The sequence below is a fragment of the Trachurus trachurus genome (assembly GCF_905171665.1).
Source record: "Trachurus trachurus genome assembly, chromosome: 21".
Taxonomy (NCBI): Eukaryota; Metazoa; Chordata; class Actinopteri; order Carangiformes; family Carangidae; genus Trachurus; species Trachurus trachurus.
In genome coordinates, this window is record NC_139899.1 from 27,689,008 (window position 1) to 27,796,322 (window position 107,315).

The 107,315-nt window shown below is 41.8% G+C and overlaps 8 protein-coding genes across 8 annotated transcripts; 2 read left to right on the forward strand and 6 right to left on the reverse strand.

The window, feature by feature from the left end:
• Nucleotides 1–8,195: 8,195 nt before the first annotated feature.
• LOC311004442 (trace amine-associated receptor 13c-like) lies at nucleotides 8,196–9,565 on the forward strand (the record flags this gene model as incomplete). The annotated part of the gene is made up of 2 exons (XM_083996510.1): nucleotides 8,196–8,368; nucleotides 8,746–9,565. The coding sequence occupies 2 exons, from the start codon at nucleotides 8,196–8,198 to the stop codon at nucleotides 9,563–9,565; spliced, it is 993 nt and encodes a 330-aa protein (XP_083852636.1).
• Nucleotides 9,566–21,739: 12,174 nt separating this feature from the next.
• On the forward strand, nucleotides 21,740–23,113 carry LOC311004211 (trace amine-associated receptor 13c-like; the record flags this gene model as incomplete). The annotated part of the gene is made up of 2 exons (XM_083996164.1): nucleotides 21,740–21,912; nucleotides 22,294–23,113. 2 exons carry the CDS (start codon nucleotides 21,740–21,742, stop codon nucleotides 23,111–23,113), a joined length of 993 nt encoding a protein of 330 aa, XP_083852290.1.
• Nucleotides 23,114–25,725: 2,612 nt separating this feature from the next.
• LOC311004077 (trace amine-associated receptor 13c-like) lies at nucleotides 25,726–26,952 on the reverse strand (the record flags this gene model as incomplete). Its single annotated transcript, XM_083996026.1, has 2 exons — nucleotides 25,726–26,536; nucleotides 26,783–26,952. 2 exons carry the CDS (start codon nucleotides 26,950–26,952, stop codon nucleotides 25,726–25,728), a joined length of 981 nt encoding a protein of 326 aa, XP_083852152.1.
• A 20,223-nt stretch (nucleotides 26,953–47,175) lies between these two features.
• LOC311004078 (trace amine-associated receptor 13c-like) lies at nucleotides 47,176–48,628 on the reverse strand (the record flags this gene model as incomplete). The annotated part of the gene is made up of 2 exons (XM_083996027.1): nucleotides 47,176–47,995; nucleotides 48,459–48,628. The coding sequence occupies 2 exons, from the start codon at nucleotides 48,626–48,628 to the stop codon at nucleotides 47,176–47,178; spliced, it is 990 nt and encodes a 329-aa protein (XP_083852153.1).
• Nucleotides 48,629–54,020: 5,392 nt separating this feature from the next.
• On the reverse strand, nucleotides 54,021–55,924 carry LOC311004079 (uncharacterized protein; the record flags this gene model as incomplete). The annotated part of the gene is made up of 4 exons (XM_083996028.1): nucleotides 54,021–54,199; nucleotides 54,296–54,356; nucleotides 54,708–54,840; nucleotides 55,818–55,924. 4 exons carry the CDS (start codon nucleotides 55,922–55,924, stop codon nucleotides 54,021–54,023), a joined length of 480 nt encoding a protein of 159 aa, XP_083852154.1.
• Nucleotides 55,925–86,625: 30,701 nt separating this feature from the next.
• LOC311004080 (trace amine-associated receptor 1-like) lies at nucleotides 86,626–87,837 on the reverse strand (the record flags this gene model as incomplete). The annotated part of the gene is made up of 4 exons (XM_083996029.1): nucleotides 86,626–86,804; nucleotides 86,901–86,961; nucleotides 87,148–87,445; nucleotides 87,731–87,837. The coding sequence occupies 4 exons, from the start codon at nucleotides 87,835–87,837 to the stop codon at nucleotides 86,626–86,628; spliced, it is 645 nt and encodes a 214-aa protein (XP_083852155.1).
• Nucleotides 87,838–93,829: 5,992 nt separating this feature from the next.
• LOC311004081 (trace amine-associated receptor 13c-like) lies at nucleotides 93,830–95,288 on the reverse strand (the record flags this gene model as incomplete). The annotated part of the gene is made up of 2 exons (XM_083996030.1): nucleotides 93,830–94,649; nucleotides 95,119–95,288. 2 exons carry the CDS (start codon nucleotides 95,286–95,288, stop codon nucleotides 93,830–93,832), a joined length of 990 nt encoding a protein of 329 aa, XP_083852156.1.
• Nucleotides 95,289–100,240: 4,952 nt separating this feature from the next.
• Nucleotides 100,241–101,688, reverse strand: LOC311004082 (trace amine-associated receptor 1-like; the record flags this gene model as incomplete). The annotated part of the gene is made up of 2 exons (XM_083996031.1): nucleotides 100,241–101,060; nucleotides 101,519–101,688. 2 exons carry the CDS (start codon nucleotides 101,686–101,688, stop codon nucleotides 100,241–100,243), a joined length of 990 nt encoding a protein of 329 aa, XP_083852157.1.
• Between the last annotated feature and the right edge of the window lie 5,627 nt (nucleotides 101,689–107,315).

Consider the following 107,315-nt stretch of genomic DNA (forward strand, 5'->3'; position numbering starts at 1 on the left):
GATTTATAAGTGTGGGCCAGTGTGCAATGTCAGTGTAGGTGGCTCCAGTAAATAGGATAGCGGCACAGGTGAGAATGTTATTTCTGGCCATGTTTCTCTGGTCTGGGCAGGACTTTGTCCACTGGATCTTGATTTTGCTACCATATCTACTTGTTTTCCTCTCTTCTATTGCTGTTCCACAATGGCAGCAGATTTTGAACAGTTCCAGGAGTTTGGTTTCATCCACCAACCACCTCCTCTCTGCCCATCCACTCCCTGTACCAAGGCTTGATGTAGAGCTGGAGCTTGATGTGGAGCTTCTACTCAGTGGCTTGAAGCTTTCATCAGCTGGATCCTCCAATTCCATCTCACTGAAGCTTGTACTCATGTCATGCAAAGAATCCTCTACATTTTCCTGTGGAGTGACAGGAATGAAATGTTTCATTTGGAGAGAAATGCAATGTTTTATTTCTGATTTCAACCATGTCACCAACTTATACAATTACAGACAGGAATATCAAAGTAATGCACTCACCAGTGCATCAGGTTCAGCTGCGGCATGAGGGGGGTTCTGGCATGCTGATGTAGCACCAATTTCCTTTGAATTAAAATCATAATAATGACTTATTATGACTATTATTAGCCACAATGTGGAAATTAGGCTTCACAGAATCTGTCACTACACATAACAATGGTAAAGACTGACTAATGAACATGCTTCCCGTAAGAATTTGCCTATATCATAAGTCAAGACACTTTCAACAATACTTTGATAAAAATGTTCCTATAAATAACAGTGTCAAGTAAATATTCCTCAAACCAGACTGTCAAATCACTTGTGATGCAATGCTTACCTCTGAGAGTTGCTACGTGGGAGGACGTGCCAGATAACTGCCAGATAGTGACATTCTTGTCCGTGGCCTGACCACAGGTTCTGGACTTTGGAGGGATAATGTCATGGTCGAGGATGGACTCTGGTCTTCTCTCTTTTGTGGGGTAGACTGGGCGACTGCTTCAAATTCTGTACCTCAGAACACTCAAAACCGGTAGCCTAAAATGTGGAGTAAGTGTTCAACAAAAGAATCTATAATCCATCAAATATTTACAACAAATTTATGGATTCACATTCTAATGTATTGGCCTGTCAATTTTACTTTTACATTCATCTCTTGATCAGTCCAATCCCATTTAGGCTAATCAATATTCCATGACACCCACAGCCCACACACACAAACACACACGCACAATTTAAAATGTTACCTCTACTGTAGCCAGCTGGTCCACTCGTGGGACGGCATTCTTCTTCAGGTATGTTTTGGATGGGTTCTTTGGGTCGCTAGCTTTTTTAGATATCAAAAAGTCGTCTTTGCTGAAATGTGCACTGCAGACGCGGTAGTTCTTTTGCCTTAGCGTCTCGGTCGGCGTGTTGACATCTATGTTCAATACAACAAGCCACTATAGTCCGGCCGTATCTAAATGGCAATCTGTGAAATGAGTCCGCGTTATACCTTCTTTGCTTCTTTCCGCAACCGGGATAATAACATGTATTGACCATTGTGTCCTCCTTTGGCTCAGGTATTCAATCCAGACTGATTCTCTTCACCTTCGTGCTGTCTCACTCTTCACGAGATAAACAAACGTGACGTCACATAAAATCTCGCGTTTTTTTAGGCAATTTCCCCCTGCAAAATACGTAAATTAAAAAATGCTCATCTGCGCTCATTTCGCGGCCAGCACTCGATAATAATAGTTATAAAGTGATATGCAAGGTAAACAACAACTCTAATAGCATTTCCATGAAGTAATTGTTCTTCCTTGAGATGCGGAACTCCGCTGCACTCGGTGATCGACTCGTCAGGGCTGCCCCACCAACAAGCGGCTGCTGGAGGAAAGTAGGTGCGTTGTATCAAAGTCTCCTTGCCAAGGAAAACAGGCAAAGCTAGTTTACTGCCAAAATGGCGTCTCGAACGCTGGGAGTCACGTGGGGTCCAGAGCTCAATTAAAGGGACAAAAAGGAGTTTTGGAAAAGCGAAGTGTTTTCACACTACATGCATGCTTCCTGAGCTTTTTTTCTGAGGTGGAACAGCTTGGAGGTACAAAACTGGAACAAACAAATATCTGCCAGCTTTAGTGTTGCATTTCATTGTATTCTGGATAAGTGTCAAATAAATGAGAAAAATGTAAATGAAATGTAATGTAATAAGTAGATTTTACATTGGCTTTGCCTTGTTTGTGCCCTGCATGTAGTCATCATGGTGGACAAGGATCAAGTGTCCTGCAAAGGAATGGATTTCAAATCTGGCTAAATCATCACACGAAAAGACATGAAATCATTTCGTGAGAATAGATTAATTGGCCCACCGATCGCATAGTCCAGGGGCCTCATTTATCATTGTGGATACACGCTTTTTTACACGCTCTTTCCCCCATTTTGTGCGTACGCACTTTTCTCCGCCTAATTTGGGATCTATCAAACCAAAACTTGTCGGGAGTAAGTGCAAAAATTTACGACCAGTCCGACCATGGCGTACCGGCATTTACACGCTTTTTGAAGAACAGGAGGAATTGGCGACACCGCTGCAGAGTCAGAGAACTGCAGTGTGAGAGGGAGAGAGGAGCGCGGACACTGTTTGAAGTGTTGAAGTAGCAAGTGGTGGTGATGATGACCCCCCCCCCACCACCACCGCACACGTGTTGACGTCGGCACTTTACATGAAAAGCACAGCGACTCAGATTTTTCCCCTGTGCATTTACACTAGTTTGCTCCTAAATACTGGCTTTATAAAACGAATTTCGTTTTCTTTTGATATCATATTGATATTTTCACCCTGCATGTAGGCTACACCTCTTCTACAACCAGTCTGTCCAGTCTGGAAAATAATTTCTGCGACGTGCCTGTGTTAAGTAGCCAGACTGGACACACACAAGCAAGCAGCAAGCACAATAATGTCGGCGCAAATCAAAGCAAATGAGAAAACATGATCGATATTTTTTGTGTGAATAATATTTATTGTATTTAACAAAAATGGGTGCTGCCCAACATCATTTTAGGAAAAGTCACAGACTGGTGGACTTCACTGTTTTTTTTTTGTTTGTTTTTTAATATATAGCTATGCACAAATGAAAATCAAAGTCGTCCAGTGAACGGCAGTGGGGGGTTAGTGGAAAGGGGTGCAAAGTAGTACTGACTGGCAGTGGAAACCCTGCTTTAAATTATTATGACATAATCTAAAATAAGGGGCAGAATAAATATGATTCTTCTTCTTTCTGTTCTGTTTCATTTAGATTTGGGAGTTTTTTGTATTTATTGTAGCCTTTCAATGCAAGATGATGTTTCTGACTGATATTGCCGTGTTACCGTGTATCTCGCTTTCAGAGAAATTCCGCTTCTTTCTCCGCTCTCCGTCCGTCTGTTGTCTTCACCGTCTTCCACTGACGTCATTCCACACTTTTCCAGAGCGCACATGGCTACTTAATATGCACGTAACTTATTTGCATTGACCACATATGGTTGTATGGGGCCGTTTAGGGGGCTGGGTATGAGGCGTGTTCTCATCCACGCTTTTCTCAGGTCCGGTGTGATCTATCAAGGGAAATACCGTGCAGCCGTGTGTACGCAGAGTTTGATAGATCTGAAAAGAGTGTATATTTTTTGGTCGTACGCACATTTTGCCTTTCCGTCGTACTGATAATTTAAGAGGACTTTTACACGCTCTTTGATAAATGAGGCCCCAGGGGCCTCATTTATCATTGTGGATACACGCTTTTTTACACGCTCTTTCCCCCGTTTTGTGCGTACGCACTTTTCTCCGCCTAATTTGGGATCTATCAAACCAAAACCTGTCGGGAGAAAGTGCCGAAATTTACGACCAGTCTGACCATGGCGTACCGGCATTTACACGCTTTTTGAAGAACAGGAGGAATTGGCGACGCCGCTGCAGAGTCAGAGAACTGCAGTATGCGAGGGAGAGAGGAGCGCGGACACTGTTTGAAGTAGCAAGTGGTGGTGATGATGACCCCCCACCACCACCACCACCGCACACGTGTTGACGTCGGCACTTTACATGAAAAGCACAGCGACTCTGATTTTTCCCCTGTGCATTTACACTAGTTTGCTCCTAAATACTGGCTTTATAAAACGAATTTCGTTTTCTTTTGATATCATATTGATATTTTTCCCTTGCATGTAGGCTACACCTCTTCCACAACCAGTCTGTCCAGTCTGGAAAATAATTTCTGCACACAAGCAAGCAGCAAGCCCAATAATGTCGGCGCAAATCAAAGCAAATGAGAAAACATGATCGATATTTTTTGTGTGAATAATATTTATTGTATTTAACAAAAATGGGTGCTGCCCAACATCATTTTAGGAAAAGTCACAGACTGGTGGACTTCAATGTTTTTTTTATTTTTATATATAGCTATGCACAAATGAAAATCAAAGTCGTCCAGTGAACGGCAGTTGGGGGTTAGTGGAAAGGGGTGCAAAGTAGTAGCCTACTAACTGGTAGTGGAAACCCTGCTTTAAATTATTATGACATAATCTAAAATAAGGGGCAGAATAAATATGATTCTTCTTCTTTCTGTTCTGTTTCATTTAGATTTGGGAGTTTTTTGTTTTTATTGTAGCCTTTCAATGCAAGATGATGTTTCTGACTGATATTGCCGTGTTACCGTGTATCTCGCTTTCAGAGAAATTCCGCTTCTTTCTCCGCTCTCCGTCCGTCTATTGTCTTCACCGTCTTCCACTGACGTCATTCCACACGTTTCCAGAGTGCACATGGCTACTTAATATGCACGTACTGATTTGCATTGACCATATATGGTTGTTTAGGGGGCTGGGTATGAGGCGTGTTCTCATCCACGCTTTTCTCAGGTCCGGTGTGATTTATCAAGGGAAATACCGTGCAGCCATGTGTACGCGGAGTTTGATAGATCTGAAAAGAGTGTATATTTTTTGGTCGTACGCACATTTTGCCTTTCCGTCTTACTGAAAATTTAAGAGGACTTTTACACGCTCTTTGATAAATGAGGCCCCAGTTTGGTGCCAGTGCAATATATTTTCCCGATCTGGAGGGCTTTGACCGTGGCCCTGTCTGCTCAGGACTGTTAAGCAGAAAAGTTGCCAGGTGTCCCTCGGTAGGATGTGGTTTTTGGCGGGTTGATTGTGGTACAGCAGCTAAAAGACTCAGAGCACCCTCCACTTCTGGATCAGCAGAGAGATTGGTGAGTGAAAAACACAGTAGTCACTTACCACGTCTGTTTTCTCTGTAATGTTGACAGATGGCATGGCAGTATTTTTCAAGTGCACACAAACATTTTCCCGACCATTTCTACAGGAGTGTTGGGATCGATGTCCAGCACCAACAGCCATTGTCCTCATTTGTGGTTGGTATGTGCTGAAACTTCGCGCTGCTCCATTCCTTCGGCTTGTTACTGTAACATTTTACAATACACAGTGTTTCTCCTACCATTGTACAGGCCTGGCGGGCCGCTAGGCCAACGCCCCCGCCAGGCCAAAAGAAATTAATATGGCAAAAATAAGCGACATATCCATTCATTCAGAAATCAATAATCATTTCTGTTTAGGAGGCTCTGTGCAGCGCTTTTCTGCAACGCGAGTTAACCTGCTTCGCTGCCTAGTAATGATACAAGTGTGCGAGCATATTATGGGATGTTGAGGTTTGTAGCAAGTAAACTACGGTGCCTTGGAAAAAAGAAAAAATATTGCGGGTGACAGACGCGCGTCATGCAAGAGAGACAGGGGAGGAGGAGAGAGAGTGGGGACTGGGTCGCTGCAGCGGATGGGCTCTACCAGGTGAGATATACGTCGCTCGCGGCTCGTCGTATTTAATCGGCGTGAAATCGCCGATTTCAGTGGAGCGTTTCAGTGACGGAGAGCGGCCTGACGCTGCTTCATTAACGCCGCCGCTGTTTCAGACTCGGGACAGAGCCACACAGTAACTGTCATCTGTTACCGTTACCATACCGACGAGCTAACGTGTCCTTTTTAGGTTATAACCCTGTTGTCAGTTAACACACGTGGAGACGGTGCTTCAACCGAACTATACAGCTGTTAGATGATTGGCTGTTTCCCTGTCGCTGTTGTTTCAATGTCCCTCATTTTTGAGTTTTAGAGGGGCATCTCAATAAACTAGAATAACATGGAAAAGTCTGGGCTATTTCCAGTAGTTCAAGTCAAATGGCCACAACCAAGTATTGAGAGCATATAGATGGACATACTTTTCAAAAGGCCAACATTTTCATCTTAAAGATGCTTTTTTAAATTGGTCCTTTCTAATATTATTTTTTTTAGATAGGCTACTTAATTAATACTGAAGCTAAATTGTTCACTGTCCACTGCAGCATGTGAAGGCAAAATCTGATTGGAGGAGCCAGCTATCTGTTAAAATGTTGTCCATGTTTTTGGCCATTAAAGGCCCTTCAGTTCAAGATTTCAACTGTGATCGGGCATTAAACAGGTGGCTCAACTGTTCAGATAGGGGATGGAGGGTGTAACTGCTAGGCTACTAGTCAAATACTGTGAAATAGCATTTAATTTTACATGTCTGCAATGGTTGCAGACATGTAAAGTTAGCAGTCCCCGCCCTCGTCCCTACGTCACCACATTCACGCGCATCCCTTGGCTGCACACACGGAGAGGACCGTCCCTTTATGCCGTTCTCTCTCCTCATTGGATAAAGGTTGTAGGATACAAGGACAGTTTTCTCCTCGGCTCACAGCAGAGCAGAGTGACTGACAGACCCAACCAAACACTCTATATAAGTGATTGCTGTCGGAAGATATAACTATTTAAGACTTATATTAAACACAAATATTCCGCTTACTTCTGCTTTAAATGTAATTATAAATAATGATAAATAGCCTACTGTTTTCTTAAGAAAGAAGTGTTGGGTAGTGTTGTATACAGTCAACAGGAAATTGATATTTAAGTAAGTCATGAGCGAAAGTATGCAACACACAGCCAGAAAAAAAACCTCTTAGGCAGGGCAAGTAAGAATTTAGATGGGGCAAGTAGATTTGAGAAGTATTTGCCCAACAGGGCAAGTAGGAAAAAACTTCGGACCCTGATGTGGGCCTCCTTTTATATTTAATAGAGGGGGGTGCGTGCTGTCCCACGCGCCTCGTCTGTTCAGGTTTTTTCCTTGGGTACCACCAGGCCTAAAAAAAATATTCTAGGGGAAACACTGATACATGTGTAAACCATGATTATGTAAGATGATGCACAACACTCTGCAAAATTTTAAAAAGTTTCTAATAGGTCCCGTGATGATATTTCAGTCGAAACCTGTTTACACGATAACGCCCTCGGATGAAAAAAGCAAAATATTTCATCGGATGTGCCTTTTGTTAAGACGGCGACAGCATTTTCGGGGCTTGAAAATGCAAAAAAGTGAAACCACCCTTCAGGATGGAAATATTAAAAACGCTCCGCCATTGCGTCCCCATGTAAAGGGTGAGAACGCAAAACGTCTGCTCCGATTGCTATGACCTGTGGAGGGCACGGAGGGCAGCATTACGATGGCCGGCGTACAGCCTGCCGGAAATCAAGAAGAAGAAGAAAAAAACATAGGCGTGCGGACTTGGTGGTGTTGTGTGGCACACTGCCTCCTAGGCGCCTGGCGTGCATATGACATTGAATTCCACAGACTTTTGCGTCTCTGTATGCGCGCAGATTTCCACCCCAAAAACGCTTGTCTAAACGTGAAATAAAAAGTGAGAATGCAACGCCTCTTTTGCGTTTTCTGTTCAGATCGTTTCCGTGTAAATGTAGCCTAAGTAACTACGGCACTGCCTGAGGTGCGCACACTGTGTCACTCCGTATTCTGCTGAACCCCAAAATTCAGTACATCCCAACTTTAAATCCTTTCAATGACCCATATGTATTTAGGCTTTAAAAGGGTGCTGACTTTTTTCTGCAATTCAAAACTTTTCAAGTAACTCAAGGATTCACAGGAACCATGTATTTCTATATTTTGTTACTTCATTTGTTTTTTGTTAAAACTATACAAGTCTAAACATAGTTGACAAAGCCATGTTTAAAGTTGTGGTATCTGTTTAAATCATTACATCACATTAGAGATGCAATTGTTTTGGGGAGAGGGAGGAGTAAGATGAATTAGCTTTATGATCCAGAACTTTGGCCAAAGCTGCCAGAGTTCCTAAGCCTCTCCTCTCCTTTCCTCTGCCTAGTTATGGAGACCCTAGAAGAATCTGAACTTTGCTTTCCCGAGTTTGTGAACACCTCATGCAAGAAGCCTTTGCAGCAACATGCTGAGAACACTTTCCTCTATATCCTGCTGTCCTGCATCTCTTTGCTCACTGTGGCTCTCAACCTGCTGGTCGTCATCTCTATCTCCCACTACAGGCATGAATTTACAAACATAGCATAAAATTATTTTTCATTCACAATTATTGGTTACAGGGTTGGCTTTTGAATATAGCTATTGATTCATAGCACATTTTTAGAAATAATTATATTGAATGTATTTAATGTTGGATTACTAGTAAAACCACCAACTCTCGTATTATAACATGAGTGAATCCATTCATCATGTAAATAATTAATAGACACTAAATGAGAATTCTTACATGTGCTGGACCTGTTGTGCTCTAAGCTTTTGAGAGATTGTTTTTATGCGGTTTATTTGACTATTCAAACAGCTGTAGTTAATAACTTGTTTTCAGGACTTCTACAACTGCTACATTAATTGAATGCTGAAGAAAGATATTCTTTCTCTACAGACAGCTCCACACCTCCACCAACCTCCTTCTCCTCTCTCTAGCTGTGGCAGACTTTCTTGTGGGCCTTCTGCTGATGCCGATTAAAATCCTCCTCATAAAGGGCTGCTGGGTTTTAGGGAACATAATGTGTGGACTATTTTACTATGCCTCTTTTATCCTAACCTCTGTCTCAGTAGGAAACATGGTTCTCATATCAGTTGACCGATATGTGGCCATTTGTGAGCCTTTGCTTTACCCTACTAAGGTCACTCTGAATAGAGTTAAAGGTTGTTGTTTCTTATGTTGGGCCTTTTCTCTGTTGTATAATGGTGTGATTGTAAATGGCTTCATGAAATATCCAGATTCATATAATTCTTGCTATGGAGAATGTGTGGCCGTTATTGACTTCATAACAGGAGCTGTTGATGTCTTGTTGACCTTTATTGGCCCCATTACAGTAATCATAGTCCTGTATATGAAAGTCTTTGTAGTGGCAGTGTCACAGGCTCGAACAATGAGGTCTCACATTAAAACTGTCACACACCAAGATTCAGTTCATATGACAGCTAATAAGTCTGAGAGAAAAGCAGCCAGGACTCTTGGTGTTGTTGTGGTTGTGTTTCTAATCTGTTTCTGCCCTTACTTTTATCACTCATTCGCCGGCCAAGACAGGTCAACGGATGTGGCATTTTCAGTTTTTGGGGTCTGGCTGCTTTATTGTAACTCCTGTCTAAACCCAATCATATATGCTTTTTTCTATCCCTGGTTTAGAAAGTCAATTAAACTCATTGTAACACTTCAGATATTCCAGCCTGACTCCTCTGATGCCAACATATTGTAGACAACTTAAAGGGACAATGAGGAGTTTGTATTCGGTTATAACAAAGTCTCATATTAATTTGGATGAATCTACGTTACCCACACTTGTTAATGGCTCCATTTACGATAAATATTGATTTGTCTCTGTCGTTATTTTGTTATTATTATTAGTGGTGGATATGCTGGGCGAGCCGCCCAGGGTTTCGCCGTTTATGGTCGGAACTACGACGGTATCTGATCGTCCTCAAACCTCTGACTTTCATTCTTGATGAATGAAAACATTCTTGGCAAGACGTCCATCTTGCGTCCAAGAATTTCACCGTGCGCACAGAGGCTCATGGTGAATGTAGTGTGAAAACACTTGCTTTCCAAAACTCCTCGTTGTCCCTTTAAAAAGAGTAATTTTTTGTTTTGCCATGTCACCAATCAACTTTGTGCGAAATAAGCTCAATAATAAAGGGTAACACAGGGGGCAAAAAAATGACTAACTGACTAACTTGCTTTTTACTAGGTTATGTATTAGTACAGTGCTTTTATCAGGATGTTTTTTTTTTACCTGGGAAATAATGACCAGGTTCTCTTAGCATGTTTTTTTTTTTTTTTTTAATCAAAGTGGAAACATTTTTCATGTCTTTTCAGTCTCTGAATTCAATATCCCTACAATAGCTGGGTGAAAGCAGATGTTCTAAAATGCCAATGTACTGTATGTGAAAATATTTATGCAGTCAATAAACTAACCTATTCCAAAATGTGAACATTGAACTCATCATTTCAGCGATTCATTCGCTGGAAAACACAACCAATAACCCAAAAAAAACATGTACGTACATTTTTACTTTTTCCCGTAAATATTTTTATTGAAAAATACAATACAATACTTCCAATTACTTTTTTTTTCATCCACATATGCATATGTACACAGTCACATGTACTGTACACATATACAAACGAAAATGACCTAAAAAACAAAACAAAAACACTCTGAAATTTAATTTAATTTAATTTAATTATTTTCTGTGCAACCGGTGCAGCTGCATGCCGGACCTGCAGCTCGCGGCCGGACCTCGAGCCTCCAGTTGCTCAGTGTGCGTGCCGTGTGTCTTTCTCCCTTCAGTTGTCATGATGGAAACATGACACTCTGACAGTGGTGCGGCGTGTGGACCATAATAAATCCATGGTATGGACCAGAGAAAATACAAATGTATGTAAACGCCAATACTATGAGCTGAAAAATGAAACAATGTGTCATTTTTGCACCAGTTTGTGTGAAAACAGCCGGAAAGTGAATGAATGAGAACAACAGTTCTCTTGTTGAACTACTCGAGGGATAAAAGTAATGACTCCATGACTTTCTGTAGCCTAACTTTATGTGTCTGCCTGAAAAGTTGTTGTAGCACAGTGGAGCAAATACAAGAAAGTGTGACGTGAAACAGATTTTTTTTTAAATAATAAAGTAGGCTCTATGAATTTAGAAGCACATGGTTTCTGTTTATTTTTCATTATTATTATTAAAAAAGTATCGAGAATTGTGGAAATGTACTGGTATTGGTGGGCTATAGACTGTGTGTGTGTGTGTGTGTGTGTGTGTGTGTGTGTGTGTGTGTGTGTGTGTGTGTGTGTGTGTGTGTGTGTGTGTGTGTGTTTGTTGTGTGCGCGTGCACTTGTGTTTAGGGCGGCGGGTGGGGGCATGAAAAAAAATTTGCACCGGGGCCTATCACCATGATGTTACGCCTGTGTGAGCAGCCCAATAGTAAGCTTGATAATTAGGTAATGCAAGTCCTCCACTAAGACTGCTTCTCTGCAGTTAAGATTTAAGAACCCTTGGTGACTTCCAACCCCAAATAAAAGAACAAATTGTCTTGTCCAGTGAGACTAAAAAATGTTTTGGCAGAAAAAGAGGAATTGACAGGAATAAAAATAAGAGTTTTGGTAAGATATTCATTTTAACAACATTGATCTGATTAATGAAAGGGGGAGGTTACCCCATCTTTGAATATCAGATGTAATCTTTGAGATAAGGGGACTGAAATTAGCTGATGAAAGGCTAGATAAAGAATGGGTCACGTTAATTCCTAGGTATTTCAACCCCAATGGACTAAATTGAAAAGGTAAATCTGATTGTCGAAGATGACATGCTGCAGTATTAATGCAGGGGTGCAAACTCATCAGGGGTAAAAAAGGTGACAAGATACTGACCCCCTAGGGGGGTCGGGGGGCATGCTCCCCCGGGGAAATTTTTTTAAAAACCAACTTTAAAGGTGAATTTACAGTCAATTTTAGCATGAGACTAGGGTCCAGATTTACTCAGGTTTGCACAGCTTTTGCTCCTGTTAAACCTGCACAATCTGTCTCTCTGTGTTTGGTTTTGACACATGTGAAGGGGGTCTTCAACCTATGCAGGTTTAGCATGAGCAAAAGCTGTGCAAAACTTGGAGAATCTGTCCCTTGATGTCCATCAGATGAACCTTGCAAACCTTGCCTTCAAACTAAATAAAATTTAATACAGACTGATTGGTTCATTGTGAAACATTTAGGCTATTTATTGATGTAAATGTGTTTTCTGTAGGCTACGTAGGCTATGCTCCGAGGCAGCGCTGCTCTTTCTGTCCAATAACACACATGAAGCTTAAAAATGCCATCTAGGCTACATAAAACATATTAAGCGGCAATATGTATTTAAAAGATGTTCAAGTAAACGGTTCGGTTCACGGTTTTGTGGTCATGGTTTTCGGTTCGATTTCGTATATTTTGATCGTTGGGAAAATCAATCATGTCTTGTATATTCAGGTTAAAACTGAAAGAATGAGGTGGTCTGACATCTGATAGATCATTGTGACAGTCTGAGGTTAAAAGTAGGTGAGATTCTGGCCTCAAGGGAGGAGACATTGATAGTTCCAGTATGTTTTAATTTATTGGGCAAAGAAAGTTATCTAACAAATGCTAAGAACAATTAGATATTCACTGAAATATATAACCTATATTTATTAATTGTGGTTCTTACAAAAAATATATCTTATAAAATATAAAAGCTAAAATGTCTCTTAAAGCTCTGCCCCTTTAATTAGTGCATACTAAATAATTTAACTTTAGCCTACTACTTTTACAACCACATTATTTACCAGCAACATAAAGTGAAACAGAGGCAGAGGAGTCCTGCCACAGTCAGTCAACCTCCTCCTCCTCCTCCTCCTGCTGCTGCTGCTGCTCAGGTCGCACTGGAGCTAGTCTCGCTCGCCAGACCCTCCTCCAGAGAAGGAGACACTGGAGCTAATAAATGCTACACGCGCTAATCGCTAATTGGCCGCGATCGCGATCATCACACACACGCGGTCCCATTCAGCACCTATACAACGCTGCTGGCGCATCTTCTAGCTCCGACTCTTTCCCTCGCCATGCTCAAAAAGTCGCGTTAGTTAGTCTGTATTAAAAGTGAAGCTTCAGGTGTGTATTGCTGGACAGAAGAGGAGCGCTGCCACCACTCGCTGTCATCCAGATAAGGTGCATGCGCCTTAAAGAGACAGGTGCATTGGCTCGGCTCGGCTCGGCTCGGTTCGGCTTGCCTCGCCGGACCCCCCCCCCCCTCAATTTTTTTTTATTGCGGATTTACACGAATCACACAAATGACCAATTTGGGATCCAAAACGGCGAATTTCGCCGAAAGGTGACAAGTTTGCACCCCTGTTAATGGGAAAACATTCACTTTTCCTCAGATTTAATTTATAACTTGAAAGGGTGCTGAAATTCTCCAGAAAACTTAAAACAGCAGGGATAGAGAGTGTAGGATCAGTTAACAAATCAGCATACAGCGATAATTTATATTCAGTTCCATTACGGGTGATTCCTTTGAATAAGGGGGAAGATCTTAATGTAATAGACAAGGCTTGATAGTGATGGCGAAGAGCAAAGGTGACAAAGGACAACCTTGGCCACTTCCAAGACCAAGAGCAAAATAATCAGAACACACATCATTAGTATGGACACAGGCTTTAGGGGACGAATAAAGGGACGATCCAAAGAAAAAAAGTTTACATCGATGACAGATAATAAGTCTCATATTTTTAAAAAAAACCGCATGTAGCCACTACAGTACATAGCCTAATATAGACAAAAATGTAATTTCTTCTTCTGCACACAATATATCACTTGAAGTTAGGGATCTACTGATTCAGGATTTTGCCGAAATTAGGGATTTTTGATGGAGTTCGGTTTCTGCCGAGCCTTAGAACATCAACCGACCAAACCCATACACTTGCCCTATGCATTTGATGCCGCCAACAATTACGGGAAGGTTTACCAACAATATTCTGCCTTCCCTCATTGACAAAGTTTGAAGGACTCTCAGCACAGTCAGCATCACTGCCATTATTACAGTCCGCTAGCTTGATGCTAACATTTAATGGAAGACATCACAGACAGGCCAACCAAAATTAGCATTGCTGTCGCTGTAATTTTAAACCAACAAACAGCTGTTATTTTAACATAAACATGTTGAGAGCTGAAGAACTCAACTGAGTCCTGTAAATTGAGACACTAAGGAGAAACAATTGGTCCACGATGGAGTTGCTAAGCTGGTGACTGAATGCGATTGACAGAGTGTTCTCAACAAGGCGTGCGGGTTCTGGTGAACCCACATGCCCGGACGGGACCTTCCTGGCCGGCTACATCCTGGATGGATGGGAAAATGGAGAGTCGTGTGCCTTGCCGCACTGGATGTGGAGGATGTTGAGGATGTGTACATATTAACGGGCATGACAATTGGATTGCACGCCTTGGGATGTGGAATGTTCATGCGATATCGGAAACTGAGAAAGATCGCCGCTGAGCAGACCAGTGTGAAGGCGGACAACGCCACAGCTCGAAATACTGTGGTTGGGATGCGCTCTGACATCTCCGCAATTCGCGAGTACATGGCAAGGATGCGAGCTGACGTAGCCACAACTCGGGAGGATATGGCGAAGCTAAGCGCGGCGAAAGCCGCAGGGGAGAGGGATGAATAATAGAAAAACGGCACATCAGCGCATTGGAATTGATCTCTGTCGATTGGACAACTTTGTGACATTGTGGCATGCCAGGCTACAAGACGAGACTGTTCACTCATGACGGACAAATATGAGCTGTGTCCCAATTCAGGGTCTGCAGCCTTCGGAGGACCCAGCCTACGCGGTCTCCGGAGGCAACGGCTTCGGAGACTCCTCCGGAGGCTGGGTCAACGGTCGGTAAACGGGACGGTCTAGCCTACGGAGCATTTCCTGATTGCGTCACGACGTCATCACGTCTGTCGGCCAAGCCCGGGAAAAACGCCGGTACAACTGACAAACGAACAACGACAACTAACAGACGAGTCGACACAGAACGACAACTGACATACAAGAATCTGTGAAAGAAATACAACACAGACAAGCGACATGATGGAGCCAGAGGTTTTGTTTTTGTTTTTTTTAATACATTTTTTGTTGGAGGAAGAGGAGAGGCGGCTGCAGCAACAGCGACACCGGCGGCTCATTTATCTCCGGCTGGCAGAGAGACGTGGGGAGGTAACGTTAACGGTTATTTTAACCCATATTAATGTTCATATACATAGCTAGCGTAGTCCGTGGTAATTAATATACCCGTTAATAAACGACACCGTTAAGTGACAAGCCATAATAAGTATAGATTGACATGGTTAATGTCTCATTTAACCATAAGACTTGGTGCTTAAAATCTAAAATCTTTGAAAATGCTGTAATTTTAATGCTGTGTTTTTCAAGGTCTGAAAAGTGCTTGAAGTTAGTATGCTTGGCTCATAAAGTGATTGAATTGAATAGTAAAATGTGTACGAACCCTGTAGAAAAACTTAATTCAATATTAAAATGTTGTGTAAACATCAAAACCATATTGAGAAGCCAAAGTGGATAGATAGACAGATAAAGCATTATTGGTCTAAGCTTTAACATTAATTAGAATTGTCGTATCGACTGATATTCAATTTCAATGAAACAATAGCTATTGTTTAATCATTCATGTCCTCCTGTTCTTACCCTCCTTTGTCCATCCAGGCAAGGCCACTGTACTGCCGTATCAATTTACCAATTTTCCAACTGTTCTTCAACGATCATGACACCATTCCCGACTTCAGGCTGGGCAGAGAGTCCCTGGCGGTGCTGCTGGATCTCCTCCACCAGGAAAGACGACACGGATGGGGTGCCACAATAGAGACCTTGGTTTTCCTCTTCTGGCTGGCGAGTGGGACATCGTACCGGGTGGTCTCGAGGGTGTTTGGGATGCCTCGCTCCACTGTCCACCGCATCGTCCACAGAGTTACTGAGGAGGTGGTGGCCCTCCGCCACAGGGTCATCTACCTCCCCCAGACCGCCGACGACCTGGCGGCAGTAACTCAGGGGTTTGCAGGGCTGGCAAGACACCGAGCTTTTCGGAAAGCTGCGGGAGCAATCGACGGCTGCCATGTCAGGATGGTGCCACCGAGCGGTCCTGATGGTCAGTGCTACAGGAACAGAAAACTGTTTCCATCCGTCATCCTACAGGCAGTTTGTGACCATCAGGGCCGCTTCCTCGACACGTACGTGGGCTGGCCGGGGTCGGTGCACGACTCCAGGGTCCTCCGGCACAGCCCACTGTACAGGCGTGGCATCTACCCTCCTCCAGGGTACTTCATCTTGGCGGATGGCGGGTACCCATGCCTCCAACGTCCACTACCCCTCATCACCCCGTACAAACGACCAGTGCAAGGTGTGGGCCCCCAGCGCTTCAACGCTCATCATTCCAGGGCACGCTCCATCATAGAGCGTGCCTTTGGGATGATGAAGACGAGGTTCCGTGCCATCTTCCTCCAAGCGCTGGAGGTGCACCACACCTTTGTGCCTCAGGTATGTCAGTACATAACAGAAAATGTTAAATGTTGAATACCAGTAAATTAATTAAGTTAATTAAAATAAAATTACAGTTACATTAAATTAATCTTTGTTTTCTCTTGTTTTCTACAGGTCATAACAGCATGTGCGGTTCTGCACAACATCTGCCTGGGTGCCGGTGACATCATGGCCCCAGAGGATGAAGTGCAGGACGACATGCCGGAGGATGAAGGGGAGAATGGGTTGGAGGCAGCCAGTGGTGCACCATGGCGGGACCAGCTGTCTGCCGAGGTGTCTGCTCTGGAGGGGGGTGTCCAGGACCACGACTACCTTTAGAGGGCAAGTAAAATCATTTTAAAGCTATTCCTATTTAAAGTGTTTCGTAAACAGTTTTGTTTGTTTACAGTTTTTCTCAATCGCTTTGGTGCTATTCTCAGATCAGAATGAAAGTTCTCATAACTATTAGTTCAACCTCCACAACATGTAGTCATTTGTCCACATCATAGTAGCAGTTTCTCCTTCCTCTGAACAAGTTGCAAATGCTTTTGGACATGTATCAATTACTTTCTCTGCAGTTTTATAACATTATCATTTGCTTATGTCATGTCAGTCAAAATAAACTATACCAATGCTGAATAGTAATTCCCTATAAAACTAATAGTCCTCATTTCATTGCTTGAGTCATTACATACAAAATTGAACCGGTAAGTACAGTATTGGACAGTAATTCAGCACTAAACAATCTGCACTGCTGTCATTGTGTCAGGCATTACTGTAAGATACAGTGGGACAAGAACTTTTTACATTTACAGCTTCACTAGAGAACAGATTCACTGTATTGTGTTGTAGTACAACAACCACAGTAAAGATTCCCCATCTTTACAGTGTGGTACTGTACTACAGCATTCTGCAACATTGTTTACGTACTGTAAAGTTGTGCACAGCTCTACCCAAAGTGTGTTTCTTAAGTTTGTTGTAGATGACTGTAGTGTATTTTTCTTTTGCACAACACTGTGAACAAATCAGAATTACAAAGAGCATTACTGTATGCAGTAAAAAATGTGAAACATACATATTCAGTATCAGTTACTTCACTAAATACAGTAATGTGTAACTTTAGTGTATTTATCACATGGCCGTACAAGTAGTTTATAGTGCTGTCTGGAGCATTTTCAGGTAGTGTCATGACTTCTTTGCATTGGAAAACACCTAGAGAATAAAGTGTTATAATGAAAACATGACAAAGCCATTTGACTATCTTGTTCATAAACGATGGTGTCAGGATTTCTCATTTTGATGACACTGACAGTTTCATTAAAAGTGGAGTGGAGCACGCACATCCAAAATACTACAGGTGCAGGACCAACAAAGTAAACTCAGAGAAAAAAAAAGGAAGTGGAGTCCGCACTCTGTATTACGCTCCTGACGAAGATCCACGGGGATCGAAACGTTGATCTTTCCACAATAAACAATAGAGGAGCGTAATACAGAGTGCAGACTTTTTTTTTCTTCCACTGACAGTTTCATTGACATGAATACCGGTACTTGCTTTTGAGGGATGGACTATTTTGAGAAATGCACTAACTGTTGTGCAAATGTTAAGAGTGATGTGAGAAAAGCACCAAAGCGATTGAGAAAAACTGTAAGTAGTTTGTGGTGGGATGTTTCAAAGGTTGTGCAGTAGTATTTAGTATTAGTATTGTTCTTGCCTCTGTTTTAAACATTTTTAGTGACATGGCAGCTGTCGATTGCACCAGCCCTGCAAACCCCGATGATGGACGATGCGGTGGACAGTGGAGACAGGCATCCCACACCCCTCACCTCCCAGATGATGTCCCACTCCCAGCCAGAAGAGTCCAGGGTCTTTATTGTGGCATCCCATCCGGTCCAGCAGCACCACCAGGGACTCCTGCTCAGCCAATCAATGTTCTCTGTATATAGTTTATGCTGATTTTTTGTAAATAGTTGTAAATTTTTTGTAAATAGTTAATTAAGTAAATATTGTTATATTATAATACTGTAAATTACGTAAAAAAATAAATAAATGTTATTGTCACAATGAAAAGCAGTTCAAAAGTTTACTCTAGTTGTAAATAAGAAATGGAACAGATAATGTTATAAGGTTCTAAGGTTTTTATTTAACTAATTTATCAGGTTTACTATATACACACAACAGAAAAACAATACAATATTTTTAACAATAACAACAACAATTAAAATTTCAATGAACACAACTTGATAGAACAAAAAAAAAACATTCACTCCAAAAAAAATCAACGCCTCTCAATCATTCGTTCAAATAAATTAAAAAGTTTGTCCATCCTCTCTGCGCTCTCTCTTTCTCTCCTTTCCTCTCTCTCCCTCTGAAACTGCATATCCTCCTTGATCAAATCCATCAGCTCATCTCTCTCCCTTTTCCTCTTTCTTCTTCCTTCTTTCTGCCCTGGCTGCCTCTCCTCCTCATCCTCATCATCCTCATCATCCTCCTCCTGCTGCTCACCCACTGCAGCACCTGGCCCTGGTGTGTCCTCAGGGATGGAGGCGATTAGGACAGGCGGCGCAATGGACGGCCGCTGTCCTAATACCTCGTCCATGAGGACAAACCAGGGCCAGGTGGCAGCAGTGGGCTTCCCGCCGACTCCCTGCCCTGTCCCTGGATCTTTGCAATCCTAAGACAGAGGAAATCAATCATATGAATAACAGCAATTATCTGTAAAGTGTTTATTTAAAAAGTCTTGAAAAAAAACCTGTTTGCGGTGCTCTTTGGAATGGGATTTATGTAGTGATAAAGAAACAAGGAAAACGAATGTTTAACTTCCTGATGAAGGCTTGATACCAAAACGCATTGAAGGACTGTGTTTTTAAGTTTATATGACCATGACATGAGGTGCCTACATTCCTTTATCAAAGTATTTATTAACTTGGGTAAAACAAATGTAGTTTTCATATCATTATCCAAACCTGCACATACTTTATATTTTTTTTTTAAGTTGTCCCACTTCTTCTTTGCCTGCTGGGGCTCCACCTTCCCCTCCAGGCCCATTTTTTCCAGGATTGTTCTAAACAAGAGAGAAGTATTGACAAAAGGTAAACACACAAGATCATATAAAAAATATGTAAAGATTCATCAGTGACTTCTTGTGGAGTTTTAGTAAAAAAGCAACTGGACTTCTTCTCTTGCTTGAAGATGTTTCACCCCTCATCCAAGAGGCTTCTTCAGTTCTGAGACTAATGCCAGAAACCCAGGTATTTAAACCCAGAGTGGGTGGTCCTGTGATTGGTTTCTAGTGAAACCAAAGTCACATGACCACACCCCCGAAACTGGGGGGGTGGTCATGTGACTAGGGGTCTGTATGGGGTTTAAACTTCCTGGGGAGAGCTCCCAAGACAGCATTGTATGTGGCAGAAAGATTGTGTCTTAAGGCAACCATCCGTGTTTAAAGAACAGTGACATCAGGACCGACACAAACTGGCTATTTATTTATGCTTTAACAGTTACCTCCATCCTAGTGTGGCCGTGTTTTTGGCCCCGGTGAAGAGGTTGTCGTTCATACCGCGGAGTTTAATGAATTCCTCTGTCTGCTCCTTGTTCCCTACAACAAAACGACATGCAAAGCACATTTCCTGTTATGTCAACAGGTGAAATGATTGTATGATATTAACATTAATAATGATCCTAAGGTTAGCTCTGTATTCAATGCAAACGTTTACAGTTTTACAGCCTAGAAATACAGCGGGACTCACAACCCATCGTTAACGTTATATATCAGCTGCATTCAGCTTTGGGCACAGGAGAGGAGTGAACTGCAGCCTACACAACTAATTAACCTGATGTGAGGTATACCTACAACACCTCCACAGTTACAATGGGTTACCATCCGAGCTTTAGGCTTTAACGTTAGTCTACTTTTAATAACGTTAACTGAGCTCCTCATATCAACAGGTTAGCTACAACACGTAGCTGCCCCTACAGTCCGGTGGCTACGTATTAGCATTATTAACTTCACGTATTTTAACAGTCAAATATGTTATAAGGCCCCTTGAACTTCTGTCGTTAAGCAAAAAACTCGTTACTTACATTTAAATGTATATTCGGCACTGCTGCCGCTGCCGCCGGTGCCTGAGCTGTTGCCGTTATACGCCGCCATTTTTGTTGTGAACAGCGGGCCGCAAAGCATCTTGGGATACGGGAGGCCGCGAAGGATGGTAGCGGTGCATCCTCCGAATGCAGGGGAAAGGAGGACGCATTTGGAGGCTGCATTTGGAGGACCCTTCGAATTTGGGCGAATTGGGACAGCCTTCGCGCAGCGCTGTGACGTAATCGGCCTTCAAATGCACCCTCCGAAGGATGCAGACCCTGAATTGGGACACAGCTATGGACACATGTGCAGACACACACGTAATCTGTTTTCGACTGTCTAGAGCTAGACTGCAGCTCTGTATTACTACCTACTGTTGTGACATGCTATGTCAAAATGTTATAAGAGAAGAGAAAAAAAAAAATGATGAAGATAATGTATTCTGTGGTAACGGGGGCGGGACTAGATAAGCTTTTGCTTCTCCCGCTTTCCCTTTCGGCCATGTGTATTGTATTATTCGAACTAAGATGATGTGTGATGATGATGTTCTAATTGACATGCCCGAAATAAACAAATAAAACATACAGTAATACTTACAGGCATATATTTTCCCTGCTCTTGTTTTCAAAGAGAAAAACTGCAAAAAGCCTGTATCCTGAATGACTTGATGTTTAAACGTTTGTTGATGTTCTCCGAGTGTGAGTATTCTGTTCAAACGTGTCTGCAGTGGGTGTACGAGCTGTAGAGATTTGGAGTTTGTCCTAAATTACCGATTTCATGTACTGCTATCAGAATGTAGTGACAGTTCCAACAAATATGACTAAATAGCCAAATTGTTACCAAATGAAGCTCTAATGTATTTACTGTATGGATCGATGATGGGATTAGGATTCGGTATTTGGTTTCGGACAAATCTTACAACAGTGGATTCAGTATTCTGCTGAACCCCAAAAATCTGGATTCAGTAAATCCAAACTTTAAGTACTTTCAATGACCCATATGTATTTATGCTTTAAAATGGTGCCAACTTTTTGTGCTGATTTTTTCTGCAATTCAAAACCTTTCAAGTAACTCAAGAATTCACAGGAACCATGTATATCTATAATTCGTTATGCTTAAAGTCGTGGTAACTGCTTAAATCATTACATCACATTAGAGATGCAATTGTTTTGGGGAGAGGGAGGAGCAAGGTGAAGCAGCTTTATGATCCAGAACTTTGGCCAGAGCTGCCAGAGTTCCTAAGCCTCTCCTCTCCTCTCCCTGGTTATGGAGACCCTAGAAGAATCTGAACTTTGCTTTCCAGAGCTTGTGAACACCTCATGCAAGAAGCCTTTGCAGCAACATGCTGAGACCACTTTCCTCTATATCCTGCTGTCCTGCATCTCTTTGCTCACTGTGGCTCTCAACCTGCTGGTCGTCATCTCTATCTCCCACTACAGGCATGAACTGAAAAATATAGCCTAAAATACTTATTATTTTTCATTCACAATTATTGGTTACAGAGTTGGCTTTTGAATATAGCTATTGATTCATAGCACATTTTTAGAAATAATTATATTGAATGTATTTAATGTTGGATTATGAGTACAACGACCAACTATCTTATTTTTACATCAGTGAATCCATTCATCATGGAAATAGTATAGACAGAATTCTTACATGTGCTGCACCTGTTGTGCTCTAAGCTTTTTGACAGATACTGTCGTGTCTATGCACTGTTTATTTGACTATTCATACAGCTGCAGTTAATAACTTGTTTTCAGGACTTCTACAACTGCTACATTAATTGTATGCTGAACAAAGATATTCTTTCTCTACAGACAGCTCCACACCTCCACCAACCTCCTCCTCCTCTCTCTAGCTGTGGCAGACTTTCTTGTGGGCTTTCTGCTGATGCCGATTCAAATCCTCCTCATAAAGGGCTGCTGGGTTTTAGGGAACATAATATGTGGACTATTTTACTATGCCTCTTTTATCTTAACATCTGTCTCAGTAGGAAACATGGTTCTCATATCAGTTGACCGATATGTGGCCATTTGTGAGCCTTTGCTTTACCCTACTAAGGTCACTCTGAATAGAGTTAAAATTAGTGTTTGTCTATGTTGGGCCTGTTCCGTGTTGTATAATGGTGTGATTGTAAATGCCTTCCTGAAATATCCAGATTCATATAATTCTTGCTATGGAGAATGTGTGGCTGTTATTGACTTCATAACAGGAGCTGTTGATGTCTTGTTGACCTTTATTGGCCCCATTACAGTAATCATAGTCCTGTATATGAAAGTCTTTGTGGTGGCAGTGTCACAGGCTCGAACAATGAGGTCTCACATTACAACTGTCACACTCCAAGGTTCAGTTCATATGACGGCTAATAAGTCTGAGAGAAAAGCAGCCAGGACTCTTGGTGTTGTTGTGGTTGTGTTTCTAATGTGTTTCTGCCCTTACTTCTATCCCTCGTTCGCCGGCCAGGACGTGTCAACGGATGTGGCATTTTCAGTTTTTGGGGTCTGGCTGCTTTATTGTAACTCCTGTCTAAATCCAATGATTTATGCTTTTTTCTATCCCTGGTTTAGAAAGTCAATTAAACTCATTGTAACACTTCAGATATTCCACCCTGGCTCCTGTGATGCCAACATATTGTAGACAACCTAAAGCTAAATGAGCCCCAGAACAAAGGGTAAAACAGTTTTTTTTGTTTTTTAAATCAAAGTGGAAATATTGATCATGTCTTTTCAGTCCCTGAATTCAATAACCTTATCTGGATGAAAACTGATTTTCTAAAATGTCAATGTTGTGAAATTATTTATACCTAGTTAATAAAACTAATCCATGTCAAAACTGGCAAACTACTTAATGTTGTTGAAGTTGCCCATTTCGTTTTAAAACATGTTAAGTTTAACTCATCATTTGAGTGATTCATTTGATTTAAAACCTGACCAGTAACCAGTGCACAAACATGTGGGAAAAAAAGTGTCATACATTTACTTTTACATGGTATGTGAATGATTCATTATGTTCTATTCTCTTCTAGTCTATATTCTATTTTATTTATTGATTATGGTCTAATACTTGACAATTGATACTGGTCATATCTTTTTAGATTTAATTTGAAGAATTGATGTTATTCATGCACAGATAAAAAAAATAAATACGGTAGGCTGCTGTTTCAGCACATGTGGAAACGAAAATAATTTTTTACAGCCTATTCCCACATAATTGCACAAGCTGTTTGTGCTTGATTTGAGAATTATCTGACTCTCTTGTCAGGTTTTCATACTATCTAATATCATTGGTATATGAAGTTTTATGACCACATCATAAATCACATCATCTATACAGCAACCAGGGCCTAATTTGGAATAGATAAAAGAGTAGAACGCAATGTCCTGTAATATACAGCACATGTGACCAGTAGAACCAACACCGTTTCATTAGCTTGATGAAAACACAAGCCTTAAAAGACAAGATTGAAATTAAGAGGAAATATTATTATTATTATTATTATTATTATTATTATTATTATTATTATTATTATTATTATTATTATTGTATGCATTTTGTGCATAATTAATATTTAATGCACTCAGTCAGGAGGAAACTGATGTTTTGGTCCGGGAGGTCCAAGTTCATTGTGGCCGAATATATGGTAACACGAACAGACTTCCAAGGGCTGATGAAGCAAAAGTAGTCTGGGAGGAGGTTACTAATGCCCTGATACACTGAGAACCGTTGCCCAGTGTAAAAAAAACAACAAAAACAGACCCATTTCCCACAAATAAACACACTCACAAACCTATTTAAACCCCCTGTAACAAAGATAAGTAGTGTGCACAGATCACAACATGAACAAATAACATGCATAACAGGGATGAAATCAGAAGCATCTCTGCGTAAAGGACACATTGTTGAGCGTTTCTCTTTTTCTCTTTTCTTTTGAATTTTCTGAGATGAGAGATGCAGAATATATGCTCACTATCATTTGTGGTTGGCTGAGAGAGAACATAGTTTGTTTTTAGTTTTTCATAGTTTGCATCACGTTTTTATCTGTGTTAATTCAGTCAGGTTGAGTTTCCATTACACATGCCAACCACCAACTGACATTAGATGGGAGATGTGACAAGACAATCGATATAGATATACATTTATATGATGATTCAGATAGTTACAATAGTGGTTGCTGTTGAAATGTGCCTGACATTCTGGAAAGCTGCCTGTGAGGTTTTGGTGAGGTGAGCGCACTGTGCGCCGCTCAGCCAAATTACCACTACACCGGCTGCACTCCGCCTTGGGCCGAGAGTAGACCAGGTTGAAGTCTGCTCCACAAAATTAGAGCCCAATCACTGTTGAATGTGTTACTGACTCATATTGATACTGCCCAGTATTGTATCAATGTTTTTACCCTTTATTCCATATGATTATTATACAAACAAATATTATTATTACTTAAAAGAAACAAAACCCGCAGAAGCAAATCACTAAATTATTGTGCAGGAATTTGATTAATGTGCCAGTACTCTCAAGTTGAACTAAGAACTAACAGCTCTAACACCAGTGGGCTTTATTTTAGGTAAGACGCCCTTGTATAAGAAGCAGATAAGTGTTTTTTCTTCTTTTTTTAATAATGATCATATCACAAAGTCCTGAAGCTAAGTCGGGCATTGCAGGCAACCCTGACAGATAGGCTTTATGTCTTAACATCAAAATAAAATTCATAAAACAGACAGATTTACATGTCAATTTGTATCCAATCATCTAAAACATTTCTACGACCGATGGGATTATTTCAATTTGATACAGTACAGGCCAAAAGTTTGGACACACCTTCTCATTCAATGTGTTTCCTTTATTCTCACTGAAGGCACCAAAACTATGAATGAACACATGTGGAATTAACAAAAAAAGTGTGAAATAACTAAAAACATGTCTTGTCTTCTTTGTCTTATCTTTCTTCTTTTCTTCTTCCTCTCCTTCTTGCTCCCCCTCCTCTATCTCTGACCCCTCCAATTCTAGTTTCTTCAAAGTAGCCACCCTTCGCTCTGATTACTGCTTTTTGCTCTTGGCATTCTCTTGGTGAGCTTCAAGAGGTGAACCTGACCTGAACATGGTTTTCACTTCACATGTGTGCCTTGTCAGGGTTCATTAGTGGAATTTCAGTGAGAATCTACAATGTAAATAGTGATGAAAATAAAGGAAATGCATTGAGTGTGTCCAAACTTTTGGCCTGTACTGTATATTAACACTAACAACTTCACTTTCTACATTAAACTGGCCAGACTGGAGCCAGGCTGCAGTATCTGGAGAGTTAGAATGTGTTTAATAGCTTTTCTGAACCAGGGGTAGAAAAAAACATAGATCACAGGGTTCAGACAGGAATTGAAATACACCAGCCAAATTTCAATAGGTGCAGATGCAGCCCCTACCAAATTGCTCTCAGCTGCAACAGCAAAACAATAATATGGACAGGAGCACAGAAGAAACACAGCTACTACAATACCAAGTGTCCTCGCTGCTTTGATCTCAGATTTCTTAGCTTTCACAGACTGAAGTGTGACAGCAGCAATCTGAGAGCGCATGGCACGAGCCTGAGTCACAGCCACCACAAACACTCGCAGATATAGAACTGTAATGATTAAAATTGGGCCTAAAAAGGTAACAACAAGGTCAACAGCTCCTTCAATGTAGCTAACTACAACTATACATGCTCCATAACAGGCGTTATACTTGCCTGGATGTTTTAAAAAATCCCTTAGTATCCAACTGCTGTGCACAGCAGAACATATCCAACACAGACAAACACAGTACTGAACGCTTCTCAGAGTAACTTTGGTGGAGTAAAACATGGGGTCACAAATAGCAATGTAACGGTCAACTGATATGAGCACCATGCTTCCTACTGAAACACTGACAACGAGGAATCCTAAAAAGTAATGCAGACCACACATAAAATCACCCAGCATCCAACAGCCTTCACTCTGGAGAAGTAGAACTGGCATCTGGAGGAGACCCACAACAAAGTCTGCAACAGCCAGAGAGAGGAGGAGGAGGTTGGTGGTGGTGTGGAGCTGCCTGAAAAGAGAGAACATCGACACCGAACACACTGTTACATGCAGCAGTTATAGAAATAAGTGTTAATGGTAGTTCTAAAACCAGCAGTATAGTTTGTTCTCTAACATGGCTTAAGTATGACAAATTAGCTCTACACATTGTATGTCCTAGATGAGCAGGCATTGTTATCAATTGTTAACCTAAAATGTTACATTTTGTTGCCTAGCTAAAAAAATATACATCTTGTCGACCAAATATTATCTCTGCCTGAAGTGGGAGATAGAGATGATGACCAGCAGGTTCAGAACCACAGTAAGCAGAGTGATGAGGGACAGCAGACTGTAAGTGAGCATGGCCTCCGAGTGAGGATGCATCATCTTCCTGCAGGAGTTGTTGAGCTGGGGAAAACAGAGATCAGATTCCTCCAGGGCCTCCATATTCAGAGAAAGGAGAGGCTGTTTTCTGAATAAAACTTCATCATACAGCCAATTTATCTCTTTCCTTCCTCCCCGCCCATGTTTCTTTCTATCTATCTATCTATCTATCTATCTATCTATCTATCTATCTATCTATGGAACAGCATCCTTCAGAGGCCAAACATTACACTGCAACACGCAATGCCTGCAAAAACTAAAATACTAATACAACCTTTCAGACCACAACTCTTCAATTCCTCATCTACAAACGGGACACAAGTTCACCTAAATCCGTTTTTGTCAACAATGACAATGCAGTCCAAAGTCATCAGATGATCAGACTTGAAGTACTCTAAGCAAATCATCATACTATATGTTTAAACCAAAACGTAAAAAGTATAATATTATGATGAATATAAAAGAGTGAAGTTACAGTACATTTATTAGTGGAGAAGCAAATAGCTACTGTCTTACCTTACGATAACTCTTAATCCTGAGCGGATGACAGGCTTACAAAATGCTTGTCTTCTTAACGGAAAAAGTTGACCTCACATGCACTTTCACAGGAAATATCTTCTGTCAATCAGGGAATTTATGAAGCTCCAACAAGGCTTAAATTGAGATATTGTGAGTGTGCACAGCAGCAAAAAAAAGAAGAAAAAAAAAGATATGGAACAAATAATACATTGCATTAATTACAACTGATAAACTATCACAATTTTTATTTTGAAGTTAACACACCCTTATTTCACAGTGAATAACTGTACACCGTGTAAGCATCGTTTCTGCGTCTGGTCTATTTTGTGTGCGAGCCGCGAGTGATCGTGTCAAGCCGGGCAGGAAGTCAATTAATAAACTACGAGAGAATCCGGTCAATTTTAAAAATGAAAACAACTTTCAAAATAAAACACTGCGATTGACAACAGTGTTTCCCATACATTCATTTATCCGTGACTCTGCCTAGGGTGCAGAGAGGCCTGGTTAGCTGATTTTATAGCTATATTGTTTAGGTGAGCTTACAAACTCCCATGCATTTAACACTTTTGTCAGTCATTTCAACTCCTATAGGCTACATTGCAACAACATGAAATGTTTATTAACACAGTGAAAAAAATGGATATTCACCCTTTAATTTTCCTGGTGACCATTTGAGTCAAGAAAGTAAAATAATACCCATGTTTTGTCAAACTCAGTTATGGTAGCTACCATGTTGTTGGCGCGCATGTTGGAGCTCATTTGAATCCTCATGAAAAGTGTTTTCTCAGTACTCACGGATCCTTGGAAATTCATAAACGGTTAGCAGCAGGTTCCTCAAACCCTCTGTTCAGATGAGAAGTGTGAGATGAGATGGAGAAACCAGTCCTGGAGACACGTCCGTGTGCAACAGCAGGTTTCCTGGCGGCAGCGTGAAGTCCTGAGCTCCCTCAGCAGCAGCAGCATGGTGGCAGCAGGCTGGCAGGCAGGCGTGTAGGCACACTATGCAGAAATTCACAACACTAATAAACTCTACTATTCATTCCCATAAACGTTTGTATTGTCACCAGTTCACATAATGTCCATACTCACTCAGAAATCCCGGCGCAAAATATTCTCCCACACACACAGTCTCCTTCTTCTCCTGCTAACGACGAGGCTAACTAACTACCACTGATACACAACAGAAAATGGCGTCGCCGACCTTTAGTATGATTTCCGGGCTGAAACAGCTCCAAACATGGCTCACTCTTACTTTTTGTACCTGATTCCACACAGATACAACCTCCGGCTTTTAGTTTCAGTAGAAATAATAACTTTAAACACTTTCAAACGCTTACAACTAGCTCTTACTTTGTCGTTTTTCTTTTCCTCGTTTTTCTCCAGACATTAGCTTGAGCCTCCTTTCGTGCTTTATTTTAGTCCCGCCCCCTTCCCGCTGGTTACCCAAATAAACAGAGGAAACGACAAGAGACGTTCAAAAACCATTAAGAGCATAGGAAATTGAAGGATCCTCCCAAAATAAGCACCACATACATTTCTCAACATTAATGATAACTTCTTTCACAACAGCAGTAATTTAACGGTAATATTTCAAAATATCACTGCATATTTGTTAATTGAATACATGTTTAAAGGTGTTCAGAGAAGAAAATTGAATTTGAGCCCACTGTGCGTCTTAACCCTCTATGGTACCATGTTGCCCTCAGGCAACATACCACTTTTTGGCCTGTCACATCTCCACAATTTATCCCATTTAATGCTGTAATACTTTAAAAAAGAGAGGAGACCTTAGAGAACCAATTAACAATGCTTTAATTTATCACATGACTTTCAAGAAGCCATACTGAAACCCTTTTTTGCAGACTTTTTCAAAGGAAACAAGTTTGTCATTTTGCTCCACTAAAACGGTCTGAAAACATAACTTCCTAGCCCTTTTTCATCTGGAAAAAAATATATTTACACTAATAGATTAGTAAAGTTTAATTTTTAATAGTTCCATGCAATTTATTTACTTATTAAATAATGGAAACTTAAAATGCACCTGTTGCCCGAAAGCAACCATTATAGAAAAATACAATGTTGCCTTGAGGCAACAGTGGACCATTATGGAATCAAAATTGCATTATGAGACTATGGTAGTGTGTGTTTAGGTGTAAATATAATGTTCAAAAACATATAATTCATAATAATTTTGTTTTTTATCCTTAATAAATTTGATTTTGGATGCAGTAAAGTAAACATCAGGCTATTATGATGATGATGAGGAAGATGAGAATGAGAATTAGGATGAGGATGAGGCCAGTGAAGGTGAAAGTGGTGTTTCTAATACAGTATATGATGAACCGTAATAGTAGCCTACAATGTTGCCGACAGGCAACAAATCCCAAAAACTTCCAAAAATAAATATTTTTTTAAAAATTTCTTTAGATTATGTTTATTTAGTCTGTTTTGAGACATAAAAACACTCCAAACATTTTTTCCCCCACTGGCATCATACTGCGTACCATAGTGTAATAACTCATCTGTCAGACGATGTAGCCCAAACTTTGTGAAAAATTCTATTTTTGAGTAAATCAAGGATGAAAGTGGGGTAGTTGTTCTTCGCATTGGATAATACAGGCACACGAATTATGCGTCACGTTGCTCACGATTCATCAGCCAGTGATATTGGATCCGTCATCCGTCAATCAACGTCTGAGACACACACACACACACACACACCGAGCTTGGTCTCATCCCAAACATTGAATATCCCGCCCGCTCGATAACGAACAATCACATTTGTTTTCCTTTTTCGGGTAAACTCGTGCGGCAACTCGTGGAAACTCGTAGAAGGAGGCGCGACAAACAGGACAAATGGCCATTTCTGAACACCTTTAACATTTTGACCAGGGCACTATACGCTATTAAAGGAATTGTCGGAAAGGCAGGATGTTTAAAAAAACAAAAAAATGCCATAATTTCCGACCATAGGAGGCAAGAATTGTTGGAATGATGGGACATTTAAGTCTTGCCATAGACAATTAGAGGCCTATGTCGGACTTGCTCTGTTACACTGTAAATGTTTGATAATGTAAAGCTACATTCTTCAGAACCTTTGAATTACCATACGTCTGAAGCACAGAGGAAGCAAACCAGACCAGACACAATGGAGAAAAGATGAGATGTTGTGACTTTGAAAAAGGGCCAAATTGATCATCTGCATCTGCAATCAACGATTGAAGAGGCGGGGATGTGCCATCAAAAGAGGAAATTATTCAAAATGCACCTTCTCCCTCCCTCCTTCAACTGTCAAACTGTTGTATTACAGAGTCTCAGACCTAAAAGGTCTGTTATCTGATTCAAATCAAGACAAGGATGATACATTGTTGCAATTTCGCAATTGGTCCGGTTTGCTGTCACAAAGGCCAAACTCAAACGGTCCAAAAACTGTAAACAAAAGTCACGTGGCCACAAATGTCCTTTAGGTATTTATCATACAGTTTAAGCATAGACAATAACGTCCTCACAATTAAATTATGGAGCATTTTCTGCTTATTTCAGCAGACTTTAACACGCCATGCATATGAACGGCTGGTGAGACTGCGGTCATTATAATGAAGGCCTATATAACGCAGGCTATATTTTTTATAGTATGCGGTTTGAGCTGTGATAAACATCAGTCACCGCGGGGAGAGGCTAAAACCTCCGGTCACACACCGAGGATCATTCACAACGTTATACACCCACAGCAGCAGCGATCTGATGTTCTGTATTAACTTGTAATAACCATGACCATAAAGAGGTGTACAGAGTATGTGAGCTCCTAACAGGAAACAAACATCAATCCCTAAGGGCCGTGCTTTTGGTGTTAATCAATGGTGAAGAGTATGAAGCATGAATGGAGTTAGTCCTCTCTGGATGATATAGGGGTGAAAGTAAGCCGGTACGGTCCGGTACGGTCCGGTACTGCGTACCACTAAAAGATTCAGAGGCGGTACCAGGAAGATCATGAGAGAGATTAAAAAAAAAAAAAAACGTCAGACACCACCTGCAAGCAACTGCAGTTGGGCGCCACACGCTCACTGTTGCTGATTGAAGACTGAACCTTTTTTTTCGGTACCGTGAAACAGAGCCAGAGCACGCGCTGGGTCTCGGTGCGGCTCGAGCTCGCAGTCCGTTTATGTGAACGTGGCTCCAGCTGCTCGGTGTGCACCACAGTGGTGGTGCGCGTTTAGACAGTAATACATCCATGGTTTGGAGCAGGGAAAAAACAACGTGTGTAAAAACAAAATAGAGCTAAAAAATGAAACAATGAGTCAGTTTTGCACCAGTCTGTGGAAACAGCCTGAAAGTGAATGAATGAGAACAACAGTTCCATCATTGAACCACTGGAAGATAAAAGTAATGACTACATGACTTTCCGTTTGGGTTGAGTGAGTCATATTTACCATTTTAACTCTGTTTTTACTTCATTGTTAAACCACAGTGGAGCTTAAATAAAAGTTTGATGTGAAACAGTTATTTATTTATTTATGTATTAAATAAAATAGCCTAATGTTTTTTTCTTCTTCTTAAATCGTGGTATCAAATAAGGGTAGCACTACATAATACGGCCCGCGACTTACAGCGTACCTACCGCTCTCTTGCCGCGTAGGTTGCCGCTTATTTCACACAAGTACTGAGTAACTGCAGCTCACTTTCCCCCCTGTTTCCCCCGTGCATTTACAGTGTAACTAGGCTGCGTCTTAGCGCGTAATTTACATCCTGCTTCACACCAACTTCCACAGAAGTACAGAGTAACTCTCGCTGTTTTACAGTTTAACTAGGCTGCGTCTTGGCACGTAACTCCTGTCCTACTTTACACCAAATTACACAGTAACTCTCGCTCACTCCGCCACTAATTACCCCGCATTTTACAGTATAACTAGGCTGTGTCTTAGAGCGTAACTCCCGTACAATTACGTCCTACTTTCCCCGGACTTACAGTGTAACTCCTGCCAGGTACATTAGAAATTAAATAGTCTACTGTACAATATGAGCACAGTTGCAATCCATGTTTTCCAAAAGTGTCAGCAGCGACATTTCACCTCTATTTCAGAGATTTATTATTCATTATTTAATTGTATGGTTTGGAATAGGTGAGAAATGGGTATAGAGTGTGGACATTTTCCAATACAGTAACAGGCTGGCTGGTAGTAAACTTACCTCTCTAAAATGCACATCTATGAAAGTCTAGTTCTGTCATCCAAGGGCAAAACACAAACTATACAGTAATACATCCACAATAATGAGTCATTCGGAGAGTTAGAAAATGTTTTTATTATTTATTAACCAGAAAACACATGACACATCCACATCCATGATCATTCATAAACTTTAAGTACAGTAAGTAGCCTACTGTAAGTGAGCACTAGTTACCCCTCCTTACGCTGCACCTATACAGTAGCTGTCATGCACCTACACACTACTTGTCTTAGAGTTACCCACTAAGTAGAGGGTAACGGGCTGTATTATAAAGTAATGGCTGTTACTCCCTCCTTACGCTGCACCTATACAGTAGCTGTCATGCACCTATACACTACTTGTCTTAGAGTTACCCACTAAGTAGAGGGTAACGGGCTGTATTATAAAGTAATGGCTGTTACTCCCTCCTTAGTCTGCACCTATACAGTAGCTGTCATGCACCTATACACTACTTGTCTTAGAGTTACCCACTAAGTAGAGGGTAACGGGCTGTATTATAAAGTAATGGCTGTTACTCCCTCCTTAGTCTGCACCTATACAGTAGCTGTCATGCACCTATACACTACTTGTCTTAGAGTTACCCAGTAAGTAGAGGGTAACGGGCTGTATTATAAAGTAATGGCTGTTACTCCCTCCTTACGCTGCACCTATACAGTAGCTGTCATGCACCTATACACTACTTGTCTTAGAGTTACCCAGTAAGTAGAGGGTAACGGGCTGTATTATAAAGTAATGGCTGTTACTCCCTCCTTACGCTGCACCTACAGTCTAATACCACTGTAATTACTGTCCAAGTAGAGCCAGTGAGTTAAAACACAGTCAGCCTACTTAAATGTGTCACGAGATAACATCATCTGAAAGTACAGTAATATAAAGACAAAACTAACTTCAGTGTCCCTGAAAACATTAAATAACAGATTTCTAATGGCTGTTGTTATTGACATTTATGTTCAGTGTTGAACCTGTATTGAGATCCGTTTGGTCCTTCTAAGTCTAAAATAATCAGTGAAGTCAGTTTCATTTGACAAATGTGCTTTCTAAGTTAGAAGTCAAGTGGAAAAGATCATTGTGATACTACTATCACACTAGATTGTGACACCCAGTGATGGAGATGGAAGAATGTATGGGCTCCTCCGGTTAAAAGGTTATCTCGATCCAAGTCCTTGGGTCAAGGCTGAGATGAGGGTCATGGGTGGCTCGCCATCTCCCTCGTCAGGTAGAAACTCAAGTCGTAATTTTCCACAGGATCTCCAAAAGAAAATCATCACCTGTGCAGAAAGAGAGGTATTATTATGTAGCATCATCAACTGCATTTTCTTTGTGTGGTCATTATCATTATCACGTGAATACATCGCAGTAACAAAAAGTGAGATTCAAGCCCTAACAAGTGAATTGTATTGATACTACCGGTAGGCTATTTAATTTTAAACTACAAAGTTATTGTTTTTAAACATTCTTAACTTTTTGACTATGGATAACAAAACATATTTCGAAAATGTAGGCTACACAGTGTTACACTTGGCTATTCATTGTCAAATAACAGTCATGACCCAACTATAATGATGCTATGTAATACAGTACACTCACACAAATACAAAATACAAGGGGCCTCGAGACGAAACAAATGCAGCACGTAGGTTACGGGTAGGTGGTGAACCGAACAGTAACCAATGCCAAGTGTAGCCTATGGGAAACACACACACACGACTGGCGTCTTCTGGAGCACAAGCTAACATCGCTAGCAGCGTTAGCATCAACTCACCACGACGTTGATAAACAAACTCAGGTCCTCGGTCCCTCCCTCGCGTCCCCTGCGAGTTTAAATGGGAGTGTTATCTTTGTGTTTACAGCTTTAGTCCTCAACGTAGACATTGTGTAACGTTAATTTCACTTGTTTCCCTCCGTAGTCTAAGCGGCGGCTGCGCCTCAGCTGCTCTATGATCCACGGGCCACGGCCTCGCCAAGGGGTGGTACTTCCTGGCTTAACCAATGTGAAATGTGCACCCACTGTTTGACCAATGACTGCTGGTCTAAGCAGAGCGGCAGTGACTGACACCTTGTTTGATCAATGACACTATCCAGATCGATCTAGTGCTTGACAGTTAAAAACGTAAAGACAAACACTGCAGTGAAGTTAGTTTGAAGTTGGATATTTGACAGACATTCGCTCACTCACTCGCTTCTCAATACATTAAAAATCCATATAAAATATAAGATGTGTTCAAATGCAATAAAAACAGGTGTGTGTCATAGAGGAGGCTCACCTCTGCCATTCTGTGTTGATTTTGAGCCAACAGGTCACATGATTTTTTTATATATTTTATACAGTAGGCTAAATATGGGCGTTAGAGCTCAATAACTCCCAGGTCATGTGACCTGTTGGCTCAAAATCAACACAGGACAGAAGATCTAAGTCTCCTCTATGACACACACCTGTTTTAATAGCATTTAAACACAAATAATATTTTTTATGAATTTTTAATATATTTTATACAGTAAATATGAGCATTATAGCTCAATAACTCCTAGGTCATGTGACCTGTTGGCTCAAAATCAACACAGGATGGTAGGGCTAAGCCTCCTCTATGAGACACACCTGTTTTTATTGCATTTGAACACATCTTATATTTTATATGGATTTTTAATGTATTGAGAAGCGAGTGAGTGAGCGAATGTCTGTCAAATATCCAACTTCAAACTAACTTCACTGCAGTGTTTGTCTTTACGTTTTTAACTGTCAAGCACTAGATCGATCTGGATAGTGTCATTGATCAAACAAGGTGTCAGTCACTGCCGCTCTGCTTAGACCAGCAGTCATTGGTCAAACAGTGGGTGCACATTTCACATTGGTTAGCCTACATTTTCGAAATATGTTTTGTTATCCATAGTCAAAAAGTTAAGAATGTTTAAAAACAATAACTTTGTAGTTTAAAATTAAATAGCCTACCGGTAGTATCAATACAATTCACTTGTTAGGGCTTGAATCTCACTTTTTGTTACTGCGATGTATTCACGTGATAATGATAATGATAATGACCACACAAAGAAAATGCAGTTGATGATGCTACATAATAATACCTCTCTTTCTGCACAGGTGATGATTTTCTTTTGGAGATCCTGTGGAAAATTACGACTTGAGTTTCTACCTGACGAGGGAGATGGCGAGCCACCCATGACCCTCATCTCAGCCTTGACCCAAGGACTTGGATCGAGATAACCTTTTAACCGGAGGAGCCCATACATTCTTCCATCTCCATCACTGGGTGTCACAATCTAGTAGGGCTGTCACTTTTTATTCGACATTCGAATATTCGTTCGAATGTGGGGGGAAAAGTTCGTATTCGAGCATTAATGACCTGCTCGATATGCAGGCTGCAGCAAAGATTCTCTATTTACCGTCTTTGGCTGCAGTGCCCGGTGCCTGCATAGCGCCGCGGAACGTCCACCGGACGCGGAAGGGCCGCGAACAGCCGAGAAGCTGAGCCAGTTTACTTGATATTAACCGCTGGTGTGGTGTCGCGGCGTGCACCTCCGCGGCCGGCTCGCGCCGTGCAGCGTCTGGTCTATTTTGTGTGAGAGCCGCGAGCAATCGCGTCAAGCTGGGCAGGAAGTCAAACATGAAACAACGAGAGTATCCGGTCAATTTTCAAAATAAAACAACGGGGGGGGGGGGGGGGGGGGGGTAATAATCGAATATATCCGAACGAATTACGGGTCATTCAATAATCGTTCGAATGTCATTTTTCTAAAAACTGACAGCCCTACAATCTAGTGTGATAGTAGTATCACAATGATCTTTTCCACTTGACTTCTAACTTAGAAAGCACATTTGTCAAATGAAACTGACTTCACTGATTATTTTAGACTTAGAAGGACCAAACGGATCTCAATAAAGGTTCAACACTGAACATAAATGTTAACAACAACAGCCATTAGAAATCTGTTATTTAATGTTTTCAGGGACACTGAAGTTAGTTTTGTCTTTATATTACTGTACTTTCAGATGATGTTATCTCTTGACACATTTAAGTAGGCTGACTGTGTTTTAACTCACTGGCTCTACTTGGACAGTAATTACAGTGGTATTAGACTGTAGGTGCAGCGTAAGGAGGGAGTAACAGCCATTACTTTATAATACAGCCCGTTACCCTCTACTTACTGGGTAACTCTAAGACAAGTAGTGTATAGGTGCATGACAGCTACTGTATAGGTGCAGCGTAAGGAGGGAGTAACAGCCATTACTTTATAATACAGCCCGTTACCCTCTACTTACTGGGTAACTCTAAGACAAGTAGTGTATAGGTGCATGACAGCTACTGTATAGGTGCAGCGTAAGGAGGGAGTAACAGCCATTACTTTATAATACAGCCCGTTACCCTCTACTTACTGGGTAACTCTAAGACAAGTAGTGTATAGGTGCATGACAGCTACTGTATAGGTGCAGCGTAAGGAGGGAGTAACAGCCATTACTTTATAATACAGCCCGTTACCCTCTACATACTGGGTAACTCTAAGACAAGTAGTGTATAGGTGCATGACAGCTACTGTATAGGTGCAGCGTAAGGAGGGAGTAACAGCCATTACTTTATAATACAGCCCGTTACCCTCTACTTAGTGGGTAACTCTAAGACAAGTAGTGTATAGGTGCATGACAGCTACTGTATAGGTGCAGACTAAGGAGGGAGTAACAGCCATTACTTTATAATACAGCCCGTTACCCTCTACTTAGTGGGTAACTCTAAGACAAGTAGTGTGTAGGTGCATGACAGCTACTGTATAGGTGCAGACTAAGGAGGGAGTAACAGCCATTACTTTATAATACAGCCCGTTACCCTCTACTTAGTGGGTAACTCTAAGACAAGTAGTGTGTAGGTGCATGACAGCTACTGTATAGGTGCAGCGTAAGGAGGGAGTAACAGCCATTACTTTATTCACCACTTTCCGTAGAACGCCGCTGGGCGTCGCCATGACACTCGATTCACCGACAAGTCGGTTTCGCACTTCTGTCTCACTTCAAGCGGAATGGAGCTATAGCCTAGCAGTCTGTCTTAGAAGTGTTTTAATTATTATTACAAGTTCATAGAATGTCCTCCGGTACGACATGTGCTGTTGTTGGATGCACAAACAACTCAAGGAAAGTTAAAGATTTTATGAATGGAGCCTGTAACGACCATCAAACCAATCGCAAGAGTTGTGGATGTCCGGCACCCTACGCGCTGCATTCAATGCGGAAAGATGTCAAGAGGGAATGGCTGGCAGCGCTTAAATTGAAATATCCACCCAAGAGGATTTTCGTTTGCTCTCACCATTTCGTTGATCGTAAACCGACAGAGCTGCACCCATATCCAGAATTAAACCTGGGCTATGAACGACCACCAGTCAAGAAGAGGCGAAAACTAACCAGGTGCCAGGATGCGGCTGCTTCGTCCAGCACCGCTGAAGTGCAACACGATGAGCCTCGTAAGTAACTTAGTCTAATAATTCGTGCCTGCTGGTTAATGTGGCCTCCTTATCCTACACTGTTTTAATAATGTCATTGTAGTAACACTCGTAGTCTATGGGCTACAGTCAGCCAGCTATGTAGCCAGCTAACATTGCATTAGCCTAGAAAACGTTAAAATGTAGCCAACTGACGAAATGTAGCCAACTGACGTTGCATTAGCCGAGAAAACGTTACATTGTAGCCAGCTAACGTTAGCGTTAGCCCGATGAGTGCAGACTACTAAATCTTATCATCTGAGACTGAATTGTGTCATTTTTCTGCCTGGCCCAGTTTCTGCTGGGATTTAACTTGTATATTTAGGTGTATTTATATTTATGTTGCGCTAGCTACCTACTGCTACTGTGTCAGGAGACGTCTTCACCCAGTTTTTCCATTGTTTACATACATAGACTGCAGTGTGGACCCCCTCTCCTCCTCTGACATGGCCCTTGAGACTCACCTGGATGGGATGCAACCCTCCACAGTACAGGAGCCCCGTAAGTTTATACACTGACACTGGCATGCTTTTTAGTCTATAGTTTCTACCTTGCCTCGTTAAAAATGAACAAGATGACTTGGGGAGGATATTGTCCATGTAGTGCCAGATAACATCTGTTACCAAAATAGTCGAGCATAGACCCAAACCTTGTTTGTTTTCCACTGTTTACCTAGATTGCAGTCTGGACTCTTTCCCCTCTGGTACCAACACCAAGAGAGCGACTCCAGGGCACTCCATACAGACTCAGTGGGAAGACCCTACATTACTACATCATGACTATGCAAAGCAACCAAGCAACTTCAAAGAGGTCCATGACAAAGAGACTCAGTGCAATGTGGCTCGCAGTATTATTCAAAATGATTCTGATTCTTTACTGTACACTGGTCTACCGTTAGAAACACTGAACACTCTTATTTCCACACTGGAAATGTTTGCAGGTCATTTTAAAATGGCAGTAAAAGACCAAATACTTCTCACACTGATGAAGTTGAGATTAAACCTTCTGATAGGTGATCTGAGCAGACGGTTTTTTATATCTGAGAGCACCGCAAGTAAGATTATATCTTATTGGGTTGACAAAATGGAGGAAGTCACAAGAGACCTTATCCCATGGCTCCCGAGGGAAACCATTCAGGCGACTATGCCAGACACGTTTAAAAAAATGTATCCCAAAACAACATGCATTTTGGACTGTAGCGAAAGCTTATTACAAAAGCCCAAGAACCTCGATTCAAGAGGAGAGTCTTATAGTCATTACTACTCAAATAATACCATGAAGTACCTTGTGAGTATAGCCCCATGTGGATTAATAATGTTCATCTCTGCAGCATATGGTGGACGCTGTAGCGACAAGTTCATTACTATGGACTCAGGGATCCTGGAATACTTGCGCCCTGGTGACGAGGTCATGGCTGACCGTGGTTTTACTATTAGAGACATATTGTTTGAAAGAAAAATTAATTTAGTTATACCCTCATTTACTAATAAAGGTGCTCAGCTTAGCGAGCAACAGGTCACATCCACAAGAAGAATTGCTAATGTAAGAATACATGTGGAGAGGGCTATCCGAAGACTAAAAGTTTTTAAAATCTTGTCACAAGTTGTGCCAATTACCCTGGTTCCAAAAGCCGATAAGATTCTGCGCATATGTGCTGCTCTTGTGAATTTGCGGGGTGATCTCATTCGTGATGGTGACCAGAAGGCATGTGTAGAGGTCGGGAAATAAAGAGCCTGTCATTAGTATATGCAGGTATTACACACGCACCCCTTATTTTTTTTTTATTTTTCTTCTTTCTCTTTATTTTCATTTATTTCAGTTACATTTTAAGTTAGACTCCCATACAAGTCATTTCGTTGTAATTCCACTTTGTGACAATAGGTGGCACTGTGATACCAGGTTCAGTGAGAAAACCTCTAACTCAAGCCCATCCTCCTCCCATAGGAGGCAGAATGAAATGGTGCTTGAGGAAGTCATAAACATTCGGTTACGTTCATGAGGTTTAAAAGTGCTCGAAAACCGAGTTTGAACTTAATTCATGTGTATGTTTATGTTATGTAGCAAGCTAGCATTTTAGCTATTGCTTTCACTGCCGACAGTGTGAAGGGCAAGTAATAGGTTTGAGTGCATTGGACTTGAGACATGATTCTAATAAGTTTATTGTGGTTTATGGCGCTGTAGTTGTTGTAATAGTCGCCACCACATAATATCGGTTCATGCAAAGGGAGATATTGTGTCAGGGGTGAATGAAATAGCCTACATGTAAACATGTTGTTTAAGTTATGTGATTTTTGAATGTGGTTGGAATCTTTTGATGAGTTTGGTGTATGCACTATGCAGCCACAGTATACTGTCATTTCTTTTGTTATTATTTACATGTATTTGAGTTATAATCTCAAGCATTTGTCTGATATTAAGGCTGATAATTCGCCATTAAATGTGAAATGAGATGTGTGACATTTTACATAGGAGGCAGAATAAAATGGTGCTTGAGGAAGTCGCACACTGCTGAAACTGTGTTGTTTCTCATTGTTCCACAGTCATTATCGCTGTGTAGCAACAATAGCTACCGGCCCGAGTACCCCTAGGCTTGAGGCCGGTAACACGTGCTTAAAATCAAGCAGAGGTATCACAGAAGAACAGTAGTGAATAAGAGTGATAAGAGTAATAGACTAACAAAAGCTGTACACTTTCTGACATGATTGCTTAGGTGGTGATAAGATATGAATTAATTGTCAGGGTTCGACAATAACGGTTGCCCGATTGCCCGGGGCAAGTAAAAATTACCGGCGGGCAGGTAGAACCTGCGCGGACTTGCCCGGTCGGGCAAGCACCGACTCAGATTTTATTATTTTTTATTTTCGGACTTTTTATGCATTTATTTTGAAAGGACAGCTGGAGAGAGACGGGGGGAGAGGGGGGGTTGACGCGGAGCAAAGGCACTGTCAGGTGGGATCGAACTGGGTCGCTGCAGCGGGTGCTCTACCAGGTGAGATAGGTACGTCGCTCGCGGCTCGCCGTAATCGGCGATTTCACCGAGCATTTCACTGACGGTGAGCGGCCTGACGCTGCTTCATTAACGCCGCCGCTGTTTCAGACTCGGGGCAGACGCACCGTTTAGTTACCATACCGACGAGCTAACGTGCCCTTTTTAGGTTATAATCCTGTTGTCAATAAACACACGTGGAGACGGCGCTACAACCAGGGGTGTGAAACATGCGGCCCGCGGGCCAAAACCGGCACAACAGTGGGTCCAATCCGGCCCTCAGCAAGTGTGAAAATTTTAAATTGCACATATTTTTATCAAGAAATTTCAGGTGGTTCATAATATGTTTTGTAAAAGGATAGTTCATTAACTGTAAACATCTTAATAATGTACTAAAACAGAGGAAAAATAGAAATTTTGAAATATAGCCTATGTATAGGCTATCATGATATTGTTTTACTGGTTAGGCCTACTTGAGATCAAATTGTGCTGTTTGTTACCCCTGAACTAAATTGAGTTTGACACATATGATTGGCTGTTTGCCTGTCACTGTTGTTTCAATGTCCCACATCCTTGAGTTTTACAGGGGCAACTCAATAAACTAGAGTAACATGGAAAAGTCTAGGCTATTTCCAGTAGTTCAAGTCAAATGGCCCCAACCAAGTATTGAGAGCATATAGATGGACATGAACATTTTCATATTCAAAATTATTTTTTAAATTGGTCTTTTCTAATATATATATATATATATATATATTTTTAGATACTGCATTAACTCATTGAGTGCCGCGCTCCTTTCCAAAGTTTTAGTCAAGTGTACCGGCAATTTAGACCATTTTTGACTTTTTATGTAGAGCCATAGTGTATTCTATATTATTGCCACCAACACATACTGTAGCTCAATTGAAAGGTTTAACTTAATGCTTCAAATGACCACAAACCGTTTGTTTCTACGTGCCTCCGTTCCTGAGAAAACTCAAGCTAAACATGGCTGGGTTTCACCAAAATCCCTCCTTTTTTTCTAGAAAAGGAGATAGAGCGTCTTTTATGAAAGGTGCGCTGTTTGTGTCTGTCGCTCTTCTGACACTCGCATTTCTGGATCAAAGGGCTCGTATAAGATAAATATATACAACACTGGTTGTTCTATTCACAAATCCACCAGCGGGGGCGGGGGGGGCGCCACTAAACAACAATAACACAGACGCACCGTGCCATGTCACAGCCACTCGCCGCGGAGCGTGAGGGTCTGTCGGCCACCGCGGCTCGCGAACAACGGTCCCGCCGGTGGTCGCGGTCCTGCTGTGGTACGGGTCGGTGGTACCGGTCTGCTTTGGCCCAGAGACCATCAGATTTTACCGCGGGAGGACTTTGGGGAGGACACGGTGTTGCTCGAGGTGAAGACCGGGCGGGACTGTCGGCTGAGAGCTTCCTGGTTCAGCTCCGAGCTGCTCGAGCAGCTGGAGCAGCAGCGCGGGTGAGAGCAGAGCAGCTGCGGAGCAGCTGCGCTGCATCTGCATGCAGAACTCGTTTGCAGAAGCCGAGTTATGATAAAAACTTCCAGATCATGAGCTGTCATGTGACTTTGATCGTCATCTATTTCAGTTCTCCTCGTCGTAGAGTCCCCAAATTTACATATAATGTGTATTAAAGTGTCTATTTTCATAATATAAAAAAAAAGCAAAAAACGAAAAATCTCCTTTTTGGCACTCAACGCATGGGAACGAAAAACGAGAAATTACGTGGTTGGCACTCAATGAGTTAATACTGAAGCTAAATTGTCCACTGCAGCATGTGAATGCAATGAAAAGAATAAAATCTGATTGGAGGAGCCAAAATGTTGTCCAGGTTAATGTTTTAGCCATTAAAAGGCCCTTCAGTTCAAGATTTCAACTGTGATCGGGCATTAAACAGGTGGCTCACCTGTTCAGATAGGGCATGGAGGGTGTAACTGCTACTGGTCAAATAATGTGAAATAGCAGTTAATTTTACATGTCTGCAATGATTGCCATTTAAATGCAATTATAGATAATAATAAATACTGCTTTCTGAAGAAAGAAGTGTTGTGTAGTGTTGTGTATAGTCAACAGGAAGGATTTTAGTAAGATATAAGTCATGAGCGAAAGTATGCACCACACAACCAGAAAAAAAAAACCTAGGCAGGGCAAGTAAGAATTTAGATGGGGCAAGTAGATTTGAAAAGTACTTGCCCGACAGGGCAAGTACGAAAAAACCTTAACGTCGGACCCTGATTGTGTAATTTTTGTCCATCTTACATTTATTTATTTATGTTGACATAAAGCTAAATATGTTTAAATGGCAACTAACATACAATGGCCTTAACACAAGTACACAAACACAACTTCAGTGGAAACTGTTACACTAACTAAATAACTAATGTGAATGCATTTCATTAATTCACTCAAAACAATACAGTGCTTTGTGATTTGTTTGTGCAATAAACTTAAACATTGTCATAAATTGTATTCATTTCATTTGTCATAAGTGAACTGTATTTGTGGCTGTAATTTCATGCTTTACATTACCACATATTTAAAAGCCCATTAATTTGTTACCATTTGGGTTCCCTATACTTGACACTCTAGACTTTTTTCACAATTTCTCTGTATCCCTTATCAAGCTGAAGGCGTCCCCCCAAAACATCATCCACAACCCGAGGCAGCATGCTTGAAAAGTAGAAAGCTCTTAACCTCTTCACCTGCTCCCTGACAAACACCTCATCAAACTGCACATTAAATACCACACTCTCATCTGGTGTCCAGATCAACAATCTAGCGGTCTTCAGACCTGTGCAAAACATTCCAAGTTGAACTTGCATGTAATACCCTCGGCTACCACTCTTCTGCAGTTCAAGGTGCCCATCCACCACTTTAACATCACTGAACTTCTGTGATAACTGGTCAGTAAGTGAGTGATAGTTCTTGTTTGGGACAGGGCACTTGATTTCGAGGAGCTCACAAGAGTCGATAATCCCATCTGGACTCGCTGATAGCCATGGTTCTGCAACACTAACAACGGTGCCAGTGTGTGTAATGTTTATTCCCTGCTCTTTAAGTGAGTTACAGGCTGTCTCTTCTTTTTCCTTCCCGTAGTTAGTGGCCTGGTTACCACGAAAGGTGGGATACATGTGCTCACACAAAAACTTGTCACTATTTGTACCTGTACGTACAGGTACCCTTTTTGCTGAGCTGGCAGTGATTCTGATTTTTCTTGAACTGTGCCACAAACCAGATTGACTCTGCTCCCTCGTCTTCAATTCTAGGTCACGAGCTTGTTCACTATCTATGTTAATGTAAGCCTTGTAAAATAATTTGCATTTTTCACAGCTCAGGTCCCCATCATGACTTTGATGTGGCTGCTGAGCTGCACCTGCACCCTGGTCCACTCTACTGCCCTGTTGTTCTGATGGGGTGGCACTATAACATTTTGCAAGTAGTGTGTTCTTCAGCAGAAACAGAGGTTTTGTGTGTGATTTGTCAACACTCTCTTTGAAGTCTTTGTGGTGCTGGTAATGTGGGGTGTTTGGGAGTTGACAACTAACAGTAATCTGTCCCTTGAGTTCATCTTCTGCCTTGTGGTGCCTAAAAGTAATCTGGCTCAGACGCTTGGGCTGCAGATTCTTAGAGGTCCCTTCATTCCACCTGCGCTGCTCGTCTGTGCATGCAATCCCTGTCTTTCCACTAGCCACTGCATTCTGGACCTGACAATAACAATCAATATATTGTTTTTAACCTCAATGTTCTCCCTGCGTTATTTAAAGCTTAAAAATATATAGAAACCTGTCATTATTATTGATTATTATTATTATTATAGAGGATGTTGTTATGATGCCATGTAAAGCCCTTTAAGGCAAACTGTTTGTAAAAAACGAGCTATACAAATAAAATTGCCTTGCCTTTATTTATTTCAGAATTTACACATTAATGAAAATAGTTAGGCTACACTTCACTACCATAGCATACCTTCCAGATGATTGCTGCCGCATGACTACAGGATTTCCCCAATCCTGCTATGCAGGAACAGCCTACAGTCTCAATAACGTTGGCTCTTGTCATCACCCACGCCAGATGTTTTGGTTTTGTCGTGCTCTGACTTGGCTCAACTTCAGCCTTCAGAAAGGTAAACACCCCCTCCTTTCTGCACACAATTTTTCCGATTTTCTTGCTATGAAGATAGTTGTATGCCTCGGTGCTTTTATAATTCCTAAGTTCTTCGCCATCAACACCTTCACTAAAAATAAAATAATTTACTATGTCAATATAACTGACGTCCGGCCACTGCCTCAAGTCATCCACCCATTCTGTCAGAGTAGACGGATGGGGCACTTTCTCTATAACGTTACCGTCCTCTTTTGTTAAATAATCAGATCCATGGACCCATCTTCATGGTCTGGCCATTTTACGTTTGTGTCACGAAGAAGGAATTTTGTTTTTACGACTGAGCTGGCTTAAGTTATTTTCAGTTTTGCCGGTTGCTACGTTAGCCGCTAGCTGTTGCTACGTAAACAACCAACTTCCGGGGTGGTGTGACGCAATGGATCATGGGAAAATAAAGTGGTGAATAATACAGCCCGTTACCCTCTACTTAGTGGGTAACTCTAAGACAAGTAGTGTATAGGTGCATGACAGCTACTGTATAGGTGCAGCGTAAGGAGGGGTAACAGCCATTACTTTATAATACAGCCCGTTACCCTCTACTTACTGGGTAACTCTAAGACAAGTAGTGTATAGGTGCATAACAGCTACTGTATAGGTGCAGCGTAAGGAGGGGTAACAGTGCTCACTTACAGTAGGCTACTTACTGTACTTAAAGTTTATGAATGATCATGGATGTGGATGTGTCATGTGTTTTCTGGTTAATAAATAATAAAAACATTTTCTAACTCTCCGAATGACTCATTATTGTGGATGTATTACTGTATAGTTTGTGTTTTGCCCTTGGATGACAGAACTAGACTTTCATAGATGTGCATTTTAGAGAGGTAAGTTTACTACCAGCCAGCCTGTTACTGTATTGGAAAATGTCCACACTCTATACCCATTTCTCACCTATTCCAAACCATACAATTAAATAATGAATAATAAATCTCTGAAATAGAGGTGAAATGTCGCTGCTGACACTTTTGGAAAACATGGATTGCAACTGTGCTCATATTGTACAGTAGACTATTTAATTTCTAATGTACCTGGCAGGAGTTACACTGTAAGTCCGGGGAAAGTAGGACGTAATTGTACGGGAGTTACGCTCTAAGACACAGCCTAGTTATACTGTAAAATGCGGGGTAATTAGTGGCGGAGTGAGCGAGAGTTACTGTGTAATTTGGTGTAAAGTAGGACAGGAGTTACGTGCCAAGACGCAGCCTAGTTAAACTGTAAAACAGCGAGAGTTACTCTGTACTTCTGTGGAAGTTGGTGTGAAGCAGGATGTAAATTACGCGCTAAGACGCAGCCTAGTTACACTGTAAATGCACGGGGGAAACAGGGGGGAAAGTGAGCTGCAGTTACTCAGTACTTGTGTGAAATAAGCGGCAACCTACACGGCAAGAGAGCGGTAGGTACGCTGTAAGTCGCGGGCCGTATTATGTAGTGCTACCCAAATAAGTATCGGGAATCGTGAAAATTTACTAGTATTGGTATCGGTATATGAGAAAGCTCCAGCCTCGATGGCGAGACCGCAGGAATTGGCTGGGATATGTTTTTTTTTTTTTTGTTATTATGGGGATCGACATGGTCCTGGGCCAGTGGTTAGAATGGTGGGGCCAGTGATCTTCAAAATTTCCCTTATTGTCTACCCCTGGCCCAGCCTTCGAAATGTGTACCACACGTTAATGTTCATTGCAAAATGTCCCAATTAAAATCAGTAATAATAATAATGCAGAAAAAAATTACTTTTGGTAATAGTACCGGCAAGAATTTAAAACTGCTTTCACCCCTGAAAAACGGAGGGCTTAACATTCATTTTCAACATATGGTATTTTAATACATATTTTCCTTAATTCTCCAGATGATGAGCTATGTAGATTCACAGAAAAAAGATGTGATTCAGTCATTCCTTAATGCTTACATGAAACTGGCCTGACTGGAGCCAGGCTGCAGTATCTGAAGTGTAACAATGTGTTTAATAGATTTTCTGAACCAGGGGTAGAAAGAGACATAGATCACAGGGTTCAGAGAGGAGTTGAAATACAACAGCCAACTCTCAAAGGCTGCAGATGACGCCCCGAAGAAGTTGTTCACAGCTGCAACAGTAAGGCAATAATATGGACAGGAGCACAGAATAAATACAACTACTACAATACCCAGAGTCCTCGCTGCTTTGATTTCAGATTTCTTACTTTTTACAATTTCTGAATGCTGAAGTGTGACAGCTGCAATGTGAGAGCGCATGGCACGAGCCTGAGACACAGCCACCACAAATACTCTCAGATACAGAAGTGTGATGACTGAAATGGGGCCTAAAAAGGTCACAATGAGGTCAAACATGCCCTCAGCATCATTATTTATAACTATACACTCTCCATGACAGACTCTATACCTGTCTGGCTCTTTAAAGAAATCCCACATCATCCAAGTACTGTGAAAAGCAGAAAAAATCCAACACAGACAAACACAGAGTTGAACTCTTCTAAGAGTAACTTTGGTGGAGTATAACATGGGGTCACAAATTGCCACATAGCGGTCAACTGATATGAGCACCATGTTTCCAACTGAAACGCTGATAATGAGGAAAGCTAAAAAGTAAACCACAGCACACATAGCATCACCCAGGATCCAGCAGCCTCGCATGAGAAGGATTTCAAACGGCATCTGCATCAAACCAACAAGGAAGTCTGCAACAGCCAGGGAGAGGAGGAGGAGGTTGGTGGTGGTGTGGAGCTGCCTGAAAAGAGAGAATATCAACAGTGAGCACACTGTTACATGTAGAATTTGTACAAATAAGTGTTATGTTGGGTAATATTAGTTTACATTCATCCTCTGTCCTGCAACATAAAAGAAAACACAGCATTGCAGTTGTAAGAGCAAATTTTCATAACCAGTATTCATCACAGGCCCAGACAAGAAAAAGTTACTGTCATTTACAGCTTAAGGAATGAGTCTCAGTTTTGCAAGTTTTCTCGAAATCACCATAATCATGGTAATGACTCATTTTCAAAATAACAATATCTGCCATCCCATCATGGACACAAATAAGAATTGATGGCCAACTCAAAGCTATTATAATGAATCAAACTGGAACCTGTGAATCAAAAATGTTTCCATCAATAAGATGAACATTACATTCTGTTGCATGGATTGAACCAAAAAACAAACAAAAAAAACATGCAGAGAAATATTATCTCTGCCTGAAGTGGGAGATAGAGATGATGACCAGCAGGTTCAGAACCACAGTGAGCACAGTGATGAGGGACAGCAGACTGAAAATGAGTGTGGCCGCAGTCAGTGAGGGCATTGTGCTCCTGCAGGAGTTGTTGAGCTGGGAAAAGCAGCGTTCTTCTTCCTCCAGGGCCTCCATATTCAGAGAGAGGAGAAGCTGCTGAGCTCTGACAGCTTTCTGAGTCAAACTCTTTGTCATACAGGTAATTTATATGTTTCTGTCCCCTCCTATATTCAACAGCTATCCTCTCAGAATGCTCAGTATGCCATACTGTGGCCAAATCTATCTAGCTCTGTTATTGTGGTTCATGCTGCCAGGTCCAAGGCTAAGTTTCTTTTCCAGTCCAATTCTGAGGCCAACACTGGAGAACACCAGGATCAAAGGGATCCAGATTGACCAAGAACAAGCATAACTTTTCCTAAATGCACAAGTAACTTCACAAGAACATTGTGTTACATGTCTTTTCCATTGGTCACTGGCTAAAACAGGAATGCTAGTGTAACGGATGTGCACTCATTCCACCCATAAAAGACATGCTAACCGACTTGCCAAGCGGTTGTCAACCTCTTGGCGAACCCCACCTAGGGCAGGCCGTGAGAAACACAACGCAGAGGGCCAGATGTGACATCAGCTACACTAGCATTAGCTATTTTATGAATGTACAGCAAATGTTTGTATCACTGGCTGGCTCTCCGCAAACATTGGTGTGGAGCATAACACAATGATGTGGCAAGTTGAAGAGGGCCCGGGCGGGCTTCGAACTCCAGACTCAAGGGTAACAGTCATGCGCGCTAACCACCTTCGGCCAAGTAGCCAGGGCGCATGATCAATTGGAGGCATAGTGACAGGACCCTCAACTGTCACATCTCTCCCCCTCTTTTCACAAGCACGTCCTTGTGCTCTGCGCAGGCTGCCACACATTAGGAATCCATGGACCCACCCCCAGTGCTACATGGATCCTGCTGACAATGCCAGAATGTGGCAAGGTGAAGAGGGCCCGGGCGGGCTTTGATCCGCATTGATCATGCGCGCTAACCACTTGGCCAACGGGACATCCCCTTGGCCAAGTAGCCAGGGCGCATGATCAATTGGAGGCATAGTGACAGGACCCTCAACTGTCACACTAGCATGAGCCAAATGTTAGCAATGTTAACAAAACACCAAACACCAGACTCTGACATAACTTCTCATAAGAAAGTAGCTGCTATTGTTTCATTGATTCATGACCGGTCCACAACAATAACTGCATATTTATCATTGTATCCAGGACAATAACAGTCTTTTAACCTTATAAGGACGAACAATTCCTAATCTGTCGATAAACTTTATAGTGGTTGTTGTGTTGCCTAAACCAAACCATAAGCTAAACTTATTACCATTACCATAAAGAGAAAAGAAGAAGAAAATAATTAAGAACATGCATCTGTGGATTGTTATCAGAGGGTCAGGACAAATTATCTCTATAGACCTCCTCCTTTAAACTGACAAGCATTTTGGTGAAGGAGGACACAGGTTTATAGGATAGGACAGAGGAAGTCCAGTTAGGTGTTTGCTGTGGCTCAGCTATTGCTTATTAGATTTGTGATGTAGCCTAATTCATCGTGGTTTTCTATGGAGTTTTTCCTCAGTCCATGTGAGGGTCTAAGGGTAGAGGATGTTGTGATGATGCCATGTAAAGCCCATTGAGACAAACTGTTTGTAAAAACGGGCTATACAGATATAAAATTGCCTTGCCTTGCCTTCTAAGACGACAATGTACCAATTATTTGGCTCTAATTGCAATTTGACAGGGTTATAATCGGAGGATTATTTATTTTTGACTACACCCTGTTCTTCCTCTTTTAGCCTATGTTGACTTGTACGTCAAAGATTTGGCTGCTGGTTTGGTGTCTCATTCTTTGTGGGGAGTTTCAATTCAGCTGGTGTGGTAGGTATGTAGAGGGCGTGTCAGGATCATTAGGTGGGTGGTGCCCAAGCTGTTGGACTGTCCTTGTTCTGACCCTTAGCATTCAGTGCTGGGAAATCTGAACATCAATCCTTATGGGCCTTGGTTTTTAGAGTTCACCAGTGTTGAGTCCTGTTAGAGTGTGAAGCATGTAGGCATATGACATGGAGTTGGTCTTTTCTGGATGATATTTCAGGAGTATGTGCATAACCCTCTAACTGCAGGACTAGTTGTTGTTCTTTGTATTATTTCATGTGTTCAAAAGGGAGATGAGTGGGGTATGTGTTAGAATGGTAAAGGTGGATATAGTGGGCAGGCCCTACCCCCTGATTGTGTGAGGGCAATGGCCTGCCTCAGGGAACTGTGGTGGAGCCTTGTTTTAACGCATATGCTCAAATAGACTAGACTAGACTTTTGAAATATGATCTATTTTCTTCCTGTACCCTAAAACCTGGTTCTCATTCAGGACAGGGTTTTAGATAGCATTATGATATGTTATGGGTGCCCTACCAATAAGGGTTTTTATTACCGTATTGATCCGAATATAAGACGATATTTTTTCCCTTGAAAAATGCCTGAAAATTACGCCTCGTCTTATATTCGGGGTCTAAGGAATAACTCATGTAAAACAATAGGTAGCGCCATATGAGCGCTTTTGTCTCCGTCAGCGTTTAGTGCAGTGTGACCCTAACGTGATCCTGTAAACAAGCATGTAAACAAGTCGGCTGGAGTGGGTGTGTTAGCCTTCATTTGCATAAGCTACTGAATGACAGAAAGATGCAGCCAGGACACAGAGATCCACTTGAAAAAAGTGCTTCCAAAGTCGGTCAGGTGAATAAAAATCAGAGGAGAAGTTATGATGTGAATTTTAAACTTATGGTTGTAAATGAAGCTGAGAGAACGAATAACGTGAGGGCAGGAAAAAAATATGATGTGACTGAGTGCAACGTACGACGCTGGCGGTCCCAGAAAGATGAGCTAAAAAACGCTCACAGCCAGAGAAGGAGCTATCGTGGTCCACAAACTGGTCGCTTCACAGAAATTGACAGAAGGGTGTGTGAATATGTGAATGAAAAACGTAATGAAGGGATGCCCATCATGAGGGCAGTGATACAGCAAAAAGCACTTGAAGTAGCCACAGAGCTTAACATTCCCCGCGCCGAATTCAAAGCCAGCATGAGCTGGTGCCGCAGCATGATGCGACGTAATGGCCTGTCCCTCAGACGCAGGACAAGCCTAGCTCAGCATCTGGCCGCAGACTTCAGAGAGAAGCTGGTAAACGGGGAGCATACGTCAGTCCGACTGCCCAAAAGTCCGACGGCTCATTTCTCTGACTACCCATTCTACAGTGTTAAGGTTAGGTTTAGGGTAAGGTTAAGGGTTAGGGCTACTTAAGTCGGAGAAGTGGGAGGTCTGACTAATGGACGCAAAAATAAAGAAATGTATGGTCGGAGAAATGGGTAGTCGGACAGACGTCATGCGCCCCTGGTAAACTACCAGCGTTTTGTAATAAAATTGAGAAAGAAGCATGAATATCCCCTGGATCAGATGGGCAACGCTGACCAGACCCCAGTTTTTTTTGACATGCCCACATCTGTCACGGTTCACAAAAGTGGAGACAAGTCTGTGATTGTAAAGTCCACAGGGAATGAGAAGAGCCGCGTTGCCGTTATGTTAACCTGCCTCGCCGATGGGACGAAACTCCCCCCCTATGTGATTTTAAAACGGAAGACTCAACCCAAAGATCCTATGCCGGCTGGCATAATTGTGCGTGCACAAGAGAAGGGGTGGATGGAGTCCAGGCTTGTGGTGGACTGGCTGAAGGTTGTGTGGGCCAGACGTCCCGGGGGACTTAGATGGAGGCGAAACATGCTGGTGCTAGATGCTTTCCGTGGACATCTGACAGATGAGGTCAAGAAACAAGTTAAGGAGCTGAATGGTGATCATCCCGGGTGGAATGCAGGTCAGTGTAGTTTGAGTCATTTTATTGGGATACAGAAAAGATACAGTAGAATTTATGATAGATGTGTACATAACAACAAGCTACTGTAGGCCTATAATGGTTTAAAAAAAATTGTTACAGGTAGCTACTGGATGTGGTCGTTAATAAGCCATTCAAAAACAATCTGCGGAAGAACTACACAGCATGGCTCCTGGCTGGTAACCATGTCCTGACACCTACTGGAAAAATTCAGAAACCTTCTGCCCGTCTTCTCTGTGAATGGATCCCGCAAGCTTGGGCAGATGTGTCCTCTGAGAGCATCATCAACGGGTTCAAGAAATGTTGCATCTCAAATCTGATGGATGGAAGCGAGGATGATTTGATGTGGGAGGAGCCGGCGGCAGCGGCAGAGAGCAACAACGAAAGTGCGAGTGAGGAGGAGGAACCCAGTGATGCGGAGGATGCAGCTGAATGAATGGAAAAAAAAAAAAACTGTTCGTGGTGTTTTTAGATGTTATTGTTCTCACATTTTGCAGACTGTTCTGACACTGTTTGTCAAGAAAATGTGCGCCGTTTATTGCACAAGTTAAGCCAGTAGGCTTATGCTGGTTTAATTGCACTGTTATAACCTAATGGCATAGAGAACCGTGAAGTGCGTTCGCTTTGCCTATTTGCGGAGTTATAGAAGATTTTATGATTTTTTTTCCAAATATTGGTCTTGAAAAAGAGGGGTCGTCTTATATTCAGGGTCGTCTTATATTCGGATCAATACGGTATATACCGGTAATTAGAGTTCTCAACGGGCCAGGCCAGCCCGACAGACCCGACTGGACCCGCGGGTTCGGGCTGGGTTCGGGTTGAAAAAATATGAAAGTGACTCGGGTGGGGTCAGACCTCGGGCTTCCTTTGTTCCTCTCTCATAAAACACATTTATGGTGTAAATTGTTGTTTGTTCACGTGTGAGTCTCAGACAAACATCCCACTCTGCATCTTGTGCTGCTGTGGGCAGAACCACTGAAACATTACTGCCGGTAAATGCAGACGATCCACAGCTTCAGCTGTGCGTCAACAGCACGCGCACTGGTTGGTGGATAAATCTCCACAAAGGCGCACCGTTCCCGCGGCGCAAATGGAATCAATTGCGCCCGCTGCCCGCGGATCAAACGGCAACTGTAGTCTACAGCAGTACGTTAAGTCCCGCCCGTTAGCAGGCCGGTACCGGAGGGGCCAGATGACATGAGGTGAGGCAGAAGACAAGTGCTGCGTCACCGGCAGCGGCACCTCCCGCTGCAAAGAAACCACGCCGCTTTTTTTTTTTTTTTTTTTTTTCGGGCCGGGCCGGGTTCGGGTAGATGATTAATGCTGGTCTGTCGGGCTACGTCGGGTCCGGGCTTAATAACCCACGGGTTGGGTCGGTTCGGGTTGTAATTTTCAGGCCCGTTGAGAACTCTACCGGTAATCACCTTTTTTATTATTATTATTTTACTTCACTCATTCAAACAGACAAGTGTGTTTGTAAATTCATTTTGCATTTTGCATTTCTTCAATTCAGCAGCTGTTGAACAATGTACATTCAGGTTATTGAACACAAAAAAACTCTCCCTTCACAGAAATATAAGCGGTTTCGCTCAGTGCAAGGCTTTCTACATGAACCTGGCCTGACTAGAGCCAGGCTGCAGTATCTGAAGTGTAACAATGTGTTTAATAGATTTTCTGAACCAGGGGTAGAAAGAGACATAGATGACAGGGTTCAGAGAGGAGTTAAAATACAAAAGCCACAACTCAACAGCTACAGATGTTACTCTTATCGAGCTGTTCACAGCTGTTAGAGCAACACAATAAAATGGACAGGAGCAAAGAATAAACACAACAACTACAACACCCAGAGTTCTCGCTGCTTTCATTTCAGATTTCTTACTTTTTATAGTCTCTGAATGCTGAAGAGTGACCACTGCAATGTGAGCACGCATGGCACGAGCCTGAGACACAGCCACCACAAATACTCTCAGATACAAAATTGTGATGACTAAAATGGGGCCTAAAAACGTCACAAAAAGGTCAACAATTTCTTCAGCATAAGTACTGATGATTGCGCACTCACCGTGACAGGTTTTATACCTGTCTGGTTCTTTTAATAAATCCCTTATTATCCAACTACTGTGCACAGCAGAAAACATCCAACACAGACAAACACAATATTGAACTCCTCTCAGGGTAACTTTGGTGGAGTAAAACATGGGGTCACAAATTGCCACATAGCGGTCAACTGATATAAGAACCATGTTTCCTACTGAAACACTGACAACTAGGTGACCAAAAAAGCAATTTACAGCACACATAACATCACCCAGGATCCAGCAGCCTTCCAAGAGAAGGATTGCAGCTGGCATCTGCATGGAACCAACAAGGAAGTCTGCAACAGCCAGAGAGAGGAGGAGGAGGTTGGTGGTGGTGTGGAGCTGCCTGAAAAGAGTGAACATAATGAACACACTGTTACATGTAGCAGTGTTAGAAATAAGTGTTAGCAGGGGTCATACATTTACAACTATGATCTGTACTGCAACAAAATACATTACAGCATAAGAACATTTTCAAATAAGCAGTTTGCTAATCTAACTGGAGCCTGGAAATCAAAATATTTTCATCATTAATTCAAATGCCACATTATGTTGCATAGTGTAGTGACTTGTTCTTAAAATAAAACAACAAAACGAACCTAAGCCACTGAGGGGCTGCTGACTGGAACTTAGTAATTGACGCGTCCGTCGTCTTCCGGGTCCAATGAATCCAACACGTTTTTGGCTTGCAATCATCGACATTTATTCAGACTTGCGCTCTTGACATGATACGCGCCCTTACCGCACTGTTCATACGAATAACACAAAGGCTCACATATTTGCCACAACACAAACAAAAGGCGACAAAAGACGGGAGCGTGCCTATGTTCCCTCAGCCCTATGTTCCCTCTGGACTCTCTCTACCTATCTGGACTCTGTCTATCTGGCCTGTCTAGCCTCTACCTGGTCTTTTTACTAAACTTAACCAACTCCTTTCTTCATTGCCTAAACCCAACCAATGGTGGGACCAAAGGGCTGTGGGAATAGGGCCTAATTTTCAGTGACGACAAAAGTTAGAAATGAGGGAACATAGGGCTGAGGGAACATAGGGCTGTGGGAACATAGGGATGACCCCCAAAAGACGACGACGGTGACGGTCGAAAAACTGTGTGCTCTTCCCGTCAACAGCACACCTGCTGAGTGATTACCTGTGGCCTGTATTTCACACTTCCTGCACACACAGTACAGAGCGCCACCTACTGTGGACTGCAGGCAATAAACAAAAAATAAACAAAACACAAATAACCCCAAAATGGCTCTAACACATAGCATGAACTAAAAAACAGACATTTTGTCGACCATGCAGTGAAATATTATTTCTGCCTGAAGTGGGAGATAGAGATGATGACCAGCAGGTTCAGAACCACAGTGAGCACAGTGATGAAGCTCAGCAGACAGTAAATGAGTGTGGCCTCTGTCAGAAAATACATTGTCCTCCTGCAGGAATTATTGAGCTGGGAAAAACAGAATTCAGTTTCCTCCAGTGCCTCCATATTCAGAGAGAGGAGAAGCTGCTGAGCTCTGACAGCTTTCTATGGGAAGCTCTGTCGTACAGATCATTTATATCTTTCCTTCTCCTCCCATATTCAACTGTCATCCTCTCAGGATGCTGAATATGTCATACTGTGGCCGTATCTACCAATCTATCAAGCTTACCAGCTCTGTTACTGTGCTTAATGCTGCCATCCCTCCTGGTTTACTCCATGGCTGAGTTTCTGTCCCAGTCCAACCCTGAGGCCAACACTGCTATGGTTTATGGGGAGAACTGTTCATCTAAGGATCCAGATTGACCCATAACTAGCATAACTTCTAAATGCACTTAAGTAACTTGATGGGTAAATTGTGTTACATGTCTGTTTCCATTGGTTACTGGCTACAGCAGACATGACAGCATTGGCTTACCAAGTGTTACTTATATTATAAATGTACAGGAAATGTTTCTATCACGAGCTTGGTCTCATTGCTCAACATTGGTGTGGAGCATTACTCAATGATGCTAGCATAAAGGTTAGAAATGGTGACAAAATACCACACACCAGGCTTTGACAGAATTTCTCATAAGAAAGTAGTTATTGTTTCATTGAGTCATGACTAGGGTTGCAAACTGTCCCTTGAAATACGGAATCGTCCCGTATTTGGAAACTAAAAGACGTGTCCCTTATTGAACTGATACGGGACGCACTTTGTCCCGTATTTTTGAAAATCCATGTCGGGCGATTTTTATTAATGACCCAGTGCAGTTGTGACTGCCGCTGCTGACTCTGCCTGTCTGGAATGAGCCTCTCATTGACCAATGGGACACCGGTATGTTGCTGGGTCACTGAAGTGTTGCTCGGATCAGTGTTGCCAACTTGGCGACTTTGTCGCTAAATCTGGCGACTTTCCAACCCCTCTTGGTGACTTTTTTTGTCAAAGCGACTAGCGACAAATCTGGCGACTTTTTCCCGTGATATTACAAACGTTTCTGGACCTGAAATCACGTTATCACAGCTGTTTTCAACGAGCAGCGGCGCTGCCGCGGGCACTCACAGGTATTCAGCCTACACACACTAGTGTCACGGAGCTGCCTCCGCTGCATTCAGGGACGCACTGCTCCACGACACAGACATAAAGAGCTAATGAGATAATGACGTCATTTGGCGACTTTTAGCGACTTTTACGACAGCCAATAGCGACTTTGCTTACTGAGGAGTTGGCAACACTGGCTCGGATACGCCTGCGAAGCCGCTTTCATTGATGTGACTGATGCAAGTGCGGTGGTGAAAAAAAACAAAAAACGATCGCGGACGTGTAGAAAAGAACGGGAAAAGAAATACAAATGGCAGGAAAACGTGAGAGATCAATTATACAGAGCCAACCGCACATCTCCCAATGAAATGTCTGCATTAGTCACGGAGGAATCACTGAGGTTAAACTGCCTGGGTCAGGACAACCACAGAGGAAGGAGAGGCTTCAGAGGATACCAGGTATTTCAGGAGGCTGATATAGCATGTATTAATAATTATATTTATTTAATTTGACTCAAATCTGGTTGATAGATAGGCTAGCAGTGACAGAGAAGAAGGCAATCTGAAAGTATAGCTCAGTGTTTTTCAACCTTGGGGTTGGGACCCCATGTGGGGTCGCCTGGAATTCAAATGGGGTCGCCTGAAATGTCTAGTAATTGATAAGAAAAAAAACGTTTAAACTAATTATTATTCTTTTTAAAATTATGATTAATTATTAATTATTATGATTGACCACAATGTAGCTGCAATGGAGAGTGGCGCTGTTTTAGGCTACAGGTAGAGTGAATGGAGAGGGGGACTGCTAAACCCTATCAGATTGATTCAGACTGATTGTTTCACAGCGGTGGGACATCTCAATTATCTGGGTGACCTTGGATAATCACTTGTGCTTTCTTTGTTTTACAGTAGAGCTTAAATATGGACATTAGTTGTTTTTTAAGGAACATTTGTTTACTGGTAAAATTGCCGACCTGAATTATTGTCCCAGTCCACCCCCGTGAACCTATATCACGGCCTGACTGGATGTTGCCTAAATTTAACAATAGCCTATAATAATATCTGATACCCTAAAGACATCTGAGGTTGTGATTTTCCTCGCTCGCTGCAGCCACGGCTAAGCGGAGGCAGAAACAATTACGCACAGCCTACAGAAGTTTCAACTTCCATACAAGCATTTAAGAAATGTTTCTTATCAGTTCCATAATTCAGAGAAGATTTTTACTCAACGAAAAAATGTATAAAGATCAGTTTTTAGGTTGAAGACACGACAGCAGCACGACAGCAGCTGGGGCAGCGGTTCGGTGATCAATAAGACACATGAGAGCATTATGACCGATAGTTCCTCTGGTAGAACAGCTCCCTCAATAAGCAGAGTCATCTGCTAGTATTGGTTCGAGTCTCAGTTTAGGTTGTACCTTTAGTTAATGTGTTTTCTTTTCTCGTCATCATTATGATCACATATGGCTCCACGTTTGAGCAAATGAGCATTAATTCTCCGCCGGGCCGAGGCACCAACTTCCCTGCTTGTGTAGGGATGTGAACGTGTACTTAAATATGTACACGTGTACACGCTTCAGGACCGCTATAGGTTGCTATAGCCTTATTTTTGTTTAGTCTGATATGCGCAGCCAGTGGAAGCACTGACACTGCAAGCCACTGGTGTTAGCCCCGCGGACGCCCAGTCTCCCTCCTCTCCCACACTTCAGCGCCTGTCCTGGGCTACAGCTTGGCTCGCTCCACCGTCCTTTATTTTTGAAATATAACTAATAATAATGCAACGTATAGCCTAACTATACATGCATATGAGTGATCAGAACAGTAAATTGTTTATGCTACTTTTAAAAGGAGTAAAGTCATTTAAAACGAGGAGCGAGCCGAGCCGAGCCGACACGGTGCAGCCCAGGAGAGGTGCTGAAGTGCGGATGAGAGGAGTGGACCGGGCAGGAGCAACCAGCCCAGAGGCGTCTCGTCAGTCCTCGGGCCGTCTTCAATGTCTCGAGACACCCCTTTCAATCCGTTTAAGGTTATTTGTTTGTGTTTAGGGAGGCTATATTTGCATAGAATATCTTTTGGCAAGCAGAAAAGCAATGTGTATCATTGTAACCTTTTATATACTGTATTTATTGTAAATATTGGTCAGTCTTTTTCGTTTAGTTTTTAGTCATGTTTCTGTCTTTCTGCCTTGTGTTTTCATAATTTCATTCCAGTACATGCAAATGTACTATGAATGACAATGAAATGGACTCTGACTCTGATCATACAGTACTTTTGTTTGCATTTTCTTTAATTCTGCAGATACTGAACAATGTATACTTAGCTCATTGAACAAAACATAAGAATAACTCCCACCTTCATATAAATATAACTGGTTTGTTCACTCAGTCTATCGCTGCCTACATTAAACTGGCCTGACTGGAGCCAGGCTGCAGTATCTGAAGTGTAACAATGTGTTTAATACATTTTCTGAACCAAGGGTAGAAAGAGACATAGATCACAGGGTTCAGAGCAGAGTTGAAATATATTATAGTATACTCAATGACTGCAGATGTTCTAAATGAGCTGTTCACAGCTGCAAGGGCAAGGCAATGATATGGAAAGTAGCAAAGAATAAACACAACTACTACAACACCCAGAGTCCTTGCTGCTTTGATTTCAGATTTCTTACTTTTTACAGTCTCTGAATGCTGAAGTGTGACAGCTGCAATGTGAGAGCGCATGGCACGAGCCTGTGACACAGCCACCACAAATACTCTCAGATACAGAATTGTGATGACTGAAATGGGGCCTACAACGTTCACAACAAAGTCAGGAACTTCTTCAGCATAAGTATTTATGTTTGAGCACTCACCATGACAGGTTTTATACCTGTCTGGTTGTTTTAATAAATCCCTCAGTATCCAACTACTGTGAACAGCAGAAAACATCCAACACAGACAAACACAGAGTTGAACTTTTCTCAGAGTAACTTTGGTGGAGTAAAACATGGGGTCACAAATTGCCATGTATCTGTCAATTGATATGAGAACCATGTTTCCCACTGAAACACCGACAACGAAGTAACCCAAAAAGTAAGTCACAGCACACATAACATCACCCAGAAACCAGCAGCCTTCCAAGGAGAGGATTCCAATTGGCATCAGAATTGAACCAACAAGGAAGTCTGCAACAGCCAGAGAGAGGAGGAGGAGGTTGGTGGTAGTCTGGAGCTGCCTGAAAAGAGAGAATATCAACAATAACACACCGTTATATATAACAGTTCTTAGAATACGTGTTATCAGGGGTCATCATTTTACACAAATGATCTGTACTGCAATAATATACATAAATACATCACATCATTACAGTTACGATTAAGCAGTTTGCTAATCTAACTGGAACCTGTAAATCAGAAATGTTTTCATCAATAATTCAAATGTCACATTATGTTGCATAGCATGAACTAAGAAACAGACATTTTGAAGGCCATGCAGATAAATATTATCTCTGCCTGAAGTGGGAGATAGAGATGATGACCATCAGGTTCAGAACCACATTGAGCACAACGATGAGGGACAGCAGAGTGTAAATGAGTGTAGCCTCATTTGGCAGGGTTATCTTCCTGCAGGAGTTGTTGAGCTGGGAAAAACAGAATTCAGTTTCCTCCAGGACCTCCATATTCAGAGAGAGGAGAAGCTACTGGGCTCTGACAGCTTTCTAAGGGAAGCTCTGTCATACAGATAATGTATATATTTCCCTTTCCTCCCATATTCAACTCTCATCCTCTCAGGATGCTGAGTACGTCATACTGTGGCCCTATCTATCAATCTATCAAGCTTTTTCCAGCTCTTTTCCTGTGCCTCATGCTGCCATCCCTACTGGTTTATTTCAAGGCTGAGTTTCTCTCCCAGTCCAACCCTGAGGCCAACACTCAGCTATGGTTTTATCAAAATGGGGAAAACTATGATCATCTAAAAGGATCCAGATTGACCCAGAACTAGCATAACTTCTAAATGCACAAGTAACTTGATGGGTAAATTGTGTTACCTGTCTGTTTCCATTGGTGACTGGCTATAGCAGACATGACAGTATTAGCTTACCCAGTGTTGCCTATATTATGAACATAAAACAAATGTTTCTATCACGAGCTTGATCTCCACAAACATTGGTGTGGAGCATAACTCAATGGGGTCCATTCCTATGTTCCCACAGCCCTATGTTCCCACAGCCTTATGTTCCCACATTTCTAACTTTTGTTGTCACTGAAAATTAGGCCCTATGTTCCCACACCCCTTTGGTCCCACCATTGGTTGTGTTTAGGCAATGAATAAAAGAGTTGGTTAAGTTTAGTAAAAAAGACCCGGTAGAGGCTAGACAGGCCAGATAGGTAGAGCCCAGATAGGTAGAGAGTCCAGTGGGAACATAGGGCCTAATTTTGAGAAAAATCTTAGAATTGTGGGAACATAGGGCTGTGGGAACATAGGGCTGTGAGAACATAAGGCTGTGGGAACATAGGAATGACCCCACTCAATGATGCTAGCATAAGCTAAAGGTTAGAAATGGTTACAAAATACCAAACACCAGGCTTTGACAGAATTTCTCATGAGAAAGTAGTTGCTATTGTTTCATTGATTCATGACCGGGAACAATAACTGCATATTTATCATTGTATCCAGGACAACAACAGTCTTTTAACCTTAAAGGACAATTCCAGGCGAATTCAACTCGGGCTGTATTTTCCTAACATTTTAGGTCTAAAAGAAGGAATCTGAAGATTTTCAGTTTAATCGCTCCTGTTTTGCGGTAGTTGCGTCTGTCCCCGCATCGCCACGGCAGCAATGAATGGGAGTGGATGTAAGTTCCGCTGCGTAGGCTGTTTACATCCCTCAAAGCCGCAATATTTTTTCCACAGACAGCGTCAGATGGCGACTCAAACATGCACTGAGAAGTTTATCTACTTCAAGCAAGCCGACATGTTTGTAAAACTAGATCTAATCTTTTTCAGATCTATCAAACTATGCGTGCACAACTCTCCACAATTTCTCTTTGATAAATCAAACTGGATCCAAGAATGGTGCGCAGTTGCGCACGTGAACACACCTCCGCCCCCGGAATGCCTAGACACAACCATATATGGTCAGCACGTGCATAATAATTAGCCATGTGCGCTCTGTGGAGCGGCAACAAAGTGACAACAAAGTGACAACGAAGACAACGGGCGGAGGGCGGGGGAAAGAAAGCGAGATACACGGCATCGGGCAATAAATCAGTCAGAAAAATGATCTTGCATTTTAATAAGCTACAATAAAAACAAAAACCTCCCAAATCTCAGCTGCCTGTGTGTTTTTAAACTTGGAGGGTTTGTTTTTTCTTCTCTAATAGGCCTATGTATTTGTGTATGAGAAACAGTGTCTCAGATGAAAAAAAAACAAAAAAAACAGAAGGACACGTCTGACTATAAGGTAATCTATCAATGTCGGAAAAGCGGAATGTTGGAAAAATAATGTTAATGCCGCTATTCCGACAATTAGAAGTCAATGTCGAAATAGCGGCATGTCGGAATAGCAGCATGTAACCTTTTTTTTACAACTCGACTACTGAGGACACGGGTTTATAGGACAGAGGAAGTCCAGTTAGGTGTTTGCTGTGGCTCAGCTATTGCTTATTGGATTTGTGATGTAATTCATTGTTGTTTTCTATGGAGTTTTTCCTCGATGAGGGTCTAAGGGCAGAGGATGTTGTTATGATGCCATGTAAAGCCCTTTGAGACAAACTGTTTGTAAATACGGGCTATACAAATAAAATTGACTTGCCTGCCTTGCCTTCTTAGACGATAATATACCAATTCTTTGGCTCTAATTGCAATTTGACAGGGTTATTATCAGAGGATTATTTCTGTTTGACTACACCCTGTTCTTCCTCTTTTATCAATGTTGACTTGTACATCAAAGATTTGGCTGCTGGTTTGGTGTCTCATTCTGTGTGGGGAGTTTCAATTCAGCTGGTGTGGTAGGCATGTAGAGGGCGTGTCAGGATCATTAGGTTGGTGGTGCCCAAGCTGTTGGACTGTCCTTGTTCTGACCCTTAGCATTCAGTGCTGAAATCTGAACATCAATCCTTAAGGGCCTTGGTTTTTAGAGTTCACCAGTGTTGAGTCCTGTTAGAGTGTGAATCATGTAAGGCATATGGAGTTGGTCTTTTCTGAATGATATTTTAGGAGGATGTGCATAACCCTCTAACTGCAGAACTAGTTGTTGTTTTTTTGTATTATTTTATGTGTTCAAAAGGGAGATGATTGGGGTATGTTGTAAAGGTGGATATAGTGGGCAGCTCCTACCCTGATTGTTTGAGGGCAATGGCCTGCCTCAGGGAACTGTGGTGGAGCCTTGTTTTAACGCATATGCTCATAGAAATAGACTAGACTAGACTTTTGAAATATGATCTATTCTCTTCTTGTACCCTAAAACATGGTTCTCATTCAGGACAGGGTTTTAGATAGCATTATGATATGTTATGGGTGCCAGTATGAGAATAAACTCCTACCAATAAGGTTTTTTTTATTATAAAATTACCTTTTTTTTTATTATTATTATTATTATTTTTACTTCACTCATTCAAACAGGATTATGGTTGTCAGATTACATAGACATGCAGTCACAAGCAGAAAGACTGAAAGCTTCAGGTTGTTGGGTGAAGACAAGTGTATTTGTAAATTCATTTTTAGTGCTTTTTCTGCATTTCTTCAATTCCGCAGCTGTTGAACAATGTACATTCAGGTTATTGAACACAACATAACTCTCCCTTAAGTGGTTTCGCTCAGTCCATGCTTTCTACATGAACCTGGCCTGACTGGAGCCAGGCTGCAGTATCTTAAGTGTAACAATGTGTTTAATACATTTTCTGAACCAAGGATAGAAAGAGACATAGATCACAGGGTTCAGAGAAGAGTTGAAATATATTAAAGTATACTCAATGACTGCAGATGGTCTAAATGAGCTGTTCACAGCTGAAAGAGCAAGGCAATGATATGGACAGTAGCAAAGAATAAACACAACTACTACAACACCCAGAGTCCTTGCTGCTTTGATTTCAGATTTCTTACTTTTTATAGTCTCTAAATGCTGATGTGTGACAGCTGCAATGTGAGAGCGCATGGCACGGGCCTGTGACACAGCCACCACAAATACTCTCAGATACAGAATTGTGATGACTGAAATGGGGCCTACAACGTTCACAACAAAGTCAGGAACTTCTTCAGCATAAGTATTTATGTTTGAGCACTCACCATGACAGGTTTTATACCTGTCTGGTTGTTTTAATAAATCCCTCAGTATCCAACTACTGTGAACAGCAGAAAATATCCAACACAGAAAAACACAGAGTTGAACTTTTCTCAAAGTAACTTTGGTGAAGTAAAACATGGGGTCACAAATTGCCATGTATCTGTCAATTGATATGAGAACCATGTTTCCTACTGAAACACCGACAATGAAGTAACCCAAAAAGTAAGTCACAGCACACATAACATCACCCAGGATCCAGCAGCCTTCCAAGGTGAGGATTCCAATTGGCAACTGCACTGAACCAACAAGGAAGTCTGCAACAGCCAGAGAGAGGAGGAGGAGGTTGGTGGCGGTCTGGAGCTCCCTGAAAAGAGAGAATATCAACAATAACACACCATTATACTGTATATAACAGTTCTTAGAATAAGTGTTATCAGGGGTCATAATTTTACACAAATGATCTGTACTGCAGTAATATACATAAATACATCACAACATCACAGTTCTAACAGCTTTCTCGATTAAGCAGTTTACTAATCTAACTGGAACCTGTAAATCAGAATGTTTTCATCATTAATTCAAATGTTACATTATGTTGCATAGCATGAACTAAGAACCAGGCATTTTGAATGCCATGTAGAGAAATATTATCTCTGCCTGAAGTGGGAGATAGAGACAATGAGTTGCCTGAAAAGAGAGAATATCAAAACTTCATCACAGCATTACAGTGGTAAGAACATTTTCAAATAAGCAGTTCACTAATCTAACCTGTACATTCAAAACAGTTTTCATCATTATTTCAAATGTTGCACATTATGTTGCACAGCATGAACTAAAAAACAGACATTTTGTAGGTAGAGAAATATTATCTCTGCCTGAAGTGGGAGACAGAGATGATGACCATCAGGTTCAGAACCACAGTGAGCACAGTGATGAGGGACAGCAGACTGTAAATGAGTGTAGCCTCAGTCGGCAAGAGGGTTATCTTCCTGCAGGAGTTGTTGAGCTGGGAAAAACAGAATTCAGTTTCCTCCAGGACCTCCATATTCAGAGAGAGGAGAAGCTGTTGGGTTCTGACAGCTTTCTAAGGCAAGCTCTGTCATACAGATAATTTATATCTTTGTTTCCCCTCCAATATTCAACTCTCATCCTCTCAGAAGGCTGAGTACGTCATACTGTATCAATCTCTCAAGCTTCTACCAACTATGTTAGCATGCTTCGCATAGGAATTCTGTTACTACTGTTTTAGTCCAAGGCTGAGTTTCTTTCCCAGTCCAACTCTCAAGGCAAAATTGGTTTGAGTTTTTCAAAATGGAGAACACATTGATCATCAAAATGGATCCAGATTGAGTCAGAACTAGCATTTATTTCCCTCCTAAATGCACATGTAACGTGATTAGTTATATCTTCCGTTTCATTAATATAACAAGGATTTATCGGACCACGACGTCTCTTCAAAGATTTATTGATAGCGGTGCAACTTGTTAGCCCATGGCTACACTGACAACAACAACATAGCGCAGGTTACCCAGCATGCACCAGAGGCCTGTACCACGAAGCGAGCTCAGCCTACCCGGGGTTACTGTCAGCCTATCCAGCTGAACCTATCCACAACACTGTCACTCCGGATCAGCAGTACCACGACACTGGTTATCAACTCGGTAACTCAACCCCGGCTTGTCTTGCTGTGAATCTGTGAACGCGCACATATGAAGGGCGGATTCAAGGCAGCAGACCAATCACAACCAGAGCACCGACGCGTCAGAGAGAAGCGAGGTGAGCGCACCGGAGCGCACACTCCTTTGAGGAAGAAAAAAAGAAAAAGAAGCCCACGGTCGTGGCCCAACCCGAATTATTAAATGTTTAATCAGTGCTGATTAAACTTAAATTAATGCTGCTCTGGATCCGATTATTTCTGATTCTTTTAAACAGTGGCCAAACAACAGAACCATTTTATGGTAACACTTTACAATAAGGTACACAAAATTAGAGTAGTTAATGAGTAACTAATGAAGAACTAATGAGGAACTAATGAGTAGTTAGTGAGGAATTGAGCTACACAAAATTACAGTAGTTACTGAGGAACTAAGGTACACAAAATTACAGTAGTTACTGAGGAACTACTGATTAATTAACTATTAGTTAATGGTCAGTTCTTCAGGAACCCCTGATCAAATTTCAGAGGAGTAGTTACTGAGGAACTAATGAGTAGTTAGTTAGGGAACTGAGATACACAAAATTAGAGTAGTTACTGAGGAACTAATGATTAACTAACTATTAGTTAATGGTCAGTTCTTCAGGAACCCCTGATCAAATTTCAGAGGAGTAGTTAATGAGGAACTAATGAGGAACTATTAATGATCAGTTCTTCATTAACTCATGATATAATTTCATAGAAAGTTAATCACAACTTGATGATTAGTGAACTAGTTACTTCATCAGTACAGAATCATTACTCAGTAACATGTCCAGTAGTTAACCTTTATGACCTAAAGTGACACATAATGAGTGGTTTTTCATTTCTTCATCTTCATCTTTACATTAGTAGTTCCTTAAAAAATCACAGACAGCAGGATTCTTTAGAAGATTTTATTCATTAATTTCAGACCACATACACATCAATATGACCATCCATGTTGCCTTCGAAATAAATATGATAGTTTGTCACATGTTTGGTAGTCTAAATGAATGTATCATGGGGCTGTGTAGTACTGTATACTGATCACACCGTGGTTCACAGTAAAGTTGTTTGAGGTGCACAAACTTTAGAGTAGTTATTTACTATGAAACAAATTTGGAATGAATGAGGAACTCACTATTAGTTAATGGTGAGTTCTTCAGTAACTCCTAATCAAATTACTGAGGAACTAACTATTACTTAATCATTAGTTACCCTTTTTGTGTACCTTAAGGTAAAGTGAGACATCAAAATGAGTAGGTAATGAGTACTGAATCATTACTTAGTCATTAGTTACCCTTTTTGTGTACGTTATAGTAAAGTGAGAAATCAAAATGACTAGGTAATGAGTACTGAATCATTACTGAATCATTAGTTACCCTTTTTGTGTACCTTATAGTAAAGTGAGACATCAAAATGACTAGGTAATGAGTACTGAATCATTACTGAATCATTAGTTACCCTTTTTGTGTACCTTATAGTAAAGTGAGACATCAAAATGACTAGGTAATGAGTACTGAATCATTACTGAATCATTAGTTACTCTTTTTGTGTACCTTATAGTAAAGTGAGACATCAAAATGAGTAGGTAATGAGTACTGAATCATTACTGAATCATTAGTTACCCTTTTTGTGTACCTTATAGTAAAGTGAGACATCAAAATGACTAGGTAATGAGTACTGAATCATTACTGAATCATTAGTTACTCTTTTTGTGTACCTTATAGTAAAGTGAGACATCAAAATGAGTAGGTAATGAGTACTGAATCATTACTGAATCATTAGTTACCCTTTTTGTGTACCTTATAGTAAAGTGAGACATCAAAATGACTAGGTAATGAGTACTGAATCATTACTGAATCATTAGTTACTCTTTTTGTGTACCTTATAGTAAAGTGAGACATCAATATGAGTAGGTAATAAGTACTGAATCATTACCTAGTCATTAGTTACTATTTTTGTGTAAGGTACACAAACATTACAGTAGTTACTGATGAACTAATGAAGAACCAAAATAATCATTTGCCTCTATGTGCACCAAAATAACTTTTGTCTTCACGGGCACCAAAATAAGATTTTACCTGCACAGGTACACCAAAATAACATTTTTTTTATGCCCACACACAAGAAAATATGATAGAATGTAAAAAAAAAATAATAATAAAAAGAGAAAGAAAAGAAAAGAAAAACCTTTGTAGCTTTCTTGTTTTAATAATAGCCTAATAAAAAATAACAAGTGTGTAGCGTCCCCAGCTAAATGATGGTCACAAATGATGAAACTGATGGTTCACATTCCTTCATTCCATGGACCGTATTCAGTTGCAGACACACCGTAAGAGCTATGAGAAGAAGAAAATAAAATACAGTTACCTTTCCTTTTACATAAATGAAATTATTTTTAACTGCTTTTATCACATAAACAATCATGTAAGTTGACTCCCTTTTTATCTATTTAATCAAAAGACAATATCCAAATGGAGTGCTGTATTACCATGAAATAAATATTTTTAACCGTTTGTTTTTAATCCAATAAACTGTTTTTAACCTTACCAGACCTCACATCAAACAGACAAAACAGTCCTGTTGCATTAATAAAACAATCAACGAGTTAGCTTAGCTTCATCTCACTTCAATGTATTGAAGTGAGATGGAGCTAAGCTAAGCTAACTAAGCCGAGCTGGCCAATGCTAATAGCTACCGCTAACCACAACATGTTCCATACATGAGACTATCAACGGCGACCAAACTCGAGCCGGACATAAATATAACATGAAAAGGTAACAAAAACAAACCTTGTGCCCCTTATTAGCCAGGTGCTAGGGCGTTTCATGTAAGTTAGGCACACTTTTAGCATTGAAGACACTCTGGCCTTGCAGACACACTGCCGGTAAAATCCGTAGCACCGGAAGTTTATGAGGTCTCGGCGAGACGCTTTCAAAATAAAAGCACTGAATATAACGTCGGCTTAATATATAAGAAATAAAGCCCTGACCTTGACTAATGTTCAGAAACTAAATAAATAAACATAAAAACAACAAATGAAGTAATGTTCTTATCATATTAAAGGTAATTTACAAAGTGTCATTTGTCTTTTATTTTGGAAACGAGATCATCATTTCCTGTGCACCTTTACTGTTAGGAGCAGTGAATTCACTTGGCACAAGAGAAGCAATTGACCATGCCACAAGAGAAGCAATGGACCATGCAGGGAAAAGCAAAAGAAGGAAATCCCATTTCGACGATATCTCGAGGATGAGGGTGTGACCGTACAGTGATATTTTAATGGTATTATTATTTTTTTTTTTTTGGAAGATGTGTAAGATGACTCCTCAAATTTTACTATGCTAACTTTCTCCAAAGTGACCTAGCATAGCATCGATGCTATGGTCGGTTAACAGAATGTAGCATTGATGCTACACTTGCACACGTTGTACAAAACATTAAATAACCTGTTAACTGCATCTGAATTGCGGGATTCTTTGCTTTACGAGGGTCCTTGAATGGTGCCTCTATGAAAGTATGCTCAAGTGTTGCATTGATGCTAGCTCGGTTTAGCTCTGTTCCCTTACCATGTGGTTACATGACGCATATCGTCCCTTGTTGTCATAGAGGCACCATTCAAAAAATCCAGTGATTCAGATGCTGTTCACAACTCGTCTCTATCATATACGGTTCATAAGTTATTAAATATTTTGACAAAAATGTGCAACCTCAGCATCAATGCTATGCTTGGTTTAGCTTCTCTTCCAGTGTCACGTGTTGTCGTAGAGGCACCATTCAAGGACCCTCGGAAAGCGGATAACCCCCCGATTCAGATGCTGTTCACAGCTCGTCTTTATCATAAACGGTTCATAAGTTATTTCATGTTTTGTAAAACATGTGCAAGCGTAGCATCAATGTAACATTCGGTTAACCAAACTACGGTCGGTTTTAGAGGGCTAAATTCACTTTGGACAAAGTTATCTTACAGTAAATTTGAGGAGCAATCTTACCGAATTTGTATATATTAAAAAAAAAGAGAGAGATACCATTAAAATGTACTTATACTGTACGGTCACATCCTCATCCTCGAGATATAGAACGTCTCTGATATAGTTTAGATGGGAGCTTCTGCTCTTCCTTGCTCTGTCCATTAGGCTACTTCTCTCATCGTCGTCAAATGAATTCACTGCTCCTCACAGTAAAGCTGCACAGGTGAGCCACCGGAATTGAAGATCTTGTTTCCAAAATAAAAGACAAATGACTTTTTTTTTAAGCAAGTAAGTTACAAAGGTTTTTGTTGTTGTTTTACATTCTATGTCATTTTGGTGCACATGGAGGCAAATTATTATTTTGGTTCCTCATTAGTTCATCAGTAACTACTGTAATGTTTGTGTACCTTACACAAAAATAGTAACTAATGATTCAGTAATGATTCAGTACTTATTACCTACTCATTTTGATGTCTCACTTTACTATAAGGTACACAAAAAGAGTAACTAATGATTCAGTAATGATTCAGTACTCATTACCTAGTCATTTTGATGTCTCACTTTACTATAAGGTACACAAAAAGGGTAACTAATGATTCAGTAATGATTCAGTACTCATTACCTACTCATTTTGATGTCTCACTTTATTATAAGGTACACAAAAAGGGTAACTAATGATTCAGTACTCATTACCTAGTCATTTTGATGTCTCACTTTACTATAAGGTACACAAAAAGGGTAACTAATGATTCAGTAATGATTCAGTACTCATTACCTACTCAATTTGATTTCTCACTTTACTATAACGTACACAAAAAGGGTAACTAATGACTAAGTAATGATTCAGTACTCATTACCTACTCATTTTGATGTCTCACTTTACCTTAAGGTACACAAAAAGGGTAACTAATGATTAAGTAATAGTTAGTTCCTCAGTAATTTGATTAGGAGTTACTGAATAACTCACCATTAACTAATATTGAGTTCCTCATTCATTCCAAATTTGTTTCATAGTAAATAACTACTCTAAATTTTGTGCACCTCAAACAACTTTACTGTGAACCACGGTGTGATCAGTATACAGTACTACACAGCCCCATGATACATTCATTTAGCCTACCAAACATGTGACAAACTATCATATTTATTTCGAAGGCAACATGGATGGTCATATTGATGTGTATGTGGTCTGAAATTAATGAATAAAATCTTCTCAAGAATCCTGCTGTCTGTGATTTTTTAAGGAACTACTAATGTAAAGATGAAGATGAAGAAATGAAAAACCACTCATTATGTGTCACTTTAGGTCATAAAGGTTAACTACTGGACATTTTATTGAGTAATGATTCTGTACTGATGAAGTAACTAGTTCACTAATCATCAAGTTGTGATTAACTTTCTATGAAATTATATCATGAGTTAATGAAGAACTGATCATTAATAGTTCCTCATTAACTACTCCTCTGAAATTTGATCAGGGGTTCCTGAAGAACTGACCATTAACTAATAGTTAGTTAATCATTAGTTCCTCAGTAACCACCATAATTTTGTGTATCTCATTTCCCTAACTAACTACTCATTAGTTCCTCAGTAACTACTCCTCTGAAATTTGATCAAGGGTTCCTGAAGAACTGACCATTAACTAATAGTTAATTAATCAGTAGTTCCTCAGTAACTACTGTAATTTTGTGTAGCTTAGTTCCTCACTAACTACTCATTAGTTCCTCATTAGTTACTCATTAACTACTCTAATTTTGTGTACCTTATTGTAAAGTGTTACCCATTTTATTATATTAGACTATATATTTTCCATCTTTGCTGAGTATAAGGTTTGTTCTAAATTAAATAAAAGCCTGTCCCATATACGTGTGTCTCTATAGACGGGTCTGGTCGGCACACACACACACGCACCCCCTCAAAAACAAACAAACAAAAAAAACTATTGGCAGAAGTCCGGGCTGTGAGAACCGGCAGCCTACCTCTCCCATGGATAATCAGCGTGATAATCCAATGGATTTGATCTGTCCGGAAAATCCGTTGTTGTGATAGACTCTTGTGTTTTCATAATGTATCATAAAGTGGATACAATCACCGCAACTCTGTCCGGAGCTTCGCTACTTTTATTTCCGTCTCCGTGGTAACAGTAAGCACCGGTACAAGGAGGATTTCAAAATAAGGGCACACTGAACATCATAAAACATTACAGCCGTAATGCTCTCCTCACTATCTGGGCTCCGTGTTACCTGTGAGAGGACACGTGTCATTATTCCCGTACAGATGATTGGCCGGTGGGTGGAGACTTTTACTGGATTCAGATCAATCCTGAAAGCTACCCTGCCCTGGAGCAGGTTTGCCGTTCAGAGTAAGTTACCATGGTAACTCACCTCGGTAAGAATGAATCCAGCTTCGTGGTACCGGGAAGCCTCTACTATGAATGTACAGCAAATTGTCCACAACGCAAGGGGAGGTCCCACAGTACTCCAGGAGTCAGCTGCAAGAGCTCCAGGCTCAGTTTGACGTGTTGGAGGGCATGGGCGTCTTCAGGAAGCCCGAGGATATCGACATCACGGTGGAATATGTCAATCCTTCATTCCTCATCAAGAAGCCTGGTGGTGGGTTTCGCCTTGTCACAGCATTTGCAGATGTTGGTCGGTACCGATCCCTGATGTTGACTCCACCTTACGCCTCATAGCCAAATGGAAGTACATCATTGCTAAAGACCTAACCAAGGCGTTTTACCAGATCCTTTGTCCAGAGACTCATGGAAATACTGTGGGGTCGTTACGCCCTTCAAGGGTGTTTGTGTGTACGTGCGGTGCGCTATGGGCATACCAGGGTCAGCTGGAGGAGTTGACATGCACTGGAGGAGTTGACATGCAGAGTCTTTGGAGACCTCCTTGAACAGGGACACGTGGCCAAGGTGGCAGATGACCTGTATTGCGGCGCGGACACTCTCAAGGACTTGTTAACTGTCTTGAGGCGGTTTCTTTCTGCTCGACAACGCTGTGACCTGAACTTGTCCGCGACCAAGACCACAGTTGCCCCTGTACAGACCTCCATCCTGGGCTGGGCCTGGCGCCAGGGGACAATCCGGGCCAGCCCTCACCGCATCTCTGCTCTGGCTGCGTACCCCCACCTAAGACTGTGATGGGCTTGCGTTAATTAATTGGCGCATACAAGGTGTTGGCTCGCATACTGAGGAACAGCGCCGTGGTGTTGGCCCCATTGGACGACGCGGTTGCTGGGCGTGAGTCGAAGGACGCGATCCTGTGGTCAGACGAGCTGCATAGTGTCTTCAAGTCTGCTCAGAAAGCGCTATCCTCAGCACGTGCAATCACACTTCCACGGCCTGCCGACCAACTTTGGATTGTAACCGACGGCGCTGTCAGAGAACCGGGCCTAGGTGCTACGCTGTATATCACCTGCAAGGACATTGTGAGGGTCGCGGGCTACTTCAGCACGAAGTTGCACCAGAACCAGAGCTCCTGGCTACCTTGTGAGGTCGAGGCCCTGACCATAGGCGCGGCGGTGAAACACTTTGCCCCTTACATAACCCAGTCATCCAAGAAGGCTTGTGTTTTGACAGACAGCAAGCCATGTGTACAGGCTTTTGAGAAGATGTGCAGGTGAGAATTCTCTGCGAGCCCGCGCATCACTTCCTTCCTGTCCACTGCTAGTCGGTTCCAGGTGCTCGTCCGGCATATGCAGCTATCTTACTGTGGCAAGGTAAAGAGGGCTTTGGGATTGAACCCACACCTCCCGGGTAAGAGTCATGCGCGCTTGCCAGTCACCCAAAGGGGCATCCCCTTGGCCAAGTAGCCAGGGCACATGATCAATTGGAGGCATAGTGACAGGAACCTCAACTGTCACATCTCTCCCCCTCTTTTCACAAGCACATCCTCGTGCTTCCGCGCAGGCTGCCACACATTAGGAATCAATGGACCCACCCCTAGTGCTACATGGATCCTGCCAACAACGCCAGAATGTGGCAAGGTGAGGAGGGCCCGGGCGGGGATTGAACCCACACCTCCCGGGTAAGAGTCATGCGCGCTTGCCAGTCACCCAAAGGGACATCCCCTTGGCCAAGTAGCCAGGGCACATGATCAATTGGAGGCATAGTGACAGGAACCTCAACTGTCACATTACCATCACATTGTCAGGTCACGTGTGTGCCTTTGTCTGTTCGAGCTCCAACTCCGTTGTGCGCCAGGTCACAGCTGAGGATGTAGTGCGTGGGACTGCTAAGTTGCCCTTCACGAACAGGTCGGCGTGGCTGGGTCTACAAGCGCAGTGCTCTGACCTCAGACGGACAAGGGCTCATCTCGTCAGGGCACACGCCCTTCAAGGAAGCTGACTGACATTCGTGATGTGAAACGGTACTTGAATGTCGCCACGGTGGCTAAGGATGGCCTCCTGGTTGTTCGCCGGCACACCTCCCTTGCCGCCTCAACAGACTGTATCGTTGTGCCTCGGTCCATCCTCGATGACCTGCTGACATCCCTCCATATGTCCGCCTCACAATTGAATATGGTTGTGCAGTGCTACTTCTACGCATTGGATATGGACGCCACCGTACAACGTGTCTCCAGCGGTTGCCACCAGTGTGCGGCACTCCGGAAAGCTCCTGTGTTTGTGGCCGACTAGTCTACGTGTGACCCGCCAGAAGTGGTCGGCTCCTCGTTTGCAGCTGATGTGTTCAGGCGGAACCGCCAGCTCATTCTGATTGTCCGGGAGTGTGTCACATCGTTCACTCTGTCTTGTCTCATTGACGACGAACGTAAAGAGACTCTCAGGGATGCCCTGACCCGCTTATGTGTGGGCCTGTGCCCTCTCGACGGCCCCTTTGCTGTTGTCAGGACGGACCCTGCCCCTGGCTTTGCTGCTCTGGCGGGGGACGCGGGCCTTGCCGCTCACAGGTTGGTTATTGGAGTGGGGAATGCCAAGAATGTCCACAAGAACCCGGTGGCGGAGAAAGCCATTCAAGAGATCCAGGGGGAGATTCTGCGTCTCGAGCCTAACTGTAGGGCTGTTACTCCCCTGCCACTCTCTGTCGCCACGGCCCACCTGAACAGTCGTGTTAGGTCACGTGCTGTCTTAGCGGGAAATGCTGCTTCAGCGTGACCAGTTCTCCCATAGGCAGTTACCTGTGGTTGATCAGGACCTCATCTTGAGTCAACACTCAGGGCGTGTCGCCAACCATCAGTACAGCATGAAGTCTAAGGTGCCCTCGTGTCGTGTGGCTGTGCCTCTCGCCATCCGGCCCGGTGACCTGGTGTACCTGTACGGCGATAGGAACAAGTCGAGGGCGCTTGACAGGTACCTTGTCTCAAGCGTGGACGGTTTGTGGTGCAATATCCAGAAATTCACAGGGACTCAACTTCGTTGTACCTCATACAGGGTTAGGTTGAGTGACTGTTACAAGGTGGAGGTGCTCTCCCGGAGGACCTTGCATCTGATGAGGATGTGGACGACCCTGCCCAACACTGGGCACCCCCCCGGCTATTGCTGAGCCCCCACCTGCTCCGTTCCTTCCTCACAGTGATGACATTGCCGTGCCCCTGCCTGCCCTTTGCTCACATCATGATGATGTCATTGGGTCTGGGGACAGCCCCTCTGGCGTGGGCGTGCCTACGTGTGCCTCTGCTGCTGCGCCTCGATGCTCTGGACGTCAGTGCCGCGCGCCGCAGTATCTGGAGGACTTTGAAGTTTATCAGTGGACTGATGTTTTATCGTGCCTTGCAGGTCTGTTGTCTGGCCATGGTTATTGTGGTACCTGCTGTTCTTTGCTAATGTTGCTGTGCTGTTTGACTTTGGGGGGGGGGGGGGGGATGCTCTTTGTTTTGTGAGTTGTCATAGTAACCGTGCGTGTTACCTCTAGTTGTGTGCGGGTTGTGTATCCTGTTCCTGTTTACAGTAAACGGCTGCTGCTGCAACATACCTTCTGCAGACTTACTCTCGCGCCTCCAGTCATATTTCACAGCAAAGAGTTACTCAGTGTGCTAGTTATGCAGCGCAGTCCCCGTGAAGGAAGATACAGACAAACGTACACGGACATAGATGTGCATCACCTGTAACAACGCCGCTGCTAGCTGCACTTTGTAAGTTAAATTACTTTCTTTTGCTGTATTCATTCATGTTTTACAAAGGTTTTAACCTGAACCAGGCCTTACAACAACAGTAGTCACAGTGCATGTCATGACCTGGATACAGTGGCTTTGCAGGACATTGATAGTTGTTTCATCTACACAAATGAAATTTATATTAGGGGTGTACAGCCAGTGCACTACTTGTATTTGGGTTCGGATTCGGGTTTTTGAAAAAAACTTCCTGATTCATAATTCGTATTCGGGAAGAAACCGTTCAGGCACCGCTTGAGCCCCCACTGCCGCCACGGCCGACTCGGCCCGTGCTTGCTCTGCCTGGCTTTGACTGTTGGCTGGCTGGGTGTCTCTGGTGCTGCCCGTTGCTGCCTGGGCGTAACTGCAGCTCGGCAACGCTGTCGCTTTGTTATTCAGCCACGTCTTTAAAGTGTGTAAGTGTGTGTGTGTGTGCGTGTGTGTGTGTGAGAGAGAACAGTGTGGGAATTTGCTTTATTGTTGTATGTTTATTATTATTCATTTCTTTTCTTTTGTTAATTATTTTGTTTTTCCCTAAACTGTTTTCTCTGGTCTCCCCCCTTTCAGGTGCTGAGCCTACGGTGGTGGATTGGTGTCCGGTGGTGGTGCCCTTCCCTTTTTGTGTTGTGTCTACACTGGTTTGAGTTTTCACTTTATTCTTATTTTGCTGCACATGTGGTGTTCCCGGTATCCCCTTTGTGTTGACCCACCCACACTAGTGGGCCTCAGCCCTGATTGGTTCCCTTTGATTTCCCCAGTGAATGATTTCTTTTTAATCCAGAGTTTTAAAATAATTGTAAATAATAAAAACAATAACATTTTTGTACCTTTGAACTGCTGTCTCTGCCTCACTTTGTGCGGACCTGTGTGCTTTCTCCTCCTGAGTTAGTTCACTTAAATTTCCCTGGGTGAAACTCCCAGGGTGGCGTTGTCTGGCAACCTTTAATTAATACCTTTCTAAAACATTACATTAACCAAGAATCACCTCCTCGTGCCGCCACACTAGCATAAGCTAAAGGTTAGAAATGGTAAAAACACCAAAGCAACAGTCTTTAGCAGAGTTTCTCATAAGAAAGTAATTGTATATTGTTTCCTTGATTCATGACCAGTCCACAACCTTAACTGCATACTTATTGTATCCAAGACAACAATGGTCCTCTAACCTTAAACCTAACTTTTCATAAAACCTGATGAAGTAGTTTTTGAGTTGGCCAAATCAAACTATGACACGAGCCTTGTGTATTATTTAAACCGCGATCATAAAGGGGTGCAGGGGCGCTACTTCAGGACATGAGACTATGGATTGTATCAGAGGGTCAGGACAAATGACCTCTATAGACCTCCTCCTTTAAACTGACAGTCTAATATAGGTGGAGGAGGACAGGGGTTTATGGGAAAATACAGAGGAAGTCCAATTAGCTGTTTTCTATGGCTCAACATATTGTGTATTGGATGTGTGATGTAATTCACAGTGGATAAAGCCACCGTTTTTTAACAATCCTTTGGGCCTAATTGCATACCTTTCTACTGCAGATATTAAACTTAATGGCCATTTGTACCTCATACAACCCCACTTCAAAAAAACTGAACTATCACTTCAAGTGCATTTTAAAAGTGCTTTTAAAAGAAGGCATACACGTGCAATAGAAATGACGTTTAGGTATCAGTTTTTTCTTTTTCTTTCATAATAAATCTCTTTTAGATATTTATTTATCATTGTAACCTTTTATATACTGTATTTATTGTAAATATTGGTCAGTCTTTTTCTGAGTTTTTAGTGATGTTTCTGTCTTTCTGCCTTGTGTTTTCATAATTTCATTCCAGTACATGCAAATGTACTATGAATGACAATGAAATGGACTCTGACTCTGATCATACAGTACTTTTGTCTGCATTTTCTTTAATTCTGCAGATACTGAACAATGTATACTTAGCTCATTGAACAAAACATAAGAATAACTCCCACCTTCATATAAATATAACTGGTTTGTTCACTCAGTCTATCGCTGCCTACATTAAACTGGCCTGACTGGAGCCAGGCTGCAGTATCTGAAGTGTAACAATGTGTTTAATACATTTTCTGAACCAAGGGTAGAAAGAGACATAGATCACAGGGTTCAGAGCAGAGTTGAAATATATTATAGTATACTCAATGACTGCAGATGTTCTAAATGAGCTGTTCACAGCTGCAAGAGCAAGGCAATGATATGGAAAGTAGCAAAGAATAAACACAACTACTACAACACCCAGAGTCCTTGCTGCTTTGATTTCAGATTTCTTACTTTTTACAGTCTCTGAATGCTGATGTATGACAGCTGCAATGTGAGAGCGCATGGCACGAGCCTGTGACACAGCCACCACAAATACTCTCAGATACAGAATTGTGATGACTGAAATGGGGCCTACAACGTTCACAACAAAGTCAGGAACTTCTTCAGCATAAGTATTTATGTTTGAGCACTCACCATGACAGGTTTTATACCTGTCTGGTTGTTTTAATAAATCCCTCAGTATCCAACTACTGTGAACAGCAGAAAATATCCAACACAGACAAACACAGAGTTGAACTTTTCTCAGAGTAACTTTGGTGGAGTAAAACATGGGGTCACAAATTGCCATGTATCTGTCAATTGATATGAGAACCATGTTTCCCACTGAAACACCGACAACGGAGTAACCCAAAAAGTAAGTCACAGCACACATAACATCACCCAGAAACCAGCAGCCTTCCAAGGAGAGGATTCCAATTGGCAACAGAATTGAACCAACAAGGAAGTCTGCAACAGCCAGAGAGAGGAGGAGGAGGTTGGTGGTAGTCTGGAGCTGCCTGAAAAGAGAGAATATCAACAATAACACACCGTTATATATAACAGTTCTTAGAATACGTGTTATCAGGGGTCATAATTTTACACAAATGATCTGTACTGCAATAATATACATAAATACATCACATCATTACAGTTACGATTAAGCAGTTTACTAATCTAACTGGAACCTGTAAATCAGAAATGTTTTCATCATTAATTCAAATGTCACATTATGTTGCATAGCATGAACTAAGAAACAGACATTTTGAAGGCCATGCAGATAAATATTATCTCTGCCTGAAGTGGGAGATAGAGATGATGACCATCAGGTTCAGAACCACAGTGAGCACAACGATGAGGGACAGCAGAGTGTAAATGAGTGTAGCCTCATTTGGCAGGGTTATCTTCCTGCAGGAGTTGTTGAGCTGGGAAAAACAGAATTCAGTTTCCTCCAGGACCTCCATATTCAGAGAGAGGAGAAGCTGCTGGGCTCTGACAGCTTTCTAAGGGAAGCTCTGTCATACAGATAATTTATATCTTTCCCTCTCCTCCCATATTCAACTCTCATCCTCTCAGGATGCTGAGTACGTCATACTGTGGCCCTATCTATCAATCTATCAAGCTTTTTCCAGCTCTTTTCCTGTGCCTCATGCTGCCATCCCTACTGGTCTATTTCAAGGCTGAGTTTCTCTCCCAGTCCAACCCTGAGGCCAACACTCAGCTATGGTTTTATCAAAATGGGGAAAACTATGATCATCTAAAAGGATCCAGATTGACCCAGAACTAGCATAACTTCTAAATGCACAAGTAACTTGATGGGTAAATTGTGTTACCTGTCTGTTTCCATTGGTGACTTCCTATAGCAGACATGACAGTATTAGCTTACCCAGTGTTGCCTATATTATGAACATACAACAAATGTTTCTATCACGAGCTTGATCTCCACAAACATTGGTGTGGAGCATAACTCAATGATGCTAGCATAAGCTAAAGGTTAGAAATGGTAACAAAATACCAAACACCAGGCTTTGACAGAATTTCTCATGAGAAAGTAGTTGCTACTGTTTCATTGATTCATGACCGGGAACAATAACTGCATATTTATCATTGTATCCAGGACAACAACAGTCATATTTCGGCTTTCGGCAACGCAATAGCGTTCCGTTCATTGATCATAGCGCTCTTTCTCCGTTAGCCCTCACACACACACAGAGAGAGAGAAGCGCGCATGCATGACAGCATGACAGCAGGGCACGGTAAAAGCGATACTCAATTTTAAAAATAAAACCCTGCGATTGGCGAATACGAGAGGCCATGTGTGCGTTTGTAGCTTATTTATGTTTATTTATCTAAACAGAGAGCGAGAGAGATGAAAACACACACACGCACTATTGATAGATTTTGTGATGACTGCTCAAAGTGAGAATGTTAGTGTGATATATAACACTACACATTGTTGTTTTCATTAAAAAACATTTGCACAAATCAAGCCTATCCACTTTTCAATGTTGATAAGAGTATAAAAATTGACAATCCCCCCTGAGTTTTTTTTTACGGGGTCCGCCCGCTATTCCGACATGTCTCTATTTAGACATCCCGCTATTACGACATCCCTCTATCTAGACATGCCGGTAGTCCGACACTTTTTGATACCGCTATTCCGACACGTCGTCATTTTTTTTTTTTTTACAGCTGCGATACCCAGGCGCGTCTCTCTCTCTCTTTTCTTTTCAGCATGCCTATCACTGGTTTGATGAGGGAGTGATGTTCTTAATCTCAACAACTAAACTATCAAGTCACAAACAAAACTGACACACATGATAAACAAACAGAACTATGCTGCAGTTTGTTTGTCAAGTTAACCTGTCACCTTCAGCACCACGGACAGCGCCGCGGATGAGCCGCGGAGCTGCAGCTGTGAGCGTCTCTGGGCTTAGGGCCAGGGGCCTCATTTATCAAAACTGTAAGTAAGCAGTGTAAAACTGCTGCTACTAAATGTTTTGCTTAGGCCTACGGCGAAAAGACACCCAAAATATTTACACCTTTTTCAGATCTATCAAACTATGCGTGCACAACTCTCCACAATTTCTCTTTGATAAATCAAACTGGATCCAAGAATGCACCTCCGCCCCCGGAATGCCTAGACACAACCATATGGTCAGCACGTGCATAATAATTAGCCATGTGCGCTCTGTGGAGTGACAACAAAGTGACAACGAAGACAACGGGTGGAGGGCGGGGGAAAGAAAGCGAGATACACGGCATCGGTCAATAAATCAGTCAGAAAAATGATCTTGCATTTTAATAAGCTACAATAAAAACAAAAACCTCCCAAATCTCAGCTGCCTGTGTGTTTTTAAACTTGGAGGGTTTGTTTTTTCTTCTCTAATAGGCCTATGTATTTGTGTATGAGAAACAGTGTCTCAGATGAAAAAAAAAAAAAAAAAAACAGAAGGACACGTCTGACTATAAGGTAATCTATCAATGTCGGAAAAGCGGAAAGTTGGAAAAATAATGTTAATGCCGCTATTCCGACAATTAGAAGTCAATGTCGAAATAGCGGCATGTCGGAATAGCAGCATGTAACCTTTTTTTACAACTCGACTACTGAGGACATGGGTTTATAGGACAGAGGAAGTCCAGTTAGGTGTTTGCTGTGGCTCAGCTATTGCTTATTGGATTTGTGATGTAATTCATTGTTGTTTTCTATGGAGTTTTTCCTCGATGAGGGTCTAAGGGCAGAGGATGTTGTTATGATGCCATGTAAAGCCCTTTGAGACAAACTGTTTGTAAATACGGGCTATACAAATAAAATTGCCTTGCCTTCTTAGACGATAATATACCAATTCTTTGGCTCTAATTGCAATTTGACAGGGTTATTATCAGAGGATTATTTCTGTTTGACTACACCCTGTTCTTCCTCTTTTATCAATGTTGACTTGTACGTCAAAGATTTGGCTGCTGGTTTGGTGTCTCATTCTGTGTGGGGAGTTTCAATTCAGCTGGTGTGGTAGGCATGTAGAGGGCGTGTCAGGATCATTAGGTTGGTGGTGCCCAAGCTGTTGGACTGTCCTTGTTCTGACCCTTAGCATTCAGTGCTGAAATCTGAACATCAATCCTTAAGGGCCTTGGTTTTTAGAGTTCACCAGTGTTGAGTCCTGTTAGAGTGTGAATCATGTAAGGCCTATGGAGTTGGTCTTTTCTGAATGATATTTTAGGAGGATGTGCATAACCCTCTAACTGCAGAACTAGTTGTTGTTTTTTTGTATTATTTTATGTGTTCAAAAAGGAGATGATTTGGGTATGTTGTAAAGGTGGATATAGTGGGCAGCTCCTACCCTGATTGTTTGAGGGCAATGGCCTGCCTCAGGGAACTGTGGTGGAGCCTTGTTTTAACGCATATGCTCATAGAAATAGACTAGACTAGACTTTTGAAATCTATTCTCTTCCTGTACCCTAAAACCTGGTTCTCATTCAGGACAGGGTTTTAGATAGCATTATGATATGTTATGGGTGCCAGTATGAGAATAAACTCCTACCAATAAGGTTTTTTATTATAAAATTACCTTTTTTTTATTATTATTATTATTATTTTTACTTCACTCATTCAAACAGGATTATGGTTGTCAGATTACATAGACATGCAGTCACAAGCAGAAAGACTGAAAGCTTCAGGTTGTTGGGTGGAGACAAGTGTATTTGTAAATTCATTTTTAGTGCTTTTTCTGCATTTCTTCAATTCAGCAGCTGTTGAACAATGTACATTCAGGTTATTGAACACAACATAACTCTCCCTTAAGTGGTTTCGCTCAGTCCATGCTTTCTACATGAACCTGGCCTGACTGGAGCCAGGCTGCAGTATCTGAAGTGTAACAATGTGTTTAATACATTTTCTGAACCAAGGGTAGAAAGAGACATAGATCACAGGGTTCAGAGAAGAGTTGAAATATATTATAGTATACTCAATGTTTGCAGATGGTCTAAATGAACTGTTCACAGCTGCAAGAGCAAGGCAATGATATGGACAGTAGCAAAGAATAAACACAACTACTACAACACCCAGAGTCCTTGCTGCTTTGATTTCAGATTTCTTACTTTTTATAGTCTCTAAATGCTGATGTGTGACAGCTGCAATGTGAGAGCGCATGGCACGAGCCTGTGACACAGCCACCACAAATACTCTCAGATACAGAATTGTGATGACTGAAATGGGGCCTACAACGTTCACAACAAAGTCAGGAACTTCTTCAGCATAAGTATTTATGTTTGAGCACTCACCATGACAGGTTTTATACCTGTCTGGTTGTTTTAATAAATCCCTCAGTATCCAACTACTGTGAACAGCAGAAAATATCCAACACAGACAAACACAGAGTTGAACTCTCCTCAGAGTAACTCTGGTGGAGTAAAACATGGGGTCACAAATTGCCATGTATCTGTCAATTGATATGAGAACCATGTTTCCTACTGAAACACCGACAATGAAGTAACCCAAAAAGTAAGTCACAGCACACATAACATCACCCAGAAACCAGCAGCCTTCCAAGGCGAGGATTCCAACTGGCATCAGAATTGAACCAACAAGGAAGTCTGCAACAGCCAGAGAGAGGAGGAGGAGGTTGGTGGTGGTTTGGAGCTGCCTGAAAAGAGAGAATATCAACAATAACACACCATTATACTGTATATAACAGTTCTTAGAATAAGTGTTATCGGGGGTCATAATTTTACACAAATTATCTGTACTGCAATAATATACATAAATACATCACAACATTTTTTTTTTATGCTGTGTTTTTTGCACTATTATTATGAGATGTTCTGTATGTAATTATTTTCTGTGAGGCGACCTTGAGTGCCATGAAAGCCGCCATACAAATAAAATCTATTATTATTATTATTATTATTATTATTATTATTATTATTATTATTATTATTATTATTATTATTAACATTACAGTTATGATTAAGCAGTTTACTAATCTAACTGGAACCTGTAAATCAGAAATGTTTTCATCATTAATTCAAATGTCACATTATGTTGCATAGCATGAACTAAGAAACAGACATTTTGAAGGCCATGTAGATAAATATTATCTCTGCCTGAAGTGGGAGATAGAGATGATGACCATCAGGTTCAGAACCACAGTGAGCACAATGATGAGGGACAGCAGAGTGTAAATGAGTGTAGCCTCATTTGGCAGGGTTATCTTCCTGCAGGAGTTGTTGAGCTGGGAAAAACAGAATTCAGTTTCCTCCAGGACCTCCATATTCAGAGAGAGGAGAAGCTGCTGGGCTCTGACAGCTTTCTAAGGGAAGCTCTGTCATACAGATAATTTATATCTTTCCCTCTCCTCCCATATTCAACTCTCATCCTCTCAGGATGCTGAGTACGTCATACTGTGGCCCTGTCTATATCTAACAAGCTTTTTCCAGCTCTTTTCCTGTGCCTCATGCTGCCATCCCTACTGGTTTATTTCAAGGCTGAGTTTCTCTCCCAGTCCAACCCTGAGTGCCGACACTCAGCAATGGTTTTATCAAAATGGGGAAACCTATGATCATCTAAAAGGATCCAGATTGACCCAGAACTAGCATAACTTCTAAATGCACAAGTTTTTTATTTTACAATAGAAGACAATACAGGACAGACAACAGACAAAACAAGGTGTAAACAACAAAAACAACAACTACAGTTTGTGGTTTTGTGTGTGTGTGTGTGTGTGTGTGTGTGTGTGTATGTGTGTGTGTGTGTGTGTGTGTGTGGGGGGGGGGGGGGTATGACTAGTGGCCTTGAATAAAGACAGAAAAAATGCACAAGTAACTTGATGGGTAAATTGTAAAGTGTGTTCCATTGGTGACTGGCTGTAGCAGACATGACAGTATTAGCTTACCCACTGTACCTATATTATGAACAAATGAACAAATGTTTCTATCACGAGCTTGCTCTCCACAAACATTGGTGTGGAGCATAACTCAATGATGCTAGCATAAGCTAAAGGTTAGAAATGGTAACAAAATACCAAACACCAGGCTTTGACAGAATTTCTCATAAGAAAGCAGTTGTCATTGTTTCATTGATTCATGACCAGCTCACAACCTTAACTGCATTTATCATTGTATCCAAGACAACAACAGTCTTCTAACTAGGCCTGCACGATATCAGCAAAATATCTGATGTACGATGACACTGTTCAATATTGCGAACAAAATTCTATTTTTGATTAAATCCGGGATGAAAGTGTGGTATTTTTTTTCCGCATTGGATAATGCAGGCGCACGGCTCATACGTCAGCCTGCTCACGATTCATCAGCCACTGATATTGGATCCATCATCCGTCAATCAAACGTTTGAGACACACACACACACCGAGCTTGGTCTCGCCCCAAGCTTTGAATATCCCGCCTGCTCGATAACGACCAATCAAATTCGTTTTCCTTACTCGGGTAAACTCGTGCGGCAACTCGTGACAACCTGGCGCGACAAACGGGACAAACGGCTATTTCTGTACACCTTTAAGGACGAACAACTCCTAATCTGTCCATAAACTTTATAGTGGTTGTTGTGTTGCCCAAACCAAACCAAACCATGACATAAGCTAAATGTATTACCATTACCATAAAGAGGGTTAATAATTAAGAACATGCATCTGTAGATTGTTATCAGAGGGTCAGGACAAATTATCTCTATGGACCTCCTCCTTTAAACAGACAAGCATTTGGGTGAAGGAGGACACAGGTTTATAGGATAGGACAGAGGACGTCCAGTTAGCTGTTTACTGTGGCGCAGCTATTGCTTATTAGATTTGTGATGTAATTCATTGTGGTTCTGAGACAACAGTTTGTACCATTTTTTTGGGATCTAATTGCAATTTCACAGGGTTATCATCAGAGGATTATTTCTGTTTGACTACATTCTGTTCTTCCTCTTTGATCTATGTTGAGTTGTACGTCAAATATCTGGCTGCTCTCTTGGTCTTCATTCTGTGTGGGGAGTTTCAATTCAGCTGGTGTGGTAGGTATGTAGAGGGCGTGTCACGATCATTAAGTGGGTGGTGTTCAAGTGGTTGGACTGCCCTTGTTCTGGCCCTTACCAGTGCTGGGATCCCAACAGGAAACCTGAACATCAATCCTTAAGGGCCTTCATTTTTAGAATTGATTAGTGGTGAGTCCTGTTAGAGTGTGGAACACTTATGATATGGAGTTGGTCTTTTCTGGATGATATTTCAGGAGTATGTGCATAACCCTAACTCCAGGACTTTTTGTATTATTTTATGTGTTCAAAAGGGAGATGGGTGGGGTATGTGTTAGAGTGGTAAAGGTTGATATAGTGGGCAGCTCCTACCCCCTGATTGTGTGAGGGCAATGGCCTGGCTCAGGGTACTGTGGTGGAGCCTTGTTTTAACGCATATGCTCATAGAAATAGACTAGACTTTTGAAATAATTAAATATGATCTATTCTCTTACTGTACCCTAAAACCTGGTTTTCATTCAGGACATGTATGTATATATATATATATGATATGTTATGGGTGCCACTATGAGAATGAACTCCTACCAATATGGTTTTTATTATATAATTACCTTTTTTTTTTTTTACTTCACTCATTCAAACAGGATTATGGTTGTCAGATTACATAGACATGCAGTCACAAACAGTAAGAGTGAAAGCTTCAGGTTGTACTTTTTCTGCATTTCTTTAAATCAGCAGCCTTTAAACAATGTACATTCAGGTTATTGGACTCAACATAACTCTCCCTTCACAGAAATATAAGCGGTTTCGCTCAGTGCATCGCTTTCTACATGAACCTGGTCTGACTGGAGCCAGGCTGTAGTATCTGAAGTGTAACAATGTGTTTAATAGATTTTCTGAACCAGGGGTAGAAAGAGACATAGATGACAGGGTTCAGAGAGGAGTTAAAATACAAAAACCACAACTCAACAGCTACAGATGTTACTCTTATCGAGCTGTTCACAGCTGTTAGAGCAACACAATAAAATGGACAGGAGCAAAGAATAAACACAACAACTACAACACCCAGAGTTCTTGCTGCTTTCATTTCAGATTTCTTACTTTTTATCGTCTCTGAATGCTGAAGAGTGACCACTGCAATGTGAGCACGCATGGCACGAGCCTGAGACACAGCCACCACAAATACTCTCAGATACAAAAGTGTAATGACTAAAATGGGGCCTAAAAAGGTCACAACGAGGTCAACAATTTCTTCAGCATAAGTACTGATGATTGCGCACTCACCATGACAGGTTTTATACCTGTCTGGTTCTTTTAATAAATCCCTTATTATCCAACTACTGTGCACAGCTGAAAACATCCAACACAGACAAACGCAATATTGAACTCTTCTCAGGGTAACTTTGGTGGAGTAAAACATGGGGTCACAAATTGCCACATAGCGGTCAACTGATATAAGAACCATGTTTCCTACTGAAACACTGACAACTAGGTAACCAAAAAAGTAATTTACAGCACACATAACATCACCCAGGATCCAGCAGCCTTCCAAGAGAAGGATTGCAGCTGGCATCTGCATGGAACCAACAAGGAAGTCTGAAACAGCCAGAGAGAGGAGGAGGAGGTTGGTGGTGGTGTGGAGCTGCCTGAAAAGAGTGAACATCAACAATGAACACACTGTTACATGTAGCAGTGTTAGAAATAAGTGTTAGCAGGGGTCATACATTTACACCTATTAGCTATCTGTACTGCAACAATATATGTAAATACATTACAGCAGAAGAACATTTTCAAATAAGCAGTTTGCTAATCTAACTGGAACCTGAAAATCAAAATTTTTTCATCATTAATTCAAATGCCACATTATGTTGCATAGCATGAACTAAAAAAACAGACATTTTGTCGACCATGCAGAGAAATATTATTTCTGCCTGAAGTGGGAGATAGAGATGATGACCAGCAGGTTCAGAACCACAGTGAGCACAGTGATGAAGCTCAGCAGACAGTAAATGAGTGTGGCCTCAGTCAGAAAAGACATAATCCTCCTGCAGGAATTATTGAGTTGGGAAAAACAGAATTCAGTTTCCTCCAGTGCCTCCATATTCAGAGAGAGGAGAAGCTGCTGAGCTCTGACAGCTTTCTAAGGGAAGCTCTGTTGTACAGATCATTTATATCTTTCCCTCTCCTCCCATATTCAGTTGCCATCCTCTCAGGATGCTGAGTATGTCATACTGTGGTCATATCTATCAATCTATTAAGCTTCTACCAGCTCTGTTACTGTGCTTCATGCTGCCATCCCTCTTGGTTTAGTCCAAGGCCAAGTTTCTCTCCCTGTCCAACCCAGGGGCCAACACTGCTATGGTTTATGGGGAGAACTATGCCCATCTCCAGATTGACCCATAACTAGCATAACTTCTAAATGCAATTTACTTGATGGTAGTAAGTAACTTAATGGGTAAATTGTGTTACATGTCTGTTTCCATTGGTTACTGGCTATCACGTTTGCTCTCCGTAAACATTGGTGTGGAGCATAACTCAATGATGCTAGCATTAGCTAAAGGTTAGAAATGGTGACACAATACCAAACACCAGGCTTTGACAGAATTTCTCATAAGAAAGTAGTTGTTATTGTTTCATTGAGTCATGACCAGTCCACAAACTTAGATGCATATTTATCATTGTATCCAAGACAACAACAGTCTTCTAACTAGGCCTGCACCATATCAGCAAAATGTGCGATGACACTGTTCAATATTGCAATGATGATATGACTAGCGATAATTAAGCAAATATTCAGGTGTGCATATTAACCATATAGTTTCTGCGTCTTTCTGAAAATCACTCAATATGCTGTAGTACATACCTGGCCTGTAGTGGCGCTGTAACACTACCACACAAATACAGCAAAAACAGAGAAGAAGCATGGAAAGCTTGTGTGTTCTAAACAAATTCCAACCATTATAAGTTGACTAACCTTGAGAAGTTGTTTCCGTAGAAATATGTCGATCGATGCCAAATCTCATGCGGTATCTGAGGGACCTGACGGAAGTCTGCCGTTGTTGTTACAGTGCGTTTAGCAGTGTAGCTCAGGTTACAGGTGTGTGTGAGTGTGAAGACATGGCGCCTGTAAATAAAACGTACTCATCACATTTCAGGCAGCCTTTTGTGATGTGTTTATCGTGCATGTTGACATCCTGATGGCGATGAACATAAGATTAATTGTGCAGCCCTACTTCTAACCTTGAGGATGGACAACCTCTAATCTGTCCATAACTCTAATATAGAAGTTGTTGTGTTGCCTAAACCAAACCATGAGATGAGCTTAACGTATTATTAATAAATAACTAATAAAACCATACATAACTTATTGTATAGAAGTGTGGGGACACACATTTAAATCAATCACCAAACCTATTTTTTTACTTCAAAAAAAAGCAATGCGACTTATAAACAAAGTCGACTATAGGCATCCAACCAATCAATTATTTATTAATTCTAACGAACTCAAATTCAAACAACTGGTGGATTTCAAAACTGCACAGCTTATGTTGAAAATTTGCAACAACTTGCTGCCCGAATGTATTCAGAAAATGTTTAATTTAAGACAAAGCCATTACAATCTCAGAGGAGTATGTATATTTAGAAAGTTAAAAACAAGAACCAACACCAAATTACAATGCATTACGGTAACAGCTGTTAATTTGTGGAACAAATTGGAGAATGACTTAAAAACATGTAATACCATAATCTTATTTTAAAAAATACTTAAAAACAGGATGATTAATTTATATAAGTTAGAGTAATGAGTGTTGACACGTGCTATGCTGCTGCTATTTCTGTTCTGTTTTCTGTATGTTTGATTGTCTTTTTTTTTTTTTTTTTTCCTCTTTTCTTTTGAGGAGGAAGGAAGTAGGGGAGGAAGAAGGGAAAGGAGAGGAGAAAGGAAGGGAAAGAAAAGGAAGAAGAAAGGGAAATCGAATCAAGCAGCTTCTCTCTTTTTACTGTTTTGTGATTGCTTATTTCTTTTATTAATAAATAACAAATTGTACAATTGTTAAATTTTTATTTTTTATTTTTTAATTAATCAGAGTTGTAACAGGGTAGGCGTAATAAGCTATGCTTCAGCCTATGCCTTTTCGGTCCAAATTTTCTTTTTCTGTTTACTTATTGTTTATTCTGATTGATGTTTTTCTTTATTTACTTTTTTCTTTCTGGTTTGTTACTTTTCTTTTAATGACATGTATTGACTGAAATAAACTAAACTAAACTAAAAAAAAAAAAAAAAAAAAAAATATTACCATTACCATAAAGAGGTGTTGGGGCAGTAATTCAGAACATGCATCTGTGGATTGTTATCAGAGGGTCAGGACAAATGATCTCTATAGACCTCCTCCTTTAAACTGTCAAGCATTTGGGTGAAGGAGGACACAGGTTTATAGGTTAGGACAGACGAAGTCCAGTTAGCTGTTTGCTGTGGCTCAGCTATTGCTTATTGGATTTGTGATGTAATTCATCGTTGTTTTCTATGGAGTTTTTCCTCAGTCGATATGAGGGTCTAAGGGCAGAGGATGTTATTATGATGCCATGTAAAGCCCTTTGAGACAAACTGTTTGTGCTATACAAATAAAATTGCCTTGCCTTGCCTTCTAAGACGACAATGTACCAATTCTTTGGCTCTAATTGCAATTTGACAGGGTTATCATCAGAGGATTATTTCTGTTTGACTACACCCTGTTCTTCCTCTTTTATCTATGTTGACTTGTATGTCAAAGATTTGGCTGCTGGTTTGGTGTCTCATTCTGTGTGGGGAGTTTCCATTTGGCTGGTATGAAGGGGGTGTGTCAGGGTCATTAGGTGGGTGGTGCCCAAGCTGTTGGACTAGCCTTGTTCTGGCCTTTAGCAGTTAATGCTGGTTTCCCTTAAAGGGATAGTTCAACATTTTTGAAAATTGGCCCATCGCCATGATCCCCCTAGTAATAGCAGTAGGTTCGTTACCTTTAATTGTTGGTCCAAGCTGCTTTTAGATCGGGGGAGAAGAATACCGAGCGGCGCAGCTACACTACGGAGGCTAATGGAATTTCTTGGTTTTGCTCATCAAACTCAGCAAATACACAACCAAAAAACTCAAAAACGCTGTGGTGGACAAGTTGTGACCTGCACATTTACCACGCTATGAGATAATAGCGGAAAGTTAAGAGAAGTGAAGCAAATACTCGGAACTACTTTCTTCAGTGAACCACTGGTCGGAGGGACACAGTGTGCGCACCTCAGCCAGTGCCGTAGTATACGGACGTATCTGCAGTAAACAGGCGCTTTTGAAATCACTCCGCCGAGCAACCAAGTCCGACTTTGCCTCTAAAACAACTCCATCTCGCAACTTTCCGCTATTATCTCATAGCGTGGTAAATGTGCAGGCCACAACTTGTCCACCACAGCGTTTTTGAGTTTTTTGGTTGTGTATTTGCTGAGTTTGATGAGCAAAACCAAGAAATTCCATTAGCCTCCGTAGTGTAGCTGCGCCGCTCGGTATTCTTCTCCCCCGATCTAAAAGCAGCTTGGACCAACAATTAAAGGTAACGAACCTACTGCTATTACTAGGGGGATCATGGCGATGGGCCAATTTTCAAAAATGTTGAACTATCCCTTTAACATCAATCCTAAAGGGCCTCAATTTCTGGTGTGGAGGCCATGAGAGGTCACAGCAGGTACGAAATGGAGTTTGTCTTTTCTGAATGATAGGTCAGGGGTATGTGGATTACACTCTAAATCAGGACTAGTTGGTTTTCTTTTTGGTATTAATTGAAGTGTTCCAAAGGAGATGAGTGGGGTATGCGTTATAGTTGTATTGGTGGACATTATCTTGTAAGGGCAATGATCAGTCCAGGAATACTGTGGTGGAGCCTTGATTGGCTTGAACCATTGACAAAGCCCATATTAGTGCTATGTAGAACTAGAGTAATGTTTAGTTACCACTATTTATCATATCCTGTTATTATTAGTGGATAACAGTGGTAACAATGTTTGTTTTGGAAGTAAATAAATACAATCTATACTTTTACTGCACTCTAAAATCTGGTTCTCATTCAGGACTGAGTTTTAGATAGCATCATAATAGGTGATGGGTGACACTATGACAATGAATTCATACTAATAAGAAAGATTGAAAGATTCAGGCTGTTGGGTGGAGACAAATGTGCTTGCATATTCATTTTTGATCATACATACAGCTCATACAGTACTTGTGGTCCATGTTGCCTGATTATGAATAAGTCCCCCATCACAGGAAAATGACTGGTTTCACTCATCCCATCGTTTACTACATTAACCTGGCCTGACTGAAGCCAGGCTGCATTGTAGTGTAACAATGCGTTTAATTTTTTTTTTTTTAACCGGGGTAGAAAGAGACATAAATCACAGGGTTCAGACAGGAGCTGAAATACAACAGCCAAATCTTAATGGCTGTAGTGGGCAAAACGATGAAGGACAGCAAACTGAAAATGAGTGAGGTCTCAGTCAGCAAGGGTATTGTCTTTCTGCAGGACTTGTTAGGCTGGGTGAATTATTTATTTATTCATTCAGAAGCCTGATTATGTAACTCTTTGGCTACATCAGTCTGTCTATCAATATGTTGCACCTCATATATAATTATCTATTGACTAGTGTTTCTCAATCTTAACAAGATCAAACTGAGTCTGCAATTTTCAAATTTCTCACACAAATGATCTTACCCATTGACAATGTTAAGTATGACTTAATGATCAAAGCAAAGTTTAATAAATAGATTAAAAACATACATGACTGGCTGAAACCAGTACATAGCCTCAATATTACAAGGCTCCTTCAAACTAAACACTGATTTGTGGCTTGTTATGTTCTATAAACATGTACAGTGCAAACCTTAGGACAGGACTACTGGGTTGAAAATATCATATGCTGCCTGGAGAGGGAGCGCCATGGCCATTTCTTGTGCTTTGCCAATCACTCTATATTGTAAAGTATTCATAAGTCTGTCCGAGCACCTTTGACAGCAATTAACAGCTTTTTGAGAAAGTCTTTGGAAGCTTTGTACACCTTGATTTGGCCAGTTTGTCAATAGAAGGGGTTTTCAAGAACAGCAGATAAGGTTAATTATTTTGTATCATCTCAGTGGAGAATTGTTTTCTCATGCTCTGTAAAGGCAGTGGGCAAACCCCTTGTACTGCTGAGAGAGGCTGTCCCTCTGGGAGGCCCAGTCATGACAGCAGAGGATTTCTGTCAGAGAGACTGTTGGATAATTTGAGTAGATCTACAAAGAGTCCTAGTGGTTTTAACATATTTTTCATATTTTCACATTCAAACTGATGAAGCTGTTTTCTGAAGTTGTCGGTGTGTTGTCTATTTGCCTGTATTTTCTTAAATTCTATTTGTGGTAGTGATGAAACTCAAGCATTACTACGCAGCATTTAACTCTTAACAGCAACTACTTCTTAAGGAAAATATGGTTGCTGTGAACATTACTACAATTTGTTTCTCAAAATATCCTGAGAGAACTTGATATTTGCTTTAGAGACAATTTCATACCAGGGGAGGTGTTGGTGTAGCGCTGTTATTTCAGCACCAGGGACAGTGTCATGGTTTCATCAATACACAGCACAGTGAGGCTTTAGCTGCAGAGGGAGGGTGGAGGGGAACAACAGTTTATACTGACGTGTCTATGAATACACTGAAAAAATCAGTCAAATTATCAAGTAGCCTGTTTGACAAATTATAATCCATCACAAATGTAATGGTATAATAAAAAAAAGTGACGATAGTATCAGATGTGACAAAAACATACTGATCCTTTGACACATTACAGGCTAGGCTTTCTGCTGCAGGAGACAGCTGGGCTTCAAATAAATTTGTATTTAACCACCATACAGTGTTTTTTTCCCCATGTTAATGTTATTAATGTTAATTCTCCATACTTTGCAGAAGTGCAGGATAAATAAGAACAATGTCACTTTCAATGACACAGAAATGATCTCAGCTTGTCTGTCACTTTCATACTTTTACATCATTTTTGCCTGACTGGAGCCAGGCTGCAGTATCTGAAGTGTAATAATGTTTTTAATGGCTTTTCGGAACCAGGGGTAGAAAAAAACATATATCACAGGGTTCAGACAGGAGTTGAAATACAACAACCAAGTCTCAGTGGCTGTAGATGATGTCCCTACTGAGCTGTTCACAATTGCAATAGCAACAATATAATATGGACAGCAGCACAGAAGAAACACTACTATTACAATACCCAGAGTCCTCGCTGCTTTTAGTTCAGATTTCTTACTTTTTATAGTCTCTGAATGCTGAAGTGTGACAGCTACAATGTGAGAGCGCATGGCACGAGCCTGAGACACAGCCACCACAAATACTCTCAGATACAAAATTGTAATGACGAGAATGGGGCCTAAAAAGGTCACAACAAGATCAACAATTCCTTCAGCATGATCACTTATCACTACACACTCTCCATGACAGACTCTATACCTCTCTGGGTGTTTGAGGAAATCCCTCATCATCCAACTACTGTGCACAGCAGAAAACATCCAACACAGACAAACACAGAGTTGAACTCTCCTCAGAGTAACCTTGGTGGAGTAAAACATGGGGTCACAAATTGCTGCATAGCGATCAACTGATATGAGAACCATGCTTCCAACTGAAACACTGACAACAAGGAAACTTAAAAAATAAATCGCAGCACACATAGCATCACCCAGGATCCAGCAGCTCTGCATGAGGAGGATTTCAGACGGCATCTGCATCAAACCAACAAGGAAGTCTGCAACAGCCAGAGAGAGGAGGAGGAGGTTGGTGGTGGTGTGAAGCTGCCTAAAAAGAGAAAATATCAACAATGAGCAAACTGTTATATGCATCAGTTGTGAAATAAATGTTAATATGTTGAAACACATCAGTGTTAAAACTGTAAAAGCATGTTCAAATGACTAGATTGAATTCAACAAGATAACATTATTTCTGTGAATTCTTCAACCCAGTAACCTAAATGTCACATTACTGTATGTTGCATGGAAGAAACAAAAATATAAACATTTTGTACATCATTCTGAGAAATATGTATCTCTGCCTGAAATGGGAGAAAGAGGTGATGAGCTGCCTGAAAAGAGAGAATATCAAAAAACTGCGTCATTACAGTTGTAAGAACATTTTCAAATAAGCAACTCTAACTGAAACCTGTAAATCATAAACATTTTCATCATTAGTTAAAATGTCACAGTATGATGCACAGCATGAACGAAAAAACAGACATTTTGTAGGCCATGTAGAGAAATATTATCTCTGCCTGAAGTGGGAGATAGAGATGATGACCAGCAGGTTCAGAACCACAGTGAGCACAATGATGAGGGACAGCAGCGTGTAAATGAGTGTAGCCTCAGTTGGAGAGGGTGCCGTCCTCCTGCAGGAGTTGTTGAGCTCTGGGAAGCAGAGTTCATCTTCCTCCAGAACGTCCATGTTCAGAGAGAGGAGAAGCTGCTGAGCTCTGACAGCTTTCTCAAAGCTTTCTTTGTCATGCAGATCATTTATTTCTTTCTTCCTCCCCTCCCATATTTAAATTTTAACTATTCAGAAGCCTGATTACATCACACCGTATTAGTCTGTATATGCTACAATCAAAGGCGAGTGACTAATTTGCAGGTGTTGCTCAATACAAGATCAAACTAAATTTCCAATTTCAAACTGGTCACAGTCACAACCCCAACTGGTCTTACCTGTTGATAAGTACAACGTCACGATGAATGCAAAGGTAAAATAAAAAGATGCCAAACTCTCATCAGTAAAACCCAAAACATGGTGACCTGCTAACACCAGCAAAGACCTTCATAAAATACCATCAGAACAAAGTTTAGTATTCTGACTTTAATCTCAGAATTCTCAGAGAAAAAAAATTCATAACTCACTTTTCTTTTTCTCAGTGGCCCTAATCCTCTTCCGTACTTTCGATTTTATAAATTGGAACATAGTCTTAAAAAATATATTTTTAAAATTATTTTTAAAGGGACAACGAGGAGTTTCTATTTGGTTATAAAAAAGTCTCACGTTAATGTGGATAAATCTGCGCTACCCACACTTGTTAATGGGCCCATTTTCGATAAATATATAATTTTGTCTCTATCGTTATTTTGTTATTATTAGTGGTGGCGGAGATGCTGGTCGAGCCGACCAGCTTTTTTTACTTTCGGTTTCGTGGCGAGTCATGAAAATAACGCCACAAAATCGCCGTTTATGGTCGGAACTACGACGGTATCTGATTGTCTTCGAACCTCTGACTTTAATTATTGTTGAATGAAAACATGAGTTCGCCTTGCGCCGGTCAAAGAATTTCACGGTGCGCGCGGAGGCTCATAAATGTAGTGTGAAAACGCTTCGCTTTTCCAAAACTCCTTGTTGTCCCTTTAACAACTTTTTGCAACATTCTGAATGTGCTTCTTAAAAGATATAAGGTCATCAGTTCACATGATTAACCTTCACCTCTGGGGATGAGTGGATTGAGCAGTGACTTTCATCTGAAAAAAAGCAGAGGTAGACGACATGCAGCGCTAACGTCCAGAGAGGTGGAACTATTTTTTTTTTTTTTTAAAGTGGGGCTATTAGATAATATATATTACTTATTACGAGACAGAGTTGTTTTGTCCTCAGGAGCCGGATGGGCTTCCTGCTGGACACTGGAATCAGGAGCAGGACAGGCCTCCTGCTGGACACAGGGAACAGGGGTGGCGCCAGCCGGGATCGCCGACGCTGGAACATGAGTGCCGTCTGCCGGACCCCCGACGCCGGAATGGGAGTGGCGTCTGCCGGGACCCCCGACGCCGGAGGATGCTGCAGCTCTAAAGAGGGCGCCAGGGGGAGCTGCAGCACTGGAGTTGGCCGAACTGCCAACAAGGCACGGGGAGCAGGCGTCGGCCGGACCACTGACGAGGCACGGGGAGCAGGAGTCGGCTGGACCACCTACTGCCTCACCGCAGGTAGGGGACATGGATGCTGATGCCCAGCCAGAGGGGTACTTGAAGGCTGCGGCCTAGCTGAAGGGGGACATGAAGGCTGCGGCCCAGCCAGAGCAGGAAATGCACAGCAGGCACAAGCTTGGAGTGGTGGCTAGCAGGCCCAATGCTAGCAGGCAGCTGGCTTTTAACCAAACCAAACCAAACAATGACATAAGCTGAATTTATTATTGTAACCATGACCATATGGTTTTCGGGCACTATTTTTCTTTTCAATTAACTTTATTGAAAAAGGTTGTACAAACAGTTGTACATAGAACGGTGTTGGGGCACCAATGCAGAACTTGCTTCTGTGGATTGCATGAGATGGTCAGGACAAATAGACCTCCTCCTTTAAACTGACAGTCATGTAGGCTAAGGAGGACATAGGTTTATGGGAAGTCCAGTTTGCTGTGAGCTGGAGCTCAACATTTTGCTTATTAGACTTGCGATGTAATTCATTGTGGATATGAGACCACAGTTTGTACCAATTCTTTGGGCCTAATTACATATTTGACTGGGTTATGTTATCATCAGCTGATTATCTCTGTATGGCTGCATCCTGTTCTCCTTCTTCAAAGATATGGCTGCTGGTTTGGTGTCTCATTCTGTGTGGGGAGTTTCCGTTTGGCTGGTATGTAGTAGGTGTGTCAGGGTCATTAGGTGGGTGGTGCCCAAGCTGTTGGACTAGCCTTGTTCTGGCCTTTAGCGGTTAAAGCAGAAGTGAGTGATCCGGTCGTTTTCGCTAATGCTGCGTTCCAGGCAGGCTTTTGAAATCGTAAATTACAGCTTCAAGTCACAACTTACGACTTTGTAGCGTTCCAGGCAACCCACTCGTGTTTTTCCGACCTGTTTTACCGGTGAAAGTCACTATAACGGCCACTCGTAACTTCCGACCGGTGAACTCGTACCAGATCGAACTGGTACCACTTCACGGTCGGAAAAATACGAGTTTCCTTGAACGCACCATAACAGTCCTCGTCGCTACGTCACCACATTCACGGCGTTCCTTGGCTGCACACACAGCCCTGCATGCCGTTCTCTCTCCTCATTGGATAAAAACTGTAGGATACGATAAATGTTTTCTCTTCGGCTCAGAGCAGAGCAGAGTGACTGACAGACTCGTGTTTCAGTCCAAACACTCTATGTAAGTGATTGCTGTCGGAAGATATAACTATTTAAGACTTATATTAACACAAATATATCACTCACTTCTGCTTTAATATTGGTTTCTCTTAACATCAATCTTTAAGGGCCTCCATTTCTGCTGTGGAGGCCATGAGAGGTCACAACAGGTACAAAATGGAGTTAGTCTTTTATTGATGATAGGTCAGGGGTATGTGGATTGCAATCTAAATGCAGCACTAGCTGGTTTTCTTTTTGGTATTAATTGAAGTGTTCCAAAGGAGATGAGTGGGGTATGTGTTACAGTTGTATTGGCTGGACATCTGGCAGTTCTTATCCCCTGGTTTTGTGAGGGCAATGATCAGTCCAAGAATATTGTGGTAAAGCCTTGATTGGCTTGAAACATTGACAAAGCCCATATTAGCGCTATGTAGAACTAGAGTAATGTTTAGTTACCACTATTTATCATATCCTGTTATTATTAGTGGATAACAGTGGTAAGGGGGTTAGGGTGGTTCTCATTCAGGAATGAGTTTTAAGGCCTTACTATAGACATCCAAACAGGATTTTGGTTGTCAGATTACAGAGATATACAGTCACAAACAGAAAGAGTGAAATATTCAGGCTGTTCGGTGGAGACAAGTGTGTTTGTAAATTCATTTTTGATCACACAGGACTTTGTAGACATTTTATTTAATAGTCCAGGTGCTGAGCAATGAACATTCAGGAGGCTGTGGTCCATGTCCCTCATCACAGGAAAATGACTGGTTTCACTCATCGCATCACTTACTACATTAACCTGGCCTGACTGAAGCCAGGCTACAGTATCTTAAGTGTAACAATGTGTTGTCAGCCAAATCAGTGTGGCCTGAGTCAGCAGGGTGTTGTCTTTCTGCAGGAGTTGTTAAGATGGGTGAATTATCAATTAATTTACTCATTCATTCAGAAGCCTGATTATGTCACTCTTTAGCTACATCAGTCTGTCTATCAATGTGTTTCTAGTACCCTTGTGTTTCATTGACTAGCGTTTCTCAAGCTTAACAATATCAAACTGAGTCTGCAAATTTCACATTTCTCACACAAATGATCTTACCTGTTGACAATGTTAAGTATGACTTAACGATCAAAGCAAAGTTTAATAAAAAGATTAAAAACATACACGACTGGCTGAAACCAGTACATAGCCTCAATATTACAAGGCTCCTTCAAACTAAACACTGATTTGCGGCTTGTTATGTTCTATAAACATGTACAGTGCAGACCTTAGGACAGGACTACTGGGTTGAATATATAATATGCTGCCTGTAGAGGGAGCACTATGGCCATTTCTTGTGCTTTGCCAATCACTCTATATTGTAAAGTTTCAAGCAATTACAGCTTTTTGAGAAAGTCTTTGAAAACTTGAAAACCTCATCTCAGTGGGGAATTGTTTTCTCATGCTCTGTAAAGGCAGTGGGCAAACCCCTTGTACTGCTGAGAGAAGCCGTCCCTCTGGGAGGCCCAGTCATGACAGCAGAGGATTTCTGTCAGAGAGAAAAAAAAGAAAGAAAGAGAGAGACTGTTGGGTAATTTGACTAGATCTACAAAGAGTCCTAGTGGTTTTAACATATTTTTCACATTCAAACTGATAAAGATGTTTTCTGAAGTTGTTGGTGTGTTGTCTATTTGCCTGTATTTTCTTAAATTCTATTTGTGGTAGTGATGAAACTCAAGCATTACTACACAGCATTTCACTCTTAACAGCAACTACTTCTTAAGGAAAATATGGTTGCTGTGAACATTACTACAATATGTCTTATAATATCCTGAGAGAACTTGATATTTGCAACTTGACAATTTCACACCAGGGGAGGTGTTGGTGTAGCGCTGTTATTTCAGCACCAGGGACAGTGTCATGGTTTCATCAATACACAGGACAGTGAGGCTTTAGCTGCAGAGGGAGGGTGGAGGGGAACAACAGTTTATACTGACGAAATCAATCAAATCATCAGGTATGTTTGACAAATTATAATCCATACAAATGTAATGGCATAATTAAAAAAGAAAGTAATGACAGTATTAATTGTGACAAAAACATACTGATCCTTTGACACATTACAGGCTAGGCTTTCTGCTGCAGGAGACAGCTGGGCTTCAAATAAATTTGTATTTAACCACCATACAGTGTTTTTTTTGTTTTTTTTCCTCCATGTTAATGTTATTAATGTAAAAATAATTCCCATACTTTGCACAATTACAAGATAGATAAGAACAATGTCACTTTCAATGACACAGAAATTTCAGATCTCAGCTTGTCTGTCACTACATTATTGTTGCCTGACTAGAACCAGGCTGCAGTATCTGAAGTGTAATAATGTTTTTAATAGCTTTTCGGAACCAGGGGTAGAAAAAAACATAGATCACAGGGTTCAGACAGGAGTTGAAATACAACAACCAAGTCTCGGTGGCTGTAGATGATGTCCCTACTGAGCTGTTCACAATTACAATAGCAACAATATAATATGGACAGCAGCACAGAATAAACACTAATATTACAACACCCAGAGTCCTCGCTGCTTTTAGTTCAGATTTCTTACTTTTTATAGTCTCTGAATGCTGAAGTGTGACAGCTACAATGTGAGAGCGCATGGCACGAGCCTGAGACACAGCCACCACAAATACTCTCAGATACAAAATTGTAATGACGAGAATGGGGCCTAAAAAGGTCACAACAAGATCAACAATTCCTTCAGCATGATCACTTATCACTATACACTCTCCATGACAGATTCTATACCTGTCTGGGTGTTTGAGGTAATTCCTCATCATCCAACTACTGTGCACAGCAGAAAACATCCAACAGAGAACAACACAGTACTGAACTCTCCTCAGAGTAACTTTGGTAGAATAAAACATGGGGTCACAAATTGCCACATAGCGGTCAACTGATATGAGCACCATGTTTCCTACTGAAACACTGACAACAAGGTAACTTACAAAGTAAATCACAACACACATAACATCACCCAGGATCCAGCAGCTCTGCATGAGGAGGATTTCAGATGGCATCTGCATCAAACCAACAAGGAAGTCTGCAACAGCCAGAGAGAGGAGGAGGAGATTGGTGGTGGTGTGAAGCTGCCTAAAAAGAGAAAATATCAACAATGAACACACTGTTAAATGCAGCAGTTGTGAAAGAAATGTTTATATGTTGAAACACATCAGTGTTAAAACTGTAAAAGCATTTTCAAATGACTAGAATGAATTCAACAAGATAACATTATTTCTGTGAATTCTTCAACCCAGTAACCTAAATGTCACATTATGTTGCATGGAAGAAACAAAAATATAAACATTTTGTACATCATTCTGAGAAATATGTATCTCTGCCTGAAATGGGACAAAGAGGTGATGAGCTGCCTGAAAAGAGAGAATATCAAAACTGCATCATTACAGTTGTAAGAACATTTTCAAATAAGCAACTCTAACTGAAACCTGTAAATCATAAACATTTTCATCATTAGTTCAAATGTCACAGTATGATGCACAGCATGAACTAAAAAACAGACATTTTGTAGGCCATGTAGAGAAATATTATGCCTGAAGTGGGAGATAGAGATGATGACCAGCAGGTTCAGAACCACAGTGAGCACAATGATGAGGGACAGCAGCGTGTAAATGAGTGTAGCCTCAGTTGGAGAGGGTGCCGTCCTCCTGCAGGAGTTGTTGAGCTCTGGGAAGCAGAGTTCATCTTCCTCCAGAATGTCCATGTTCAGAGAGAGGAGAAGCTGCTGAGCTCTGACAGCTTTCTCAAAGCTTTCTTTGTCATGCAGATAATTTATTTCTTTCTTCCTCCCCTCCCATATTTAAATTTTAACTATTCATCAGAAGCCTGATTACATCACACCGTACCTCTGGGGATGAGTGGATTGAGCAGTGACTTTCATCTGAAAAAAAGCAGAGGTAGACGACATGCAGTGCTAACGTCTGGGGAGGTGGGACTATTTTTTTTTTTTTACAGTGGGGTTATTTTATTAGATAATATATATTTCTTATTACAGAGTTGTTTTCAAGATAAATTCATGCAAAACCGCTGATGCGCGTTCCATCAGGGGCAGTTTTTCAGCAAGCAGTCTCTGCATTTGCCTTGAAAACAACTCTGTCTGGTAATGTTCTATTACAGGTCACAACTTGTCCACGACAGCGTTTTGGAGTTGTTGGATTGTGTATTTGATGAGTTTGATGAGGGAAACCAAGAAATTCCATCAGCCTCCGTACTGTAGCTCTGAGCAGCTCGCCGCTCTGCTCCACCGTTCTAAATGTAGCTTGCACCAACAATAGGCTTTATGCACAGCTCCACTACTTCCTGAACTTAAGCCAGCTCCTTTATTTCCTGTCTCACATTATTGGACAAACTGATTAATCCAGGTGTGTCTGAGTACTCACAAGGGTCAGACACACCTGGATTAATCAGGTAGAGGTAGAGGCTAGACAGGCTAGATAGATAGAGAGTCCAGATAAGTAGAGAGAGTCCATCGACCCGCAACAGCCTATTGCGCCCGGAGAACACAGGACCCATTTTGGGAAAGAAGGGGAACATCGGACCTTTTTACAAAAAAGGGTCATATTGGGGGTTTATTGCAGAAGCGACTGCTTGCCTTGATGACAGCGGTTCACTCCCGCAATAAACCCGCTGTCATCAAGGCAAGCCACTGAAATGGAATGGGAGTTGTTTTGATGCTTTTGATTAAAGGAAGTGCATTAGTAAGCTGTAAATTAAGATTTAGGTTCAGCATCTACACACACACACACACAACTCCCCCCCCCCTACTATGATTATGACAGGGACAGCTCTCCACTCCAAAACACCACTATTCCAAACATCCCCCCAAAACACTGCTGTTCCACAGTGGAAGATCCACTGTGATCGAAACGTTGATCTACAATAGACACTTGAGGAGCTTTATACAGTGTGCAGACTTCACTCTTCTTTCTTTCGATGTCGATTTTGTTTGTTAGTCCTGCACCTGTAACACGTTTGGATGTGCATGCTCTACTCCACTATTGTGAACACTAGTGTTTCTTAGCTGTGAATTTACCGAAGTATCGAAACGATCTACAATAAACACTTGAGGAGCTTTATACAGTGTGCAGACTTCACTCTTCTCACTTTTTTTCTACACTAGTGTTCATACCTCATCATGATCTAATCAGAACTCTGTAAGTATGTGACGTGTATTAATAGGAAGCTGCTGACCCTTCTAGAAAACATCCAAAATGCACCATATCAAAACAAGAGGAGAGAACATTAATCCTATTTTTACATCTCTTAGCCTCCAGAATTGATTTAGAAGAGTTGATTTAGATGTGTTTAACAGATTTTCTGAACCAGGGGTTGAACCGCCACCTTACCGTGGTGGAGGAGTTTGAGCACCCGAATGATCCTAGGAGCTATGTTGTCGGGGGCTGAATGCCCCTGGTAGGATCTCCCAAGGCAAACAGGTCCAAGGTGACGGGTCAGACTAAGAGCGGTTCCAAAACCCCTTATGAGTGGAACAATATCGAGGACGTTCACGTCGCCCGGATCAGCGTCACCGGGGCCCCACCCTGGAGCCAGGCCTGGGGTCGGGGCTCGCAGGCGAACGTCTGGTGGCCGGGTCTTGGCCCACGGGACCCGGCCGGGCACAGCCCGAACAAGCGACGTGGGCCCGCCTTTCCGTAGGCTCACCACCCGCGGGAAGGACCATAAGGGGCCGGTGCCATGTGATTTGGGTGGCAGTCGTGGGTGGGGGCTCCCGCGACCCAATCCCCGGACAACGAGTCTGGCTTTAGGGACATGGAATGTCACCTCGCTGGGGGGAAAGAGCCTGAGTTGGTGCAGGAGGTTGAGCTGTACCGGCTAGAGATAGTCGGGCTCACCTCCACGCACAGCCTGGGCTCCGGTACCCAACTCCTTGAGAGAGGCTGGACTCTCTTCCACTCTGGAGTTGCCCGCGGTGAGAGGCGGCGAGCTGGTGTGGGCTTGCTCATAGCTCTCCAGCTCAGTGGCGCTGGTGAGGCGACACGCGGCAGCAGAGCAGAGTGAGCGTGTGTGTGTGTGTCAAACTTTTGTTTGTTTTATCCTTACCTTCCTATCCCTGACGGCTGCTTTGGCTTGATTGATCTCACAACTATGGACATTAAATGGTGGATCAATTACCTCCTGGCTTTTACGCTTTGTTTGGGCCTTTTGAGAGGACATTATGTATCCACTGAGTCATGCCAGTATGGACGGGAGTTCCTCCTGCTGTTCCAGAACGCTGGCGGAGGATCTGTGGACCGGGAGTCTTTCCCTGTGGAGATCGTCCGTCATGACTCATCCCCGGGGGGTGCGAGTGCGGCTTTTCAGTCGGCTCACGGAGTGAGGAGAAGGGGCAGACGTGGTGGAGTTCGGCAGCGGCTAAAAAGACTGGGCCACCGGAGGATCCCTCTGCCCTCGATCCTCCTTGTCAACGCACAGTCCCTCCGCAACAAGGTGGATGACCTGCAAGCCAACGTAAAGTTCCTCTCCGAGTATAAAAGTGCTTGCCTCATTGCGGTGACGGAGACGTGGCTTAAGCAGCAGGACCTGAGCCCCGACCTGGCTATCGATGGCTTCGGGGAACCGCTGCGTCTTGACAGAGACCCCACAGTGACAGGGAAATCACTGGGAGGGGGTCTCTGTTTATACATCAATAAACACTGGTGCAGCACTTCAGTTGTCAGAGAGGCAACATGCTCTCCAGATATTGAACTTCTCTCTGTTTCCCTCCGCCCCTTTTATCTTCCGAGGGAATTTCCACAATTATTCATTACCCTCGTTTATATCCACCCAAAGGCAAATGCCGCTAATGCCACACGGGTTATTGCAGACACTGTCCACCGGCTTCAGAGCATTGCACCGGACGCCCCTAACTTCATTATGGGAGACTTCAATCATTGTACACTTAGAAAGTCACTCCCTAACTTTCGCCAATACGTTACCTGCCCCACTAGGAATACGCGTTGTCTGGATCTTTGCTACGGATCAATTAAAGATGCCTATAAATCCTTCCCGAGGGCTCCCCTGGGGACTTCTGACCACAGTGTTGTTTATTTATGTCCGACGTACAAAAGTGTCCTGAAGGCAACAAAACCGGAGCGGAGATTGGTTCCTGTCTGGTCGGAGGAATCCACTCAGCGCCTCCAGGACTGCCTTTTCTGTACAGACTGGGACTTATTTGTGGACACTTGTTCAGATTTGGACGATCTGACTGAAACTGTCACCTCATACATTAATTTTTGTGAGGATTTGATAATTCCCAGGAAATTGATTTCTATTTTTCCCAATAATAAACCCTGGGTGTCGAAGTCAGTTAAGAATATAATTAATTTGAGAAACATTAGTTTTAATAAGGGGGACATTACCCGCAGTAGGGAATTACAAAAGGAAGTTAAGCGGGAACTTAAACTTGCCAAAATCAGGTACAAAAATAAGGTGCAAACCCAGCTCACTTCTAGTAATTCCAGACCTGCATGGGAGGCTGTTAAATCTATGATGGGCATGCAGTCAACTAGGAACCCCATCTCCCTCGCTGGCTTGTCAGATAATGTGCTTGCCAGTGATCTAAATAGTTTTTATAATCGTTTTAATATTGCTGATTTTAGTAATGAGCTATCAGCATATAGACATGTTCCCACTGCCCAGCCAGATGATCCCATTGAAATAAGAGAGGACACTGTATGCAAACTTTTCAGAGGTGTAAAAGCAAGAAAAAGTCCTGGGCCAGACAACATTGGTGGTAGGCTTTTGAAGAGCTGTGCAGAGGAGTTGGCTGGCATCTTTACCCTCATCTTCAGGAATTCCCTCCAGCTCTGCAGTGTCCCTCGTCTCTGGAAGGACTCAATCATTGTCCCGGTCCCCAAGATAAGAGCACCAAAAACCCCAAATGACTTCCGGCCTGTTGCTCTAACGTCCCTCGTCATGAAATCCTTTGAGCGCATTATAAAAGCTGAGATTTTAAGCGCAACGCAAAGCAGGCTTGATCCTCTGCAGTTTGCGTATAGAGCAGGCAGGAGTGTGGAGGATGCCGTTAACACTCTTCTCAGCCTGGTCTTGGGTCATCTTGAAGGAGCACAAAATTTTGCACGTCTCCTTTTTATTGACTTTTCCTCTGCTTTTAATTGCATACAGCCACACATTTTAGCTGACCACCTGACCAACTCATATAACCTGGACCGGGGCCTAGTATCTTGGATTGTTGACTTTTTAACCGACAGACCTCAGAGGGTGAAAGTAAATGGCTTTTTATCTGATGTACTTTTATCTTCCACTGGCTCCCCTCAAGGCTGTGTCCTTTCACCACTTTTATTTATTTTATACACAAATGACTGTCGTAGTCAACATCCTGATAGGCACATTCTTAAATTTGCCGATGATTCTGTGATTGTGTCTCTTTTAAATAACCAAGATTGTACCCACGGCCCAGTGGTTAATGATTTTAGCGCATGGTGTGAGAGTTCATTTTTAAAAATTAATGTTCTAAAAACTAAGGAACTCATTGTTGATTTTAGGAAAAAACCTCCGCCATATCCCCCTGTTTTTATTCATGGTCAGGCAGTTGACACTGTTCAACAGTATAAGTACCTGGGCACTATCATTGACAGCAACCTCTCATTTGAGGCGAACACTGATGCCATTTGCACAAAGGCTCACCAACGTATGTATTTTTATCGAAAGCTGAGAAGTTTTAAGGTAGACACCACTTTTATGAAGATATTTTATTCTTGTTTTATCGAGTCTATTTTAACCTTCTCTTTTATCTGTTGGTTTGGGTCCCTCACTGCTAAAGATAAAAATAGGCTCAGTAGCATAGTGAGGATGTGTGGCAGGATTGCAGGGACAAGCTTGGAGGAGCTCTCTGTTTTGTACAGAGCCAGGGCGACTAGGAAAGCTAGGATGATCCTGTCCGACCCTGTTCACCCGCTGGCCTCCCATTATAGGCTCCTGCCGTCTGGCCGCCGGTACATGGTACCTAGGCTAAGGACGAATAGATTTAAGAATACTTTTGTGCCTACCACTATTGGTTTTATAAATCAGTCACTGTGAGCCTGCCCCTCCCCTTCCCCCCCGAGGCACTGGTGCCCGGAGTCTTACTGTTGTGACTGAAATGCACGTGTTTTGTTTTTGTTTTGTATTTGACTTGTTTGTGTTTTGGTGTTGCTCTGCCTGCCGTACAACAAATTGCCCCCTAGGGGGATAATAAAGTTTTCTGAACTGAACTGAACTGATGTGTTGGAGTTCTCCCCGCTGAACGAGAGGGTCGCTTCCCTGCGCCTTCGGGTTGGGGATAGGTCTCTCACCGTTGTCTCGGCCTACGGGCCGAACAGCAGTAGGAGG